General features: G+C 42.8%; 1 protein-coding gene across 1 annotated transcript; it reads left to right on the forward strand.

Annotated features, from left to right (window-relative positions):
* Nucleotides 1-31091: 31091 nt before the first annotated feature.
* On the forward strand, nt 31092-116467 carry SLC9A2 (solute carrier family 9 member A2; the record flags this gene model as incomplete). The annotated part of the gene is made up of 12 exons (XM_082851689.1): nt 31092-31410; nt 65120-65583; nt 72827-73077; nt 89873-90090; nt 90537-90739; nt 98929-99018; nt 99733-99803; nt 106894-107055; nt 111056-111152; nt 113385-113516; nt 114989-115079; nt 116097-116467. 12 exons carry the CDS (start codon nt 31092-31094, stop codon nt 116465-116467), a joined length of 2469 nt encoding a protein of 822 aa, XP_082707815.1.
* Between the last annotated feature and the right edge of the window lie 9572 nt (nt 116468-126039).

Consider the following 126039-nt stretch of genomic DNA (forward strand, 5'->3'; position numbering starts at 1 on the left):
GATATGAACGTGATATTTAGAGCACTTGTGCCTCGGTATTTTGCCAATAATCCAATCACACACAACCTTTGTAGAATACAAATGGAGAGGACATTTGGTAGAATTTTATGAAAGCTTCCTCAAATACATATACCTCATGGCGGCTAAGGCTTATTTTAAAGTAGTATGCCGAGTGGGGAATGAAACAAGAATTGCAAAGATCAAATGTGGGGGGAAATGCCAAGAAAAGGAGGCATCAAAATGTTCATTTTGGGGGAGTTGATACCAGTGGTTAATTAAGAGTGTAGCTCTGGAGCTTGAATACCTGGTTTTTTATATAAAATTTTATATTGATTGGTTTTATGATGTTGGGCAAGTAATCTTTGTTTTTCTCATCTCAAAAATGATGATAGTGGTCATGTGAGTTGGGAAATGAATACACTTCTTGGAAAGCATTCAAGATATTCATCAATAGTAACTGCTCAATCCATGTTAATTGCTATGATTATTTTCAAACAAAATATGAACCTCTTTCAAACTTCCTTTGGCCTGTCAATAATACTGATAAACTAGCACATTGTCATTTTTTAAAGTACACTTTAATCTAAACTAGAATGCAATTGACCCCTTTTCTCCAGGAGAATTATAGAACCACTTCTAGTGAAAGTTGTGGTATACTGAGCTAGGGAAGGCATCCTCTGTTGAACAAACTCAGAAAACCTTGGCTTTTCTTGCCTCCCTATCTTCCATCCATTACATGTAAAGACACAGTTGCTTGTCACTAAAACATTTTCACACCTACAAATCTCCAGTGCTTGCAGTTTGGGTGCAGCTACCGAAAGTCTGTAGCTTTAAATTTGTAAGTCCAGCCATACAGATTCCACATTGACCTACCTGAATTTGAATAGATAAATCAAAAATCACTATGTATGTATGTGTGGGTCTGTACCTGGATCCTATAATGGAAAAGAATCTGAAAAAGAATACACACACACACACACACACGCATACAGTAAGTCCCTTACATACTAACATGTTCCATTCTGAGAGCACGTCCGTAAGTCCAATTTATTCGTAAGTCCAGCAAAGTTAGCCTAGGTACCCAACTAACACAATTGGCTATATAGTACTGTACTATATAGGTTTATAATACTTTTCACACAAATAATACACAAAAAAACAAACACAAAAAATAAAGAAAACATTTTTAATCTCACAGTACAGTGCCTTGAAAAAGTACAATAGTACAGTACAGCAGCTGGCATCCAGGGGCTGGCATCGAGTGAACAGGCAAGAAGAGCTACTGACGGAAGGAGGGAGAGGAGGTGGGAGATGGTAGAGCTGAAGGATTGTCAGCAACAGGAGATGGAGGGCAAGCTGCCATTTCACTCACGCCCGACGCTGATGGCACAGATTCTGGTTCCTTGCTGGATTCAAGTCTATCTACCCTCTTGAAAAAACAATCCAATGATGTCTGAGTAGTAGGTCATTCACATCTTTGAAAGTTCACAATTTGAAGTTTCGTATGTGGGGGACTTACTGTTTATGTAGAACTGAATCACTTTGCTGTACACCTGAAACTAACACAACATTGTAAATCAACTATACTTCAAAAAAAATGGCATGGAAAATTTGTTCATCTCTTAGCAAAGGAGCCCTCTAGTCTGTTGTCCACATATGTTCCAGTGAATGAGCCTGAAATAGCTCTCCAGCCAGGCTCTCAACGCTGCTCTCAACTTGATCTCAATGTTAACAGAACAACTGTGAAAACTGTGATCAAATATTCAAACGAGTCATGAGAGGAGAGTCAAAATTCAAGCAGGTATTATTTGATATCAGTAAGAGAGGAAGTATTTGAAAAAAAAAAATGGAGATTCCATCAGGTCTAAAGAGCTTCAGGGTTAAATGAAAAAATATTATGTATCTTAAGATCCAATTAAAACTTTGCATTATGGTGCAACTTCTGAGGCTCTTTCCCAAATAGTCCTTATATAATTAATTGTAAGTCTGGGACTATCTGATTACTTCCTTTGAATATTGGATTCATGGACCCAGCCACCACGTGTAGGGTCAGGTATAATCCATTAGCATCAGGGACAAGGATTGGTCATGTCCTGAATGAAATCTCTGGTCATTAAGAAACTCGCCAAGCTGAGAAGGCACTCCCTAAAATTGTATAAGAAAGTGACCCCCAAATTGTGTGAAATGCCATAATTTTTTCCTTAATGGATAAATACCTTTCAATGGTGGGAAAGCTTGACACTAAATATAGAAAACATTTGTGAGATCTAATCTGTGATATTGATATCTTGAATTAAGGAAACTGTGCATGTTTGCGACTATATATTTGCATGGTTTGAGATTTTGAATTGATAGAGACAACAGATTGGCCTTAAATTCCAATATAAAACGAATACTTGAGCACTTGAAACAGTCCCATGATTTTTAAATAGGCACCTTAGCAAGACTACAAATAGCAATGGAAAATTTAAAAGGATTGAAGTTTCTCGGACTTCTCTGGTGGCTCAGTGGTTAAGAATCCGCCTGCCAATGCTAGGGGACACGGGTTCGAGCCCCGGTCCGGAAAGATCCCACATGCCGCGGAGCAACTAAGCCCATGCACCACAACTACTGAGACTGTGCTCTAGAGCCCGCAAGCCACAACTACTGAGCCCACGTGCCGCATCTACTGAAGCCCGTGCGCCTAGAGCCGGTACTCTACAACAAGAGAAGACACTGCAGTGAGAAGCCCGCGCACCGCAATGAAGAGTAGCCCCCGCTCGGCGCAACTAGAGAAAGCCCACGCGCAGCAACGAAGACCCAACGCAGCCAAAAATAAATAAAATTTAAAAAAAAATCTAATGGGTTTAAAAAAAAAAAGAGGATTGAAGTTTCTCAATAATTATAAGTTTGATTCGTCAGATGAAGGGCAACCTTAAATGTTTAGAGAAATAACTGTTTGAATTTGAAATGTGTAACTTTAGTAAATTTATTATCAACTTTTGAAAAGCAAAGTAAACCTCCAAATAGCTTTTGCATGTACAATACTGCCCTGCAGGGCACCAAAGCCCACATATTTAATATGAACTAATCTCTTGCAATGCTTTCTGCCTGTTTGGCTTTCCATTCGGCTGCTCTGCAGATCCTCCTAGAAAATGCCTTCAGGCTTAAGGATGGCTGTGTGGAGCTGAGGACAGAACCCGGTGACACATCCCAAGACCGAGAAGACTTATCAGGGGTCACCTAACCTGTACCCTAACCCGAACCCTAACCCCTACCCTAACCCTAACCCTAACCCCTACCCTAAACCCTACTCCTTACCAATAATTATTTTTTTGTGTGTGTATTTTAAAAAATATTTTTCTGGGGTTAAAAGAAATTAGCAGAACAACAAAATAAAACAGAAAGTAACCTGAGTGTCCCTCAAAAAGATAAGTCTGAAATACTTGGTACTTCTGTTCTATGGACTGTTATGTAGCCTATAAAAAGTGTGAGAGCGAAATCTGTTTTTCTGCAGTGAGAAACATGATGTTCCAGATGTAAGGAACACCTGGATAAAATGAGAAAGCTACCCATCATGCTGGTCGTTTCAGGGAGTGGGAAAGGATGGCAAGGGGTAACATATTTTCTTTTCCTTTCATCTTTTTAAATTTCACTTGTTACAAAGAACTTGAACTATAATTGTGCTCAGCACTGCCAGGCTCTAAGCTGAAGAGAACCAGAGGAGGCTTTAGGAAACACTGGAAAGTTTTCAAGAGACTCCAGATGACCTCTGAGTTTTAGTTTGGAGAACACCAACGCGTATGCCTAAGTACGTGCTGTACTCTTCCACGAGAGGGACCCAGTGTTTGGTCTCGGTATCTTCCATGATAAGGGATTAAGGTTTCCAGTGTGTTTCTGAGATTACCTTTTGTTATTCCGTGCTTGTCGGGGTTTCGTCTTTCCCTGAGGGTGAATTCCCTGCATAATGGCCCACTCCCTTCTCTGCGTGGATGCTTTCGCTGGCAAAAGAACTGAGGTTGAAACTTGAGATTGGCTTTATGGGTGAGGTTCCTGTTCGTTCAAAGCCACCTCCTATCTTCCCCCTCTGAAGCCACCAAAGAAAACTCAGAAGATCCTGAAGTGACCCTTAATTAGCTCAGCTTGGGGAGAAGGCCCAGAGGAGCTAAAAGAGAATGCCTTTCTTTCTCTGTATGGCAAATATAGTCTGGCTGAAAGGCTTTCAAGGATTAATCCGTTCTCCCCAGTTTGATCTATTATCTGGGTAAAGGGAAACAATCTTTCCTCTGTTCCTTTCAGACCAGGGGCCAGACTTGGAGTTAGTGGTTCCTTTAGCTCCGGTAGCTGTGCTTCTGGTAGTCCCAGACATCACCTTCAAATGGCTGGTCCCTTCCCTTTGGGGGAAAGAAGTGGAAACCAGCAGGGCTGGCCCCCGGGAAAATAAAGGGGGCAATTTTGTCTAAAGCGGTCCAGCCCGTTGTTTCTGTGCAGGTCCTTCCCTCCTCTGGGCTTCACCCTGCCCCCTTCACTTTATCTAAATATTCCCTTCTCAGGAAGGCTCTGAACGTGCACCTTCCATTTTGGTGTGTTAGATGTCCCAGAGCCCTAGCATTTGAGCCTCGCTTGAGAAAAATGAATTTCAGGCATCGAAGTGGTTGAGAACAGGTACATCCCTGGCGGTCCAGTGGTTAAGACTCCATGTTCCCAATTCAGGGGGCACAGGTCCGATCCCTGGTCAGGGAACTAAGATCCTGTGTGCCACGTGGTGTGGCTTAAAAAAAAAAAAAAATGGTTGAAAGGGGTTTTCGAGGGAAAGAGGGACTTCCTTCTCACTCTAAAAACAGCTTCTTAAAAAGAAATGTGATATGCCCAGATCTGTGTACAAACGCAAACCAAAGTAGTGATCTGAATCAGATCATTTGAACTGAACTGACTTGAAGTAACCACTTTAAACCCAATTTATTGCAATAAAAACTAGAAAGCACTTATGAGTCTCTTTAAGCTTAGTTGAAAAGAATATGAAAAGAAAAGAAAATGAAATTGTTTTGCCCCACAATTTAAACTGCCTTTTTTGTGGGGAGGTCTTTCAATAGAGGCAATTGGACAAGTTGAAAGTTTAAAGGTTATTTTCTGGACTTTGGACACAGGAAATATTTTCTTAAGAACAACGGTAATTACATGTAAAAATAACGCTTGTCATACCAACATTTTATCTTAATGATTCTCAGACTTTATTGTGCATGAGAGTCACCAGGGGAATGTGTTCAAAGCACAGGTAACTGCACACTCTCCCTCCCATCTCCCCTGAAATGACTCCTTAGGTCTGTGCTGGGGCCCAGGCATCTGCATTTTGAGAAATACACACAGTGTTGTCTCTTGGGCAAATCAGAGGGTGTCATTAACCTGCAGGGCCATGGAGCCCACCCTTTATCCTGGCCTTCGCTGTGTGTGGGAGTCCCACAGCCCTTCCTTCTCCACTTGCCTGCTCTGCCCATTGCCCTCGGTGACCAAGCTCCGTGCACCATGTATCGAATCCCTGGGCCTGGACCTTATAAGACTAAAATGGTGCAGAAGTTTTCATATGAAGCAGAATAAATAGGTTAGCACCTGTTCATCTGGAAAGTCGAAAATTCCCCAGTAAGATCCCAGACTCAGAAGGGCAGAACCAGTTGGTACCATGGGGACGGTGGAGTGCTAGCCTCTTCCTTCAGAATCACTGAAAAAAACATATGGGTAAAAGCAATACCACCTGGTCTTGACTCCTAAAGAAAACGTCCTATCGCAGTTTGAGAAAGATAGTTTTAGGAAGATAAATGTATTACCCGACAAATGATGGATTAAATATAGACAACTTATTATCAGCAAATAAATCACGTACAAGATTTTAAGAACGTTCTGGAGACATTTATGCATGTTGCAAACATGACGAAATACTTAAGGAAAATTAAGTATGTTCAGACTCTTTGCTAACATTCGAGAGAGACCTGTATCATCTCTCCCAAGAGGATTTCCTTTATCTTTACTTAAAAAAAAAAATCCCTGGTTTGCTGAAAACAGACATTTCTTCTTCAACGAACAGGTGGAATGAAGCCTCAGCTCTCCTGTAAAGTACATGTCAGTCTTATAACAGGAAGCGTGGTGTGCAGCTCTCTGGAACATCCAGCATAGATGGGAGATCAAACACATTCATGAACAGAAAATAACCAGGCACGGCACAGCCAGTAGCATGCGTTGTAGTTGGGGAGAAGGACCCAGCACTGTGAGAGGTAGAATCATCTACTTAGCCTCTAGTGATAAAAATCAGGATCTAGAGGCCCACTTCTTCATAGCTTTGTGCCGCAGTATCTTCGTCTATAACATAGAAATGATGTTGACAGTAGTCATACCTACTTCATAAGGTTATTCTAACATTTGATGAATGCACATAAAATGTATGACATCCAGTATAAGAGCTTCATAAACAAGAAGATCTTTATTGTCACTGTAGCCTTCCTTATTTAATATCTGCTACCATTCCACACCTTCTCTTAACTTGACTAACTCTTACTAACTCTTCAAAACCCTGCTTAAATCACACCTCCCTCAGGAATCTGGCCCTGATCCCCCCATTTGATTTTGGAGTGCACTCCCATCTGCACCGATCACCCCATCCTTGGTCTCCTCCACGAGACCCCATGCTCTTCGTGGACAGAGAGCAAGACTTTCTTGACTGTGTCCCCAGGGCCTAAGAGGATGTCCAACATAGAATAAGTACCAAGCAACTATTTCTTCACTCAACGAAATGGCTTTTCTTAAATAAGGAAGAGGTGGGATTTTATCCTCGATCTCAAAACCCAGGTAGAATCCTAAAGGACAGAAATGGGAGGGGGAGAAAGTCTCACGAGTGGAAGACTGCTGGCTTACACGCACATTCAAAGGCTTCCCTGGTGGCGCAGTGGTGGAGAGTGCGCCTGCCGACGCAGGGGACACGGGTTCGTGCCCCGGTCCGGGAAGATCCCACATGCCGCGGAGCGGCTGGGCCCGTGGGCCATGGCCGCTGAGCCTGCGCGTCCGGAGCCTGTGCTCCGCAACGGGAGAGGCCACAATAGTGGGAGACCCGCGTACCGCAAAAAATAAAAAATAAAAAACGTTGTAATCCCCTCTTCCTGCTGGTCCTTACCCTCTGGTTGGAAATTTACTTACAAGAGTGCAATTTTAGTTTGAGTGTCGATTTCTACATTGTTACCCTTTTGCCAAACTACAGAGGCCTGACACAGAATTTCCAATTCGTAAGTTTATTATTGTCAGTAAATCTAATAATAACTCTTCGGAAGCATAGCCACCCAATACCAGTGTGTTGCACTTCTATTAACCTAACACTTCTTTTCTGTCTTATACTTTGGAATATGTGCCCCCGGAATGCAGGGATGGTGTCTTCCTCACCACTATAACGTACACCAGGAAATGTCTGGTCTAAGTAGCTTCTCAATAGACGTTGGCTGATTGAATGAATGAGTGAATGACTGGGTAAGAAGGTATGAATGTTTTTCTCAACAAAATGATTTATTTTCCCTTCCCCACCATGCCTTCTGCATTCGTGTATTTCTCCCTCTGTTTGATCGGCATACTATAGATGGGTAACCTACTTTACCCAAATATCTGCTTGCTGGTACTGTCATTTTCAGTTTTATTTCAGATGCTCCCTTCTTCATTCTAAAGCCCTACTAAGGCTTTAGATTGTCAATGTAAGTGACTGATTTAGATTGTCGATTGTAAATGATTTAGATTGACAATTTAGATTGTCAATTGTAAATGACTGGTAAGGCTTTAGATTTTCAATGTAAATGATTGTCTCTCCATCTCAAGTCCTGTAATAATGATCCCCTCTGTTATAGCAAAGAGCACATGCCGCTTGATTTTTCTCATCCTTATCCAGATCTTAAGCAACGCATCTTTGTACCTTGAGCTTGGAGTGGACTCATTCATGATCGTATATGTGAATGGCATGACCCTTTTTTATGTTGCTTCACAGGTAATTTTTAAATTATGAAACTAATGGCTTTAACATATTCAGCATATTAATAATACCTTGCATGCAGATTTATAATTACTTACATAATGTATTGTTAGATATTGATATTGATTTATTTTCCAAATATTTTTATTTGTGAATATTTAAATAAATGTATACTCTTGTTCTATTTTCTGATTTTAATTTTAAGAAAAGGTACTGTTTTTGTGGGTTTCCTCTGCATTTACATTTGGTTCTGTAATTTTTAAACATTTAGTTTTCTTTCATAGTGTTTAAACATAATATTACATATATCATGTATTATATTAATATTACTTGGTTGTTATTACTTAGGATATGAATGTTTAAAGCTCTTAAAAAAGTATTTTCAAATTATTTTTCAAATGTTTTCTACCACTTTATGTGGTCTCCAGCAATGGACAGATACACCAGTTCCATTTACATCTTTACCAGTACTACACACTATAATTGTTTAAATAATTTCATACTGTAACTTCATTATTGCTTTCATTTGAGGTCTTCTACTATAAATGAAGTTGAACAATCTTCAATCGACTTACACTCTTTTCTTTACTTTCCCATACTTTGTCCATAATGTAGTGGAAAATATTTTAGCAATTTTTATGCATTAAAAATAATCTCCACAGATATCAATAAACTATATTTTCACACAACCTTTTTAACTAAAACCGATTCTCTTCATGCACTTTGCGTTCACATAGCTTAGAGCTCACGTTAATGAAAAGAGTAGTCATTTCACTTAAGGAAGAAGTAAAAATAAAGTTGTGTACCTTTCCCTGTTGGGATGAGAACCAGTGAATATGCTGGGTAGAAAGGTCTCTGTAATCAATTACAGAGCAGGGGCAGAGGCAGGAGGCCCAGTTTCTGTTTGAGACCAAACGAAGGGAAAGGGAACCCTCTTGTCTAGTGACACAAATCCAGTCAAAATCGTTCTTTTCCCTCTTTTCCCTACCCCACATTTGTTTGCTTATTTAACCAGGCGAAAGTACTTAACCACACAGAAAACACAGCTTCTACTCTACTGACGTAAATCTCATTTCACGTAACCCAGAGAGCGGCTGGCAGCCTTCGAAAGGGTACTAGCTCACCACCCCACAATTTCCTCCATTTTTGTGAAGTGGGCTTTTTCTTAAATCATTTATAAAATCTCATTTTCAGTGTTGGATGACAACACAATTTGATGACCACAGCTGAAGCCATCCTTGGGCAGACGCTGTCCACCCTGGCTGCGCACTGGACTCTCCCGGGGGCTGTAAAAGATACTAACGCCCCCATCCTCACCCTCATGGTTCTGATGTAACTGGCCCGGGGATTTCTAAAGGACCCTCAACCAAGGTTGAGAACCCCTCAGCACTCTGGGGCGGGGGGCACGTGGGGCATGGATAACGGATATGGGTTGACTGTTCCCCGATGTAGGGACCTCCATTCATAAAAGATGGACAATAACATATGAGTTTATTTCTCAAAGGAAGAGATTCATGAGGATTATTTGGTCTGTTTACTTGCTTGTTTTGAAGAAATGCCTCCAAGGTATTTTGAAATATAGACAGGATTAAAATGATGCGACTTAATCAAGTCTTTTAAAAAGTAGTCCTTCCTGTTTGAGATGTTACATAAAGCTGTTAAACACAATGCCTACCAAAGGCAAAGAGGTTATTTGTGCTTTTGCCAGTGATCTGGTCCAAATTCACAGGTTTAGCCTGTTTAACTGTATCCTCTTTTCCTCCTTCTCGACATACCTATGCGATCCAGACCACATCCTTTACCAACCTCTTTACCCCTACTGCCTGGCCATAGTGTCTGATTCCATCCAATACCTGGTTGTTGACTGACTGAGTGACTGCACTTTTCTATTGTTTTGGGAGCTGAAGGGACTGTTATTAGTAGTAGTGCCACAGTGACCTCTCTTGATGAAACCAGAAAGTGCAGTGAGAGAAACTCCAGAAAGGAGTCAAACTGAGGTTGAAATGTGAGCTATTTCCAATCTCAGACAGAAATGCTATCAGAGTTGAACGAGCTTAAGGCAAAAGGGGAGACTGGCACTGTGCTCTGCAGCCCAGCCCAGCATTTTTCTTAACAGCTTGTCTGATCCTGTCTCTCCGTGGCCACGTTCCAGAGGCACGAGCTTAACTTCACTCTTTTAAATGATTTTGCTAGTTTTTCATCATTTAAAGAATTAAATATTTCATACCATGTGTTGGTTTTTTATGAGCTACCCAAGCTATTCTAGTTAAGGAAGATTAAAAGCTCCATGCCACATTTTTTAAAAGTCACGGTGCTTTAGAGTAGTTTTAAAAAACTATTCTTTTAATTTTTATTTGTTCTCATTGTGTACTGATGCGTGGAGCCATGCATCCAATTCCACATCTCCGACTCCCCCTAACTTCCCACATATTCCTATTACTTGATGTCAACCAAGAGAAAATGGAAATGGAAGAGACAGCCTCCCATGACAGGGTCAAGGTGATAGCTTTTATCAGCCATTTAAGAAATTCAATACAAACCAAGACATGGAAACAACCTAAATGTCCATTGACAGATGAATGGATAAAGATGATGTGGTACATATATACACTGGAAAATTACTCAGCCATAAAAAGAAATGAAATAATGCCATTTGCAGCAACATAGATGGACCTAGAGATTACCATACTAAGTGAAGTAAGTCAGAAAGAGAAGGACAAACATGATATCACTTATATGTGCAATCTGAAATACGACACAAATGAACTTATCTACGAAACAGAAACAGACTCACAGACATAGAGAACAGACTTGTGGTTGCCAAGGCGGGGAGGGGTGAGGGAGGAATGGATTGGGAGTTTGGGATTAGCAGATACAGACTATTATATATAGAATGGATAAACCACAAGGTCCTACTGCATAGCACAGGGATCTATATTCACTATCCTGTGATAAACCATAGTGGAAAAGAATATGAAAAAGAATGTATATATATGTATAACTGAATCACTTTGCTGTACAGCAGAAATTAGCACATTATAAATCAACTATACTTCAATAAAACAAATACATATTATTTATTTATTTATTTTAAAAATTTTTTTGCGGTACGCGGGCCTGTCACTGTCGTGGCCTCTCCCGTTGCGGAGCACAGGCTCTGGACGCGCAGGCTCAGCGGCCGTGGCACACGGGCCCAGCCGCTCCGATGCATGTGGGATCTTCCCGGACTGGGGCACGAACCCGTGTCCCCTGAATCGGCAGGCGGACTCTCAACCACTGCGCCACCAGGGAAGCCCTATTTATTTATTTTTAATACATTTTTATTGGCGTATATAGTTGCTTCACAATACTGTGTTAGTTTCTGTTGTACAAACAAAGTGAATCAGCCATATGCATACATATATCCCCACATCCCTTCCCTCTTGCATCTCCCTCCCACCCTCCCTACCCACCCCTCTAGGTGGTCACAAAGCACCGAGCTCATCTCCCTGTGTTATGCAGCTGCTTCCCACTAGCTATTTTACATTCGGTAGTGTATATATGTTGATGCTACTCTCACTTCGCCCCAGCTTCCCCTCCCCCTGCCGCCGTGTCCTCAAGTCCATTCTCTGTGTCTATGTCTTTATTCCTGCCCCGCCACTAGGTTCATCAGCACCTTTTTTTTTTTTTACATTCCATATATATAAATATTTTTAAAGAAATTAAATGTAAGACACTTTAAGCCAGTGAAAGAAGTAAAAACGGGAATGCAAATTATAAACACTTTGCTGTGGGAGATCAGTCAGCCAAGAGTTAACTTGGACTCTGGCTCTAAACGAAGTGCTCCAATTTTAACCTTTGCACTGACTGAATCCCTTAATTTTCTGCCCAATTAACTCGACTTTCAGATGGGACTACACACAAAGCATCCCATATGGACAGCCATCCTGTTTCCCCATCAACAAGGAGGTATAAAATGGCTTATCTGCATACTGATAACTTAGAGGTTAAAGAAAGAAACAGGAGGTCAGGTATTTATTTGGCTGGAAACGTGATATTAATACAAATGTTATTTGAACAAAATGATGATTTTAGAGGTGGTAATGAAGGAAAGAGTCTACAAAACACCGGGTGAAAAATTCAAACATTTTATTTCCTGAATGGAGAATGGAAACACACTGGATCTTTACTCCATGGCCAACTTTGGGGCTTCAGCTGTGGGACCACCTTCAAAATGGACCAAGGTTGTCAACCTCCTCATAGCTATTCAGTAAATCTTTAGTCACAGAACCATTTTAGATGCAATTCAAAATAAAGAATTCCATGTCAAATTGTCAAACTATTTTTGTAATAAGACTGCAGGTTTAGTTTATTTTTCTTCACACACCCTGTCCCCAAGACTTTTGAAGAGTGCTAAAAATGATACAAAAACTGAGAAAATAACAATAACAAAGTAGAAGCAACAGAAGAAAGGAAACTCAAGATGGGGTCAGAAAATGGAGCCAGAAAAGAAGCAAAAACTATGCATGAACATGGTACCCACGTGCTCTCTTACACTTGTATGGGCCACAAATGTGGCCCTAAGACTTCCAGCAGCCAGGGTGAAAACAGTAGACCGATCAAGGGCTCCTGTGCAGACCTTCTAAAATAAAAACAAATAGTTTCACAGAAGACAACCAAGGCTTCCTGGCATTAAGACCAGGAGGAAAAAAAAAACACAAACAAACAAACAAACAGACAGAAGCCTTATGTTTGGTCTCTGTGAAAAAGAAGCTACACAATAGAATAAACAATGTCCTCAACAATATATTAATACAAAGTTTCATAGGACTTTTCCTTAAATTACTCCTCAGGGCCCAGTTTAACCTGAATTCCAGATAAACAATCGAGACCTACTCTCACAAAACAATTATTCATTGTTTAACTGTGATACAAATTTAGCTGGCACCCAGTATATTATTTGTGAAATCTGGCAACCCTGGATAAAGGCCTCATATAGAAATGCAAATCCCTAGGTCTGTGCACGTTTACAGTATTGATCAAAATATAAAACAGCTTGCAGGAACTGGCAGCAGAAAGGTCAGTGCTATAGCTTAGTGATCTTGAGTATCCAGGGGAACAATATTCACACAAATTCAGAAATTAAAACACCTGATAGGAAAGCACTTTTTGGGGTAGTTGAGAATTAGAAGAGGTTTTATTTTAAAATGCACGTAAATCTACTATATGGGCAGGTCATGACTGCTAGCCTACAGTCTGTGGAATACCAGTGTTTTCGCTTGCTTATTTTTTCTGTTTCTGGTACCATATCAAATGATTGGACACCAATGTAGATTAATTTCTTAAAATAGAGCTTCCGATCAATCTAGTGGAGCATGGAAACTTACATAATGGAGCGCGAGAACCTAGTAAGATGTTCCAGATGTATTTTAAAGCATGAATTGCTAACAAAAAGGCATTTGGCAAAAATGACATTGCACAAGTTTTTAAAGTATTTTTAACTTTGAATGCATTAGAACTGGCTACATGTAAAATAAAGCTCAAAAATATTTCTAAACACTATTAAACTATTTAGCACCACATTTTAAAACTAAATGTAGATGCTTAGGAAGAATATGCTGTCATCAAAGCCATTTGGGCTCCTCCCCTTTTTTTTCTAGATAGATTGCCCCTATCATGGTTAGTTGCTGTTATCAAGAAGGATCAATGTAGCTCCTTGATTCATTCGATAACTTATTCTATTAATTTTAGTCTGAAAAAATTCAAGCATTGCTTGTTCTCAATGTAACTACTTAAACACATAATCAAGATGGGGGATTGAATTTTCTCTTTCTTCACATTCAACTCACTAAATATGCTTAAACATAGTTTTCAAAATCTGCCTTCTAAAACTTTGTATATGTAATAATAAAATGTACTCTCAGTACTTTAGAATTCAAAATGAATCACTGATTTGACAATCCAGAATTTTATTGAATTCACAAAACAAAATTTTGAGTATAAAATTTCTTGACGTTTATTAATCTGTTGAGACACTGGTCCATGAAGGGGTCAATTCTTTCAGGTGGATTACTGGCAGGTTTCTTTACAAAGCTATGTGAACATCAGTGCATCAATATTGAGGGAAACAACACAATTTATCCTAGTTAAGTTTGTATTGAATCTTTGGGAGAAAATAAATTTGCTCTCTCAGATCGGTCCTGTCTTGGGACAAAAAGGGGATTAGCAGTCTGATTAGGAATCTGCAAAGCCCATGAAAATTCTTGACCCACTTTCGCTGGTTCTGATGTTCCAATCACTTAACTTCTCTGATTCCCAGTTTTGGACAGGAAACGCCAACGTGGAGTTTCCTGTCAATAAACATTATATAGGTTGTAAATTTTAATTTATATACGTAATATGAAGTAGTTATGGTTATTATGGATTTTGCAACAATCTAGCTTTGCTTAAAGAATTTGACTATTCTTCTTTTACCAATTACTGCAGGTATTTCCTTCAGTAAAAGATAAATGTTGGGTATTCAGCTTACAAACATATGCAATGTAAAATCCCTTTTATTTTTTAAAGTTAATTGAAAAAGTATTACAATATGTGTTTTAAAAACACTAAATAGAATTTACAATGAAAGGTTTCTTTCCTGCTCCAGACCTATTGTTCACTATCCAGAAGCAAAAGAGACTGAGAGTTTCTCGTGGATCCTTTAAGAAAATGTCCACGCATGTATATAAGCATAGATGTTATATATGCCTTTCTTTTATCCACTCTTTTGTCTTTAACATATTTACTCTAACACATGTGTCCATAGTATACGTGATGTCTTACAACTTGCTTTTTTTAACACAAGAGGTTCTTCGGAGATCTTTCCATATCTACCAAGTTTTTAAAAGCTGTATATTGTTTCATTGTTTGGAGGTCCCATCTTTTGCCTGACAATGTTTCTCTTGATGAACACAATTTAAATTGCTTCCTCTGTCTTCTGCTGTATCAACAATGTTGCCAAGATCACCCTCGTAAGTCCATTTTGCAGGTATGTGTTAGGAGAGCTGTAGGTGAAGCCTTAGAAAGTCAACTGTGATTCAGAGATAACACAGCTTTAAATGTGTTAGACATTGCCACGCATCCTCTAAATAGATTAAATCCATTTACATGCCAACTCACAGAATAAGAGACTACTTTCCAGCGCTCTTAGTAACTCACTATGGGTGTTGTGGCCTCTCCCGTTGCGGAGCACAGGCTCCGGATGCACAGGCTCAGCGGCCATGGCTCACGGGCCCAGCCGCTCCGCGGCACTCCGGATCTTCCCGGACCGGGGCACGAACCCGCGTCGCCTGCATCGGCAGGCGGACTCTCAACCACTGCGCCACCAGGGAAGCCTACTATGGATATTTTAATCTTACCTGTCTTTTAGTCTTAACAGGTAAAAGAAATTACACCTCCATATTGAGTGGACTTGAAGTTCATCAGCTGTGGATGAAGTTGTAGTTGACGTTTGTCCATTTTGGGCCCGCTCAGCACCCCTCCCTCTTCGCCGGTCCTTTTTCACACGTCGCAGTCACTAAAGTATCACTCTCTGGAGGACTGTGATTTCCTGTACCTTTGGCTTAGGGGGTGGAGTCCAAATCTCTGGAACGTGTGGGGTCCAAATCATCCCTACTCCCCATTCATCAAAGCAGGGGGGTCCCAGGTAGGGGACAGTCCCTTGGACAGTCGGACCTTCTGGTGGCCTCTGATGCCGGAGAGAATGACCCAAGGGCGAGGGCGCTGGATGAAGCCACAGTCACTCCAGTGGCCGCTGCTGTCTGTGTGCGTGTCCTGTGCCTGCACATGACTTTGGTTGTCGTTCTTGCCACACAGTGCTCTGTGGACGTTGTCTGGTTTGGAACATACGCTCTTACTGCTCTGAGCCCCAGATACCTTCCCAATGCATTCACTTCCTCTGTGAGAAACTGAACATATTCCTTCTTTTGTAACCAGGGACACTGCCACAATTCTATAGAGGTTCTGTATAATATTTCTCTAAATAGCAAGTCCTTTAAATAGAGTCTTTCCAGTGCATGAAAATGATTTGATGAATGATTTATACACAATTTCCTCAGAAATTCATCTATGGTATTAAGCAAAGAAAGTGTAAATAATAAAGGAAGAATGATCAGGGTGAACCCATCTGGAGGGCAGTGATATCAACTCTCATTAAGGATTGGGGCATTTTAAACAAAACTATTACACCATAGTATAAACTGGGGCAGATGTGCGTGCACACACACGCGTGCATACACATGCGTGCATACACACACACACAAGGGTTCAGGATTTAGAACATGGAACAGAGTGATGAGAACTAAAGTTTGTGGATCTCTGGGTTCAAAGATTAGTAAACTTAAGGACTTGGCCCTAAATAGAAGTAGTTTCATTGCACTTCATTGTCTAGCGGAGAGGATCAGAAGGTACCGTCCCCAGATATGCCCCTTTGGCATATGGATTATTTTGAGCTGGAGGCAAAAGAGAATCAACAGATACAGAAAGAAGCTGTCCCAGAGCTTCTGCTATCTGAATAAAAGCAGCAACTTCTGAGAATGAGGACTGCCATCAGTCCCTCTCCCGGGGAAGCTTTGTGGCTGTAAAGAAGATAGCAAGCAGGCACGGAAATGGACCTTACCAGCCAACCTCGCTCAGATGCCTTATCTCCCATTAGTTTCTCCTACATATTTACCTTCCTACAGTTTGCAGCCCCTAGAAACCTGAAAACCATTTTCTTTTGTCTTATCCCTTCCCTACACCTTTATTTCTCTTTGTTAAGATCCTGCATGGGTCCAAGTTCTAACCACCTCTGAGTTACTCATCACTGAGTTTCTTCCACAGGTATGTGTGCTGCGCGTGTTAATAAGCTCCGTTGTTCTCTGGTTAATCTGTCTTTTGTCAGTCTAATTTTCAGGCCCCAGCTGGAGAATGTAGAAGGGCAGGGGGAAAAGTCTTTTTTTCCTTCCTTACACTAACAAGCAGAGGCAAGGTTGCACCAGATAAAAATGCCCAGTAAGAAGATGCAGCTGCTCAGGGTCTGGTGTCTGGTCAGGTGCAGAGCCCTGGAGAAGCCATTCAATTCGAGGAAACTTGAGGTCCTGAGAGTTCTACCTGTGCTCTGCCAGGCAGAGACGTGTCTGTCGACCTCGAGCCTCTCCCTGCCTCGTGCTACCTTGTACAGTTACATCTTGTTGAGACAAAATTGTGTTCTACGTGTTGTTGTTTTTCTTCTTGAGGCAATAGGTCTTTGGAAGATCACGCCGTGGCTCCCTCAGGACCATTTGAAGCATTCACTCATTTCACAAATACCACGTGTACTCTGTAAAAAGTACTATTTCTTTTCGTTATTAAATTTTGTGCAGGGAGAGCACCTTCCCTTATCTTACGGTTCAACTTATGGTAACTATCACCTTGAAGTGTAGTTTTGAATTTTGATGATTTCTTTCTTTCTCCCTGTGTGACTGTGTGTGTTTCTCTGTCTCTGTCTCTCTCTCTTTTCCATCTATCTGTATATTTTCCCTACCCTCTTTGGCCAGGACAAGCTTTATTGATGTAGGTATATAATTTAAATACAATAAATCGTAGAACTTAAATATCGAGTCTAAAGAGTTTTGTCAATTGTATACACCCATTTAACCACCACCCACCAAAGATAGAAAACATTTCCAAAACCCCAGAAAATCCTCTCAAGCCCTTTTCTAGTCAGTTCTGTGCCCCTCCCCACCAAGAGAAAAACCACTACTTTAATTTCTATCACATAAATTCATTTTGCCTATATTGAACTTTATATAAATTGAATCGTACTATTTATGGGTTTGTTTGGTTTTTTCTGCTTCATATAGTGTTTTTGAAATTGATCCAAATTGTTATGTGTGTCAGGGGTTCATTTCTTTTTACTGAGAAGCATTCCACTAGGAGTATACAATTTGCTTATCCATTCATCTGTTAATGGACGTGTGGGCTGTTTCCAGATTAAGGTAATTATGAATAAGGCTGCAATAAGCATTCTTCTCTAAGTCTTTTTGTGGACAGATAGTCTTTACTTCTGTTGAGTAATACCTAGGAGTGAAAGTTTTGGGTCATGGGGTAAGTTTATCTTTATGAGAAATGGCAAAGGAGCTCTCCAGTGTGGTCAGGCATTTCTGTACTCCTACCAGCAATAAATGAGTGTTCCAGTTTTTCACAGACTCCCCAACATTTGTTTTGTCCGGTTTTGGGGTAATAGCTGCACTAGTGTGTGTGAAGTAGTATCTCATTGTGGTTTTGATTTGCATTTCCCTGGTGGCTGATGGCGTGAGCACCTTTTCATGTGCTGATTGGCCATTTGTATTCCTTCTTCTGTGAAATGTTCCTCCCAGCATGAGGTGGGTTTTGTTTTTTGTGTGTTTTGTTTTGTTTTTGCCATTTTAAATTGTTTGTCTTTTATTTTTGCTTGCTATGAGTTCTTTTTCTCTTCTCTCTCTCTCTTTTTTTTTAATTTTGGCTATGCCTCATGGCTTGTGGGATCTTAGTTCCCCGACCAGGGATCGAACCTGTGCCCCCTGCAGTGGAAGCGTGGAGTCCTAACCAGGAAATTCTTGATATATTCTGGATTTAACTCTTTAACGGACATATGTATTGTAAATATTTTTTCTACAACTTCATTATTTTTTAATGAACAATGGCAAGTATATATCATAACCATTCTCTGGAATAGCTGTACCCAAACATTCAAGTGACAGACATAACAGGAAGTTACTGTTGCAAGAATTGGGTGTTAAAAAACTACCCCAAAACTCAGTGGCTTAAATCCATAAGCCTTTATAGAGCAACAGTGGGTCCAAGTCAGCTGAGGTCAGCTGAGCTAGGCTGGGGTTAGCTGAAGCATCCTGGCTGGGGGACCGCTGCTCCATGGGTCTCTTATTTTCTTCTGGCATCAGTGGGTCTGCACAGCCGTATTCTCCTGGCTGAGGCCGAGGCACAAAAGGACCAGCAGAAACACTCAAGGCCTCTTGAGTCTTAGACTCAGAAGGGCACAGCATCATCTTCACATCAATCTATTGACCAAAGCTCATGTTATTGTTGAAACCAAAGTCCAGAGGTAGGGAAATGTGCCCTGCTCACAGTTAGAGACCTGTGCAAATTTATGTGACAAATGGCACCGATACTGGGAGCAATGGAGAATGAGAATAAATGGAATCTATCATAAACAAGTAAACGTCATATGTTTATAATGCATTTTAAGAATTTATGATAGAACATAGACATTAAAAATAATTTATAGACTATTTTGTCCTCATGCATCACTTGACTGAGTGAATGACTTTCTTCCCTCACCCCAACTTATTTCCATTTAGTCTTCAGCTAGTCCTAAAACGATTTGCTTATCTATGAATTCATGAATTTATTTAAGAATTATTTGGAACATTCCCTCCATGCCAGGCGCTGTATGCCAGGTTCTAGAACCACAGCAGCGAACAAGACAGGCAAGGTTTCTGAAATTCAGAAGTGGATACAGACAACTAAGTAGGAAGTTTCAATTCAGTAGGATGCTACAGGAGCCCACTGGAAGGGTGGTTTACCCAGACTCATAGTGTGAAGGAATTTTTTACAAAGAAAATGACATCTTAGCTAAAGCCAAACCAATAAGCGTGAGTTAAAAAGGCAAAGGTAGAGGGGAATGTGTTAGCACGTGCAAAGGTGATGGAGGACAGGATGACTTACAAGTTAAATTAGTTGGATGTAGCATAGTCATTGAGTGGAAAGATCTCCATGGCCACAGAAGGGAGAGTAGATCTCAGACGTGGCAAAACAGGAGGCCGGGAGGCTATTGCAATATGTAGGCTAGAGGTAATGGTGGAACAAGCAGGTGGGTGCAACAGGGATGCAGGGATATGAAAGGATTGCAGTGATACTTGGAGTCACAGTGAGAAGTGGTGGAGTTTGATTCTATGCAGGATTAAGGGGGAGTGAGAAATCAAGTAGAATGCCAAAATTTCTTGAGCCATCAACACATGGTTTTGCGTTTAATGAAACAAAGATTAGGGTCACATTGGACGGCTGGGAAGAAATAATAAATTTTATTCTAAAAATATTGTTCCCTGTGTTAAAAGATAAACTGAGGCATATTAAATATTTTAAGGGTTCATCTGAGCAAAAATTCCTTCGACTCAGGCAGCATCCCATCCAACAGAGAGAAAGGAGCTCTGTACAAAATGAAAGACTTGTATCCGCGGAAGGGAGCAGGAACAAGGAAGTTACACTGTTGAAGGCAAAACAAAAACAAAAACGGATTTGTTATGGCAAGATTACTTTCCTTTAAGGGATAGCAAGGGTCTATCAGGCAGATGACCTCCCTCGTGCTGGTGAGGTGATTCCTGATTGACTGGTTTAAGATTCCATTTCTGGGAGAGCTGAAACTGTAATTAAGTTAAGTCTGGTTTTGGTGACTTGGGACTTAGATAAGTGACTCCATTTGGGGCTGTTTTCTTATCTTTAACAACTGTGAGATACCCTGGAGGCATTGTCCCACAGTAAATGTGAATTTGAGTTCTGTAGAGAATTTAGGGCCGGTGGTCGATTTACATATCACAAGTGCTGGCAGATTTGAACACCAGGGGAGAAGGGGAAAATGTTCGTGGAAAATACAAGAATAAGAGGACGGAAGGATGAAGGATGTTGATCAACAGCTCAATAAATAAGGGGCAGGTAGATGAGGGGATCTTGCCAGTGGGGGGCTAGGAATGTGCCTCCAAAGCCACAGAAGGAAAGCTGTGGAGGAAGAGGGGACCCCTGCTTGTGCAGAGGGAGGGACTAACTAGCCAAATGTCAGGGAAACACCAGGATAATAGCTTCTTGACAAGACCCAAGAGAATGAGATTTGAAGAACAAAATTTAGGTAGGCATTGAGACCCCCATCAGTAGGGAAAGAAGAATACGGGTATGAAAGCAAATAGATGGTTAATCTGGTGTAGGTGAGAGAGTTCTTGCTTATGCTTTCCCTTTCTTCTTTTTAAAGGAGGGCAGAGTGGTGAGGGGAGGAGGTGAATTACTATTCTTGAGAAAAGTAGAGCAGGTTTGAAAAGAATAAACACTACAAATTGGGTAAGAAAACCTAGCTGTTGTCCTGGCAGCATGAAGGGTCCAGGAGTGGTGGGAGATTGTGAATTGATCATGTCCCAGACCTTAATACCTGTGATGTTTTCCACTGGTGTTTGCGTGCACGTACAGAGAAGCCAGACGTCTGGCTTAATCCAGGTAGGAGTTTGCCAAGTGCAGTGCCTGCCGGTAGGACAGTGCAGCACAGGATTTGAGGATGTTGGATTTGCTCAAAACTAACTTCTTAATTTTGTAAAGATTTTCTTAGAATTGATTGAAAAATTCAGAAGTTTAGTTACTTTTGATGCTTCTCAAAAATAATCAACTGTTTAGTCAATGGTAAAGAAATAAAAATGGGTTTTCCCACAATAATGCACGCTTACTTGTTCAATCTCTCGTTGATATTCCTATATTTCTTTTCAGGTGACTTCAGTGGACACGATGAATTTGTTAGTTTTTCTTATTCTCTATGTCCAAATACCTCGGGACGAAGCCTATATAGTAATATGCTAATTTACCATGATACTTTCAAAATTTTTGAAAAACTTTACATGGATCAACATTTTACATGTTAATACATCTAACTAGGAAATACACCTTTAAATAGGCATCATTTCAACCACAGGCTTTCAGACCAAAGTACAACCATGCTTGATGAAGTATTTTCCCATTTCCAGGAGTATAAACACATCTCAGGATAGAAACATACTGAGATGTTGGTGGAAAACATGAGGATGCCATTACATTCAGGAATTGTGGTGAAGCGTCTTGTGATTAAGTCATGGGCTGCTTAAATGGGAACAATATATACAACAGTTACAAAAGGTAGACTGCAGGTACTAGTAGGAGAATATAGGTCTATTTACAGAGACAAATCCATAATCTAACAAAAAGATTGATACAAATAGGTTGTTGTCTTCTTGTTACAGCCTAATAGAGGAACTGGTTTTACAGCTTTGTTTGATGTCTGTGAATTAAACAACTGGTCTTAAGAACAGGTTTATAACTGGTTCTTAAATACTAAGAACTGGATTGCACTGTAGGCATATTTTTCAAAAGTAAACTAACTCTTACCTTGAGTTGAATATACACAAGGTGGGTGAGCCAAATATCCCATATATTTTGGTTGTGTTCATAATCTATGACTCAGGCCGCGAGCCACACCGTTTGTTAAAAAGAACTCAAACGTAAGCCAAATAATTTGTTCTTGTGAATACGGCTTAACCACTATTTTTAGGTTAATGGACATATTCTTTTCTTTTTTTTCTTGAAGTCTAATTTCCAGGTTTTCCTGGTCATTTTACAAGCCTGAATTCTAGAGACCTTCTCTCTGAGACCATAGCAAATGATAGTAATGAAATGAAGAAGCTGAGAGTAATCATAGATCACTCTCTGACCAGCTGAAATATAGTAAAACCCTGGAAAAGGTTAGATTTAGACTGGATTATGAAGAAAAGGAAGCATGCTTCCTTGTTTCGATGTGGAAATGTTATGGAGGTGGAGACAGATAGGTACATAGTTACATAGATAGATGGATAGATAGATAGGTAGATGATAGATGGATGGATACATAGGTAGATAGATAGATAAATAGATAGATAGATAGAGCAAGCTGGATATTAACATATTATCATCAGAGGAAATCATTTAATTCTCTATACATGGCTTCAAACTAGAGTATGTAAGTATGTATATATAGAGCATGTGTATGTGTGAAAGGAAAGAGAGGTAGAAGGAAGAGGAAAAGGAGAAGGGGGAGGATGGGGGAGCAATGTACAGACAAACCATGAGTAAAACGTGTGAAAAGGGCTTCCCTGGTGGCGCAGTGGTTGAGAGTCCGCCTGCTGATTCAGGGGACACGGGTTTGTGCCCCGGTCCGGGAAGATCCCACATGCTGCGGAGCGGCTGGGCCCGTGAGCCATGGCCACTGAGCCTGCGCGTCCGGAGCCTGTGCTCCGCAACGGGAGAGGCCACAGCAGTGAGAGGCCCACGTACCGCAAAAAAAAAAAAATATGTGAAAAGCACAGGGCACAGTCCCTGTCCACCCTAAGGGATAATTTTAGTTTCCCTACCCTATTTTGTGAAAATACAAAGGGAAAGACAAAACACATAAACATACAGAAGTGATTTAAAAAATAAATAAATTTAAGAGTGTGTGATATGCATTTAAATGCAATTCATAATATGGACCATACACAGAATGAGAGAGTCATAGAGGAATGGGGAGTGACTGCCTTTGTTGGGGTTATATTGGAGATCAGTTCTTCATCAGAAAAACTACATGGAAAAGAGAACTAATTATACAGGTAATTTTTTTGGGGGGGGAAGTGTGTTAATTGGCATAACCATTTCTTTTCTTTTACTTCATTCATCCAGATAATTAAAATTTTTTCCACTTGTCAATAGACTGGAAGTTTGAAAAACAGTAAGGACATCATTAAGTGGGTAAGTACAGAGTGCGGGGAAAACTGGGTTGAGATTTCTTTTCTAATTTTGTTTCTTCCTCATCCACAGCTATGGAGATTCTTATCACAGCTGACCTTTGTCCCAAGCTTTACCACATGGGAACTGTTCTGCTTAGTCACCAAAGGCTCCTCTCTGCAGCTGTTTCCCTAAGAGAGGCAGGCAAAGTTGTGGGCGTCTAGAAAATAGGGCACGAAAGGCAGCAGGTGCTGGTGTCAGTAAAGGCCCTGCTTGACTTTCCTGCTGAGAATCCAGGCCACCACCGAGCTAGGGGTGTGTGTGTGTGTGTGTGTGTGTGTGTGTGTGTGTGTGTGTGTGTTGCCATATAAAGTTTCTTGAGTTTAGCTTGATTTGGTTTCAACTCCTGAGTGAGCTGTATTTTCATGGAAAATTAACAAGAACTTTCTACAATTCTTTCTTTTCTATAGGTCAGGAGGATGGACTAGGCTATTCTGCATACTGGGGGATCAGAAAATCATTTGCGTTTCTCTTCTCCTAAATCTCATTTACTCTGATAAACTCTTAGCTAATTCTTTCTTCCTAAATCTCATTTTCCTTGATAAACATATAATATTTCAAAATGATAATCTAGTACTGTGGAATCTCATTGTTTGCACAACTTCCATGATTATGCTCTATTCATATTCAAGTGGAAAATTCTCCAGCCAATTCCAGATAGATTCCTGGAAATGTTTAAGGTTCATTAACCTTTTTGGACCATCAACTACAAGGATTATTAAACTGAATGGCAAGAGACCAAGCTACCGAGTCAGGAGGTCGGTCAGAATTTCCTACTGGGATGTGGCGCTGATCTTGGATTAAGTCAGTGCATCTTTTAGGACCTTATTCATTCTCTTTGCCTGTAAATGCAAGTGTTGGAATGGAAAAGATTGTTCGTTTGTGTGTGTGCACGTGTGTAAGTGCTCCCCCGTAAAAGGAAGACCCAGCTCTTTTTTTTTCAGCTTCTTCTTTTTCAGTTGCTTGGAGATTAATTTATGAGAGGAGAGGCATTGAACACGCTATTCCTTAGAACTGGTTTATGGACATTTTGCTTCCTTGTTTCTTCTACTGTTTCGTATTGTGGAGACTGTCACACCTCTCTGTACGTGCTGATGAAAAGGATTCTGAGCCCTTTCGGCTTCAGTGATTCATTGGGTGCTAGTTTATAAGCCTGGATTATCTGGTCCCTGCCTGTGATGTAATCACAGAGCATGAACATCTGGGAAAACAGGGTTCCAGGCCCAGTGTAACTCTTCACTGGCGGCCCCCCTGATGGCTATAGTTCATATATTCTTAACAAATAGTTGTTGGAAGTCCTTTCTGATAGCCTTTAATGTCAGGGACTACACAGGGTTCCCGGATAATTGAACCATTAACTCCTTAGATTAGTAACTAGGTCAGAGTTTTCAAGTAGTTGGACATGAATCCAAATAAGCATGAATTTAATCTAGAACTCAAAGCCTGAATTTAAACCTAAATAGACCTGAAATGAAGTCTAGTAGAACTAAAGTTAATTTTTTATTTGTATAGCCAGTACGGTTTAGCCATTCTTGATGGACAGTGTACCTACAGATTCAAAGGCGAATGGTGGATTGAGTACACGATAAAGACTGGTGCTTTGGCCTATTATACCCTCCACCTTCATTATTTTTATTTCCATCTGATTGTTTCCATAGTGCCTACATAATTTTAAAAAATAGAAATAAATTACAAGTTAATTTTGAACCATTGACAATCTAAGTCCCTTGGATCCATAAAGGCAAAGAATTGCATTTCCTAGTCACACTTGTGAAGGAGGTATATTTCTACCAATGCAGACTGGCATCCCCTGAGTAAGTGAAATGAGACCTAGTCTGAAAATATATTCTTATGATTTTCTGGGATTCATAGAGGAAACAAATGTTATTGACCAGTATGGATGGTCACTAGGCATTGCATCATGTGACACAGAGAATCTTGGGGCTGGCAGGGAGCTCTAGGGGCCATGTAGGATAGACAGCCATATTCATTTAGTGTGTACTCTTTGCAGATCTGGGCCAGGTGCTTGTACATACATTTTCACAGTCAATCCTGACAGCAGCTGTCTACAGTAGACATTATTACTTCAATTTCATAAATGAAGAAATACAGAAATTGAGACCTGGGAAGCTGCAGAAATGTGCCCACCTAAGGATGCACGTAAGTATCGTGCACCTTCATGATAACTACCATGTCTTCCTTACCATTCATTCATTTGTACCTGTGTATCAGTTTTTTCTCAACTAATTCTAGGATAAGAAAGATATTCACATTTATAAAGAACAATTCAAGATAAAAATATAATAAGTATAAGTATAAAATTTAAGTTGAATCATCAAAGGGACCGTAACAATAATATGCACTAATAAGTCTAATATTTGCTCAATTATTCCAGAAAAGGGAATATTTACAGAAGGGTCACTTTACTTCCTCAATAGAATTCTCAGAGAGCCTCACTGTATGATGTGAAATTTCATTCCTAGGGCCAGTTGTTGGGCATATTTGAGTGATTTACGTTGAAGATGCCATATTGCCTCTTATAAAGGAACCCTCTTTGGATGTTTATAGCCTGTTTATTTTATTGGACATATAATTTTAAAATACAATAAGAGGGTAATATTATCATTCATATCATATTATCATCATTATTTCTAATACAGCAAACTAAATTATACTTATCAAAGCTACTGTAGTATTTTTCATAAAATTAAATCTGTATTCTAACCTAGAAGAACTTGAATATATTAAATGCATATCATAAAACATGCATTTATAAGTAGTTTTAGGGAGTAAAACTTACTTGATATTTGCTTTTACAGCCAGAAGTTTCTTTGAGCTTGAGTTACCATGTAAGATTTATACCAACCCATGAGAAAATGAGTTCCATTAATGAAAACACTTTCTGCTGTGCAATTATAAGCAGCTATTGCAAAGTCTTAAAAAATTCAGTTGAATAATCATGTGTTGAATGAATATGAATATTGAATGAACAAATTTCAAAAATTATTTACATTAACCTTTTGTAGCCCTTCTCTCATAAACCAAAGTATATATTAAAATAAACAAATTCAGAAATAAATAAATTCAAACTGTAAACATTCCACTCGCTACTCCTCCTCTTTTTTTTTTTTTTTCGGTATGCGAGCCTCTCACTGTTGTGGCCTCTCCTGTTGCGGAGCACAGGCTCCACGGCCCTGGACCACAGTGCTCCTTTTTATCCAGGTTTGGGTTTGGTCATATCTCTGTCTGTTTCCACTATGGTAGACATTGATTAAATCCTAGAACACTAATCAAAATATACATTTGCAAAGATATTCCTCATCTCCAACTCCTGTTTCTAGAAACATCTTTGCCATGATCCCGAAGGGTAGCAGAATATGCCGCCCCCAAATCTGCCACCTTGGTATATTGATGATTTTGAGCTGCAGTCACTTGAAAAACAGCCAGTGCAGGGGGAGGCTTTCTCTGAACTTCCCTTCGCTGCCCAAGGACAGATCCTCTGAAAGGAACTCAACTGTCATAAATCTTCTCCCTGGACATTTCCTCAACCAGGAAAGATTGGTCACAGGAGAGGAGACTAGAAGTTGACATCAGACAAACTGTGTCATCAACTGTCATATCTCCCATCTCTTCTTCTAAGGGCCCATTCATTTTTCCTAAAAATAATTTATTCTCCTCTAAAAGGCTGCATCCGCACTTCCCTTTCCCTACAAAGATGGTGTTTCATCCTGAATCTCACCCTGGAGAGAGATCATTTCTCCCTAGATATCTCTCATGTATACATGAGATACACATGTTAATAAACTTCTGTTTGTTTTTCCCTTGTTAACCTTTAGGGGTCTCAGCTAAACACTCAGAAGGGTAGAGGGAAAATTAAGTTTCCTCCCCCATAATCCTCTGAAGCGCTCTTACTTACTGGGCTTCCAAAGGTACCAAGAGACTTTTAGTTGCAGGTGCCCAGCAACTGCAGGGACTCTACAAATATATGTTGAATTGATGAATGAGTGTGCCTTAGGTGGAACAGTGGGATACTACTCAGACGGTCCTATGGGTTGTCTTTTTGCTTTCTGGCTGCGTTGCACATCAGAGTTCAGACACAACGTGGCAAAGCTTAAAGGATAGGGCATCTCTCCTCCCACAGGTGACACCAAGGTGCTTGAGGAGGGTGAGGAAGGATTTAGGTGTGTGTCCTCTTCACACAGATGTGTTGGATTCAAATTTTAGATCTGTAAAGTCTTTATAAGGAAAGAAAGTTTCCTATTCCAAGTCTCTCATTTTGTGAAGGAAAACTGAGCCTCTGAAAAACTTCCTGGTTGAATATCTGAAAACAGAATCTCATCTTAAATAGACTAGGAGATTTTGATGTCAAAAGTACCACTCATTTATAACCTTGAATTTGCAGAAAGTAGCTTTTCAGATAGTAAAACATTTCTCTGCTGAAGTGAAACAAATACCTCTGGCTAAAACGAAAGAGAGAAAAGCATTTAATTCCACGAACAGCAATAAAAACCACCAATAAAAACCAATAAAATACCACTGCATGCTCCTCGATAGGGCTGCTCTCTAAGAAGAGGGCTCCAACTTTTTGCTGAGGACTAAGTCTTAAAAAAAAAAGAAAAAAAAAAGGAAGCTAGTTCAGACTTTAAGACCTCAAATATAACCCCAAAAAATCAACAGTACTACAAGCGTCAACTTTTTACAGGCAAAGATTTTTGAATTGAAATATTATTATGAAACCAAGCGTTCGTGGTTGTGCAATGCATATTTCAAAGAAGGGGGAGTTAAGGTGTGAATATTATAAAAATCTGTAAAGAATAAATAGTGTGGAATATCAGTTCTCACTATCACTAGGTACTCTCCTGACTATTATACTAGTACCCGACGATGGAGGCTTTCCCTGTCTCCTGGTTTCCCGATCAAGCTCACACACAGGGCTGGACGCTCTGGGGGCCGCTGACCCGCGGAGAGGGTGCTGGCGCCACGCAGTGGTGCAGGGGGGCCACTGCCACTTAGGAAGCCACTAACGATTTTAACTTAGTAGAGATGGGATCTTTCAGTCATGGGGCCCCTTGAAGAAATGGCTCAGCCAAGTCCTTGTCAGCAAGCGGGTGCAATTTAACTCTTTCTTATTTGCTTTAGGGGAGAAATGAAAAAAGTGTTTTTTAAACCAAGTTGTTCATCTTCCACGGATAAGAATAAATAAAAGATCATTTTTCCAAGTGTAAGAAAAGGTTGATAACCTTTAACTGCACTAGCCTAGATTCATAAAGTTAAAGTGATACTGGAGTCTGTAGTCACTACAGCTACCATGGGCAGGAAGGTCCCAGAAACGTCAATTTGTCATTCATCTTCCTGGTTCTGAGGCACAATTATTCTTAAAAGTATTATGTGACCCAAACTTCTAGAAATTATTGTCTGAATGTGCCCTTGTCCTATCATTATTTCACTCGATGTGTAGAACTGGCCTGAGTCACTTACTGGAAATAAGGCTTTATTTTGCTATGGCTTTTGTGGATAATTCCTAAAATTTTCTCCACTATTCTATTTGAAAGCACCTGAGAAACTGACCTGCTCTTTTGGGGTAAATAGTCACAGGGTGGAGGGTGGGATGGAAGGAGTGTTACATGGACAGGCCTGGGCTTGAATTCCTTTTGGACCATTATTTGATCTGTAAACTTGGGTAAGTTTGTTTGCTTTTCTGATGGTTTTCAAACCTTTCTGCATCTATAATTCTTCACTTATAAAATGGGTACAAGAATGTCTATCTCTTTGGCTTTTATGATTAACAACAACAAGAAAAATACAAGCAAAACACCTTGCATAGAGCTTCCCATGTAGAGATGCACATTTTTTTTTAAAGCAGTTGTCATTTGCTGCTCCTTCCTTATGAGGAATGTGACTCTCACCTTTAATACAAATTTCCAGCAGAAAGTTTCCAATAGAGAAGAGGAGGCAGATTTTTGCATGGCTCCATGTTTTTTTGTTTTTAAGAGGATAGAACATCCTTACATTCTGTTCTGTTGCACTTTTGAAACAGTTATGCTTTATAAAGTATTACGTGAAGCGTTCTGTGCCAGCTCCTAGAATCCTCCCATTTTTATTCTGGACTTGTCTCTGCATTACTTTCAAGGTCCGAAGATGGCTGTTCCTTATATGGTTCTGTTTAGGTGGAGGATTATTAATTATTATTATTTTTTTTCCTTGTACCTTCTGCTGACATTTCACAAATTCCCTGTGTTAGAACTTTGAAAAGAAAATCTGCTTTGAATGTTGAACTGCAGGGTGTGTAATAGCAGGACCCATGTTTGGACACATTTTAAAAAATGAGAAAAGAGAAGGATTTTATTTCCTAAATATCGAAGGGAAAATGGTTTCAGTTAATTGAGTGACAACTGGTCAGCTTTTAGGGTCCCTTCAGTTCCTGGTGATAAAGATGCTGGGACAGCAGATTGCAGGCAGGTCTAAGACGCCTTGTGCGAACCAGGAGGACGGGCTGCGCTGGCGGATGAGGCTCTTTCGGGGGCAGAAGAAGAACCACGTTTCCTCCCCTCCCCTGCCCTGCCCTCAGACCGTCCTGTAATTAGCGGAGCCGGTCAATCTGAGCTCGGCAAATCACGGGCTTTCCACGAAATAATGGTGGTTCTGCTGCTCGCGGACATGGACACCTCGAAGCCTGAAAACAGAGAGGATGTTTTTCTTTTTCGTGACGGGGGCGGGGAGGAGAAAAGTGGAAGCGACAGGGGCCCGATGAGTGACACCCGTACACGGTGGAAAAGAAAGGGCTTCGATGGGAGCGTGGGAACCGGAGTTCTGCACGGGGAGCTTCAGCGCCCCGAGAGCGTGCCCTGTGCGCGACCTGATTAAGCCCAGGAAGGGGAACGACAGGAGGCTTTTCTGAACCTTCCCTACGGGGCACGGAGCTCTGCGGGGCGCGGGCTGGGCCGGCGTCTCCTCCCGGCCCCGCGCCCCGGGTCCCCTGCGCGCGCCGCCTGGGTCGCGACGGCCCCTTCCCTGGATGGACTCCCGCCGCGGCCTCCGGGGCGGGGACAGCTCCGGCCACCGCGCGGCCCCTCCGCCCAGAGCTCGCAGGCTCCGAGGCTGGCGGGTTTCGGCGCGCGTCGTGGGGCCCCTGCGAGCGCGGCCGCCGCCCCCGCGGCTCCGGGCCCCGCGTCGCCCAAGGGCTCGGCCGGTGCGTCGCGCGCCCGCCCCGGGCCCGCCCTCCCGCCCCGCGGCCCCGGCGCCGCGCCCGCCCCGCCCCGCCCCCGCCCGCGGGCCGCGGCGGGCGGCGGACGGGACATGGGCCGGCGGCTGGCGGCGGAGGGCGGCTGAGGGCGCCGAGGCTCCGCGCCGTGGCCTCGCGTCCCGTGCGCCCCCACCAGGCGCCGCGCCCGCTCGCGGCGGGGACCCGGTCGGTGCGCTGCACACCTCCGGCCCCGCGGCGGCGGCTCTCGCTGCCCGCTCCGTGCCGGGCCCGGCGGGCGGCCCTGCCCGCTCCGGGGCGATGCGCTGAGCGCGCCAAGGGCCGAGCTCGGGGACGACGGCAGCGGGGGGAGCCGAGCCCATGGAGCCGGCGGGTACCCGGCGGAGCCGGCGGACGCCGCCGCCGCCGCCTCAGCCGCTGCTGCTGCTGCTGCTGCTGCTGCTGCTGCTGTTGCTCCTGCAGGTGGCGGGGCCGGCGGGCGCCCTGGCCGAGACCCTGCTGGACGCGCCGCGGGTCATGGGCACCAGCTCCAGCCCGCCCAGCCCCGCGAGCGTGGTGGCTCCGGGCACGACGCCGTTCGAGGAGAGCCGACTGCCCGTGTTCACCCTGGATTACCCCCACGTGCAGATCCCCTTCGAGATCACCCTGTGGATCCTGCTGGCCTCCCTGGCCAAGATCGGTGAGCGAGCTGGACCCGCGGGGTGCGGCGGGGACCAAGGCCGGGAGGGTGCCCGGATCGGCGAGTTGACCTCTGGGTCGTGGCCGCCTCCCCGTGGACCAGGGCAGGGACGACAGAGCAGCTTCAATGAAAGGGACCCTGGGAGGGGCGGTTTCATGCTTTGGCTCTTGAGTGGACCTTGGCCTGGAAATAGCCCCGGAGTTTCAACCCGTACAAATTCAGCGATTTGCGGCTTGCTCTGCCTGGAACGCCGGGTGTGAGAGCCCTCTGCTGAGGCTGAGACCTCCTTACTGAGGAAGGAGGGCAGTGGGCTGAAGTTCATGGGTCTCACCTACTGGGAGAGGGGCGCCAGCAGCACCCAGGCTAGAACGGTGGAAGCCCTGGATGCTTGGGAGAGAGACGTGCCTTGGCAGGGACGCAGACGCTGCCGTGCACCTGACTAGTGAGGTGCCTGGAAGGGGACCAGGGACACCTGAGTGCCTGCAGCACGACGGGGACGCCCTGTCTCCTCCCTTCCTCTGGGCTGAGGCTGTCACTCTCCAGGAAGCATTTTCGTGGTGACTGAGGCCAGTGAAGCCAGATGCATGTTTGAAAGTAATTAACCCACGTTTCCAAACTACATTTTAGTCTCCTTTGGAAAGCAGGAGCCTCCGAATGGATCTTCTCATCTTCATTTATTTTCACCCCGCATAAACTTGTGTTAGGATCGTGGAGCTTGTACTTTATATTTTAAATACTTTTGAATTTAAAATACGGCAACTACTGTTGTTGTAATGATTTCAAAAAGTTACCAGGTCGACAGAATTTATGCATTATTGCGTCTGTTTTATACATCTGCTCCTTGAGAGGTCCCATGCTCTAAGGTCTCCATAAAGGATGAAAAGAAACATTGCTGCACCCCCAAGCCTAGAGATTGGTGGGAGAGATGGCATACACCACAGCACTCGTAATCCAGGAAAGTGCTGGGTGGGATAAGACATTCAGAAAAGGTGATACATAGTGTAGGGAGAAGGGAAGCACTTCCTCATGCCGAGGATGCGTTTAAACTAGGTTTTCACGGATGAGCAGAAGATGGTCAATTGGAGATGAAATGGAACAACATTCCAGAGAGGAATAAGCAAAGGCCTAAATTGAGAGGGAAGAGCAAAGCAGGGATGGTTTATAGAAAGTGCAGGGTGCAGGAGGTAAGCCCGAAACAAACCTTCGATGTCAGATTAAATTAACTAGCTTCTGTTCATGGTGACCAAAGGAGGCATGTGCTATTTAAAGGCTTTGCAGCCGGTAATTGCCTGGTTTTGACGTGGCTCTACTAGTTGAGTGTTTTAATTTCGCCTGGGAAATGGGATAAGGGGGAAAGGATGTCCCTGTCTATTATGCACATTTGCATAAACTCATTGCCTGTCATAGTAAACGCAGGTGCCATCTCATGCGGTCCTCACAGCAGCCCTGCCAAGTAGGAAGGGCAGATATTAATACCCACTCGGTAGAGGTGGAAACTGAAACTCAGAGAGTTTGCCCGAGTTGCCCACGGACGCACAAAGCGCGGAGCCAAGCGCAGGCGCTGTCTACTCTTTCTCTCTCTGAGCCTCTGTCACCAAAGGGGTGCTTTCATGCCCTGTTTCCATGACTACTTCTCTGTTGCCATTTCTATTCAATTATAGCTCTTTCTTCTGTTCCTCACTCCTGATTATTTTAATCTGATCAATCACACTAATAACAGCTGCTAGTAGTCACTTAAGTTCATTATCTCTAATTTTCACAACCACCCGGGACAGGTATGATGACCGCGTTTCAGATAGGAGGAAACTGAGAGCTGGGGAAGTTACCTTGCTGCCTGATGGTGAGCCAGAATTCCAGCCAGCTCTGCCCGATGTCTCATCTTCCTGTCTACCCTGGAGGCTTGTTTGGTGTCAGGGTTAAATGAGAAATGATCTGTATACCCTTCTTAGGACAGTGCTGGGCCTGCAGTGAGCGCTGAATATTGTCGCCATCAGGAGTGGTGGAAGAGTAGCAGGGCTTACTCCACCAGTTTTCTGGCACTGCGGTTCCTTTTCCCCTGGACTGGGCTGCCTCTTGCATTTTCCTGCTTCTGTTTTAGGCTCTGCCTTTTCCAAGCGTTCTTATTCTGAGCATTGCCTTTTTACCCTTGCTTTTTTCCATCACAATCTATTCGTCTTACGTGACGTTATCGTGTTAATTGTATGGTATTTTATTAGAAGGCGTTCTTGCTTGTGTGAGCTCCTAGGTGTATTCATCTGCCTGTGGGCAGTTTTCTCATGCAGATGTGTTTCTGTTCCCTGGCATTTGCTGTCCTGCCTGTCTCTTTGCCTGTACCAAAAGTGGAGCTTCTCTGACTACTGTTTCCTCTTTCCTCCCTGCACCTGAGGTGGTGCCAAGGTGGAAACAGACAGACGTTCGTATCTCCCAGCCAGAACGGTCTGAGTGGAGTGGAGACCGCCGTGGTGGGGTGAAGGCTATGGTTCTCAGAGAAATAAGTGTAGGCTTCTAGTACCAAAAGCTAGTGCTTGAGGGTCTTTTCTAGGTGCTGCCTTGATACAATCCAGCCCTGTCCTCCTGCTGCTGCGCTGTTCCTAGAGGAGCTGGGAAATGCCCAGGGATCCCCCCTCTACCTCCCCTAGGCCCTCAACTTTCTCTTTGGCTTTGGAGAAGACTGTGCTGGTACCAAGGGCACTTTTACAGCCCATTAAACTGTGGTCTGGCCATTAAATTCCATTTTAACTCTTGCACTGGAAAAACTGTTGCTTTGGCAGGACTCATATGACTTAATTGGCTCACGTTTGGGTAGGGTGATGAATTGAGCAGTGCAGGGGGATGTGAGGCTATGGGGTAACAGGAGTGTTAACACATGCAAAATGCCATGGTTTCTATTTGGGGTACTTTGATGCTGTGTACCTAATGGACCTGAGCTTACCTGCCCCAGAGAACATGGAGAAACGTTGCTAGTGATTAAGCTGAACGGGGATCACAGATTGCCCGCAACGGAGGCTCCTGATAGCATTTGTAGGAGGTTGAAATCATGCCCGAGGGTGAATTCAGAACCGTTTTCGAGATTGCTGCACAATATAAACTTAGAAATAACTACAGTCAGAAGTGAGAATATGCATTTTTGGCAGAGTATTGAATGATTCAGCTTTTCATTGTTTTACTTGATTATCAGGGATAATCGACTTTCTAATTTGTTTGGTCAAAAAGAAAGTTCTGTAGAGAAGAAAGTTTCCTAAAATGATGACGATGGTGATGTTGTGTATGTGTGTGTGAAGTAGGTTAAATAAATAGAAGAACATAGCAAATTCAGCCCTCCTTTGAAAAGTTTTTAAAAAAAATTTTGGCAAGAAACGTCTCCCAATTTGTTTTTCACTTAGATCCTCATGCATGTGAACTCTTATTGTTCTTTCATTTTCAATGTTTATATTTCGAATGAACTGTTGATTTTTTTTTTTTTTTTTTTTTTTTGCGGTACGCGGGCCTCTCACCGTTGTGGCCTCTCCCGTTGCGGAGCACAGGCTCCGGACGCGCAGGCTCAGCGGCCATGGCTCACGGGCCCAACCGCTCCGCGGCACGTGGGATCTTCCCAGACCGGGGCACGAACCCGTGTCCCCTGCATCGGCAGGCGGACTCTCAACCACTGCGCCACCAGGGAAGCCCTGAACTGTTGATTTTTTTAAGTTATAAATGCTCACTTTGCTTGGTAAATCCTGTATACAGGGATGGAGTTCTACAGCTTGGAATAATAGGTAGCCAAAGAATGAAGAAGAGAAAATTTTCCTAGAGTGTTCTAAGATTGTGTCCTCTGATTTCCTTGCCCATGATGTGGGTCAGTGGGATTCGTCCTAAACTGGGTAAACTTGGGCATGCATTCTATCTCTGTTCAGGGTGCTGGGACAAAGCAGTGGGTCCTCCTGCTGTTTAAAGTAACAAAGCCCCCTTCTGTGTCCTCAGTGGTTCCCCCAGACACTCTCTCATTTATCTTGCAGTCTTGGGAAGCTGGCCTGTTTGCCTCTTCCAGGTGTCAGCTCTCACCTGCCCTTTTCACTTCCTTTACCCTTGAACTTGGGCTTAGGATGCAGCATTTTCCACTTCTCTTCGTCCTGTTGTCTTGAACTTAAATAACTTGTATTATTATTTTAAGGGAAAGACAAAGCAATTTGGTCCTCTGGGCTCCAGACTCTGCTGAATTTAAAATAGAAACCAGACTTTCTTTGGTTAATGTCCACCTGGTTACTGAGATCCTGATCTCTGGAAGAACCTATCCTTGCCTTTGATCTGTTTCTTTTTGTCATATTTTGTTTTCCTGAAGCATGTTTACTGGCTGGTTGGTCAGTGGATGAAGCTCATGGTCTTCACTTATTATTTGAACCACATCTCGCTTTGAACATACGTCTAAAGGCAGGTCCTCCTGCTGGCCTGTTTGTTCCTAATGAAGCTCAAAGAAGACTTCTAATTTCTTACTGCCTCGAAACCTCCAACTCTTCCTATTGGGCCAACCATACATTTCCTGTTTTCTGTCCAAAGGATGACTTCAGTGGGTCTCTTTCTAAAGACTGTTTCAGGTGCCTTCTAGAATTATCACTGCACTCTACCAAAGACATATTTTGGTACCTTTTAAAATAATAGCAGGTGATTTTCTACCCAAAATATTAGTCTTTGTATCAACTTTAAGAATGAGAATAATATTTATCATTGCTAAGATGCTTTATTTTTTGCAGAATTCTTTCCTATAGCTTGAAGCCCTAAAGAGGTATTCAAAGAACCTTTTGTGTAAACTTATTTGTTCCTTGTAGGGTTTTAAAAACTCACTATAAAACCAAGTGAATTGGATGGTTTGTATATGGGTAGATTTTCACCAATGATTTAATTGCTTTAAAGTTTATAGTTCTGTTTGGCTTATCTGTGTCCTCTTAGGTCAGTTTCGGAGTCTGTATTTTTATTTTTCTAGAAAGACATTATTTCATTTGTGTTTTTAAGTTTATGGGAAGAAATTTATTTTTTATGATTTAAAAAATCTCCACTTTGTTTGTATTTAAGTTCTACTTTATTATTCCTAATATTGTTATTTTTATCTTTCTTTACTTTGATCAAAATTCATAGAAGTTTATGAATTTTTCTGGTTGGCTTCTTTTTCAAAGAATTAGATTCTGGTTGGCTTCTAATTTATCAATTTCTGAACTTTATTATTTAGTTACTCCTACTTTATTTGGGTGTATTTTTGAATTTTTATTTTTTTTTGCGGTACGCAGGCCTCTCACTGTTGTGGCCTCTCCCGTTGCGGAGCACAGGCTCCGGACGCGCAGGCTCAGCGGCCATGGCTCACGGGCCCAGCCGCTCCGCGGCATGTGGGATCCTCCCAGACCGGGGCACGAACCCGCGTCCCCTGCATCGGCAGGCGGACTCCCAACCACTGCGCCACCAGGGAAGCCAGTATTTTGTTATTTTTTTAAAAAATTGTTGAATTGCAAGCTTAGCTCATTAATTATTGAATTTACTTGCTTTCCAATATGTTGACCCCCACCTTACAAGGGTAATTAATCCCTGAAAAAACACTTACAGTTGAAAACATATTTAACATTGCTTTCAGTATTTTCAATGATAAATATTTTTATGAACTCATAAGCTCCACAGTTGGCATGGCTAAATGACATTAGTCTTATTAAAATGGACAAAGTTATTTCAGTAGTTTACTTTAGTTGTTATAACTTCTAATAAGCCATTTTCCCTTAATACATTTTTTCAAAATATGACTACTTGTTCTCATTAAATTCAAAGCAATGAAAAACTGACACTTGACTATGTTACAAACAAAACGTATTCATGATACTCTAAGTTATGTAAATTTATCTTTATTGCAAATTATAATAATAACAATAAACAACATGGCAAAGACTAAAGAATTCAGGGAGATGATGCAACCATCTGTATTCTGAGGAGAACTTAACACAACATATTAGTGATAAAACTGAAAAGATGACTGCGTGATGTATCAGCCACCAATTTAAAGCCTATAAAATCCAATTTGGTCTTTATGAAGTCAAATAAATGCTTTATGAGATGAAATGAAACTCTTCTTAAATATGAATTCTCATGACCCAAATGGGTATAACTTAGAGGAATGGCAATATGTGTATTTAAGGCTAGAAGTATATCCTTCTGATCCTATTTTAGTTGCATTGCATAGATTTGATATAAAGAGTTTTCAGTGTTCAGTGTTCAGTATTTTTAAATTTTCTTGAGATTTTTTTTATTGTAGCCCAGTAATTATTTAGAATTGTAGTAGTTCATTAATAAACACATAGAGATGTGTGGTTATTTTTCATTTTATTCATATTTTAGTCCATTTTGGTTATATAGACCTGATTGATTTTTGATACTGATGGAGATATCCTCTGTGACTTAATAGGTGGCCATTTAAAAATACATGTCAAGGCTTGCTTGAAAAAGATTGTGTATTCTCTGTTTATCGTCTGCAGGGTTATACAGGCACATGTGTACATATACAGACACACATATATACATACCCACAGAGGACTAGATGAAATTTCAAATTACGGTGCTCAGATTTTTAATAGCGTTACTAATTTTGGGGCTATTTTATATCTTAGGTTCTGGGGTACATTAAAATCAACCTCTAAGACTGTGATGTCAGTTGCTGTTGTAATTTTCTCATTTTTTGCTTTCTATAGCAGTATTTTGACGCTATGTTATTAGGTAAATACTAGTTCAATATTGTTATATCTTCTGAGTGAATTCTTCCTTTACTTTTTAAGTTACGTATTAACTTCTCTATTTTAAATAATTTTCTTGTGGCTCAGAGTCTATTTTTTGTTATAGTCCTACTGTTGTTCAAAATAAACTTCATTTTGCAAATGTATTTTTTTCTGTATCTATGTTTTTCACATCTATATTTTCCAGACATATCTTTTCCCTTACCATAACTATCAAATCAACTGGATCATTTTCCTTTAACTGTAGCTTATTAAACCACTTGTAGCTGATTTTGTATCTTTAATTTAAATTTTCAAATATCTGTAGTTTAAGGAGACATATAATTACATATATCGTGCGTAATGATATATTTGGACTTTGCTCTCTGTTTACTGTGCTTTTCCTTGGTGTCTTCAGTTTTCTTTTCTTGCCATGTTTTGGCTTAGTCAAATTTTTCCTTCATTTTTTTATACATTATCATACATTCTGTTTCTATTCCTTTTGTGGTTACACTTCAGTTTTAATATGATTACCTGCTTTAGCAGGAGCCAGGCCAGACTGCCTTGGCTCACATCCCAGGTACGTTTTCCTACATATTTTGCAGGTGTATGATTTTTGGCGCATAACTTAAATTCTGAGATGTTTTCTGGGATGTTTACTTGGTAGTGGTCTGTTTTCCTCATGTTGCGAAAGGTTCTTACAAATTGGTTTTGAGTGTTCTTGCTGGGACCCAGGGTTTCAGTGACTGGTTTCTAGTGTTAGCTTGATTTTAGCTTGGTTCTCAGTTTGGCTTTCCTATATGACTCAAGAATTTGGTTTTCCTAAATGACTCTAGGTAAATAGATCTTATATATATCTTATAAGGTGGGGTAGACCTTGAATTTTATACCTCACAGCTGAATTTTCCCTCTGCCCAAGGCCATAAAAAGTTGACATGTTTCCTACCATTTTTCCTGACTACAGGCAACTTTCACTATTTATTTTTTTATTTAGGACAAAGTAGCTCTTGGAACTCAGGAATTTATGCGTGAGTCCTTCCCTTACTGGTGTGAAGTCACATTTCTTGTCCTCATGTAGGTATTCAAACGCCAGACCCTAGCACACAGGGCAGGTGTTTTGTCTGGAATCCCCCTGGTTCACTGTGGCTTGAAATCCTACTGACATCTCTCGTTTTCATTTCTGTCCTTATTCCTGGCTTCCTACACATTTTCCTTTATTTTGAGTGTGGCTAGATATCAATATTATATGTTTGTAGTGAGAGGAGGCTCTGTGTCCACATTGTTGGATTACTCGGTGACATTTTACATGGTACTTTTAAAAAAAGTGCTTTCTATGTAATATTTAAAGTCCATGGATATGTCCTGCTTATGGACTATCATAATGGGTTCTCTTTAATGTAAGGTGAAAATAGTATGCACTTTCCTAGTTTTTCAGTATGAAGGATTTGATTATTCTGCCTTTGTTTTATCTGCTATATTTCCATACTTGGATAGAAGAGCAATAGCTCAGCAGTTGAAGAAGTGTTGGACCTACATTTTGGAAAAGATATCTCCAGATTAGAAGTAGGAAGACCCAGTTCAGCTCCACTTCTGCCATCAGCTTTGTGTTGTGATCCTGGCAAGTCTTCCCTACTTGGTTCTTGCATTTAATTAGTAGAAGTAGGGATCTGTATCTGTGTCATCTGTTTAATATTTCCATGGGGATAATATGAGATACTCTGTAGGGAAGGAAAACATTTACAACTAAAATTTTACTTCTATAGCAAAAGAAACTTAGGCCAAGAGAAACATGTGTTCGTTACATTAAAGTGTTGTGTGAACAATGGTGTCTTGTCATGCTAAATGAGACACGCACAGTTATAGTTTACTCTCTTGCAGTTACATCTCTTAAATGTAATGAATCATAATTGATGTACTTCTTGCAACAATCCTGCACATTGTTCATACTGTCCAAGGGCTTTCTTCATCTTGACTTTTATAGTTTACTCCTGTTTGAAGATGTGTGTATTCCTCTCCCTCTTCAGTAGTTCCAGGGGAGGGCACAGGAATCTCTCTGAAGGCCTTCTTTGTGGTTGTGACAAAATCATATGTTTTAATTTCTTTTAATTTAATTTTTCGATTGGAGTCGAATTGATTTCCAGTGTTGCGCTAGTTCCAGGTGTACAGCAAAGTGACTCAGTTATTCACATACATATATATGTGTGTGTGTGTATATATATATATATCCTTCTTCAGATTCTTTTCCCTTATAGCTTATTATAAAATATTGAGTATAATTCTCTGTGCTATACAGTTGGTGTAGCCACTGTGGAGGTTCCTTAAAAAACTAAATATAGAGCTACCGTATCATCCTGCAATCCCACTCCTGGGCATACATCCGGAGAAAACTGTAATTCAAAAATATACACGTACCCCAGTGTTCATTGCAGCACTAGTTACGATAACCAAGACATGGAAGCAACCTAAATGTCCATCAACAGAGGGATGGATAAAGAATATGTGATATATATATATACCACTCCCCCTCCCCTCTTCCTTCATATATATACATATATATGCGTGTATACGTATATGTATGCGAATATATGTGTGTGTACATACACACACACACACACACACACACACACACACACACACACACAATGGAATATTACTCAGCCATGAAAAAGAATGAAATAATGCCATTTGGAGCAACATGGATGGACCTAGAGATGATCATACTAAGTGAAGTAAACTGGACAAAGGCAAATACCATATGATATTGCTTATATGTGGAATCTAAAAACAAATGATACAAATGAACTTATATACGAAACATAAGCAGACTCACAGACATAGAAAACAAACTTATGGTTACCAAAGGGGAACTCGGGGGAGGGATAAATTAGGAGTTTGGGGTTAACAGATACACACTACTATATATGAAATGGATAACCAGCAAGGACAAAGTCGTATTTTAAAGGTGAATTTCATGTCATTCCGCAGTGTTGGCATACAAAGGCTCACGTGTTGAAAGACAGAAAAATCAAATTCACCATTACGTTTAGCAATCTCAGCTGAAAATGAGACAGAGTACACACGCCCACCCTGCATTGGAGGAACTCCTCTAAGGCAGCCTAGAGGTTTTGTTCACCATTGGATGCCCCTTATGGAGGCACAGGGCCGTGAAACACCCCGTTGCCATATTTCTGTGACTCTGCCACTGCCGTTTCTGCTGCTCCCGATTCCTGAGCTTGCTTCCTGTGATGCAAGGGCTGGGAAACCTGAGCGGTGCAATGCGCCCCAGCACAGTCTTCTACTGTGGCATGGAGGGTGGAGACGGGTGAGGCTGGGTGATCCCTCTATGGTGGCTTCTTTCGTAGAATAACAATAGCAGACAAGGGTGGAGCCTTACTCCACGCCAGGTATTTGGGTCAGGTGTGTTACACCCATTATCTTATTTAATCCTCACAGCAACTCCAGGAGGCAGGCACCATTAGGACCTCCAGTTTTAAAAATTAGGTGAGGAAACAGGTTCAGAGAGCCTAGGTGTCACAGCTGTTAAGTGGAAGGGGTGGGTCCGCGGCAGGTGTACTCGGTCACTCCGCTGTGCCTCACCCTGTCACCCCGCCTTCTGTGGAGACGAATATGAAGTTCTAGACCTCCGTCCGTGGTCTCCAGAGCGCCTCGATGTGCCTTGTCTCGCTCGCCCTTAACCTGGACCCGGGGGCCTGCGCTCGAGTTTCCTGCTGGAGCCGTATTACGTCGTTTGGACCGTCTCAGATTTTCATTGTAAAGTGGGACAAAAATAACGTCCTGCCTGCTTCGTAGGGTCATTGTGTGGAACAACTGAAATAACATGTGAAAGCAAGCTGTGACTGCAGAGTTAAGGTGAGTGTGATCTCACGGTGACTGTGCACTGCGTAGGACAGAAAACGCTACAAGAAGGCAGAGTAACCTAAGTAGTATCAGAGGTAGAACGTGCATCTAGAATTCCTGAATCTTGGTCTAGCCTTCTCCACCTCCCTAACTTAGGGAAGGTAGAATTCTAATGCTTTTGAAATATGTTTTTAGCATATTAAGGATTCATAGGTTAGAGGTTCAACCCGTTATAACTTGAGCTACCATGTAAATTTTAATAGGACAAAGTTCTATTTCAACAGATTTACAGGAGAAAAGATGTTAAATCTGTTTCACTGTTGCACATGCATACACACTTACTGAACTGCGCACACACGCACTCACGTGCACGTAGACACATATGCACACTTTAGGACGTAAGCTCCATGAAGGAAGGGAATTTATCTGTTTGACCCACTGTCTAGAACAGTGCCTGGCACGTAGTAGGTACTCAATAAACAATCATTGTGTAAATAAATAACTAAATAATGTTTAAAGATACTTTTTGTTTCATCTCACTTAAATCAGGTGGTAGCGAAGGTTACCATCCATCCTGGTTTGTCCATGGTGTTCATGGTTTACATTTCTTGTCCTAGCACATATCTTAGTACTGTGCCCTTTCCCTCTGAAATATACTAACTTGTATGGTAATTCACTCTGTCACTTATCATGCATCTGCGTTTATTGCACATGCTTGGAGTGGTGACTTAGGCTCTGTTGCCCCAAAATCTGAGCTCACCCTCTTACTAGCTGTGGATCCGGGGGTGAGATAATAAACCTCTATAATCTCAGTTATTTCATCTGTAGGATAATAACAGTCGCTTCCTGATAGGGCTGTTGGGAGGATACAGTTAATCCACTTAGAAAACTTGCTCCCTTACAGCCTTGGAGATTTGGTTAGCCCTTGGATGAGAACAGATGTCCTGCTTCCTCCTCCAAAGCCTCAGAGCATTATGCCCCCCGAAGTCTCTCCTGTCCAGTGGTTCTGTAGCAAGTTGTCAGATTGTCTAGGTGCTCCTGTCTCCTGCTGTTGGTGTTATGCAGAGGTTTCTCTCTAAATCATGCATATTTCGGTTTCTGATGTTGCACACATTTAAAAATCATCATTCTGCTTTTGTAAGCTAATTTGCAATGGAAAAGAAAATGCTTCATTTTATCCCAGGTTCCTGTCTTGAAACAGAAGACTCAGAGTCAGGTGAGCCCTTCTCTGCAGGGGCAGCCTCTCTTCCAGACCCTCATCCTGACACCCCCGAGCTGCTGAGTCTACTCAGTGTCACTGGGGTCCCCAGACATGTCCACTCACACACAGGCAGGGGAAATGCGCTTTTCAGTAGATTTCCAGGTCCCTTTGTGTACAAACGGGGCTCCTTTAGGAATCTGGATGGGAAAGAGTTTTAAAACAAATGCTACCCAAAGTCATTATTGCTATTTTAAAACTGTCCACCGACCCTCTCTATCACCAGTATCCTAAAGCAGAATTACATGTTGGCTGACTGTACATTTTCTTTAACAAAACACTGGAATGGTGAAGAGGAGGGATGATGAGAAATCGCAGCCCCCCCTTTCCTATCTGATGGAAGTTTCCCTTCTGCAGGGTTGGGAGTGATACACTGTTGGTGTCAGCTGGTCTCCTTAGGAGAATGTGCATCATTCTTTGTGCCTTCTCTGGTGAACTGTCTGGAAGGCCAGGAAGATGCCGCCTCTAGCTTGAGCTCACATTTTTAGGGGAATTAGAAAATACATATGCCAGCCTGCAACAGCTCCAGCCCCAGTCTCTCTGTGCCCTGTAGTCCCGGCCGAGTTTCTGTAGAGCTTTTATCACTATCTGACATGTGGTTGTTTGTTTATTACCCAGTCTGTCCCTCCCTCCTCCTGTAGAGGTTTCCGGGATTGATACGTTGTATCTTTTGTGTTTGTCTTCCTCTGTGGAGCTTGGAACGCTGGGTGATAAAACTACCACGTCTACATTCTCAATACTGTTTTATATTTTCAGTTGTCTGACATCTAGCATCAGTGTTACTTCTCACAGGAGTCTTTATTTTATTTTACGTCATCCTTAACCCGGCTTTTAAGTGCTAATGGTTTTGCCAAAGGTATTGGTTGATTCGATAGCTGATGTATGTATTTAGCGACTTTACTCTCTGCAGTGATTTTTGTTTGTTTGTTTTGTATGTTTTTTTCTTTTCATTTGGTCTTGCTGTTTTCAATTTTGTGTTTTGAAGTCACGTGACATCAGGGGAGTTTTTACTTACTGATCCTAAATCTTTGGACAAATGTGCATCATTGGCAGGACTCCGGTCCTCCGTTTTTCCACTAAGTGCGTTAGTAAGTTTGACTATTATCTTGATGAAGCAATACTAAGTCTGATGAAGGTGGAGCCGTTAAGAATCTACATAACGATCCTTAAGATTCATACATTCTGATGTTCCTTGAAACCCTGGTGGTCTTTGCAGTAAAAGGCAAATGGTACGACACGTGGGTGTATGAAGACCACTGAGCTGGTGATCAGAAGCCAGAGAGGAAGCAAAGTGGACAAAAATGTTATGATTCTAGGACGTTTGGAAAAGAGTGTCAATTTGCCAAATAGGGCGCTTTCTTAGTTTAGCCCGGGGCCCCAGTATGCCCATAGGTCTCCACCATGTAAATCACTGCTGACTAGAGTTGAGTGCAAGCAACCACTTGATTGAAAAATAAAATCAGGTAGCAATTACCGGCAATTGTGGGTTCTTTTCCTATACTTTGATCTGCTTATTTTAAGCAAGTGGTCAATTTGTTTGGAAGGCAGGCTCTTCAAGGACTGAAAACCAAACAGAAAATAAAACTCTGGCACAAGGTGGTTGGGTGGATGGGGTAGGCTCCCTGGATAGCCTCGTACAACTTCACGATGACAGAGGGCAAACAGCAGAACCCAAATTGCCATAACTCATTTACCAACGCATGGGCTGAACGACAAATCCCAGGATTTAGCATCTAACCCGGGGCAATAAAAGAAAAATCGCTTTCAACCGTTGCCCTGCACGGAGAATTTTGAATCTAGGTTACAGTTTTATCACCACTCCCCAGCTCAGAGCTTCCTCCCTCCCTGCCCGCCCCCGTCTGCCAGCAGGCTCTGCAAAGGGTCTGTTCTGAAACAGTCACCAGAACTTGACCACTCCCTGGATTCTGTAATTCCCCCTAAACAGTGTCTATACGCTGGAAAGTTTTTACCCTCTGAACGATCTTTTCCAAACCTAATCCTTTCTTGGTCAAACCCCTTCTGTCACTAAAATGGAAAATGAAGAAAAAAAAAGGGGGTGTCTAGAGCCACAAGGAGATGAAACCCCGTAAAATTAAGGATGCTGAGGCCTGCAGGATTCGCTTCATAGTCGTACGATCTAAACCTGCAGCCCGGACGGATGCAGAACAAGTTCTGCGACAGTTCTGAGCTGCAACTTACGTGAAACACAAGCTGGAGACTTTACTAAATAAGAATACTCAGCGTGGCCAGGGCCGGCGCTCAGCATTTTTCCAGCAAGGATCTTGTTTCCCACCTGGCTGTGTGAGAAACTCCCCCAGATCACTTTACTCCTCCAGATGAGATATGTGTTGGGAGGCACGTCTTTCACGCCCAGGTGTCATATTTGCAGAAATACTTCGACAGCTGTCCAGGGTCATTGTTATTTCCTGAGGCAGAGTTGCTGCCTTGGTGAGCTTCGGGGGTGAGTTTTGCCAGGCTGTCTGTCTGGATGGTGTGGGATGTGTATCCCACCTCGGCTGCACTGTGCTCACGGAACATTTTGCAAAATTGATACGATACAAACCTCACGTCGTTCCTCTGTTGGCTGTCCTAGAATCTGAGTGTGCTGATAGCAAGAACTGAACATCCTGGGAACCCATCCCCCTGTCCCCTTGCTCCTGTGGCTTCAGGAAGGAGAGTATGACCCGTTACCCGAGTAATCCAAGATGGTCTGTTTGGCAGGAAGTAGCCAAGGCGGTAAAGTACATAACTGGTTTTGGTTTTTTGAAAGCCAGCTAGTGGTAAACAACGGAATAGAAAATTCAAAACCATGAATAACTCTAAGGAAGACGTGAGAAATACGATTACAGAAGAGTACAGTGTGTTTGTTTACTTATTTACTGTTTCTTCACTGGTGTCCCTCAGACTTCAAGCACAGTTTCTTATCTTGGAAAGGAAGAGATTGATTTGCTTTTTACAAGATCGTTATGCAAAATAATTATCATACGTATACTTACATTGATGCTGACTAGCCAGCCCGTCTCTTGCATGTCAATCTCTTGGAAGATCCCTGGACAAATAGTGACCTTGTGGACCACGGACATAGCCCTCTAGTGAATGGGGCCTGTGCTTGTCCTTCCACTGGAATAGATTTTAAAGAGATATCGGAGGGTTCTAGAAATTCCGTGAGGCACAAGGTGGGGGGCTGTATCAATGGGTTGTTTATCTTGCCACGTGTTCACTGGGCTCGCCGCCCTGGTTCAGCCTCTTTAACAGCCAGGAGAACTTTGCTCGTGACTGGCCTGCCCCGGATTGATCGGGGCAGCAGAAGCCTGGGAGGCCCCTGGGCCTGTCTGCTGGGCCCCAGGACCCCGTGGACCGAGGGATCCAGTGCCAGGAGCATCTTCCCAGCCACCCTAGTCCTACTCAGAGCCTGGTTCCTCCCAAACACCTCCATGGGTGGGACCAAAGAACTCTGTCATTTGAAGGGAGAGCTTGTTATTTTTTCGATTTGTGACTTTTCTTGAAATCCAGAGAGATATAGTCTCCCCCCTCCATGTATGTGTGTGTGTGTGTGTGTGTGTGTGTGTGTGTGTATGTATATATATATAAAGCAGCTTCTCCAGCTGCCTCTGCCTTTTGCCCCAGCAGATGTGTCCTTTTGTGACAGGAAACTCTCCGTCAGCTTTGGATACAGTATCTTACATGAAGCACCGTGAACCTGAAGGTCTTCATGGATGACTCTGTGTGTGTGTGTGTGTGTGTGTGTGTGTGTGTGTCCTTGTCTGTGTGTGTTATGCACACCGCCACACAGACACACGCACACACACAACTTTTAAGTCTGTCATGAGGCTGCCAGTTAAAAACTAAATATGAAATTTCTAGCCATGGATGTTTGCAGAGTCTACTCAGCAAAAATACTTTTCCTGTTCATTAGATACAGGCTAATTCTTTGCGCCCAACTTCTTATACAGAGGAATATATAATACTGGGAATTGATCTCATCTGACTGATGGCCCAGGAATAGAAATGATGAGTCTGAGATTGAAGGATGGGTTTAGTGCAGGTGGTGATGAGACCAGGGCGTGAGTCAAATCCGTGCCCAGCCCTGGCTCCAGGATTGGATCAGGATCTGACCTGCCTCCGGTGGACAGGAAACTCCCAGGCCAGTGGCAGTGTACCCTCAGATGCTACGTCTGCCTGCAGAAGTGAACGTCACCACCTCCATGCGCTGGCCGGCACGTGTCAGAGAACTCAGCCCATTGGCAGAAACCAGCCCAGCAGGGACAGGGAGGCCCCTGGCCCCTCACTCACTTGCTTAAGAGATGGGAAGCCACATGTTTAATTCAGGGAATCTCAGTTCCTGAGCTGGGATCTCATTGGCACAGCTGAGACTTGAAGTCAGGAGTCTAAAAAGACTAGTGAGGAGAAATAGAATGGAAGGTTCCCCGGTCTCCATTACAATCTTAGTAGCATCTGAAGATTGGCTTTTGGACTTGAGTTCTAGACAGGTAGCACACGGAGCGGGCCTAGTGGTGCGTGAGCAGGTCCCGTGAGATGCTTGTAGCGGGGCCAGGGTCGGGGAAGCAGGCAGGAGAGCTGGAGGACCAACCCTTGTCTTGGCTAAAGCTGGTTGCCCCCCTGCACACATTGATATGGAGCGGGGGACAGAGGGCCCAATCTGCTGATTTTTTCAAGATAAACCAGACAAGAGAATTTGTATGTGCAAACTCTGTTTCCATATATTAGCTCAATATTTAAAAACACCAGATGAACACAACAAAACAGGCCTGCTGGCCATGACGGCCTGTGGCCTGCCAGTTTGCTACCTCTGGTCCAGACTTTTTTTTTTTTGCGGTACGCGGGCCTCTCACTGTTGTGGCCTCTCCCGTTGCGGAGCACAGGCTCCGGACGCGCAGGCGCAGCGGCCATGGCTCACGGGCCCAGCCGCTCCGCGGCATGTGGGATCCTCCCAGACCGGGGCACAAACCCGTGTCCCCTGCATCGGCAGGCGGACTCCCAACCACTGCGCCACCAGGGAAGCCCTCTGGTCCAGACATTTTCATGTTATTTGAAATTTTGCTTCTCGGATTTATACCTGGTTATACTGAAGGCAGCAGAGTCTGTTGTTTGGGACACTTACGCACTCAGGGTCACGTGGAATTTGTTACGTAGTCCACTTAATAATAATCAAAATAAGTGCCATTCTCAGAGTGGGATCATGTCACGAAAAGAGAAATAAGTAAATACAAACGGTGACACACTCTTACCGTTGATGAAAATGCGAAGGCTGTTACGGAATATCTCAGTGAGAGGCTTTCACGTTTTACACCTTGAATAAGGATCCCAGGTGTGGAAACAGTGCTGGGATGGCTGTTAGGAGGCCGGCGGGTCCTTCTCACATTGCTTCTGATGTTCAGTTGAATCACACAGCAGCTTCATCATCTGTGAAAGGTAAATTCTGTGGGTAAATCAAATGTCACCCTGATAGTTATTCGTACCCTAAGTGAAAGTGTCACTTACCCTTGAGAAAACTTCCCTGTTTTGTCAATTTAAATAAGAATATCTGTCACTTACATGTGGAATCTAAAATACGACACAAACGAACATAACTGTGAAAACAGAAACAGACTCACAGACATAGAGGACAGACTTGTGGTTGCTGAGGGAGAGGGGAGGGGGGTGGGGGAGGGATGGAGTGGGAGTTTGGGGTTAGCAGATGCAAACTATTATATATGGGATGGGTAAACAACAAGATCCCTATAGCACAGGGAACTATATTCAATATCCTGTGATAAACCGTAAAGGAAAAGCATACGAAAAAGAATGTGTATATGTACAACTGAATCACTTTGCTATACAGCAGTAATTAACACAACATTGTAAATCAACTATACAGCAATAAAATTAAAAAAAAAAAGAATATCTGGTCTTAGAGTCTCAGTAGATTCTCAGGTCCCACGTAAGCACTTTCCTTTAAAATAGTTCGATGAATAAAATAAGTGAATTTAACAGTTTTTAAATATAATTAAAACAATATTGTAACTCTTCTTGTGCCCCTGTTCACTGACCATTATTTTGAATAAACCCATGGAAATATTGATATAATAAACATATGTGCAGCAGTAGATTGTTATATCATGTTAATATGTTATAATTTCCTCACCCATTTCCCTTTTTCTGATGTCTTACTGTCATCATTTTTGTAAAAATTACTTTTTTTACCCTTTGAATTGCAGAAAAATTCTTTTTTGCTTCTTATTTTTGAACAGCTCAGACTTTGCACATTTTATATCACTGCTCCTAGAGTTGCCTTTCGAAGGCCCAGTTCAGAGGCTGGGGATCAGCTGACCAGTTAATATTTGGGGTGATATGCATGGCGACAGTGCCTATCAGCAGACATCAATTTTAGCAACATCATCTCTTCATGCTTATTTGTTTAGCAGTGCTTATGCAGTTCTGTCAATATTTCATTTTACTTTGCCATAATTATTTAATAAAAATGAGTAGGAAAGTGAAAAATGAAAGTGAAGATTTTTTTCCATGGCAGTAAAATATATATAACGTAAAACTGACCATTTTAAGTGTACAGTTCGGCAATATTAAGTACATTCACAGTGTTGTGCAACCATCACCACTATCAATTTCCAGAACTTTTGCATCTGCTCAAGCAGAAACTCTGCCCATTAAACAGTAAGTCCCCACACCCCTCCTGCCAATCCCAGGTAACCTCTACTCTACTTTCTATCTCCGTGAATTTGACTGCTTTAGGTATTTGATAGAAGTAGAATCATGCAATATTTGTTCTTTTGTGTTTGGTTAAAGTGAATATTTTACTTTTATAGTGTAGTTCTTACAACCTCATCAAAATCGAGACAAAGGTGCAAATTGCGAGCAGTGAGAAAAGCATAAACCTTTAGTGTAATCAGATATAAACCAGCTGGCTATGCATTCCATTGGGAAACAAAAGAACAAACTTAAAGATTAAAGAAGACAGCCAGAAAAGTTGGAAGTAGGAAAGCGAGGGACTATGATAAAAGGTGAGGCACACAGTTTTTAGCTTTTAGGAATCGGAACCTCCACAGAGAACACATGCAGCTCATACCTTTTCCCTGTGTGTCTCTCCGTAGATGTGGAGTGAAATCCCCGGAAAAGAGCCAGGTCAAAGGCAGGGTCAAGTGCTCTAGTGCAAGAAACCTCTTCTCAAGACTGGCACAGTGTCACTGAGGGCAGAGAGCCCCGTGAGCCAACACTGTCCTCTCAAAACACTTTGTCAATGTCTTGATGGAAAAGTGTACCTGTTTCTTCATATCCTTGACCATGTCGGATGTTACTACCTCCCACTAGTTCGGGGGTAAATCCAGGCTGTGGATGACAAGGCCAGGACTGGTCATTCTCACCCTCTCTGTTGGATTTCTGGCAGCACCTCCTATGGACCACAGTCATGTCCACTCCAGAGAGTTTTGCATGTGCCGTGGGAGACCCTTCCCACCCCTCTTGGCTTGGACAATTCCTGTTCCTCTTCATTTCTCAGGTGAAACTTTGTTTCTTTAAGGCGCCCCTCCCCCATGGGACAGACAAGATAAGGGGCCCCAGGGACTTTCCCAAAGTGACCTCATTAACATAACAAAAGACACTTAGGAAATACCAAGGGTTTTAGGAACTCTGTGCCAGGAACTGAGGGTCAAAGACCAAAAACGTATTTCTTATTTTAAAATACAGTGTTTGTGGGGCTTCCCTGGTGGCGCAGTGGTTGAGAGTCCGCCTGCCGATGCAGGGGATATGGGTTCGTGCCCCGGTCCGGGAAGATCCCACATGCCGCGGAGCGGCTGGGCCCGTGAGCCGTGGCCGCTGAGCCTGCGCGTCCAGAGCCTGTGTTCCACAACGGGAGAGGCCACAACAGTGAGAGGCCTGCGTACCACAAAAAATAATAATAATAATAAAAATAAATAAATAAAATACAGTGTTTGCAATACTCATAAAGGGTATTGGTCTCTGGCTTTCCTTTTTGTCCTGTCTTTGGTTTTGATATCAGGGTAATACTAGCTTCATAAGATGAATTGGGAAATCTTTCCTCCTCTGTTTATTGGAAGAGATCGTATAGAATTGGTGTTGTTTTGTAGAATTCACTAGTGAAACCATCTGAGCCAGGAGATTTTTTTCTTTTGATAGTTTTAAGTTACAAATTCAATTTATTTTACAGGGCTGTTCAACTGACCTCCTTCATTTTGGGTGAGTTGTGGTTGTTTGTGTTTTTTAGGGAATTGGTCCATTTCATCTAAGGTGTCATATGCGTGTGTAGAGTTGTCCATAGTATTCCTTTGCCATCCTTTTGATGTCCGCCCGCTCTGTAGTGGTACCCTTTTAAATTCCCAATGTTGTCAAGTTTTGTCTTCTCTTATCTTGGTAGTCTTTCTGGAGGTTTGTCGATTTCATCACCCTTTGAGAAGATCCAGCTTTTTATGCCACTGATTTCTTTTTTTTCTATTTTTCTGTTTTTGATTTCACTGATATCCGCTCTTATCTTTAGTTTCCTTCTTTCGGATTCTTTTGGGTTTGTTTTGCTCTTCTTTTTTCTAGGTTCCTGAAGTGGAAGATTAGATTATTGACTTGAGACTTTTCCTCTTGTCTAATGAATGCATTAGTGCTATCCATTTCTCTCTCAGTGCTATTTTAGCTGTGTCCCACCTTTTGCTATGTTGCAGTTTCATTTTCATTCGGTTCAATTTTTTGATTTCCCTTGAGACTTCCTCTTTGACCCATGGATTTTTTTGAATAGTATGATTGAGATGTAATTTACATAGCATGTATTTCACCCATTTAAAATGTACAACCTGATGGTCTTCAGTATATTCACAGACGTGCAACCATCACTACAATCAAATTTAGAATATTTTCACCACTGCCAAAAGAAATTCCATATATTTTAGCTCTGCCTGGGCCATTTCCCCATCCTGCCCCAGCCCTGGGAAGTCCCTAACCTACCTTGTCTCTGTAGATTTGCCTATTCTGGACATGTCCTATAAATGGAATCATACAGTATGTGGCTCTTTTGTGACTCTGTCTCTCACTTAGCACATTTTCAGGGTGCGTCCTTAAGGTAGCATGTGACAGTATGCCGTCCTTTTTATGGCCAAATCAGCTTCCATTGTACAGTTTTACCACATTCTGTTTATCCATTTGTCAGTTGATGGGCGTTTGGGTTGTTTTCGCCTTTTGGCTATTAGGAATAATGCTGCTATGGATGTCTGTGTACAGGTTTTTATGTGGCCAGGTTTTCATTTCTTCGGGATATATACCTAATAGTGAATTTCCTAGGTCAAGTGATAAGTCTTTAACTTTTTGAGGAGCTGCCAGACTGTTTTCCAAAATGGCTGCATGCTTCATATTCTCACCAGCACATGAGGTTCTGATTTCTCCACATCCACAAAAACATTTGTTATTATCTGTCTTTTTGATTACAGCCATCCTAGTGGGTGTGAAGACCCATAGATTATCTAGAAGTTGAGAGATTTTCCTGTTTTCTGTATGTGAACTGATTTCCAGTTTGACTCCGTTGAGATCAGAGAATGTACTCTGTATGATTTCAGTTCTTTGAACTTTGTTGAGATTTGTTTTTATGGCCGAGGAAATGTTCTATCTTGGTATATAATCTGTGGATTCTTGGAAAGAATGTGTATTCTGCTGTTGTTGGTTGGAGTCTTCTATAGAATTAGATCCTGTTCGTTGATGATCTACTTATTTATTTTACCAATTATTGAGAGAGGAGGTGTTGAAGTTTTTAACTGTAATTATGTATTTGCCTATTTCTCCTTTCAATTCTATCAGTTTTTTTCATATATTTTATAGTTCTGTTATTTGGTGCATACACATTTGGGCTTGCCGTATTTTCTTGGTTATTGCTTCTTTCAATTCTATCAGTTTTTTTTTTCATATGTTTTATAGTTCTGTTATTTGGTGCATACACATTTGGGCTTGCCGTATTTTCTTGGTGGATTTGCCCTTTTATAATTATTTAAGGTCCCTCCCTGTCTCTGGTAATTTTCTTTGCTCTGAAGCTTACTTTATTGGATATTAATATAGCCAATCACACTTTCTTTTGATTAATATTTTAATGATGTAACTTTTTCCATTCTTTAATTTTCAACCTGCCTATATCATTGTATAGAGGTGACTTTTTTTTAGACAACATATAGTTGGGTCATGCTTTGTAATCCATTCTACTAACAGCTGCCTTTTAATTGATGCATTTAGACACTTTACATTTTTTGTAACTATTGGTGTGTTTGCGGTGTTTGGGTTTAAATCTGCCACTTTTTCTTTTGTTTTCTGTTTTCTCCCTGTTTTTCATTTCTCTGTTTTCTTTGCCTGTGGGTTACTTGAACACTTTTCAGAACTCCATTTTCATTTATCAGTAGTGTTTTTGAGGGTATCTCTTTGTATAGCAGTTTTTAGTGTTTCCTCCAAGTATTACATCATCAGTATGTGTATATGTATGTGTGTGTGTGTGTGTATATATATATATATATATATATACCCTCATGTGCTAGTTACATATATATATATGTAACTAATGGCAGTTTACTCATGTGGTCATTTACCAGTGTGAGTGAAGTAAAGAAACCCTTCCTCCCTTTATGTTTTTTTACCTTCTCCCACTTATAATATGGTCGTCTTAAAAACATTTTCTCTATGTACGTTGAGAACCACATCAAACAGCGTTGTAATTTTGGCTTCAGTGGCCAAGCTTAATTTAGAAAATTCAAGGGAAGAAAGAAAATGTATTGAATTTCTTGTATTTTTACTTTTTTTCTTAATTCCTCCTGTTCCAAGATTCCATTGCTTTCCATACTGAGAATTTCCTTTAGCCATTATTTTGGGGCAGGTCTGCTGGCAACAAATTTTCTTAGTTCTCCTTCAAATGAGAATGTTTTGATTTCTTCTTCATTACTGAAGGCTGTTTTTGCTGGGTATAGAATTCTGGGTTGGCAGTTCTTTTTTTTCCTGCATGTGAACAATGTTGTGCCACTTCCTTATAGCCCCCATGATTTTCGAAGAGAAATCTGCTAAAATTCTATTTTCTCGTCTATAGATAAGGTGTCCTTTCTCTATCTGCTATGAAGATTTTTTTCTTTTTCTGTATTTTCAAAAGTTTGAGTATAGCTCGTCTTGATGTGGATTTCTTTGCGCTTATCCTTTTTGGGGCTCATTCATATTCTTCATTCTGTAGGTTTATATTTTTTGCAAAATTTTGGAAGTTTTTAGCCATTATTTCTTGAGTACTTTTCCAGCCCCACCCTCTTTCTTTTCTCTTTCTGGGACTCTGATGACATGAATGTTAGATCTTTCACTATAATTTTACAGGTCCCTCACGTTCTAAGCCTGTTTTGTCTCTGTCATTCAGATTGGTTAATTTCTACCATTCTGTCTTCTAATTTAGTAATTCTTTCCTGTTTACTAATTCATACTTCCAGTTTACTAATATTCTGCTGTTGAGCCAATACAATTGAATTTTTTAAAAAATAAATTTATTTATTTATTTTTGGCTGTGTTGGATCTTCATTGCTGTGCACAGGCTTTCTCTAGTTGCAGTGAGCAGGGGCTACTCTTCATTGTGGTGCATGGGCTTCTCATTGTGGTGGCTTCTCTTGTCACAGAGCACGGGCTCTAGGCGCACGGGCTTCAGTAGTTGTGATGTGTGGGCTCAGTAGTTGTGACTTGCAGGCTCTAGAGAACCAGCTCAGTAGTTGTGGTGCACGGGCTTAGTTGCTCCACGGCACGTGGGATCTTTCCGGACCAGGGCTCGAACCCGTGTCCCCTGCATTGGCCAGTGGATTCTTAACCACCGCGCCACCAGGGAAGTCCTACAATTGAATTTTTAATTTCAGTTGTTGTATTCTTCAGTCCTAAAACTTCCATAGAGTTCTTCTTTGTAGCTTCTGTTTCTTTACTCAGGTTTTAAATTTCTTTGCTCAGGCTTCCTATTTTTTTATTTGTTTCAAGTATGCTGGTAACTGCTCATGAAACATTTTTATCATGGCAGTGTTAAATTTTCTGTTAGATAAATCTAACACCTCTGTCATCATGATGGTGATATCTATTGTGTTTTTATCATTCAGTTTGACATCTTGGTTCCTGGTAGGATGAGTGGTTTTCTATTGGAACATGGACATTTGGGGTATTATGTTATGAGACCATGGGTCTTATTTATACCTTCTGTTTTAGGTGACTTCTTATGATACCACTCTCGGGGGAGGTGGGGAGGAGCTGCCATATCATTACTTACAGTGGGATAGATTTTCAAGTTCTCCACTTTGTCTCCGTTGCCCACCGAGGGTCTGCTCATTACTGCTATATGACGATGGCCGTCCCTGGTCCTTACTAGGTCTGCACTGACACCTTGGCTGAGATGGGGTAGGAGTGCCTCCTTGCTGCTCTCCTGGTGGTCTCCACTGACAGCCAGGGGAGTGGTGTCCTCATTACCATCCGGTGGAAGAGGATGTCCTGACTTGCCACCAGGCCACCTCTGGTCTACCTCAGTGAGGAGGATGTGGGGTACCTCATCAATGCAAATTCCAGGTCCCCCACGTAGTGTTCACAGGCACTGTGGGGGAGGGGGTGCTCATTTCTACCCGGTGGTGGAAAAAGTCCCACTGCCCTACTTTTTCCTTTCTGACACACCCTAGTAGGGAGGCTGGGGTGTTCCTTACAGTCTAGGAAGGGCGGAATCTAGAATCTCTGCTCGGTCTTTGCTCTATGGGTTTGGCTGCAATAGAGCAGTTATTATTGAGAAGTATTACGTGTTGTGAGGCTGCCTCTTTCCTGGTCCGTTGTCTGGATGGAGTGGGCTTTGTTGGGGCTCTTGTTCTCAGCACCCATGGGCATTTCCAGGTCGCTGGCTTCTTCAACTCCAAGTCTGGGATATTGGAGGCAAAAAGGAAGCACAGGGAACGCCCTGCCGTATTGTTCTTCAGATCTCGAGGTCCCTAGCCGTCCTCCTTCGTCTCTCCATCTTTCAGAGTCTCCTTGTGCTTGTTTTGTACATGATACCTAGGCTTTTTAAGTGTCCTAAGTGGGAGGAATAGAGAAGAATACATACTCCATCTTCCCAGAAGCAACAGTTGGATTTTTGTTTTTTTAATCTTCATTTTCTTACTTTTTTTTTTTTGCAGACTTTACAAAGATGAATTCAGGCATACCTGGCTTTTATCTTAAAATTCTTTACTTTTTGGCCACTGATTATAATATATCACTTCTTTGTAAGTGAGATGATTGCAGCATAGGATTTTTCTTGTTTTCATAGATTTTTAAAATGTTAAACTCTTTGATGTATATGGAATTTTCTACAGTTGTAGAAGCAAAAAAGAAACGTGTGTGTACGGGTGTGTGTATTTATGTGTGTGTGTGATTTCTCTTTATTTATGACCTCTGATACCTCTGATTAAATTATGCTTTCTTTCCCCATTGTTGTACCACTGTTTGACATTATTTGGACTTGCTGTTTCACCCCGTTGTCCATTATGGGCTTAATAAGAACACAGGGCAGTATTTTTGACAGTGGTGTGTTATTCAATTAAAATAACATTGAGTATTGTTTTTTATTGTTTTTAATGAAAGTAGTATATGTATGGTATTAAAAAAATTTTTAAGTTATCCTAAAGAGCTTATAACAAATAACAGTTCCCCCAGTTCCTTAAGCCTAGACCTGCTTTTCAGAGGTAAGTGCTTTTAATTTCCTGACGAGTTTTTTGTTGCTGTATCAGTTTTAGCCAATATCTCTCAGTTCCCATTTTCAAAAATAAGTATATTAAGAACTTTCTCTCTTCCATCCAGTTTTGACCAGATATACCTTTATTTTTATATTTTCAAGGTTGGTAAGATTTACATTCTGGCCTGTAACTATAGTTAACGTCTTTCCTCTCTAAGCTGATACTGAAAGTTGAAAACTAATAAAGAGCATTTACAACGTTTTTTTAAAAAAAGAAGTAGCAGCTCATCGCTCATCTATGATGTTCTATAGAAATCGTCTGCCATTTCTTCTAGCTAGATCTTGCTGTCAACTTGTTAAGCTCCCTTGGGTGTCTTCCAAGGAGATTCTGATTGGCATTTACAATCTCAATTTTTCTCCCCTGAAATCTCCTCTCTCCCTGTTCTCATCTCAGTAAATAACCCCACTCTGTACCCAGATGTTTGAGCCGAAAGCCTTGGATTCACCTTTGATGCAGCTGTCTCACCGAAAGAAAACACACTCCCTGTTTTTCTCTCTTCACTCACAGAAGGCTTCTGGGCACCAAAATGTGCGTGGGTTTTCCACACCACGTAGTTCTCCATCCTTTGTGGACTGTAGCTGGGTGTCCTGCAGTTCAGTTCAGTTCTGATATTATCACCCTGGACTTGGCATCAGATCCCACTCATCCCGGGCTCAGTCTCACAACACCGCCCCCATTGCTGCTGCCATCTGTGAGACCCAGGTGGTCACCTGTGCTTCTTACTGGCTGACTATAAACTGGGGTTCTCATGATGCCTTCCATGGGCTCAATAATTTGCTAGCACAGCTCACAGAACGCAGGGAAACAGTTATGTTGACTGGGTTATTGTATAAGAAAGGATACGGATGAACAGCCAGATAGAGAGATACATGGAGTAAGGTCTGGAAGGGTCTTGAGTTCAGGAGCTTCTGTCCCTGTGCAGTTGGCATGTACCACCTTCCCAGTGGGTAGATTTGTTCATCAACCCAGGAGCTCTCTGAACCCCATAGTTGAGGGGCTTTTATTGAGGCTCCATCACATGGGCCAGATCAATTAGTAAGGCCACCGCCAGTGGTGGGGGAGGGGTGGAGCTGAACATTCCAGGCTTCTACTCGTAGTTGGTCTTTCTGGTAACGTATCCAGAATCCTACCAAGATTACAGCAAAAGATGCTCCTATCACCCAGAAAATTCCAAGGAAGTTAAGAACTCTGTGTTGAGACTTGAAGGCAAAGACCAAATAGTAGAACAAAAGAGGCTCTTAGCACCTTTATCACTTAGGGAGTTAGCAAGGTTTTAGGAGCTCTGTCCAGGAGCTGGGGATGAAGAACAAAATAGCTTTTGTTTTTTTATTATATCACAGTATCACACTCACATCCCTCATCCAGGCCAGCAACACATTCTGTTGGAGCAACTCTCAAAATATATCCAGCATCCAACCTCTCCTCACTCTCCCCACCACGTTCATGAAAGCCACCATCATCTCTTTCCCATGTTGCTGGAAGATTCTTGACTAGTCTTCCTGCTTCTCTTCTTCCACAGCAGCCAGAATGACCCTGTAAAACCGTGAATCTGATCATGACACTCCTCTGCTCAGAAACCTTTGGTGGCCCCCTGTTGGTCTCAGAGAATGTCCAGAGTCTTTCCCGTGGTGACAGGCTTGGCACGCTCTAGCATTTTGCTGCCTCTCTTTCATCATTTCCTACCATGTTCTCCTTACTTCCCGTGCTCCAGCCGCAGTAGCCACCTCGCTCAGGGTGCTCCCAACTCAGGGCCCTTGTTCCTCTCTGTTTTAGAAAGTTCCTCCACCATGTCCCACACCCTCACTTCATGTAGGGTTTTGTTCAGATGTCATCCATCAAAGAGGCTTTCCCTGCCCACACTGATGTCAGATTCTACCCCGTCCTGTCCTCCTGGATACTCTCACCCTTCTCTGCCTTTCTTTGTAGTGTTCATCAGCACCTGTCAACTGTGTATTTATTGTTTGATTTATATATTTTATTGCCCATCACTGAAGCCTTCCAGTGCAAAAAACTTCCTTTTATTCACCACTACATCCCTAGTGCTTTGATATGGTACCCAGCGCATAGTGGGGTCTCCATAAATGTCTATTGTATTAAAAAAAAGATTGAATGAGTTGGATACTTTTTATTGCTTGCTTTTTCCCTGTCATATGTAATGCTGCAATGTAGTTTTTTCTTTTGTTATATGTAACTGGTATTTTCTGTTTTTCATTGCTAGATAGTAGGATTCTGTCATTAACCCCTCCTTGTGCTGAGTGGCTCTCCTTACAGACAGGACTTTATGAGATCATGTATAGATCCCTTTGGAGTTTGGGCTGTTCTTACACTTTTCAGTCGCGTGTTTGCATCAACTTTTTATTTATTTCTACCGATGGTTAATCACATACATCTGGTTTAAAACTCTAACTGGACGGCCTTGACCCTCTCATTTCCAAAGTCTGGTCTCTGGTTTCTTGGGAAGAGCTTGTCTGCTCCATGTGTGGAAGACAAGGATGGTTTGAGACACCCTCACTGGCTCACCCTTCCCCTTGCCCACAGAACAAAGGCGGGTTTTGAAGGATCAGCTCTCCAGGCCTTCTACAGTGTGGCTGCTGCCTGTCTGATGGCCCTTCTCCATTGACTTGCCCTATACGCTTCATGTTCAGGCCAGCCCTGCCACCCTGTGCTTAGGATGCCCAGCCTTTCCTGCTGTCTTCCTTGTGCTTCATCCCCTCCGAATGGAAATATCCACATCCAGCTATCTCAATGCCACCTGCTCCAGTTCCTTCTTGAATTTCCTCATCTGAATTAATTTCCCTCCTCTCCTTACTTCCCTGGTACTTATTGTACCTCTTCTTTTACAGCATGTACCACTTTCTATCTTGTACTATAATTACTTACAGTCTTATCTTATGTGCCAATATAAGCTCACTGAAGACATGGCCCATTTGTGATCCATCTCCGGGCCCCTCAGAGTCTTATACAGGGAAGGTACTCAACAAATACCCTCTTAAGGGTTTAACTCTGCTTGTTCCTTCTCAGGTTCTTCATGGAAAGACTAAACACGTATTGGTTTTCTCTTTTTTGTAAGTGGTCAAGTCATTTGGAAAAATTAAATACCATCTAAGTTCTGCTTTGGGATAATCCCAACAAAATTTTAATGTTTCCTTTATAATTTCATATTTTTCAATTAATCTATTATTATAAGTCCTTTGCAGATCTAATAAGTGGAGCATTTTTAAGACCTCTATCTTCACAGTTGTGCTACTTTTTGATGGAGAGAAATTAGACGTACGTTTCAATCCCAGCATGTGACTAAGTGTTGTGAGAAATCCATATTCACAGGTTAATGTTACTGACATAGAGCAGTTAATTCTGCTCTATTTACTGACTTCTATTCTTTTTATGTATTTATTTGCTTAGCTTTTTATTAGTTGCTTGTATTATTTATTTACTCAATTTGATTCTACTTATTTTTAGAGTTAAATTTTCTTACTTGGTCTTTGTTGACTAGAGTTATCATGCAGTGATAGCAGTTTGTTTTTATGTATCTGATCAGAGTGGTATTTCTTACTATTTTCCCTCTGCTTCTGTCTATTGCATGTTGCAATTCAATTTTTTTTTTTTTTTTTGCAGTACATGGGCCTCTCACTGTTGTGGCCTCTGTATATTTGATTGCTATGTGAATTGGGATACATAAAGTCAGCATTTTTAGACTTGAACACACTTGTTTATTTCTCTTAAAAACAAGTTTAATGTATTCCATAAATATTTACCTTTTGTTCTCCAACCAAATAGGCATAACTTTCTGAATATTCTTTAATTTAAATCCACCGTTTCCCAGAGTTGCTTCAAGAAGCACCAGCCAGGGAAGCTAGTTCTGGGTCTCGCAGCCACAATGGCTGCCCTTACTGACCTTGTTCCCGAGGGTACTTGTCCCCTACTTAACACGGGCTTGGCAAACATTTGTGGATCTAATAAATATCATTATTTTTTTAGGCTCTCTTAAAACATGGAGCATGAGTTAGAACATGTGTGTCTGTATTCACCTCCAGTGAGGAGTTTCTTAACTGAAGGTGTTTCTCTCTTCTTGCCTCTGCAGGTTTCCACTGTCCCTTGCTGTTGTGCTGCTGGTTAATTAGAACTGTATTTTTCGGGAAACATTTTGTATTTTGTTGTTGTTGTTGGTGGTGGTGGAGGGGTGGTTTTCTCTGATGCAGATTTTTACATTGTTGCTCTTTTATAGATCCTACTGTCTGGAAGCTTCCTGTGTTATTGTTCACTTTGCTTTCTTTCCAGAATTTAACAAATGGATTATTTTATGTGTAATGAGAAAATATAGTGAATTAATTGCATTGCACTCAGTTATACCTAGATCTTTAGTTTTTAAGTTCAGTTCATTCGAACACTTATATGCAAAGAGAAATGAAGATAGAGTCACTCGACTATGTATTTGGTATGAGATCCTAATTCTGTTCCCTTTCCCACGAAGTGAATTTCTGTTGCAATTAAAATAAAATAAATTTTAAAGCATCCATCCTCACAGACTTTTATGTTCCAGAAATAAAAAGTGAATGACACAAGTACAATGCCCCAGACAGTCTAAATAGAAGTTAGCAGGAAATACAAGGTCCAAACTGAACCAGGGTAAGTAAACCACAGCCCAGGGGCCAGAGAGGGCCCCCAGCAGGGTTCTATATGGTCTGTGGGTCAAGAATGGCTTTGACATTTTTAAATGGTTAAACAAGAATGATATTTGGTGACATATAAAATTGTACTCTAGTTTCAATGCCCATAAATAAACTTTGATCGGAATACACCCACACCATTGCATTTAGATATTAACTCTGGCTACTTTGGTACTATAATAGCGAAGTATGGCCTGCAAGCTGAAAGCATTTACTATCAGGCCCTTTACAGAAAAGTTAACTGACCCCTGGACTAAATAGTAGATTGTACCTTCAGTAGCTCATGTTCAGCCTTGTAAAAATCATCAAAAAGTTTTCTCCCGATAACTGATGTATTTGTCAATACTCTTAGGTAGGATAATGACCCTGGTCTATTCAAGTTCATTTTCTCTTCAAGAAATACTTGGTTGTGGCCAGGGGGGCCATAAATATATGCACACGTGTACATGCTGATTTATTTGTTTTATTCTGTGAACAGTGAAATTTAAGAAGCCTTTGTTTTGTTTGGTTTTGCCTAACTGCTTTGCTGGGAGGTTTGACTCCTGCGGTTGGTGCAAGAATAGACACTTCCGCAAGGAACCGTTTCTGCCAGGAGGGAGGGTTATAAAATTCAGCATCTCTGATTATGTTCCCCAGAAAGCACCGGACTCAGATCTCTTGTGACTACGCTTCATCTCATCCCTTCCTGCCTGTGGAACAACTGGGCAGATTCAGTAACTGCTGTCCTATTTCAAGCAAGGGTCACGCAGAGCGGTGCTGAATGGCCTAAGCATTCGGAAAAGAAAGGCGAACGGCCTTTTCTAAATATAAACACCTGTTTTCTTAAACAAGTGCGCTTGGCCTGTTGCCGTTCTTCTCTGATTTTGGCGACCACGGGATTTTCCCCTGCTCCCTTCCCTTCCTCCAGGCCTCCTTTAGCCCTCCATCCTGGTGGCCCTTCTGCCTGACTGCATCCTGGTTTCCCACTCACCTGGAATCCTGGTCAGGATCAGTCACGTGGCAAGCACGGCGGCCGTTGGTCCCTCCCCGTGATGCATTTAAGTAGGCAGGGTTTCTTCCTTTCTCCCACCTACCTGGTCTGCCACGCTCCGTTCTTAGGAGTAAGGATCTCCTTTCAACACAGTGAAGGACGGCACCCCCGTGTGAGAGCACAGGGTACCAAGGCTGGGTGGCAGAACAGGAAAGAAAAAGGCAGAAGAGGAAGCAGGAGCCCGCCACAGCAGGCTTTGTCCAGTTTCCAGTTGGTCTGCAGAGATCCTGTTCCTTGCTTCTGGGCATTTCTTGAGAACCGTTTTCTCTTGCTTTTTCAAGTAGAAGAGAGACAGAAAACAAAATGTCCGGGCATACGTGACATTGCAGGCCAGTGGTTAGTTACTGTTACCACTCTTTATGGGAAAGGTGTGTGTGTCCCCATTTCACAGCTGAGCACACCTGGCCTGGGCCTGGTGGGAACTCCTCCGAGGCCACACGCAGGGAGTCGGGGAGCTGGATTCCAAGCCAGGGGGCAGCTGTTATGGCCCAGGGCACACAGGGCGCCCTCAGATCGGCCCTTTGTGCTCTGCATTCCACCAAGGAACAGATTGCACTGGACCCCAGGGGGCCGGGGAGGCTGTACCAGGACATCCTTATCTTACAGGGTAAGTTGGTATAGAAGCAGGAGTCAGCGTGCGGAGGGGTTGCAAAGATGTGGTTTTCAGTGGACATATTTTTTTTTTTGCGGTACGCGGGCCTCTCACTGTTGTGGCCTCTCACTGTTGTAGCCTCTCCCGTTGCGGAGCACAGGCTCCGGGCGCGCAGGCTCAGCGGCCATGGCTCACGGGCCCAGCCGCTCCGCGGCATGTGGGATCTTCCCGGACGGGGGCACGAACCCACGTCCCCTGCATCGGCAGGCAGACTCTCAACCACTGCGCCACCAGGGAAGCCCTGTGGACATATTTTTTTTAACTTCTTTGTTTAACACAGAGAGGTCAACAGGTCAGAGGCTCAGGGGTCCGGCGTGGCTGCATCAGCTGAATGCGTTTATTCCCAATGATGATTGGAGTCTGCTGTAACACGAGTAAGAAAATAATCCAAGCTGGAGGGATGAGTTGAATACCCAATATAAAGATGTTCGCTTTATTACTTAGAAATTAATTCTTAAAGAAATTTAAAATTTCTTCAAATTATGGTTACATTTTGGGGGGCCACACATATTTCATGCTATGACTTCAGTATGGTTTGTAGGCTTCTAAGGGTTTACTTGTTAAACCTGCGGTGATTGTAAGTTTCTAAGGACTTACTCTGTCATTTTAATACCGTCTTCCTATAATTCAGATAATTTCCATTTGCTGCTTTAATTCTAAAAGGTATGAAATGCCTTTAGGATGGCCCACTGTTGCCTTGCCAATAAGGGCTGCCCTCACGTAAGCCCTGCCAAGTGACCTCCGTGTGTGAAGTTGCTTCCTGTGTTGCCCACATGCTGGTACCACCCGCATTTCCCTCCCGTTCCCCTGCTACGGGCCGTCCCCTAACATGGTGTCTGCATTAAAGCCACACTGGGCTCCACCATGAATTAGGAAAAGGTGTTTTCTTCCATTCCTTCACTTCTTAGGAGACTCTTCCTGCCTTCTCTATGTGATTAATGCAAGATGCTGCCTCATGCATGCCATTCTCAGCAGATTTCCTCTTCTCTGTTCCCTTAGTGATTGACTGGGGCTTTACCATATGAGGCCTTATACTAGAGTAAGTCGTAAACACATCTGTTCCTGCCTTGATTAGAAACTCTATGACATTGGAGATCATGACGTGTTTATATGCTTCACTTTTCGGTAGTTATCTGATGGACCTTTGATGTTGATTTGGTTGTCTCCGAAGGAGCAGACATCTGAAAATTAAACGTATTCAGCGTTCCAAATGAAGGAATCTGAAATTAGAAATGTTGATATTCAGCAAGTTACAAACTCTTCTCAATACCAGAGGAGACAGCGGTGATCCAAAACCTGGCCTGTGATCTGGCCACGTTGGCACGACCCCGTATCTTTTTAAGCCTCAGTTTCCACTTAAAAAAAGGGGTGAAAATGCCTCCTTGCCTTACTCCTTAGGGTTTTTATGAGGATGAAATGGTTTGTGACATCTGAAAATGTGTTGGGAATCACAAGATTGTTTCAAATGTAAAATTGCGTTGTCTTCTTTAAGAAAACAGGCATTTAGATGAAAGCTGTGCTGTTTAGGTATTGTGTTCCTATAGTATTCCACTTCTGATTTAAATTGGAATGTGTACCTGAATGTGCTTTGTGAATAGTTTTAAGGGGATCGTCTGACTTTTGCATCGTAATATCTAAAGCCCGTGTATAGCCAGTTACGTTGACCTTGGGAGATTTTGAAACAGGACCTATTGGTTCTGTCAGAGAGAACCAGTTTGCCTTTTCCATAATTCTCACGTAACCCAAATTTCATCTTTATTTATTTTTTCTTTCACAGGCTTCCATCTGTATCACAAATTACCCACCATAGTGCCTGAGAGCTGCCTTCTCATCATGGTTGGACTTCTGCTGGGTGGGATTATTTTCGGAGTGGATGAGAAATCCCCCCCGGCCATGAAGACGGATGTGTTTTTCCTGTACCTCCTCCCCCCCATCGTGCTGGACGCGGGCTATTTCATGCCCACCCGCCCGTTCTTTGAGAACATCGGCACCATCTTCTGGTACGCCGTGGTCGGGACGCTTTGGAATTCCATTGGCATCGGGGTGTCTCTGTTTGGGATCTGCCAGATCGAAGCCTTTGGCCTGAGTGACATCACTTTGCTCCAGAATCTGCTCTTTGGCAGCCTAATCTCGGCTGTGGACCCCGTGGCCGTGCTCGCTGTCTTCGAGAATATCCACGTCAACGAGCAGCTCTACATCCTGGTCTTTGGGGAGTCCCTGCTGAACGATGCCGTGACAGTGGTGAGTGACGGTTCACACGACATCACTCCGCCGGGCCGGGGCCGCCACCCACCGGCCGCCGAGGGGAGACCCTGTCTGCAGATCAGGCGGCTGAGCGGTCCCCAGCCCTGTGCTGGGAAGGGCCCCTCACTTGGTTCAAGGCTCTGTTCTCGCTGTCTTAAAATTCTCAGTCAATTTATTATTTGTTATTTATCTGTGATTCTGCAAAGGGCCCCTCACTTCATTTTGCCTGGATCCTGCCAGCTACGTGGCTGGTCCCTGCTTGTACGGCTTTGCTGCTGCCAGAGAAGCGTCACAGTGACTGTGACCTGTGTATCCCTGGGGGTTTCTCACTGTGACGGCTTCAACAGTGATGGTTTTTGATCCGAATTCAAAGGACTCAAGGTCCCAGCGTTCTTTGCGGGAAGTGCTGCCTCAGGATGTGGCGTGTATAGTACAGGTGAAAGGATCACGCCCACTGAGTGCTGTTCTCCCTCTGGGGAGGGTGTATTTTTTATTTCCAGATCGGAGGCAGATTTTTCGTCACACAACTCACTTCCTCTTCTTGCTCAGCCAGCAGACTCTGGGTCCTCACCATTTCCCCATAAATGGGTATTTATTCAGAAAATGCAAATTATTTTTAATTCTCACTAATTGCCGCATAATTAGAGTCAGAGGCTGTCATGAGCTTAACATTAGGAGGATTGCACTGCTTCCTGAGCTCAGGGGAGAAGCCTCTCCCCGCACCCACATGGCTGTCCAGACCTTCTCCACCAGCCAAGGACACTCAGGTGACCTTGGGCTGGTTAACCAGTCGGCGGGCACTGGTGATGCTGTTTTAGGTTAGCCGGGATTCTGTAGTAGTGATGGTGATAGGAATGGTAGCGAATGCATACCTTGTGCTCGGAGTTTCATAACAGCCTATGAAGTAGGTATTCTTCCCATTTTGCAAATAAGAAAATAGAAGGAAATGTGAAGTAAAGTGTATTTAAGTAACTTAAGTAATTTATATTATCCCCTCTGTTAGTTAGTTCCTATTATTAAAATGGTATTCCTGATTCGTTTAAAAGTTAACATAGATTTCAAGGAAAAAAAGCATCAATTCGCTTCAGTTTTAGTGTGTATGTGTTACTTAAAGAACGCCTGATGAGGGTCCTTCCTTCGAAGTCGGAGAGAGGATTCTTTTTGTAATTTGTCACTTTTTTTAATTTTCATTTTTGAAAAATTTATTTATTTGGCTGTGCCGTGTCTTAGTTGCGGCATGCAGGATCTTCGTTGCAGCCTGCGGGCTTCTCTCTGTTGTGGCTCGCAGGCTTCAGAGCGTGCGGGCTCAGTAGTTGTGGCGCGCGGGCTTAGTTGCCCCACAGCATGTGGGATCTTAATTCCCCCACCAGGGATCGAACGTACGTCCCCTGCACTGGAAGGTGGATTCTTAACCACTGGACCACCAGGGCAAGTCCCCGAGAAGGTTCTTTAAATGATGTCTTTTCCAGTATGTGTAATGTCCTGTGTGTAGGTCATGGGGCATCTCATCCTCATCCAAAGATAGATTACTGTGATCAGCTTCAGAAACAAGCTTAGAATATCCTTTTAATAATTCAGTTAAACGTTACAATAATGTGACACACAAAAAATGAGTTAACATAGAAACCAACATTATTCTCTGTTAGCCTGTATTCAGACCCCTGACCTGAATAAAATATCACCTTTAAGGATGTTCGTTAACTCCATGTGGATATTATTACATAAAAATAATTTACTGATAAGGAAATGCCATTTTTTAGTATAGCTAAGAGCTATTTTGAGACAGTGCAGTTACCTCACTCAAGTAACAAAATCCACTTCATTTATTCCATTATTCATTAACGGTACTTAGTCATTAACTCACCAGTATTAAATTTTAACTGGGAAACTGCCATAACAATGAAGATGTTTTATAAACTCATTCTCTTTTCCGGAGGCATGAAGTTTTCCATTGTGACTAATGTTTGATCTATACATTTTTACCTTGGTTCTAGGGAGACTGTGGGAATTTCAATGTGGGAATCTTGGGTCTATTTAGGGTATAGGAAACATTACAAAGAAATAATAGCACCCTGCTGCATTCCTCCTAGGGCAAGGTAGCAACATCAGGTCAGTTTCAGAAGGACCTGCTGTGTCTTTGCACTGCTTTCCCTTCTCTTCTGAGATTTCTCATTCAGTCGCCTCGGTGGTCCATTCTTTGAGCGTGTCAAGAATCAGATCTCAGCAAACGATCTGGCTAAACTACCCTTTAAAGCGTGCCTTCCAGAGGCACATCCTGTGCTTCCTGTCCAGAGGCTCGAAGCCATCAGATGTGGTTTTATGGTCGAGATGGAGGGCTGACCCAGAGAGGGCAGTGAGCCAGGTTGAGGGCCAGCCATTCCACGGCAGGAAATGGGCCAAGGACGGAGAAAGGGCATGGCTGCTCTTCAGATGTGGAGCCCTTGTTTCCAGGCCAAAGCCTGTGAGTCAGAAGGACTCTAGTGGTTTCAAATGAAAGAGGTTTCGTTAGTAGGTTCTTTACCCTGGGCCAAAAGCCATGTGGACCCTTAAAGCCACCTCCCACAGATATCAGGGCATGCTTGGGGGGGGGTTGCCCACCTAACACTGAAGAATAACCCACCAGGTATTTCCTTCACCAGACTGGCTGAACAGTGGGCTGAATTGCCCAGGTGTTAGGAACAATTAGAAAATGGTATAAAAAATTATAATTTTTGTCTCCTAGTCAGGTGTTCTCAAAGAATAGAGGTAGAGATGTTTTATAGAAGATTCTTTGATTCATTCATCTAGCCTTATCTCTAGGAGGGTTTAAGGAACTCATGGGTTAGGGAAAGGTATGAAAAACATAGACCCTGCTGCATACATGGAGAAGGCTGAGTTACTAAATGCTGCAACTAGAAGGGTAGAGATTAAACAGAGAGAAGTCAGGTTAAAAACATAGGCTGGGGCTTCCCTGGTGGCACAGTGGTTGGGAGTCCACCTGCCGATGCAGGGGACACGGGTTCGTGCCCCGGTCTGGGAAGATCCCACATGCCGCGGAGCGGCTGGGCCCGTGAGCCATGGCCGCTGAGCCTGCGCGTCCGGAGCCTGTGCTCCGCCACGGGAGAGGCCACAGCAGTGAGAGGCCCGTGTACTGCAAACAAACAAACGAACAAACAAAAAACATAGGCTGGAGGATGAGCAGAATTGTAGGTCAGGCAATTAACTGGGAAGTTCAATAGTGAGCTTAGAAGATTTGAAAGGGAGAAAATCTACCGTAAAAATGTCTCAAAGCAAAGGGAAATTGATAATATATAATATAAATTGAAGTCGAACTCTTTGTTCTGTGGTCTGGGGCTAGATTGGAATTAACTGGAGAAATGACAGTCAAAAAAGAAAAAGCTAAGAGTTTTAAATAGGATTTTTGTGCTTTGCCTTATAGGAAATATTTTAAGAAAACCTTCCAAACTTTCCCCTGTTGGGTGAAGATTGTTCAGGTTCTCGGCTATCTGAGAAGTACTGCTGTTTCCATTGTGGTCCATGATCGAATGAGTTAGGCTTACATGGTAATTTCTAGAAGGTGTGAAGGCAACCACTGAATATTCTGACACATTTTCCAAGAACACTTAAAGAGTTTCCTCAGTCTACCCTAACTAGAGTTGGTTAAGGAGAGCTGGCTCTTAAGTCAGAAGCTAGGGATACACACTAATGGCCCAGACATTATGTGCCGTGCAGTGGAATTTAACTCAGGAAGCTGGAGAGTAAAGAGTGACCACTTGGTACTTAATTTGGCTTTTGCAAATAGCAGAACAGATTTAAAATTACTTATGCAGAAATGATTATCCTTTGTGTTTCATATCAGGAAAAGTGACCTGAAAACTTTTTCTGGAACAGAGCTATGCTGAACAAAAAGCCTGTATTGTTTGCATCCTTGCAGTACATGATTTCACTGCACTGTTGCACATTTTAAATCAAAGTTCAAAACAGATCATATCTAATTTTAATATACACAAGTATTTTTTTTAAAAAATAATAATGAATAGAAACACTTGAAAGTACTCAGCTGTCACATTAGCCTGTTATATTGATGGAATCCAGCAAACAGTCACCCCTGGCTTTTCGGTTTTCTAAAGATACAGTTGTCAAGTTGAGGTCAACTTTGCACAGACCAACTAGAGACATAATTGTAGCCACATACATAATACATATACATATACTACATATAAATTATAACTTCAAAAGCACCTTTGTATATAGATTCCCTTGTGGTAAAATTAAAGGACGTAACTGGCATGAACTAACTGTGGGGTTATGGCTGGTTGTAACTAAAAGAATTTTATCTTGTGCCCATCCCTAGGTATCAGGTTCAGTGTACAACGGGTGGGAGGTTATGGAAAGCTTTCTGGTTGTCAAGGTAACGTCTCTACCTAAGCTAGTTTCTTGTAAGGTGGCCCCAGCATCCGAGGAAGTGGAATGATGAAACTGGAGCTTCTGACAATGCACTGAAAGTGCAAAGCCAGTGACTCAGCTTTACTCTTTGCAAAACCTAAAGGAATACTAAACACAGAATGTACGTTGGAGAGACGCCATGGCTGGGGCTGCCTGGAAAACAGCTTGGGAAAGATGACGGTGTATTCCCGTTGTTCCTTTGGAATGGGTGCCTGCGCCTCCTTTGGAGGCCTAATCAGTGTCTAGATGGGGTAGGGAGGGGAGCTGAGACAGAAAGAGGAGAAGACTTGGGTTCTGTGCACAGGGAATTTCTAATTCCTCAGAGGAAATGAGGTTGGCATTCAAGAGGCAACACCAGCGACACAGGATGGCGCGTCCCCAAATGCCGGATGGTTTGGGGCATCATCTGTGTTGCAGGAGGGGCAGAGGGAAGGACAACTCAGGTGCCGTAGGGATCCAGGAAGGCCGGAGAGGAACAGCGACTTGAACGGCGCCATGGAAGACAGATAGAGTTTCCCTCGGTTTAGGGGCTGGGTTTCTATCAAGAGAAGCTGGGGACAGGGCTGAATACATACGGTGTGCTTTGTAGAGCCGTGGTGAGACCCTGTCCTAGACCGCAGGGTGTCACAAAGCATTAAAAAGATGCATCAGGTGTACCGAGCCTTCTTCCCTAAGTCAGGCAGCCAACGATTTTCAACTTGGGAGTGAGGAATGGAATAAAGGAAAGTGAGTCTTGTAGTAACTGCAGGGGGCACTCAACTGGTGCGGGCGGGAGGCAGGCAAGTGGAAACCGGCGGTCGGAACCCAGAGCCCGAGTGGCCCGGGGAGGCTATCTGTGCAGGGCTGGAGGCTGGAAAATCTGTCCCTCTCCCTGGGCAGCAGGTGACGGGTGACTGTCACCTTTTGGCCTGGGCTCTTTAGAGGCAAGGGGTAAATATAGAACATGTCCGATCCGCTCTCAGGAAGTGATCATGGCATGTTGATGTGGATGAAATCTGACGTGTGCAGCAGTCTCTGGATGCGAGGAAGCAGCATGACCTGAAGCCAGTTCTTTTCTGGCAAATGATGACCCTTCAGGATATTTAAGTCCTCAGGCTTGTGAGTTGCTTTTTTTTTTCTCTTAAACTCAAGTCATTTCTTGGAGGTCCAATACCAAATGCTCTCAACTGTTACACCAACAATCAAGAGAAGGGAAAAGCCCACTGCTTTCTAAGTAATAATCCACTGGTTTTTTTTTGTTTTTTGTCAAAACCAACAGACATTTATTGTCATCTACTAGGCAACATGGAAGAAGTAAATCATAGTAAGGTGAGATCCTTAATTACAAGGAGTTTATGATCCAGTAGAAAAGAGGAAAAAGTTCCCCGAAACCTGTAATGTGTAGGCTATAAAGGACTGTTAGTGAAGTAGAAAAGGGTGAAATGGCTTTTTGTCAGGACACACTCTGGTTAGCAGAGTGTCTGATTCATTCTCATGGTTAAAATTGAAGAACTGACCCAGAGGTAGGAGACCTGGATCCTGGTATCGCCTCTGACGTTTTCTGTGCCCGTGGATGGATGGGTTTAATTTTGAGTTTCTCAGAATCCCAAGGAGGGTGTAGCACGGCCTGTACTCCAAAGGTGTTCATCCCAGTGTCCCATTAGCCAACTTCCCTGGAGATTCCCTCTGCAAATATCACAAGAAGCAGGGCACGTGCCTGACTGTATTTCACTTGCTGGCTTCGTGAAAAAATTACTCCGGAGGAAGGCATCACTTCCCATGCCATTTGCTCAGTGGTCCTTGGAAACATGTTTGAAAGCATCCTGCCCGGCAGGTGTGAATGCCTGACATTTTTGAAGACTTAATTAAACTATGTAAAAGACTGTGTAAATTTTTCAGAAACCAAGCAACAGTGTAGTCTCCTCACTTTAGAAGGACACATGTGCATGAAGTTACAGTAGATACACACACACACACACACACACACACACACACACACACACACACACACACACACACACACACACACACTGGTTGCTGTCTCTTGGCTTGAAGAAAACCCCATCAGGTCTTGTGTTTCACCAGAGGTGCATGTGTGGGCGGGGCAAGGACCTCAGTGACCTGGGAGGAGGATGTCTTCAGGGAGGGGACCTGTATGGATGGGTGGGTCCCTTCCATGGTGCAACCCCACAACAGGGGCCTTGAAGTGTCCCTAAATTCACAGCCAGCACTGACAGGCTTTCTCTGTGACATACTCCTTCCCAAGCATTGGCAACGCAAGCAGGGTATGTTGAAGGGCAACCAAGCCGTTTAAAATAATCCTTTAGGATCCGAAAAGTGATGTTTTAGCAGTAGGTCACGTAAATAACTTTGAAGTTTCCTCTCTCTCACGTCTAGAAATAGTTTTCTTGATGACACACTTTCATCAATGCTTTTTGTTTGCAGCTATTAAATGCACTGTTAAAATGTGAGATAAAGACGGGCTTCCCTGGTGGCGCAGTGGTTGAGAGTCCGCCTGCCGATGCAGGGGACACGGGTTCGTGCCCCGGTCCGGGAAGATCCCACATGCCGCGGAGCGGCTGGGCCCGTGAGCCATGGCCGCTGAGCCTGCGCGTCCGGAGGAGCCTGTGCTCCGCAACGGGAGAGGCCACAGCAGTGAGAGGCCCGCGTACCGCAAAAAAAAAAAAAAAAAAAAAGAGATGTCCAGTCACTTCCACTGATCGTCCACGTTGGGGCACAGAAGACACGCCCTTGTTAGGAGGCAGGAAGATTTCTGGGGCCGTGAGGGTGTCGGGGAAGTTGGGGGGTCCTGACGTGCCCTCTGCCTCTCCCACAGGTCTTGTACAACCTGTTCAAGTCTTTCTGTCAGATGAAGACCATCGAGACCATCGACGTGTTTGCCGGAATCGCCAACTTCTTCGTCGTGGGGATCGGCGGCGTGCTGATCGGCATCTTCCTGGGCTTCATCGCGGCGTTTACCACTCGCTTCACACACAACATCCGCGTGATCGAACCGCTCTTCGTCTTCCTGTACAGCTACTTGTCCTACATCACAGCCGAGATGTTCCACCTGTCGGGCATCATGGCGTAAGTATCGAACTCCTTGTTAAAAGCACTTGGTGGCATTTCGTGGAATTCATGTATCCTAAGCTGCGATGTGAAAGTTGAATATGTTATGTAAGAGAGTAGATGTTCTTGAATTCTTTTAAGAAAAATTAAAAGTAGATTTTCGTTACTCTGTGTTTCAAAAAAATGAAAGTATGGATCAGCCAGATGTATCCTAAAGCGGAACTTCCCTGGCAGTCCAGTGGTTGAGACTCTGCGCTTCCACTGCAGGGGGCCCGGGTTCGATCCCTGGTCCGGGAACTAAGATCCCGCATGCGGCCAAAAAAAAAAAAAAAAGTGTAGGCAAGTGATCTGGTGCTAAAATGGAAGTCTTAAAAGTGACCTCTTGGACCTCATGAAATAAGACAATAAAGTGTTGGGGTGGATGGCCAGGCACCAAGAATTTTCTGAGTCTGATGCCCATTCAGTGTTGCTCAGGTCCACTAACTACACCCAGGCTGTATCCCCCAAACTTCGTCTGGAATTCTGGAATTGCTTATGTCAGTTCCTTTGAACAATGTTAGTAGTAGAGAACCTTCACTCTGTATGATAGATTTGATTTGAGGTCATAGCTTTACATCATTCAAAGCAAAATTCAGTGAATAAGGCACGCCGTCGTGTACTTTGAGTTCAGCTTCTTAAAGAAAGAGGTATGGTTATAAAGCAAGAAGTGGGTAAAGCAAGAAATTATTTATTAACGACACAGTTGTGTATCGTTCACTAACTGATTTGGAAGGATGTTCTCAAAAAGTGCTACAAGTGGCCGATAGCGTTTGGATCCAGTTTTAGCCGTTGGAGGGTCACTTTGAAGGAGGGTACTTGTTGGGTGTGGATGTTTCTACAGCTTCCAAGAATAAGCCTGTCATATTATGGTCACACCTTGTATAGGGCCAGTGAGAAATGCTTACTAATGGAATGCCTTTCAGAGTTTTAATTTTGGGGAATTCCCTGGCAGTCCGGTGGCTAGGACTCCACACTTCCACTGTTGGGGGCCTGGGTTCGATCCCTGGTCAGGGAACTAAGATCCCTCAAGCCTTGTGGCCAAAAAAAAAAAAAAGTTTTAATTTTGACAAATATTTATTTACAGCTGAATACATGTTAAGCTCTCCTGCTGGGGCCTGCTACACTATTTAGAGTTTTGTGTTGTAAATGTAGGTCTAGTTCTTCCTGAAGTTTTCTCTTGCACCCTGATTTAGGTGACGCTTTGATTAAGGACTGCTTTGCTCTTGCCCCGCACCACCACTTTCATAGCAGAAGCAGATGAGGTTTGTCTCCCTCCACGAGGAGAGTGGAACCCACTGTAGTGAAAGCCATGTGTTAGAAGGTTGTGTGGTTTTCTGTATCCCAGGGAACCTAAATAAAGCACTGTATTAATCCAGTCTGACCCAGTAATGAAATGTGCAGTGCCTTCCTGGTGGCTATTCATATCATTTTTGTATGACCTCCAGTTTCCTCACTGTTCTTTGACTGGTGTCATTGAAAGTGTCCGATCAGCTGGTGACAAGGTCTCTGCAAAGATTACAGGGCAGGGACTTTGTGTCTAGTTTCCCAGCAGTATTGTAGCAATGGTTGGTGTAAGAACCTTGAATATATTTCAACCAAGTGCCTATGTAAAAGTTCTAGAACCCTCACAGAGTTATCTAAATATGCTTGTCCAGAGTGTGGGGAGGACAGGTGAAGTGTTGGATGGGGTTGGCGTGCTGGGGCGTCTCTGCTTAGAAATGTCTGGGGGGGCCCAGAGTCCACAGAGCTCGTGATGCCTCACGTCCCCGACTTCCTGCAAAGACGGGATCAGGGCTTTCCTTGCTCTGGGAATTAGGACATCAGGGACAAATGGGGCCACGTATTCCTGGGAGACTGCACGGGTAGTTCTCTACTGTGGTTTGTTGGCAGATGAAAAACCTCACTTTTGTCCACAACTTCAAAGTAAACATTTACCGTACAACTTAGTGCACAGAAAAGTCCCTTATGGCATTGACACGAATATTGCCATAGCACACAGTGAGTGCACTAAAATTATGTTAACAATTACATGAAATATTCCAGGAGATTTAAACACTTTTGCATTTTACCATGTACCCCTGTTAATGCTGTGAGAGCGAACGAAGGGACAGATTTACGTCGAAGTGCGTTTGTTCTCAGAAGTCACACCCTTGTTTCCTAAGGTGGGGTGATTAGCGTGGTCTTCAAAACCTGACCGTGTGTGTTGTCTCTGTGTGGGGTACATCACAGACGTGCATGTCCGCCCTTTGGAAAGTGCACTTCCACGCTGTATTCACTGTCCTTGCTGGAGGATGTCGGTCCCGGGCATCGGTGTCCTGATGTAATTAACATTGCACATCCACGGACACCTCTTTTATAGAACTCGTCATTTTTCCGCATTTAACTTGTACCGAGTGTAGAAATTCCTATCGTACTTCACTCTGATGGCATCTTCTTTTACCGTTTAAAAGCAGGTGTTAAGGTTAATGGGAGTGAAGGCACGTGACTTCTGAGCATGCTCAGAAGAGTCCCTTTTTGTTTGTTTGTTTGTTTTTGCGGTACACGGGCCTCTCACTGCTGTGGCCTCTCCCGTTGCGGAGCACAGGCTCCGGACGCGCAGGCTCAGCGGCCATGGCTCACGGGCCCAGCCGCTCTGCGGCATGTGGGATCTTCCCGGACCGGGGCACGAACCCGTGTCCCCTGCATCGGCAGGCGGACGGAAGAGCCCCTTTTTGTTTAAGAGAAATGGGAGCCACAGGGAAAGGGAAGTCGGCAGAGGGGGTCAGACAGCTGGGGAGCTGAGAGAAGGGTTGCAGCACGTCTCTCTGAATTTGTAAGAGTGTGGAGCGTGAAACCTGGTCCTCCCAGGGTTTGTCCTCCCCTCTCTCCCACTTCTCCATCCCTCTCACCTTCTTCCTTCCTCTTCTTAATGCCTTTCCGATGCCCTTGTGCTTCAACTTTGTCCTGGGTGGACTCTTGGGCAGCCTGTCTTAGAATGAGATCATGTAATGAGCAGGTAGTTGATACAGAAGTCTGATGAAAAAGAAACATCTTCCTGTAGAGCAGAAGATGGTTCTGGGTTCAAAATGCAGTGTCTTGTTTGTGTGTGTGTGTGTGAACGTTTACAGCAGCTTTATTCATAATCACCGAAACCTAGAAACAACTCAGATGTCTTTCATCTGGTGAATGAATAAATTAATTATGGTACATGTGTACAATGGAATCCCACTCAGTAATAAAAAGTAATGAACTATTAACATATGCAACAACATGGATAAATCTCAGATATATATTGCTCAGTGAGAGAACTCAGATTCCGAAGGATAAATTCAGTGTGATTCCAGTTATAAGATATTTTGAGAATGGCAGAACTATAGAGACAAAACAGATAAGTGATTTCCAGAGGATGGACATGAAGAGAAGGGTTGACTAGGAGGGGGCAGAATGAGAGAATTTGTGGGAGTGATAAAACTGTTCTATATCTTGATTGTAGTGAAGGTTCTACAACTGTATGCATTTATCTCACTTCACAGAACTCTATACCAAAGAAAAGTGAATTTTACTCTATGTAAATTAAAAAAAATTTATTGGAGTATAGTTGCTTTACAGTGTTGTGTTAGTTGTAGGTAGGAAAGCACTGGGCAGGATTCCAGCATTTTGATTTCTTTGGAAAGATGTTGGAAGCAGTGTATCCTGGCATCCACAAAGCCTACTGTCCCTGCTGTTGGTTTTTTGTCATGAACTTGTGATCTGATATGATCTTCACTGACAACAAGTAAATTAATAGGAGGTGGAGTTCCATCTGTCTTCTCGTTCTTTGTCTTAGAGGCTGTTTGGAGAGCTGGCTTCTGGACAGTCTTAGGTTTTCTTTCCCCTTTGTGGCCTCTCCTAATAGTTCAATTCTTAATTTAATGTTAAGAAATTATTTGTGTCCACGTGTTCCTGTGTGTTCAGGAGAGTTTTAGCTTCAAACACTAGGGGGTAGATGAAAGTTCCTGTTTTCTAATTTTCTAATATCTTTCTGCTCATTTCTATACTGGGATAAGTTGTTGTAGTAGGGAAAGTGTGTACGTGTGCATGTGTGTGTGTGCGTGTGCGTGCGTCAGAGTGCGTTTCCACAGCTCTAGAGCTAAAGTTAAGGGAAAGTTTCTAGTCTCTCAAACAAGACCCCTCACGCCTCAATAGCATTGGACCCTTCGAGTATCACAGCTCTATAGTTGGGGTTGGAGAGGGGACTCATAGCATTGATTTTAGAAATTTGTGTCTTGGCTCACGTGTTTTGAACTTTATGTTCAGAAAACTGCACAGGGATAAAACAAAAATGATTCCCATCATCCCCCTTACCCAAGGACACTAACAGATGCCTAAGGGATTCCTAAGTTCAGATCCACACCGACATAAACTGAGCTGGGACTCTGTTCCCCCTTGTGGGCATCAGGTACCTTTCTGGTCCTCACCTTGTCCATTGCCCTGGGATCCAGGCATGGGATGCTGAAAACCCACCGTGCTGAAGAGGGAGATGCTTGGTCCCCACAGCAGCCGGCAGCCTGCCGGGAAATACTGATTTCTCTTTGCTGTGCTCTACGAATTAAAAAAAAATGGCCACGTCCTCCTGATAGGACAGCAGGCACCCAATATTCTTTAGTTTTGTTTTCATGGGTTGATAATTCCTTAGTCTTTCGTCTCTAGAGGGCACTTAAAATATTTTCGATTTGCTGTGTCAATTATTCTAGCAGCATTATTGCAAAGAAAGTAGGAAATGGTAATTACCAGTTCCATCTTATGAATGAGCAAAGTGACGCCCTGGTGGGCAAAAACCATGGCTGTAGGGTGAGGCCTGGGCCCTGGGTCTCCAGTTAACAGGCCCGTCCAGGATATGTCCCAGTATCCACTCTAACAATAAAAACAAGCACCGGGCCATTGTAAATAGTGCTGCAATGAACATTTTGGTATATGACTCTTTTTGAATTATGGTTTTCTCAGGGTATATGCCCAGTAGTGGGATTGCTGGGTCATATGGTAGTTCTATTTGTAGTTTTTTAAGGAACCTCCATACTGTTCTCCATAGTGGCTGTACCAATTCACATTCCCACCAGCAGTGCAAGAGTGTTCCCTTTTCTCCACACCCTCTCCAGCATTTATTGTTTCTAGATTTTTTGATGATGGCCATTCTGACTGGTGTGAGATGATATCTCATTGTAGTTTTGATTTGCATTTCTCTAATGATTAATGATGTTGAGCATCCTTTCATGTGTTTGTTGGCAGTCTGTATATCTTCTTCGGAGAAATGTCTATAATGGAATATTACTCAGCCATAAAAAGGAACGAAATTGAGCTATTTGTAATGAGGTGGATAGACCTAGAGTCTGCCATACAGAGTGAAGTAAGTCAGAAAGAGAAAAACAAATACCGTATGCTAATACATATATATGTAATCTAAAAAACAAAAAGGTTCTGATGAGCCTAGGGGCAGGATAGGAATAAAGACACAGACGTAGAGAATGGACTTGAGGACATGGGAAGGGGGAGGGTAAGCTGTGACAAAGTGAGAGAGTGGCATGGACATATATACACTACCAAACGTAAAATAGAGAGCTAGTGGGAAGCAGCCGCATAGCACAGGGAGATCAGCTAGGTGGTTTGTGATCACCTAGAGGGGTGGGATAGGGAGGGTGGGAGGGAGGGAGACGCAAGAGGGAGGAGATATGGGAACATATGTATATGTATAACTGATTCACTTTGTTATAAAGCAGAAACTGGCACACCATTGTAAAGCAATTATACTCCAATAAAGATGTAAAAAAAATAAAGACAAGCACCTTTCAATGACATTTTAAAAGTGAGACTTTCACAGGAATTTCCAGAATGCTGGGCTCAGGGTTAAAGGAGCAGGGCTGCACTCGCTGTTCGGAAGCGGTCACTGCTGAAGCTGTGAGGATCATGTCCCCTTTCTTTCCTGTCTTCCTGTGTAGGAATTGGTGATTCTCATCTGTTGAAAACTTTGAGAACAATAAGAAAGCATGCTTTTGCTGGCCATCTTGTAGCTTCTTCTTCTGGTTGCTCCTGGTTTGCCCACCAGGTGTAGCAGTTAGAAGACCATCTCTTCAAGATACAGTCGTACAAAACCAGAGCCCTACAGGCCACGATGACTAGTTCACGTTTACCGGTCTTCTCAAAATATGGGGGGAAAGAAAAGAGCACGTGACATTTCAAGACATTCATAAAACATGATCCAAAGCATGTTTGATCATTTGTTTATTCTGAGCGTAAGACAGGTGTCTTTTATTAATTTTCCCTAGGCTTTTCTCATGTTTACTGGGTGTTTTGCTCCGTGTGAGAAGGTGACCTGGAGCTTTAACAAAGCAATCTGGATAACACAACCTGGATAAATGCTAGTCTGCACACAAGTCATCATTCATCACCTAGTCTCTGGCCTGGCTTCCATGTAAATCGAATTAGTCTTAAAGCCTGAAAAAGCAGAGAGAGAGCAGGCCACATCATCTTATTTCTAGTTGGAGCTTTAAACTTCAAATTCACCCCTAGCCTAACACCCACATCTTCCCCTGAAACAAAAAAAAATTTTCTTTTAGAAGAAATGGCTATTAAAGACTGAGTCAGTTGCATAAGAGTTGGCTTAATCCTGCAGCCTGCGTGCAGAGTAGCTGTTGGCTTCACTGCAGGCCAGCTGGGGCTCTTGGAGCAGGAGAGGTAGAGACGATGCTTTAGACCAGGGCTAAGTCCAGGTGCTGGGGGGTGGCTGTGCATGCCTGCACATCACGTAGAACAGCAGGGAGGTAGAGTTTGGAGGGAAAGGAGAGAGGGGACCATAACGCAGGCTTCCATCTATGGCTCTGGGTCTCGTGCTCTGTTCACCGTCTCTTTGTACCTTATATTGTCTTGACAAATAAAAGCTTTGCTTTTGATGATGCTGTATGCCTTCACCGATAGCTCTCACTGGTCAGAACTGACCGCTTTAAAATCTTACATGGGGACTTCCCTGGTGATCCGGTGGTTAAGACTCTGCGCTTCCACTGCAGGGGGCCCAGGTTCGATCCCTGGTCGGGGAACTAAGATCCTGCACCCCGCATGCTGTGTGGTGCAGCAAAACAAAAAGAAAAACAAGAAGAATGAGTTTTTACAGTGACCAATTCAGTTCTATTTAAGTTAAATCAAATTGTAAAATAACAAACCTATAAAAGTGGAAGAACAGTATGTATTTCAAAACTGCCAAAATAAAATATTTAAAAAAACCCTTATATGACCACTTCAAACACTAAATGGCACGGGGGCAGTGGGTAAGGGAGGAAGATAGTAAACTGAGGCAGGAAATTAGTTGAACAATAGAAAAAAGACAAATCATATCTCCCTTAATTTTCTGGACACATTCAGGAAAAAAGTGAAAAAGAAACAAACAAAACTGTCTTATATTTTTAATGGTGACTCACCTATCTTTTGTTTTCTTTTGTATAAGTTTGCCTCACCTGCAGGGCAAAACTAGAAAAGTCAGGAAGGAATTTGAAATTATAACCCCTTTTTTTCCCCCTAGCTTTATTGAGATGTGATTGACACACCTCATTGTGTAAGTTTAAGGTGTAAAAACGTGATGATTAGATAATATATGTATATGGCAAAAGGATCACCGCCATAAAGTTAGCTGACACGTTCATCACCTCACGTAGCTACCCTTCTTTGTGTGTGTGTGGTGAGAACTTTCAAGTACACAATACAGTATTGTTAACTGCCTGTACTATCGAATGTACCATCACATCCAGGATTTTCCAGTCACCATGCTGCCCCTTAGATCCCAGAACTTATTCATCTTATAATTGGAAGTTTGTAGCCTGTGACCACTGTTACCTGTTTCCCGTACAACCCCTGCAAGCCCCTGGCAACCACCAGTTGACTCTCTGTTTCTGTGACTTTGCTTGTTTTAGATACCAGATACGTGAGATCACACAGTATTTACCCAGATTAGTGTAAATGATTCGGGAACTTATTTTCATTTATTTTGATGGTTTAAACTTTTAATGAAATAGATTCAGCTGGTAAACTCCAGTATTTGCTTGGTTTTTTGAAGGAGGAACAAAACCGGTGGATGGCCACTTTTTTTGTTTTCCTGAGTGTAGTCCACTCTTGTGGTCATGTGCTACATGTGGCTTTTGAGCGCTTAAAGTGTGGCCAGTCTAACTTGAGGTGTGTTCTAACTGTAAAATAGACATCAGATTTTTAAGATTTAGTAGGAAGAGATTGTAGAATATCTCATTAATGTTTTTTATATGGCTTGCATGTTGAAATGACAGTGTATTAGATCTGTTGCATTAAGTAAACATATTATGAAAGTTGCCTTCACCAGCATCTTTTTACATTTTTTAACCATGACTATTAGGAACTTGAAGATTACATATATGGCTTGTATCGTACCTCTGTTAGCTTTGCTCCGTAGAGCTCCCCATTCGTTTTTGCTGTTTGATTCTGCCATCACTTTGCCTTTCTGACTGTTTCTTGACTGGTCTTTGTCTTTATCTGAAAATGATTATATTACTGCTGGCCTGTGTTTCAAGTATACTGTAGAAAGTGATTTGATGATCAAGTCATCACTACATTGCTCTTGGTCTAGAGCTTACAATTTAAAGTGGCATTTTCGTCTTTCAGACACTGAAGGCTAAGCAATAATAAGGCTAAAGTTATCTTCTAGTTATATGTAGGCCAAGGTGAAAAATAGGATTATAAACAGAAATGTAAATACGGTATAATTTCCGAGAATAATTCCCTCTTCTGTTTTTTTTTTTGTGGTATGCGGGCCTCTCACTGTGGCCTCTCCCATCGCGGAGCACAGGCTCCGGACGCGCAGGCTCAGCGGCCATGGCTCACGGGCCCAGCCGCCCAGCCGCTCCGCGGCACGTGGGATCCTCCCGGACCGGGGCACGAACCCACGTCCCTTGCATTGGCAGGCGGACTCTCAACCACTGCGCCACCGGGGAAGCCCCAGCTGGAAAACTTTAATCCCATCATCAAGATCTTGGTCCAGTCTTCCTGCCTCTCTTGCCTTTGTCAACAGTCCCCAACTAGAGCCAGTGGATGCCACGGGTCCCTTGATGCCTTGTGTTTCATCACACTTTTGACCCTGAGCTGTGATCTCATATGTGTTCTTTCCACAAAACCATGCTTGCTTTAGGAGGCAGGAAACGAGCTATAAACAGTAGTTGAATTGAAAGCATCTAAAGTAGAAAAAAACACGAGATGTGGAAAATCCATGAAATGGGCAAGACTGCATGAATAATCAAGCATCTATACTTATTTGAATTTATTTCATTTTGATATTTTAAGAGAGGTTGTTCAGTTTTGGTGGTTGGATATTTCTTTGAAAAAGAATTTTAAAAAAATTTTCTCATATGTCAAACTCACTTTCTCTTGGTTGTCAGGTTTCCTGGAAGAGGCAATCCATTGTATAGTAAATTCGTGCCCTGGAATAATTAATTTACCTCACATGAGTGAGTACTTTATTCTGAGAACATACAGTGTACCCTGAGTCACCACAGACCTGGCTTTAATCAATACAGAGAAAGCTTTTTAATTGTTCTTCATCTTTGCTAATGCTTGGCACTGATTAGTAGAGTATGCTTTTATGTTTGGCAAAGTCTTTATGGGGAATGTGCAACTGTTATTTGGGCTGTATATTCCTGCAACTGAATCCATACTTTTTAAGATCACGCACAGGCATGGAGTAGGCATGAAAGAATTTTGCAACATTCTTTCTGTCGGCTCAGTTCTAATTCTTCACAGTTCAGATTACAGAACAGGTCTAACGTGGGAATCGAAATTAGAGAATTGACCACTCTTCAAAAAAATTAAAGTACTAGTATTTATAAACGGAATGAACCGAGTCATGGCTACACCATAGGTAAGGGAACACAGACAAGGTATGTGTATGTTTTATCTTCACAACCAGAAATCTGCCTTCACTGCCTGCCATCTTTATGGGTGCCGTTCCCTTTGGTCCTACAGATGCTGACTGCCTAGTGAAAGGCTGTGGATCTCCATTAAGCTAGACTCAGCCAGCATCAGGCGAACATACGCTTGGTACCGCTGCATGCAGGGAGCCATGCTACCTGTGGAAGAAGGGTAGCCCCTGCTCTCTCAGAGTGTGGGTTCTGGAGGAGAGGAAGTGAACATCCATAGACGTGAACATCGATTCATTGGCTGCCAGGGTGGAGTCATGGAGTACTATAGAAAAAAGTGTTAGTTGGAATTTTCTGTTCAGAAGATAGTCCAGTGACATATTATCTGCATAGAAAGTCTGTTTCCCCCCCCGGAAGACCGTTGAGACAGTATTAGCTGGCCTGAATTTTTTGTATGCTGCATTGAGAGTGATACAGTGATGAAGAAAAGCTCAATTGCCGGTGAATGTAAAAACCGCTAATTATAGTGCTTTAGCTTCTCTGTCTCTAAATTGGTGATAATCACCCTACATTTATGTTAAACCACCATGTGAGGCAAGATAATAACAAAGCAGAGGGCCCCAGTGAATTCTATATGAACCTTACCTCCATGTGGGCCCACGGAATGGAACCTAACACCTGTCCAAACATAGACCTTTTCTGGGAGGTTATATGGGCCAGGTGCTGCAATGGATTTTGAAAACCAAACGAAAAACCACTGCGGGAAACAAATTGACTCCAAGCTCTAGGTCTTTCCCCTCCAGATCTGTCCTCCACATGTCCTTCAGAGTTCTCTTTCCAGAATGCAAATCTGTCCACGACACACCACTGTTCCGATGAGTAATCCATCCCTAGATCCATGTCATCATCGATTCGAAACACATTAATGAGGTGCCAGGCACTGTCATAAGCACTGATGACACTTTTCCCCCCATGAAGCTTCCAGTTGGTTTGGGGAGATAAACATTAATTACTTGGTGGAAGATACAATCTCTCATTTTCCCCACCAGCCTATACAATCGACTCCTAAGCATAACACGTAAGAGTTATGTCACATGTCATTACCTGGCCCCTAACTTCCGTGTCCCCACCTGTTAACCTTCTCCTCCTCTCTCTCCCCCGCAGCAGAGTCAGTTCTTCAGGTCCCTGAATATACCAACCTGTTCATGGCTCTGAATGTGTCCTCTTCTTTTTCTGGATCATTTACCTCTTCTTCCTGCTCGGGGAGCTCTCACTTACCCATGAAGATTCTGCTCAAATGTCCCCTCTTTTGTGGCAGGAGCAATGACTTCCTTTCCTGGGCTCCCAAAGCATCCTTCCCTTTCTCCGTTTCTGGCGCTTGCCATGCTGTGTTACAATTACCTTTCCATGACTCTTTCTCCTCTTAGACCACGAACTCTTGGGAGTAGAAGTTGCCTCTTATTTGCTTCCGTCTTCCTAGATCCCAGCCCAGAACTTGACCCAGAGTAGATGCTAAGAAGATATTGGTTGATGTCCAGTTGTTATTCCTGATCATATGAACTAAATTGGAAGATTAGGACAGAGAGACCTACATGGAAAGCGGGGAGAAAGATGATTCAATGACATGAGCTGATACAAGTAAGGTCAGACTGGGAATACTGAAGGCCAGTCGTTTTATGTTTGAAGGAGCTCTAGGGTTAAGAAATTCATCTAGAGTTTTCTAAAACGTCACGAGTTATTTTGGTTATTATTTTGGTGTGGATAGTATCACGCTGATGTTCAGAATGAGGGAGAGAGGCTGTGGGCTTCAGGTGTGAAAGTTTCATGAGTTCTCTTTGGTGGAGAAAGACATCTTCCCTCTCTGTACGTGCTTCAGTGCTACTGGGATTTGCTATGATGTGACCTCCTACCCAAGGCACTCCTGGCCACGAGCTCCAGACCCAGTAAGGCTCCAGTCTGCACCATTCCCCAGCTCTAGAAGCGTCTCATAATTCTTTTAGAAAAATGAAGGAGAGTCAAACTTATGGTGATGGTTAATACTATCAGCTATAGGTGATGATCCAGGAGAGGGGCAGTCTCTCTTCCAGGGAGACTGTAGTATTGTGTGTACCTCCCTAATTGAAGGGAGACTAACTCATTTGTAGTTTTGTGTACATAGGATGTTACTGAAGGTGAGGTGCTTGGATGGAGGTTAGAGCATCCTACAGCAAAAAAGACCCCTCTTTGCGATGAAACACCTCCTGGCCTCTGCTTGAGAGGCTGTGTGCACTGAGCTGTACCTGACGGACCAGAACGCGACCTTTGAAACATTCGTCCCCAGCCTGTACTGTGCATCCACGTCATAGACACCCGCATTTCCTGAACAGGGCATTGCCGGGCTCTGGGGCCTCTGGTACCTGCTGAGGGTGTTTTTCCCCCGGAGGATCGCACCTGTGCTGTTCAGAGGTGGTGTTGAGTTACAGGGAGGTGTCTGGCAGACAGGAGTATCACTCTGGTGTCATGTTAAGGATACAAAGCAATGGAAAATGATCCCGTGAACAGTCATGTATAATTCATGTATTTTTTTATTCCTACATCAAAGCTATAGTTTTCAATAATTTCTGAATAGAAATTTTTGTTTAATCTCTCATTTAATGGGCTGAAGATTACGTTTTGCCTGTATGGTTTATATCTTTCCCAGTGAACGATGTGAACGTGATCTCAGGGGGAAATAATTAGCACATACGCAAAAGCAAGTTTCTTTAGCCCTTTTAACGATCACTTTTTGAATGATAAACAAAAAATCCAAATCCAAGAGGGACAGAGGGAAATAGGGGTGGTATGAGAAATGTAGGGGTTTCAACTCTATAGCTGATGCTTTATTGTTAAAAGTAAACGTGACTGGAAAAAGCTGGGTGGTACGTACTTTGGTGTTTGTGATTCTCCATATTTGTCCTTAAGTTTAAATGCCCAATAGTCAAACCATTTTAGAGCATCTTTTGCATGGGATAAGAGAATTCAAGAAAGAATGATGGCCCTCATTGGTTTTGTTACAGACGTTCAACTTGGCAACATTTAAGAAAGGTTCATTAGTGTGTGCTGCTGTGTATATGTCTTTTCTTCATAAAACATAGTATGATTCAGATTCTTCTGGCTTTTGCCCTCGTTACTTAGTATTGGGCAACTTTTACTTTTTAAAGCCTGATTAAAAAAGAATTGAGCCAAAATATGCAAGATGAAGATGTTCAGAAATGCCGTTAACGGGTGGTTTGTATTCAGGTGGTGGCTGGCAGTGATGCCACCTGCCACTCTGGTCCACAGTGTCTACTGCCCGCTGTACTGGGGGAGGGTCCAGGCTTTCATGTCAGGCCAGTGTGACAGAGCTCCCGCTAGCTTCGGTCACCAGGCCCACGGGGGACGTGCCCTGGGTCGTGGCCACCACACAAGGGAGGTGAGTGCCAACAACACTGTGGCCGGCTGAGGGATGGCCCCCAAAGGTCTGAGTCCCCAGAACCTGGGGATATGTTACCCTGCACGGCAGAGGGGACTTCGCCAATGTGATCAAGTTAGGGTCTTGAGATGGGGAGAGAACAGTGGATTATCGGGTGGGCTGGATGAAATCACAAGGGTCCTTATGAGAGGAAGGCAGGAGGGTCAGAGTCAGAGGAGATGGGACCAGGCAGGCAGAGGTCAGCATGACAGGGCCACGAGCCACGGGATGTGAGCAGCCTCCAGAAAGTCCAGAAGAGGCAAGGAACTGATTCTCCCCTAGAGCCTCCTGAAGCAACACAGTCCCGTCGGCACCTTGGCATTAGCCCCAGATCAAGAAGAGAATGAAAATGGTTTTGGACTTATGACCTCTGGAGGTGTAAGGTGATAAACCTGTGTTATTGTTAAGCCGCTAAGTATTTGCTAATACCACAGCCATAGGAAACCAGTGAAAGAGCTTGTGATTGGGAACGGATGCACACGGCCGTGGCAGGGGAGGAGGACCTCACTTTCATCAGGGATAATCGAGCCCCGGTCCGGGAGGATCCCACATGCCGCGGAGCGGCTGGGCCCGTGAGCCGTGACCGCTGAGCCTGCGCGTCCCGAGGCTGTGCTCCGCAGCGGGAGGGACCACAACAGTGAGAGGCCCGCGTACCGCAAAAAAAAAAAAAAAAAGAAAGAAAAAGCGAGAGTTAGGTCCCTAACAGCTCTGGCTTTGAGTCAGACTGCCTGGGTTAAAATCCTGGCACCACCATCAATTAGTTGTGTGACCTTGAGTCGCTGGACCTCTGTCTGCCTTTGTTCTCTCATCCGTAAAATGGGAACCATGACAGAACTTGCCTCAGAGGCTCGTAAGGAGGTTTGCTGACATAACTCATACAGAGCGTTTGCGCCGTCCCTGGCAGAGTGGAGGCTCTGTAGACGTGGACTCATTGGATAAGCCCTCAGCTCTTCACAGGCTTTGCTGTGTGTTTGTGCTGCTGCATTTTCCTGGCCCATTTAATAAAGTTCTCTTTGTTTGGGGAGCCACAGGAATTATGCATTCCTCACGCATATCCATCTGAAAGAAATACCTGCTCATTCTGTGGGCAGGGACATTGAGGCCAAATGCATGGTCCTTGGGTTGGGGGGGGGGTCTTTGTTTTGTTTTCATAGGCGGCACAGAATAGATATACGTGTCTTCTATGGAAGGAACAGGTCGGTTCCTTGCAATGAGATATATTCGTGGTCACCTGTTCAGGTCTCAACTCAGAAGGCCCTTAGATTTTCATTCTTCTACTTATCCTTATGCTTAGAGTAGGAAGATTTTGGTAAAACATCAGACATCTCAGGGTAAGGGAGACTAAGTGCAGTGGTTGAAGGGGGTTGGGGGAAAGCTCGTAGGGTCATTGCGGCTCTAGAGCTCTGAGAAGGTGGGAAACTTCACAGATGATGACCAGTGATTAGCTCATGGCGCAGTTATCACTCAGTGGAAGGCGGGCAGCTCACTCAGATTCTGTCCTGTTTTATTCTCCAGCACCCTTGGATAATGATGCCTTTTTGGTAATTTCTAGTAACTGTGTCTCCTTAGATGGAGGCTGGTATGAGCTATCACCCAGCTCATACTAAATTTCCCCCTGTGGGTGGCCTTTGAGTTGGCCAGGGGTACATTCCAGCCAAGAAGACAGCACAGAGCAGGGCCCCTTTGGGAAATGACAGACCATTGAGCACGTGCTGGGTGCTCAATGGAGAGAGGGCCGGGGGTCGGGGCACTTGGAATTGTCACTGAGGGGAGAGTGTGAAGGGCTTTGGGCACCCAACCTAGGAGTCTGGGCTGCATCCTGAGCCCTTCCTTCCCCAGACTGTGCAGAGGTGTGGTATTATAATAGATGTGGTACATATAGACAATGGAATATTACCCAGCCATCAAAAAGAATGAAATAATGCCATCTGCAGCAACGTGAATGGACCTAGAGATTATCATACTGAGTGAAGTCAGACAGAAAAGGACAACTATCGTACGATATCGCTTATATGCAGAATCTGAAAAAAAATGATACAAATGAATTTATTTACAAAACAGAAACAGACTCAGAGAAGGAACTTATGGCTAGCAGCGGGGAAAGGTGGGGGAAGGGATAGTTAGGGAGTTTGGGATTGACATGTACATAGTACTATATTTATTTATTTATTTATAGATTTATTTATTTATTTTTGGCTGCGTTGGGTCTTCGTTGCTGCTTGCGGGCTTTTCTCTAGCTGCAGCGAGTGGGCTCTACTCATCATTGTGGTGTGTGGGCTTCTCATTGTGGTGGCTTCTCCTGTTGTGGAGCATGGGCTCTAGGCGCACGGGCTTCAGTAGTTGTGGCACATGGGCTCAGTAGTTGCGGCTTGCGGGCTTTAGAGCGCAGGCTCAGTAGTTGTGGTGCATGGGCTTAGCTGCTCCGCGGCACGTGGGATCTTCCTGGACCAGGGCTCGAACCCGTGTCCCCTGCGTTGGCAGGCGGATTCTTAACCACTGCACCACCAGGGAAGCTCACACACTACTATATTTAAAATAGATAACCAACAAGGACCTACTGTATAGCACAGGGAACTCTGCTCAATATTCTGTAACAACCTAAATGGGAAGAGAATTAGAAAAAGAATAGATACATATATATGTATAACTGAATCACTTTTCTGTACACCTGAAACTAACACAACATTGTTAATCAACTATGTTCCAATATAAAATAAAAGTTAAAAAAAGATAGATGTCAAGGGAAAGGGACATGAAGACCTCTGTGGTCCCAGAGTTTTGGAAGTGCTGGGAAAACAAGCAAAACCGTTTCTTTCCACTAGGAATTTTCAGAGCCTGTGAATACGTTTTGAATTTCCCAGAAGTGGATATCGTAGATAAGCAGAAATGAGACCCGGAACTAAGGCATCGGGGTAAAAAAGAGTGGGTGGGTCCAAGAGATCCAGGATGAGGGTTAGAAAACAATTGGTGACCAGTAAGATGGTGAGGGGGGCAGCAAGGAGATGCAGAGAGAATTCCAATGTGACCATAGTTTCAAGCTTAGGATTTTAAGCGATAGCTTAGCATTTGGGGCCCTAGAGGAGTAGAGGAGATGGAACTGGCTTTATAGGAAGATAATGGGCTTTGAATTTATTATGGACTCGTTTATCTATATTTGTGATACTGGCAGTATAGCTGACGATGCCAAAGTCCACATCCCCAGGCTAGAAAGCTGTGTAGAGCCGGGCACTTGGAGCCGTGGGTATCGATGAAGACCTCTAGAGACAGTAGGGTTTCCAAGGATGCAAATCACATTCACTTACCAAACTCAGTCAGTGGTGCTGTAGTCACGGGTGGAAGGGTGGAGTCACCAGTTAGCTAAGTGCTGACTCATGTTCTGATTAGGACCCTTGCCCTGTTTAAATTGAGGCTGCCTCTCTTCTTGTAGAATCATAGCTTGCGCAATGACCATGAATAAGTACGTGGAAGAAAACGTGTCTCAGAAATCCTACACGACCATCAAGTATTTCATGAAGATGTTGAGCAGCGTCAGCGAGACCCTGATCTTCATCTTCATGGGCGTGTCCACCGTGGGGAGGAACCACGAATGGAACTGGGCCTTCGTCTGCTTCACCCTGGCCTTCTGCCTGATCTGGAGGGCGCTGGGTAATGAGCGCGTGTCCCCTGCGTGAGCGCTGGGGGTCGCGCGTGGAGAGATGGGCCCTTCCTCCTGCCCCTCCCCTTTGTGGCCGCTGCTGCTACTTCTTTTCTTCGTCTTGAGCTCTTGTCTTTCTTATCTCCTTCCTCCACCCCCTCGCTCTCCACGGCCTCTCCCTTCTCCTGTGTCTCCTCCTCTCCCCTCATCCTGACATACTCTTTCCTCCCCGGAGTATTTTCATGCGTTTCCTTTAAGTGGAATTAACCTCTCTTGGCGTCTCTGATTCCAAGAGCCCAGTGATGCGAGGCAGGAGGAGGAATGCGGGCAGGATGGTAGGAAAGGGACCTGTTTGGAAATACTTTACCCTGAAACAGAAGCCCAGAAAATGTGCCTTCACGTTCCTGCGTCCTGGCCTCACACAGTCTGTTTCCTTTGGTTTTGTTTTTCTTCTCAGGTGTCTTTGTCCTGACCCAGGCCATTAACTGGTTCCGGACGATTCCTCTGACCTTCAAGGACCAGTTCATCATTGCCTACGGTGGGCTCCGCGGGGCCATCTGTTTCGCACTGGTGTTTCTCCTTCCTGCTGCCGTGTTTCCCCGGAAAAAGCTGTTCATCACGGCGGCAATAGTGGTCATATTCTTCACTGTCTTCATCCTGGTGAGTGGAGCTCGGTCTCCCGGCAAAGTCTCTCGCTTTATCAGGAGGAAACAAGGTCACTCAGGTGACCATCGTGAACTCCTTTTACATGATGCCAAGGTGCCTTGAGGCTTAGGTAGTTAGGACATGAGGGAAAATGGTGTTTCCTCACGTCACTGGGGTGTGCAGGGGCCTGAGGGAGTCCAATTTGGTCACTTGGCTGACATAGAAGAATTGCTATTTAAGGAAACTCAGCTGTGTGAGCTGAGCTCCCTCCTGGAAATTTATGAGCTGCACTTGCTAATCCTCGGCATTTGTCTTCCTCCCTGACCTAGTAAGTGTGCTCATTAAATGCTGGTTGTGCGACGACCTCCCAGCAGCTCTTTGACATGGGTTCACTGCTGAGCTGTGCGTCCCTGGAAACGATGGGAGGGGTGACTGCACATTTAATATGGGGAGGTGGACAGCTGTGGTAGGAGGGCGTGGGTCTGGGTCAAGATCCTGACTTTGCAAGTTCATCAACTCCTTTAAGTTAATTATCCAGCCCTTAGGAGATTCTGTTCTGCGGATAGTCATTTAGAAATTACGTCTGGGGCTCCTCTGCGAGCCAGACAGTGCTCTCGGTGCTTAGGGTCCAAGAGTGAGCAGAACCCAGAAATATCCCCGACCCTGCAAAGCTTCCATTCCAGTGAAAGTAAACAGAGTAAGTGAGGGAATTAGAGTCTGTTAGAGGGTGAGAGACCCGGACAGTAGGAAGCTGTAGGGCTCAGGCCTGGTGAGGGTGAATGGAATGGATTAGTCGTGGAAGGCAATGGTGAAAAACATACTTGAGTAAAGGTTTGCAGGGGGGAAAAGGATTAGCTGAGCTGAAGAACATTCCAGGCAAATGGGACTAAAGACAAAGGTCTGGAGGTGGTGTGCACGTAGCCCACGTGGCCGCTGGAGGGCAGTGTGGTTTAGGAGAGAGGAGGTGAGGGAGAGTCCGGAGTCCTAGGTCATGTGGGGCAGCGGGGGGCAGTCGGGCCAGTGTCAGCACGTTGGCTCCTGTCCAGGTGAAACGGAAGCATCCAAGTTTGGGGAAGAAGCGTGACGTGTTTTACTTGGTAAAAGGAGCCCCTGGCCGCTGTGAGAAGAGGCTGTTAAGAGGAAAGGATACGAGTGGGAAAGGCAGTGTGGGACCCAGAGCAGTGATCAGGCAAGATGGTAAGAAGGGGCAGAGGCTGGTGAATGATGGAGGCTGGGGTGAGCCCGGGACCCCGACTCCAGAGGCAAGCTCAGAGCTGCGGGGAGCTCTGCTGACCGCCCCCCCGCCCCGCCGAGAGAGAAGACAGTATTACCCCGTTAAGGTTAGGGATAGTTCCAGTTAGAGGAACACATACTAGTTTGGTTCAGACATCCCAGGTTGGTTTGATTTTTCTCTACGCAGGGAGACGGCGCCCCAGGGGTGGAGAGGAGAAGCAGACTCCCTGCTTTCATCTTTTCACTGTGTGTTTGCAGGAACCTTGGAACAAGCGTCCAATTAGCTAGTCTCACACGTCTGAGGCAGCGTTGTGAAGGGAATCCATTTTTTTTAACTTTTCATTTTATATTGGAGTAGAGTTGATGAACAACGTTGTGTTCGTTTCGGGTGTGCAGCAAAGCGATTCAGTTCTACACATACAAATATTCTTTATTTTTTTAACCCAGTTTTTTTTTTAATTGTTGTAAAATACACATAACATAAAACTCACCACTGTAACAGTTTTAAAGGGTACAATTCGTTGACATTAAATACGTTTACAGTGTTGAGCAACCCTCATGACTGTCTAACTCCAGAACTTTTTCATAACCCCAAATGGAAATCCCATACCCGTTAGGCAGGCACACTCCTCCCTTCCCTTCGCCCAGCCCCTGGCAACCACTAATGTGCTTTTGCTCCTTTGCCTGTTTTTCTTCTTCCTTTTTTATTTTTTTGTCATTTTAGAAACTTTATTAAGGAAACTTTTCAAACATACATTGAGCGTAAAGAGGTTAGTATAACAAATGCCCCGCGTTAAGGACACAAGTTGTTTTCCAAACTCTGCTCAATATTATGTAAAAACCCAACTGGGAAGGAATTCGAAAAAGAAAGTGAATCTATTTTGCCTTGAGCCCTTTAATGTCTCCGGAGCAGCTTGGGGCAGAGTGCTTGAGGGGGACAAGTCAGGCCTGGGAGTCACTCTCCGGCTCTTCCCAAGCTAGCTGCCCTGCCCTAACGCCCACAGAAAGCCCTGCCCAGCCTGAGTCAATGCTCTGGACTCTTCTCCAGGCTCTCAGAAATCAAGGTGTCACGTCTGAGCATCAAATACAAAAAGAGAACCATAGCAGTCTAGAGCACCTAAGAACCAGGTCGTTTGGAGATGAATCTATCGGCCGTTATGTCTACACAAATAGCCATGGTGTAAAACCAGCCCCGTACCCCCAACCCCATGGGTCTCTGCCTCGTAATGTGAGATAAAAAAAGACTGAATAAAAAGATGTAATTCCAGAGAGGACACGCAAAAGGCAAGCTCGGGTGGTTTAGTTATTAGATTCGACAGACATAACATTGCACTTCCGCCTTCAGAACAAACATCACATAGGAAAAAGAAAAATAGTACAATAAATGTATTCTGTTGTTCATTGAATGTATGCGTACAGGTGGTCAATATAAGGTGTCATTTTTACACTCTTCGTATTTTGGCTTTTTGGAATCGTACCTCAGGCATAAGGTCTAAGTGAAGTTTTGAGTCCCCTACACACCCACTTTGGATGAGCGCTGTGTATATCAACAGTTAACATTGATTAAGAAAGTTTTTAATGTGACAGATTAACAACAGTAGTGGCAACAAACAAAATAGTTGTGTTGGCTCTGTTTGGTATTGTAAACGTAGCAAGTAAACCCTTCAGTGATGGAGATGTTTGGGGGTGTCCATATTCGGCATCTGCAAGCATGCCCCGTGGACAGTCTTCTGCTCTGATTAGGTTTAAGGATGACCCTGCGACACGCACTGTGACGCCCATAGGAAGAGGAATTGTGTGGTCCCACACCTCCTGTTTCCTTCCCTTCGCTGTGGTCTGCCCCATCCCCTCTCTGTGTGCAAAGACTGGAGACTAACGGCTATCACTTGGGTCCTTGACCTGATCCCTTTCCCTCCCATTTCCTATCCCCCACTGGTCTTTAGGAGACGATGAACACACACGTGCACAAACACACAAATACACACACGTGCCTTCAGAAAGGTTCTTTTTTCCAGAATACATCCATTATTAGGGGACTCAGGGAAAGGAGCCTGGGAGGAGAGACTTAGTGGGTTCCAAACATAGTAGAAACAACTAATTATCATCCATGCATACAATTTTGCCTTCTGATGAATAGCGATGCATTCTTCTCCAAATGACAACTTTTATGTTGATGGACCTATCACTAAACATTAAAATGCCTTTCCCTCTTATTTTAGTATTTCTTGTAGGAAGTATTTTAATACTTCCATCCTGATACTCTAGAGTTAGCACCATCTTCTAAAGCAGAATTTCTTGTGACGCATGGCTTATTATTTGATACTAAGATTTATAATGAGAATTTTAACGTTCCTTGAATCACGTTGATAATTAGAGAAAGTAGCCTCTTGATGAAGCCATTAACATCTTCCCGGAAAACAGTCTTGCTTGGAGAATAGTGAATGAGTAAACGATTCTGATTCCTTGGACGTGTACGTTCGATTTCATATAAATAAGATTGGTAATGATATAGAAAATATAAGCTGTCTCTCTTGTTTTAGAATGATAGTCAAGATTGAGGCAGGGTAGAATCCAGCAGTAGAAAGCACAGACATTGGAGTAGGCCGTTCTGGGTTAGTGTTCTGGCCCAGCTCTTCGTAGGATCTGTGAGCCTCAGTTTGCTTTGCTCTAAGGTCTGAATCGTGGTACCTCCCTCCCAGGCAGTAGAGAGGAAATATGTATGTAAACACAATACCTGATGCAAGGTTTTAACCTGATGATTTGCTCTGTTTGCATTATAACATGAAGTAAAATGATAATAGGAGAAGGAAAAACTTAATTCCTTTCGATGTATTTCAGAGCCCAATAATTATTATTCAGTTAGTCCCTATAATTATAGGGCAGATCGTCACAGTTCTGGAAATTCATTGAGCAGTTAAGGAGATGTCCATCAAGGAGCACGGTTGACTGGAATTCCAAGGGCGGAGTCTCTTTTTGCCTCCATCATTGGATTAGTGTTGTAATCTGCTGTTAAGTCATTGTCCGAAACTGACGAGTCTGCATTTCACCCTACTTGCAAGTTAGCAAGCTCCTCCTTGAATACTTTTATGGTTCTCATCCCATTTACCCCATTCTAAAATAAACACTGTGTGTACAACCAGATTTACGATCTCCGTGGTCAAGTTTGGAATGTGAAAAAGCCTTATGTAGGATAGCATAGCAATGACAGTAATATTTTTTAATGACTGAAAACAGTTTCTTCAAGTCTTTCTGGAAATTGCCTGCCTGTTAAATCAGCAAAGAAATATAAAGCCATTCCCCACCCCCTGCCCTCACCCCCGCTTTGTTTTTTGCAAAATTTAATTGCGAAAAAACAAAAACGAAAGAAATCGTTTTCTGCCGAAAGAACAGACCCAAAGATGCTCCTTCTTCAGTCAGGCAGCAGTGCCTTTTACTTTCTCACTTTACTGGGAGCAGAAGGGTGAGGGTGGGCAGAAGGCAGAGATGGCGGAGGGAACAAATAAAGCTTACCTCGCTGTCATTCTCCCCGGGCTGCCGTGTAACAGTTCCCCTCTGCCAGGCCTGACTCTGGGGTGTTGTGTTTATTGCGCTGAAGCCACATGAATGGGTGAAAATTTAACTTGTGCTTTGCAAATACGTTTTTCATTGGTTTGATGGAAAACTAGGGGGTTTCTTTATTTTTTCACCCACATGGATGGTAACAAGCTGTTTTTCTAAGCCTTGTCAGGCTGCTCCCCAGGTGACCAAAATGAGGAATTCTGCAATGTGGTAAAATAAGGTGCATTTTCACAGGTATTCCTTTTTTTTTTTTTTTTTTACTGTGTCCCCCAGCCAGAGACCCAGGCTCTTAGAATATAACATCCAGCTTGGGGAACTTAATATGACATTCGGATGCCATGTCTCCTCCCTCCAAAATAGATGGATTGAGGAAGGAACGAACAAAGAGAGGGAGAGAAAGTAAGGCAGAACCTATCAAATAATTCCATTTGAGCACAGCATGACAACTGCAAATAATTCTGAGAGAGAATGGGGACTATTAAAAAGACACTGTTTAAACAAATACTTCTTTTTGGGGGTTAATTTAATTAATTAATTTTTTGTCAGAGTATAGTGGCTTTACAGTGTTGTGTTAGTTTCTGCTGTACGATGAAGTGAATCAGCTATGTGTATACATATATCCCCTCCCGCTTGGACCTCCCTCCCCCCATCCCACCCATCTAGGTCATCACAGAGCACCGAGCTGAGCTCCCTGTGCTGCACAGCAGGTTCCCACTAGCTAGCTACTTTACACATGGTACTGTATATATGTCAATCCTAATCTCCCAATTCTCCCGCCCCTCCTTCCCCCCTGCCCCACCGTGTCTACACGTCCGTTCTCTATGTCTGTGTCTCTGTTCCTGCCCAGCAAATAGGTTCATCTGTACAAATATGTATTTTTAAATGAGACGTGTCATTGCATCTCATCCATACTTTTATTAATTATAAACTTGATTATGTTGTCGTTTTAGAAACTTGACTTGACCTGGGCGCTGAGCCACACTTGCTTCCTGTAGTAGATCAGTTTTGTTTTATTTATTCTAGGTTATCCGTCTAGTGGAAGAAATCAGCTTAGTGACTGGGGCAGGCCCCGTGTCCAATCTTTACCTTTATGTCCTATATTTACAAATATAAGGCACTCACTTATTATTAACTGAATGAATGCCTGGTAGAGAAAAGCATGTGAAACAACACTCAGTATCCTCAGAACACATTGTGTCATTTTATAAATAGCAGCGACTTTGTTGGGTTTTTTCCCCCGGAGCTATTATTAACCTAGAGGCTTCATGGAATCTGAAAGTGAAATCACCCATCCCTGTAAACCACATGTTGACACCTATTTTCATTTACATAAGTTAAAAATGACAGAATATGTGTTGATTGGAAAATGGTCATTACCTCCTATGTTGTTTCAAAGTGGCAGACTGAACTACAAGTAGGACACAAGGCGCGTCACGCCAAACTTGCTCAAAATCATTCATGTTTTAGAAAGTGAAAGTGAAGCTGAAAAACGCCCAGAGCTGGACTGATGGAAGAAAATTAATGACCTCCTTTACAAAATGTGTGTGTGTCACAGTTTATGTTACCAGAAACATTCTTAAAGACTTAAAGACATGCAGAGAGGTGAGCGAGGAACCAGTCGTGTCAGGGAGCATCTCTCAACATATCCACCCCTCCCCGAAAATCCAGCAATCCCTCCTGGTCATGAATTCTTCATGCCAAGTGGTGGCAGCCATCGGCCAGCCAGGCAAGAGACTCGGGGATCTTCCTGGACCCCGCATGGTCAGCCCCTCCTCCCTTGGCCTGTTTTAGTGCCCGTATCATGTAATTTTAAACATAATAGCGATAGTTTGTTTTGGGATCTGTTAGTTCCCCATCATTCTCCTTCCTCTAAATTTTTCTGGTTCCATTTACTCTTCCAGATTAATTTTGAACATTTTCTCAACTTCTAAATATTCACGTTTCTTAAAAATCCTTTGGAGTATGTTATCGACATTGTATTGCACATATATTGAGGTAAAATTACCATCATAATACTGTTAACTAATCCCACCAAGGAACTTTGTGTGGTTTTTCAAACTCAAATCTTTTTAATATCCTTTGATTACATTTTACAGTTCTCTTTGTAAAGGTTTTCTGTGCATTTCATGATAGGATTATATACTGTATTATGTACTTCTGTAGAGAGTATGAAAGTATGTGTGTGTATATATATATATATATAGTATCCATATAGTATAATATATAATATAGTAGTATAAACTAGTATTAAATATATTCTCTCCCGTTCTATCTCTCACTATACATGTGTGTTTCATTGCTATTTTGTAGGTGTTTATTCTGTTTTTTTTTTTAAATTAGTATATGGGATGGATTTGTGTATGTTCTTTTTATGTTTAGTCACTTTACTAAACTTTCTTGTTATTTTTAAATGAAAAAAGATTGTTGTCGATTTTTTAGGACAAAAACTAGGTCATTCTTGAGCAACAAAACCCTTGTCACTCTATTTTCAGTATCTATGCTTTCCCCTCTGTCTCTTCCTATTTCATTGACCAGGACAAGCATTGTGGAACAGCAGGTCGGGAGTATCCTTGTGTTTTTCCTACTTCTAACGGAAATGCTTTTAATGTTTCATTATTAAGTCAGATGTTCACTAGAGATTTCTGGCAGATATATTTTATTATATTAAGGATTTTTTTCTCTTCCTGGCTTACTAAATAGCTTATGTTTCTCTCCATTTCCCAAGTGCCCTGTGAACGTGCCCAAACCCACACTGGGTCCTTTCTCACCGCTGGTCCTATGCTCCTGTTAGGTCTCTGCTAGGTTCTGCTTCCAACAACTTGTAAGACTCTGATCCAGGGTTCCCTTTCTGCAGAGCCTTCCTTGACCCGTTCCCTGTGTATCTCTCTCATTCCTCCTGTGCCTACTTTGTAACTGGTTTTGTGCATATCCTTCTCCTCATAAGACTATGAAGTCCTTGAGCTGAGGTCCTTAACTGTCCATCCCTGTGTCCCAGATGCCCGAGCCGCCGACATGTACGCCATGAACGCTCAATTAAAATTGTTTAATAGATTAGTGAATGAATCATTGAGATGTTTTCTATGAATAATACAAGTAGGTGATTCCTCTGAACTGGATAATACTTTATTATTTTTTAGAATTACTCTCTTTTTCTATTTCTTAGAATTACATAGAATTACGTTTTCAATTCCATTCTGTCCACTGTTTTGCTTCTAGTAGCAGGTTTGGGGACATGGCCCTCTGAAAATATGCCAGCTGTTAGAGAGGAAGAAGAAAAGTAACAAAATGTTACATATGCTGTGTTAAGTCTTGGGGGCAGGGTATCTTTTGTCAGTTATCAAAGTTTAGGAGAGTAGAAGTTATTCTTGAATTTGACAAGAAGTTTCCCCTCTCCTCCTTGTTTTTCTGTGCAGGGAATAACTATCCGACCGCTGGTGGAGTTCCTTGATGTTAAGAGGTCCAATAAGAAACAGCAAGCTGTCAGTGAGGAAATCCATTGTCGGGTAGGTGTTAATGTAACCATAGTGTAACGATTTAAATGGTCAAAGGGAAAATTATTGGATTAAGTCAGACTGCTTGACACCATGGTGCTCATTTCCTGAAGAGGTAACTGGCAGAGGGTGAGGGGGGTGGGGTAGGGTAGAGGGTGGATGGAGAAGGGCATGAATTGGGGGTAGAATGAACACAGCCCCAAGGAGGCTACACTCCTTCAGGAATACAGGAGTATCACTTCCTTCAACCTGAAATGTTTCTACTGGAAAATTATTACCATATTTCATATTTTCCAAAATTATGAACAGGCTGTTTTATTTATTTTTAACTTTTTATTTTATATTGTAGTATGTGCGGTTAACAACGTTGTGATAGTTTCAGGTGCACAGCAAAGCGACTCAGCCATACATATACATGATAAGAAAAATAATCTATGAATTGCCTAAGATTGATATGACAAACATCTCATCAACTTGTTCAAAGATGAATTGTTGTTCTATTGTTTATTCAAATAAACAAAAAGCAAAAACTGTCAGGGTCTTTGAAGTTTAAGCGTGATATTAAGAGAAATTTCTATAATTAGACTTTCTATAGATAAAATATTTACAACTATAAGTAGAAATAAGAATTAGAATTTCTGTAAATAGAAATTCCTAATTTTTATGAATAGAAATGGAAATGACTGACTTGAGGTGAAATTAATCAGCCTGCTTTTTCTGTTTTAGTTTTTTGATCACGTGAAGACCGGGATTGAAGATGTTTGTGGGCACTGGGGTCACAACTTTTGGAGAGACAAGTAAGAAGGCCTTTTGCCATTATTTTATTACATGGCTCTGAATCAGTCTGGAAGCAGGACATTTTTTTTTTTGAACAGGAAAATCAATTCAACAAATATTTATTAAACACTTACTCAGTGCAAGCCATGGTCTGTATATTAAAAAGAAAAATGGTATGGCCTTGAGGTGGTGGAAAAACTAAAAACATGGTTCAACCAATTTTAAGTGCCTGGGACAGTACAGGGAGCAAGTAAGGCTCCACAGGAAGCAGGGCGTATTGACTTGTGATATTTTTCAGAGTTTCAAATCTTTCCTGTTGTGCCATAGTATGTCCTTTAAGGTAAAGTTTAGCTGTAATAGAGACCTGGAACGATAGTAGCTTTAACAAGATAGAAGCTTATTTCTCTCTTATGTAAATATCAGGTAGGCAATGTACCTTTTTTTTTTTTTTTTTTGCGGTACACGGGCCTCTCACTGTCGTGGCCTCTCCCGTTGCGGAGCACAGGCTCCGGACGCGCAGGCCCAGCGGCCATGGCTCACGGGCCCAGCCGCTCCGCGGCACGTGGGATCTTCCCGGACCGGGGCACGAACCCACGTCCCCTGCATCGGCAGGCGGACTCTCAACCACTGCGCCACCAGGGAAGCCCGGCAGTGTACCTTTAATAGATGAGCTACACTCCACAGATTACTCAGGGTTCCAGAACCCTTCCATCTGGTTGATTCCACCAAGAACCTCCGTTTTCAAGGTTGCCTCTTAAACCAAAATGGCTGCTGCAGCATTAGCCATTGTGTACACATTCCAGGAATAAAGTCAATGAAGAGACAAAGAATATGTACTAGCTTCCTCCTAACCAAAGTTATCAGAAATTCCACACAATTCTTCCAGTTGAATCGCATGGCCTGGCCTTGTATGACCCGGACTAATTATATGGGCGGCTGAGGAATGCAGTCTGTTTGGTTAAAAACTGGGGGCTCCATTACTGTTTGTTCTCCCATATATGTTGAGGGGCTTTGTCAAATGCAGAACTCCAGAGCACCTGAGGAGATACATAGACTTGCCAAAATGACAAATATTTTTAAAGCTACACTTCTCTGGAAGATTATGTGCAGTTACATAGATGTGTTTCTCTCTCTCTATTTACATATGTGTATATATGTATGATAATTAAGATTCAGTGCCTCTCTTCAAGGATCTCATAGTTGAAATACAAGAGGCCAGGCAGAATTAGGTGCACAGGCAGAATTAGGTGCACACTTTAATATATTCTGAAATACAGACTTATGGGATCAAGAAGTAAGGATGGATTCAGACAGCAGGGTTAGGGCCAGTGGGGTGCCGGAGGAGCCAGCTCGCATGGGCTGGTGGGAGCTGACTGTATGTATCTCCTCCCTGATCTAAGTTCAGTGCCATCTGCATTGGTGGCTTGAATCAGCCATGGTGAGAGTGTGCCAGGTGACTGACAAATGCTACAAATCAGGGCCTCTTTTTTTCTCAGAAAGTAATTTGTTAACATTCACCGGCACATCACTGGCTGGGAAAGCCTTCTGAAGGCGTGCATTTCAGCTGGTCCCTGAAGAGAGATGGACAGGCTCCAAAGGGTACCTGGTGGATCCTTGTTTTTTCTTTTCTAACTTGCTAACAGATCTTCCCCACTGCTGAAGTTGACCAACCTACCAATTCATGTAACTGAACATAAGTGCATTTTTGAGGGCTTACTGTTTGCTCACATGTTCTGACATGATACTGGAGCACATGAAAAGTGCAAGCCATAGACTTGAGCCTTTAAAATTTTGCAATATAATAAAGGCAACAAAACAGTCACACAGGAAACAGGTGTGTGTGTGTGTGTGTGTGTGTGTGTGTGTGTGAGACATTGGTAAGTAATGAGTTGCAGAGACTATAAGTGAAGGCACAACCTTTACAAGCCTGACCACATTGTTTACTAATGTAGAGAGGCCCCTTGGATCTAGCCTGACTTCATAACTGAAGGAAAAATATTTTGTATGTATGGACAGAGTACCCAGTTAGCCAGACGGCGGCACATAGTAATAAAATAAAGCAAACTACATTCTCCATTGTAAAAGTATGAAACAAAAGGCCGTGTATCTTGGGCAGTATTCACTTTCTGGGAGGCAGGAGGTAGAGCAGAGAACCCTAGCTCTCTGCCTCATAACTTTCAATGTTACCCTGTTTTAGGTCCCTGGGACCTTCCTTGTCTCCGCCAAGCCTGTGATACAGGCTTTTCTGCCTCTTGTTCTCCGTTGTTTTCACAGACAAGCGTTTATCCATCTTCCGTCTCCCTTTCAACCCAACTGCTTTTCTTTCTCTCGCATCCTGTCAGTCCTTTCCTGAAGTGGTAAGTGAGCATGGTAACCCAGAACAGTTTGTTCTTTTCCTGAGGGAAGATTAGACTAAGGATTTATCCCACTCCTTCTACCTCTACAGGGGGAAACCGAGTCGTGGTGTAAGAATCAGGTCCCCAGGCCCTGGGGCAGTGGTAGGTGATGGAAGAGGTGAATGCTGTGATCGTGTGGTTTGGTCTGGGACTCAGGTGAAGGACTGAAAGTCAGAGAAAGTCCGGCTCCATCCTGTGTTCCCGGCAGAGACACTTTATATGTAAGTCTGTTCCAGGCAGACACCTACAGGCACCGGGCTAATTGGACTATGAATACTGGCTTGGCCAAAAAGTTTGTGTTTTTCCATATGGAAATACCCGAACGAACCTTTTGGCCAACCCAATACTAAATGTCTGAAAGGTAATATTGTTACATGCCTAACATTTTTCTCTGCAGTGTATGTACTTTATTCAATAATTTTATAGACCCTTCCATATTTCCATGCATGAAGTTTTCCAGGTAAATTTCAAATAATTTCCTGGATTGTCAATCACACTGTATGTGGCAAGTAGAGAAGAGAAGTTACTATGGAGGAATTTGGTGCTGGTACAGGCCATTTTTAAAATCAGTTCTCCGATCTCATTTCTGGTCTGTACGTAACTGTTGATGTTACTAAAAATGGCATCAAAAACAAGTGATTGGTTTAGGTGTGTTGGGTATCTTTCCCTTTCCTCTGAAATCCTTTTATTGTGGATTTTTAAAAAAAAATAAATTCATTTTATTTATTTATTTGGCTGCATTGGGTCCTGGTTTCTGTGCGAGGGCTTTCTCTGGTTGCGGCGAGCAGGGGCCACTCTTCATCACGGTGCACAGGCCTCTCACTGTCGCGGCCTCTCAGGCTCCAGATGCGCAGGCTCAGTAGTTGTGGCTCATGGGCCCAGTTGCTCCGTGGCATGTGGGATCTTCCCAGACCAGGGCTCGAACCCGTGTCCCCTGCATTGGCAGGCGGACTCTCAACCACTGCTCCATCAGGGAAGCCCTATTGTGGATTTTTAATGGTCCTGCCAGAGAATTCTTGAGTCATTTGATCCTTTGAGAATGAAATGAAAGGGTCATGCAGTAGGGAAGTTTCTCACATTTGGCAAAAGTTGTCTAATGATAATGAAATAAGTCACCTATGTGTAGCTTGGCACACATGAAAGGTATGGAGATGAAGCAAAGAAAGAAAGTGTACTGGGCTTCCCTGGTGGCACACTGGTTAAGAATCTGCCTGCCAAGGCAGGGGACATGGATTCAAGCCCTGGTCCGGGAAGATCCCACATGCCGCAGAGCAACTAAGCCCATGCGCCACAACTACCGAGCCCGTGCTCTAGAGCCCGCGAGCCACAACTACTGAAGCCTGTGCGCCTAGAGCCCAGACTCCGCAACAAGAGAAGCCACCACAATGAGAAGCCCGCGCACCACAGTGAAGAGTAGACCCCGCTCGCCGCAACTAGAGAAAAGCCCGTGCACAGCAACAAAGACCCAAGGCAGCCAAGAATAAATAAATTAAATAAATAAATTTTTTTAAAAAGTGCACAATTCCTACACTACATAGATCAGATGTCATTGTCTTTAATGTTTATTCGTCCTTTTGTGGATCTCTAGTGAAAAGCTAAAACAATAATACTAATGATAATAATAATAATAAAAGTTTAAAAAGTTGTTGTGTTGTTGCCAGGTGTCCTGGTTCAATGAGCTTCACATGAAATTCAAAATAAACGGAGAAAAAAGTAGACCCAGTGTTTCGTGCAGTGGCCAGTCAGTAGCAAAGCCCTTTCAGGATGAATCTGTAATTATTCTTAGCCCTCCGGTATTTGGAACAAAGGGCTAGCACCAAGGATGTGGGTTAACATTGCTTCCTTTCATAGCACAGGTGTGCCTGTAAACCTCTTTGGGCTTATGGGGATCACTCTGATACGTTAATTTTTTTCTCAGCAAATACTTAACTGCATGCTGATTCACTTGAATATTGGCATAACAGTTATGTAACAAACCAACCCAATACTCAGCTGCTCAAAGGAACAGTCACTTGTTATTAAAGTACTTGAGTCAGGAGGCTGAGAGTCAGCTGATCTGGGCTGGGCTTGGCTGATCTGGCCTGGTCTTGCTCCTGCTTCAGAGGGTTGGCCAGTCATCAGCTGATCCCGGCTGGCCTTTTCTGGTGTAGGTGGGGTGACTTAACTCTGCTTCATGCGACATCCACCTTTGTCCTGCGGCTAAGGAGTCACTCTACGTACACATCCTTCTCATGGCGATGTGGCAGCACAAGAAGTGAGCGTCAATGAACAAGCCCATTAATAGCCTCTGGTCTCATCATCGTGTCTGCTAATAGCCCATTGACCAAAGCAGGTGACATTATTCAGCTCAGTGGCAGGAAGCTGGACAGAGCAGGGCACCTCGGCCATGGTGGAAGGACATTGCCAAGTAACTTGATATGTTACAGGGTGTGGATCCAGGGAGGAATTGGGACCAGATGATCCAGTCTGCCTACGTGCTTACGGTGCACCTGGCACTGTTCTAGGCACTGGTGAGACAGGAAAACAAACAAACAAAACAAAAAACTGCCCATATGGATCACTCTAGTGCTAGGAGACAGAAAATAAAATAAATGAGTACATTATATAGCCTGTTAGAAAGTGATGAGTGCTATGGAGAAAAATTTGTCTGGGAAGTAGAATAGGGAGTTCTGGGAATGCAATTCTAATGGGATGGATAGGAAAGGCTCTTTTGAGAAAACGACTTTCAAGGAAAGACTTAAAGAAGGTCTGTGAACGAGCCCTGCAAGTGTGCGGGGAAGAGTGTTCTTAGTAGAAGGAATAGTAAGTATAGGGGCCTGGAGGCGGTAGCAGAGCTGGCACATTTCCAGGACAGGAATGACCTCAGAGAGGCTGGACCTGAGTTAGAGCAGCACAGCGCTGAGAGGGGCAGGTCCAAATGGTGCAGGGCCTCCAGGTCACTGTACTTTTACTCAAGTCAGGAGTTGCGTGGTTTGACTTACATTTTAACAGGATCACTCTGGCTTGTGTCGAGAATAGACCATAGGAACACAGTGGTGGAAGCACGGAGACCAACTGGGTCCTGTTGCAGGAACCCATTGAGAGATGATAATGCTGGGACCAGGGTGATGGCAGGAGAAATGGTGAGAAATGGTTCGATTGTTGTGTGTATTTTAATGGTGGAACCAACAGAAATTGTTGATAGAATGGATGTGGGGTATTACTTTGCTAGAGCTGCTTATAACAAAGTACCACACGGTGGTGGTTTAAGTAGAAATTTATTTTCTCATAGTTCTGTGGGCTAGACGTCCAAGGGCGAAGTGTCAGTAGATTTGGTTCCTTCTAAGGCTGTGAGGGAAGGCTCTGCTCCAGGTCTCCTTCCTTGACTTGTAGTGTCTTTCTTTTTACTGCTTCTTCACATGGTCTTACCCCTGTACGTGTCTGTGTTCGAATTTCCTCTTATAATACACACACCAGTCACATTAGATTCGGGCCCACTAATGACCTCATTTTAACTTAATCGAAATACAGTCACATTCTGAGGTCCTGGGAACTAGGACTGTAACATATGAATTTTTAAGGGGACACAGTTCAGGCCATAACATGGAATAGGGGAGAAGCAGGAGAATCAAAGGTGACATCAGGGTTTTTTACCTGGTGGAGTTGTCACTAGCTAAGATGGGGAGGACTTGGGAGAAGATCCTTCTGAGCACGCCAGGTTTGAGAGGCCTATGAGATGTCCAAGTGGAGACGCTGAGCAGGGAGCTGGACACTCATTTCTGGGGTTTGGGAGAGAGGCTGGAGTTGCAGACACAAATTTGGGAATTTTGGGTATAGAGATGCTATTAAAATCCACAAGGGGGCTTCCCTGGTGGCGCAGTGGTTGACAGTCCGCCTGCCGATGCAGGGGACGCGGGTTCGTGCCCCGGTCCGGGAAGATCCCACATGCCGCGGAGCGGCTGGGCCCGTGAGCCATGGCTGCTGAGCCTGCGCGTCTGGAGCCTGTGCTCCGCAATGGGAGAGGCCATGACAGTGAGAGGCCCACGTACCGCAAAAAAAAAAAAAAAAAAAAAAAATCCACGAGGCTGGACAAGACAGGAGAGTGAGTGGAGGTGGAGAAGGGGACCAGGACTGCACCCACTCCGACATAAGAGGAGAGAAAGAAGGAAAAGAACCAACGCAAGAGGCTGAGAAAGCAGTAGGAGGGAACCCAGGGGAGTGTGGTGTCCTGGAAGATACTGTTTTAAGCAGGACAGGTCAGGAAGGACTAGCAGTTGACCACTGGGTTTATTTCTTGGGGGTCACTGATGACCCCAGTATGAGTAGCTTCAATGGACAGTTAGAGGCAAAAGCCTGATCTGTGAATGTTCAAGAGAGAATCAGAGGAGAGCAATTGGAGAAAGGGAGTATTAACAACATTTTTGAATAATTTTGCTGAAGGGGGAAGCAGAGACATAGGAAATGTAGAAATATCTGCATTTTAATCTATAATTAGTGAATATTAGATACATGTATGTTGTGGCTATATACAGAAATATACTAATATGTGCTCTATATATCCATATATATTCAGGTATGCACATATAAAAATAAATATAATGATCAGACTAACTAAACACTGCTATTAAATTTCTTCCCTGGGAGTAGTGGAAATGATTTTATTGGTAAAACCAGGTTTTTCTTCTTAATCCGTGGCATGTTAATTAATCAAAGCTTTGCTTTTCTTTATTTCTAGGTTTAAGAAGTTTGATGACAAGTACCTGCGAAGGCTTTTGATTCGGGAGAACCAACCCAAGTCAAGCATTGTGTCTTTATATAAAAAGCTTGAAATAAAACATGCCATTGAGATGGCAGAGACGGGAATGATAAGTACTGTCCCTTCTTTTGCATCTCTGAAGTAAGTCCTGTTTTGCAAATGAAAGTTAGTATTACTAAGTATGTCTTTATAGTTTTGTGAAACCAGTAATAACAGCAAATTTGACTTATTTCCTAACATGATTCCTTAAGACCTCACAGCAGCACAAGATCCTGGTTAACACGTGAAAGCCTGGAAGTGTGTCCATTATGTTATGTTCTGTCATGTCACATCACCCCATGTTGTGTTATTGCAGAGTGGACCAGTCAGAAAGTACTTTGTCATGTTTAGGATGATTATGCCTTTATGATACTTGCTTTGGGCAATTCAGTGTGTTCTGAAAGTAAAGCCTCTTTAGCAAGCATTTTGAAATGGAATATTTTAAGGTGTGTTATAATTTGCAGTTATAAATATGCATGTAATTACAAAGCTATTTCCTCATGGATTATTTGCAGAGTCATAGTTTAAGTCTTGGAAAGATCATCAGTGATCATCTCGTGCAGTGGTTCTCAACCCAGGCTGTACATTAGAAAAACTGTAGGAGCATTTAAACAATACGTATGCCTGTCCCCACCCCCACCCAGACCAATACAATCAGGATCTCTGGGGTTGAGGCCCAGGTATAGGTTTATTTATAAGTATATAATGAGCATATGGAAGTTTCTAATATGCATCCAGGATTGAGATGCATTGACCTAGTCTGTCTCCCTAATTTTAAAAATGAGGAAAGGAAGACCCAGAATGTAGAGACTTAAAAGTCTTACAGCAGACTCTTACAGCAAATCCATAGCAGGACAGTAAATACAGTTAGCAGATTAGCAAACGAGTTTATCATGTAAGCATCATTCCTCCTCTACACAAAAATGACAGATTACGGGTTCCGCTGATTTCTTCTTTCACCGATGAGCCTGAAGCTCCTTTAAGCTAAAGGTCACCTAAATCAAAATGCCATCTACGGGACGGTTGAAATGAGAGAGGAAGCTCCAAATCACACCCAACCATATAAACTGTGATTTTTACTAGGACTATAGTCCCCTATAAAAACTGTGGTAGTTTACACAACCCAGAATAAAAAGAAGGTAGTGGTCAGGATGGCTCAGACATAAAGGCATTATTCTGAATTGGAAATGGTGGTGCTTGAGCAGAATGACTGCTTTACAGTCCCAGCTCTGCAAGTTACTCACTGTGTGACCTTAAGCTGGTCCATCTGTTTCCCTGATGCTGAGTTTCTTCAAGTAGAAAATGGGGCTAGACTTGATCCTACAGTTTACTCTAGCTTTACAATTTACGATCTTTCTTATGCACTGTTCCTTTTGTGCTTGCAGCCAGCAGTAATTCAACTATCCAGCTTCTCAAAAGGGAGCCATTGCCTTTGTGGTCATAGAAGAAGGAAATCTCACTTTTACCTCTGTTCACAGTTCATTTTGAAGCCAGTGGTAGAAGCCAGTAAAGGCAAACGTTTAGGGTTAGGGAAAGTAGGTAAAAAAATTAATGGATAGCTACATAGCTGGGTAAATGATTGCCATATTGACCATTCCACCTCTCCTGAAATGTTTTCTTTAGAGGAAGATAGAAGCAAAAAAGGAAGGCAATAGGGAGTCATATTTCTGGCAATAATGAACCGAGGGCCAGACCAACTACCTTCTGAGAAAACTAGAGGTAAAAGGACAAAATATGTTTCGTCCAAAGTATATTTTAAATGTCTGCTTGAAAGCTGGAGAGTACCCTTACAGTGAGGAATTTCTTGGCCAAGAGTCAAAAAAGAGGGAAGTTCAAGAGGATAGAACTGGTATTTGTTGCCATTTTCTCTCTGGAATACAGAGAATGTATCTGAGATTCTAAAAAGCTAAAACAGAGGTTTTGACAGACTAATTGGTCTTAGAGAATAAAATGGGAATTCAGAACCTACGAAGAAGGAGGAGCATTTGTATGTACTCAGCTCTAGGTTTTCCTTCAAAATCCTACACCTTAACCCTCAAAGGAAAGAAGGCCAGCCTAGAATTATCTCAATTCATGATTGTTTAAATCATCAGAGACTGAGATTGCCTCTATCTCAGCTGCTCAAGAGAAGTACATTTGAATCTTCTCTGGAGGAAATAATATTGTAAAGAGTGTTAAACTATCTCCATGATTTTTTTTATATATAATGTCTAGCACTCAATCCAAAATAACCAAGCATATGAGTAGACAAGGAACTGTGACTGAAAATATTGAGGAAAAGAGCAACAAAACATAGAGTAATAATAGGCACAAAGGGGATTCAGATAATTGATTTATCAGACAGTGACTTTAAAATAGAAATAATAACATGTTTAAGGAAAGAAAATGGCATTGACACTTTTGGCATCCTCATGGAGATTATATAAACAAAAAATATCTAAGTGGAATATTTGAGCTAAAAATAAAGTAACTAAATTTAGGATCTCATTTGGTAGGTAGAAAAACAGATTAGACACAGCTGAAGAGAGAAGTGATTAATTGGAAGACAGGACAGAAGGAAATAACCAGCATGAAGAAAAGATGAAAAAGAAATATATGGGATAATTTCATATATATATAGTGAAAAGTTCCAGAAGGAGATGAGAGAGAAATTGGTAGAAGCAATATTTTAAGAGATAATGACTGAGAACTTCCCCAAATAGATAAAGGATATGAACTGTGACAACCCCAAGCAGATTAGATAGGGAGAGAACCAAATGAGATACCTGCTAGTAAAACCACTAAAAGTAAAAAATACAAAGAGAACACCTTAAACCTACTCAGAGGGAAAAAGAGACTTATTTTCTTCAAAAGAGAAAAAAAACCTGGCAACCGATTTTTCAGCAAAACCAGTGGACACCCTTGGTAGCTTCAAAAATTCTGAAAAAATGTAACTGAACCTAGAGCTCCGTATCCTGCTAAAATATCCTTCAGAGAAAGTAGAGTTAAAACTGAGGAACTTCCTGCGCTTAGGAACACTAGACAGCACTTCAGAGCTATGCTTGGGGACCATGTAGAACAGCAAGATCACCCATAAAAAGCACAAAAATGTGAAAAACATGGCACTAAATAGGCTGTGAAAAGGACATTTTTTTTTTACAGCAAGAGAGCTGAGACAAGGGGGCAGATGAGTTTGACCTCATTTGGGAACGTGCATGCCCAGCGACTCAAGTTTTTCTCCACTTTGCACATGTCTGTGAATGACTAGGACAGTGCGATGAGTACTGATAATGTGTTTATAAATTTTAGCGAGTAGTTGAGCTTGCAAATACGGAATCCCTGAATAATGAGGATCAATTGTATGTACATACATATTATAAATGGTGTCTTTGTAAATGTTTCTAATGAGGTATTTAAAAGAATAGACCATAATAGCAAAATGCAGCTAAAGTTTTTGTTGGGAAAAAAAATCCTATATTAATTTATGGAGTATTAGAAATAATAAAGTGATAGCATTGCAAGCTACTCTGGTCTTTCCTCCTTAAATAATTGCATGAATAGACCCTGAAAAAACTTGTGCATGATTAAACTTGTATGAATGATTTTGACACTGAAATCAGTGTTTTAGATTTTTGAATTATTTAAAAATATTGAATAATTCCTAAGTGTTATTCTTTAAGATTTTTCTTCTTTTTTAAAAAAATTAATTAATATTTTATTTTTGGCTGCGTTGGGTCTTCGTTGCTGCGCGTGGGCTTTCTCTAGTTGCAGCGAGCAGGGGCTACTCTTCGTTGTGGTGTACGGGCTTCTCATTGCGGTGGCTTCTCTTGTTGCACAGCACGGGCTCTAGGCGCGTGGGCTCAGTAGTTATGGCTTGTGAGCTCTAGAACTCAGGCTCAGTAGTTGTGGCCAATGGGCTTAGTTTCTCTGCGGCACGTGGGATCTTCCTGGACCAGGGCTCGAACCTGTGTCCCCTGCATTGGCAGGCAGATTCTTAACCACTGTGCCACCAGGAAGTCCCAAGATTCTTCTTCTTAAATGATGATATTATATCTCTAAGAAAGAAAATTGATGAATTTGGTACATGTTGAATAGTAAAATATTTTTTTCTAAACTTTCACAGTGACTGTCGTGAAGAAAAAATAAGGAAGCTCACACCTGGTGAAATGGATGAAATTCGAGAAATATTATCAAGAAATCTCTATCAGATCCGTCAGCGAGTAAGAATAATTTACTTAGCAAAATATGTATTTGCCTTTGGCTAAAAATATGCCTTCAGATTAGATGCTGTCTAGTTACAGTGGCTGTTGTCCCACCGTCATGCACCCTCAGCAGGTCCCACACCAGACACCTCCTTCCCTCAGACCCACCCCAGGGTCTGTCCTTTTAGGGTACTGCCCTCCTCCCAGACATCTTGGTCAAGGCTCTAGGCTGGAGACCCAGGGAGCTGGGAGTTCTGCTACCAAAGGTTTGGAGATTAAAAAAAAAAAAAAAAAAAAAAGTGTGTTACCTAACAGTGAGGAAAGCAATTGATAGCTCTTTAAAATTTTTTTTAATGAAATAGCTTTATTGCTTAGAAGAAGCCTTTTAAAAATGTATTTAGCCTTCTTTGTTGTTCATAAAGTGCGATCGTTTCTTCCTTTCCCGTATCTTCTGAGTCACTTCCTTCAAACCATTTCCATTTTTAACACCTCGTTCTCATAGTTTGCTAATAATACAGTTAACAGTGCATACAGTTTGCCGAGCCCCATTTCTCTGCATCGCGTGTATTACCTCTTTTAATCCTCTAACAAGTGGTGTTATTATTGTCTCCATTTTACAGATAAAGAAACTGAGGCACAGTGAGGTGAAGTGGCACAGGGACACAGCAGTTGTCAGGGGTCCCAGTCACTCACATCAGGGTCACTTCCGTGGCTTCTTAGCTGGCCTCCCCACAGACCAGCCGTTCCATCCGACATTACGGCTGCTCCATTCTTTTCCTCAAGCCCCTTTTAACGCAGCATCCTCCTATTTAAATGAGACAAAGCCGTCGCGGCTTTCAGGCTAAACTAACTATTCTTTCAGCCTTTGGGATCTATTTTTAAGTTCCCCTTTCTACCTCTCCCTCAGCCACCCAGACACCCACGGAGGACAGGTCTGAATTCATTCTTGGACTGTGTTGCTCTCCCCTGTGTCTCCACTTGGAATGTCCCACTTCTTCCTGTCAGTCCATCCATATTCTCCAATTTTTAAGGTTTCCCCAACGCCCTCTACGTTGTTCCCAGACCTGTCTTTGAATGGGATAATAGCACTTAGAGCTCCTACATGCCACGCAGTTCTAGTATCTCCTTTCGTGATTTAGTTATTATTTTGTTAGCTTTCAATGCCCAACTAAGATAGCCAGTTCCTCAAGGCAGGAATTGAGTGCTCTTCTGCATTACTTCTGTTTATCTCTGCTAGGTCTGATATAGTTCTGGGGATAAGGGTATTCCCAAGAAGTACACATTATTTCTATCAGAAAATGAATTTAATTACTAAATACAATTTATTTTAGGAAGTGGATTTCTCTAGAGCTTGTAAAACTAAAAATATTATGCCCTGGACAGCCCTCGTTTATAAATTGTATGGCTTCAAATACCAGGACATGATCATTACTGAGGGAATCAGCAGCTTTTCTCAATTTGAAAAGAAGAAATGTTCTTGACTTAATAGAGGGTCATGGCGCCACCAAGTGGCCCAAAGTGGTTGGTTTCTGTACTAGCAATTACTATTCAGTAGGGAAGGTATGAGTTGACTTGTGTTTTTCCCCAGCCACTACTGATGGGTAAATATAGACAGGGTACTTCAAGGTAGTCGAAGGTGCTTGATGAATTCGATCGTTTTCTCATTTATAAAGATCACACTTTTCAATGAAAAAAAAGTATTCACCGACTCTTATTAGAACATGAATTCTTCTTTTTTCTTAAGTAGAGGATTTTATTTGGTTGAATCAAATACATAGTTATTGAATACATGTGTGGATATATGTATTGACTATATCTATGAATAGAACAAAGCACTGTATTCCCTGCAGAAGATACAAACGAATAAAGTACAGCTCCTGCTCTGACACATTTAGACAAGACCACCACCATCACCATCTTCATCATAGCTAATAACAGTAGGTAATATCAATTGAGCACTTCTCTGTGCCCAGCACAGTTCTAAGGGTTTCTGTGACACCGATATATCATATATCTCTACAAATAACTTGAAATTACTACCACTGTTACCCTTAAGTTGAGATTTGGTAGAACATGAATTCGTTCAAAATTTGAAAGAATGTTAACTTCTATACTTCTTGTTTTCCCCCTCTGCACATTCATTGTTAAGTACCTATCAGAGGTACGAAGCCAAAGAAATGGAGTAAAGTTTTGGAATTTCCGGGCAGTGATCATCGTTTTTGTAATACGTTGCTTGTGTTTTCATTTCAGACTTTGTCCTACAACCGACACAATCTGACTGCCGACACGAGTGAGAGGCAAGCCAAGGAGATCCTGATCCGTCGAAGGCACAGCCTTCGGGAGAGCGTTCGGAAGGACAGCAGCTTGAATCGGGAGCACAGGGTAAGGGGGCTTCGTGGCCCTGGGACGCAGAAGGCTTCCAACAGCAAAGCCAGGATGGCCCTGGGGGGCTGATTCACAGGAATCCTGGGATGGAGCTCATCATCACGTCTTTCCAGACGTTGCTCGGACACCTATCACCTTCCAGACACTGTCTAGGCACTTGGAATACGTTGGTGAACAAAATGACAGAGCTCTTTTCCCTCGTGGAATTCACATTCTAGTGGGGGAGAAGGCCACCGGGAATGGACAGAATAAGAAAAGTATCTGTTATGTTAGACGCAGTAAGTGCTGTGGACAAAATAAACCTAAAAGGGCTGAGGAAGGAGATGGGGAAGATGGAGAAGGGTCATACAGGGTACAGTTTTTTCTTTTTTTTTTAACATCTTTATTGGGGTATAATTGCTTTACAATGGTGTGTTAGTTTCTGCTCTATAACAAAGTGAATCAGTTATACATATATATATGTTCCCATATCTCTTCCCTCTTGCGTCTCCCTCCCTCCCACCCTCCCTATCCCACCCCTCCAGGTGGTCACAAAGCACTGAGCTGATATCCCTGTCAGGGTACAGTTTTAAACTGAATGGAAGGGCCAGGCTTCATTTGGAGAGTCTTGTTTGACCTTTCCAGGGAGAGGGTGCAGCCTAAAGGGGGGCTGCCGTGCGTGCATGTGTGGAAACTTCTAGGAGGCCGTGTGTGTGTGTGTGTGTGTGTGTGTGTGTGTGTGTGAACGCGCACGTCAGGGGAGTTTCAGATGCTGCGTGCTCAGCATTCGACTTGGTCCAGGGCATTGCCATAGATAAGGAAGCCACTTTAAAAGGATATTCTGATTGATTGATCGGACATAGCAGGCAGTGCATCTCATTCTCAATAATGTTCTATACTGAGCTGTCAGAGACCAAAACGGTTATGTGTGAACAATATTATTTTTTTTAACATGTGAAATGTGGCAGCATCGATTAAAAGTTAAAGAAACTAGAGACTGTGGCTTTGGATGCCACAAGTGCCAGCAAGTTGGCTATAGTAATACTTTCTGTTCTGTCATTTTCAAGATTTGTGAAAGTAAATACAACTTAAACATGCTACATTTTTCATGTATCTTCCTCCCTATCCATGTAGGTTCTAAGTCTTTTTTAGCAATGCTTTTATAAGTGGGTGTTTCTGTAGCTTTTCTTTAAGAAAAGCCGGTGGTTTTCATACCTTGTTCCTAAGGGTCCCACTTCATTTCTGTTTTCCTTAGTAGTACTGATTTCCATGATATTTTAGGAGAGGTTTTACCTATTTTAAATAAAATGACTATTACTTGGAAATTTATTCCCCGTCCCTTCAGCTCCTCACCCAGTAGTTTCGGAATCCAGAGCTAACATTTTAATTTTTAACACCAAGGTTAGGTTTGACATAGAATTCTAAGCCCGTAACATACAGTAAATGACATGTGTGTCATCTGAACAAGGTTTTCTATTTTTTTTTTACAGGTTTCCACCTCAACCTCCCGATATTTATCCTTACCAAAAAATACAAAGCTTCCAGAAAAGCTACAAAAGAAAAAGAATATTTCTAATGCAGGTATTGAATACAGCTGGAGCAAAAAGACTTTAAACTTATTTATTAGTGTTTATAAAATAGAACATTTTTCCTTCTTTTTTAAGGACAATGAGTTCAGTCATTTGCAAATCTATAATAATTTGGTGACCTTTTATTAGTGTTGCATCCTTTTGGAATGGCGTTCTGTGCACGTTATACGTAATTCAATCAGTTGTTTGATTCTATTCAATGTAGCAAAAGCAGATGTCACTGTGTGTGGCTGATGAACAGGTAAATAGAAAGCTGTCAGTCTTCAAAGGTTTAAATTTAATTCTGTTACTCTTACAACATTTCTAACTTTAAATGTTCATAATAATTTTAATATATTTTCATAAAGGCAACTATATAATTGACTTCTGGCTGTAATTATTAAAGCTTTGACCTGACGGCTAACATCTCTTCATTTGATGGTAATCTTTATGTAGATTGCAAGCCATATTGGTGTTTTGACCATTTTATGAAAATATAAAGGAAATAAAGCTGTGCATGAGACTGTACATCCTAGATCAAGACAAGAGTCTTCCTAATAGCAGCTAATTACTGATCTGTCTACCGTGAGCCAGACACTGAACTGAGCCCCCGGGGCCGTTCTGACGGGGCAGGTGAGCGCACAGCTGCCGCCAGGTGGTCTCAGTTTGACATCCAGCTCCACCACTTACTAATATCTTTTGAACCTCAGTTACTTCGTATGTAAAGTGGGTGGTTATGAGGATTCAGTAGGTTAATGCATTTCAAAGTGCTTAGGACAGTGGCTGGCACATGGGACGCTCTTGAGAATTAGCAAGAGTACACACTTGTGGACACGCGTGCTCATGGGACTTATGCACGCGCCCAGGACTCAGCTGGAGTCGGGGTGAGCCCTCTGGCCTCCCTGCCCGACCCCCAGAGCCCCAGGGAGGGCACAGCAGGTGCCAGACTCACAAATGTATTGGCCAGTCGCCTGTAACACCTTCTCCCTAAAAGGCCCACCCACGCTGTCCTTCTTTTGCTCTCTGGCAGGTGGCAACAGCAGTGACTCAGACCCAGACGTCGGGACCACCGTCCTCAATCTGCAGCCCCGAGCCAGGCGCTTCTTGCCAGAACAGTTCTCAAAGAAGGCCCCCCAGGCCTATAAAATGGAATGGAAGAACGAGGCAGATGCTGATTCCAGGCAAGCGCAGCCCTGCGGCTCCCCAGCTGCCCACAGCAAAGAGGGGGGCCCCCAGGCCCCAGGCGTGCTCTGCCAGCCCCTCCTCTCCAAAGGCCACTTTGGCTCCATGCGGGGCGACCATATGAACGAAGGCATCCGACCCAAGGCGCCACCTAGGCTGGTCCGAAGGGCATCAGAACCTGGAAACCGGAAAGGTCGATTCGGGATTGAGAAGCCTTAATGGAAATGGCCAAAGCAGACCTGGGGGGACCGGCCCTGCCCAGCTGTGGCTGGTTACCCAGCAGCCTGACACAGCAAGGGAATCCACTTCCAACCCTCTATGCACCTAAATACTGTCCTTGGGCGGTAGAGCCATGCCTTTGATCCATGGGGCGAATGCTTATCCCAAGAAGCAGAAAATCAAAGAAACAAAAGCCCCATAACATGTCTCATAGGACCTGTTGCTAGCAGTTGCATTCTGTGCAAGCCTGAAGAAAAAAAAGCCACGTGTGCCTTTATTGAACTTGAAGGACAGAACTTGAAATTTTTAACACACCCTTGTTGGTGAAAGTTTTAATATATACATATATGCCTCAGATTTTATTTATGAAAAAATATGTATATCTGTAATTAGTTTTTCAGTGAACGGCACTGAAAATACTCAGAACACCTTTCCATGGCATCCAGGGCAGCTCCTAGAGGATGGGGGGCATCAGCTCAGGGTGGAGGTGTTTCCTGATCCTGAGCTGACGCCAGTTGGTTAAGGAAGAGCACGGCACGGAGCAGAGACCCCTGAGGATGGCAACAGCCAGAGCATCTAGGCAGAACCTCGTGGCCTGGCTCCCAGACTGTAGCGCCTGTGAAATGACGAGAGTCAGCTGGTTTTCAATTTGTTCCTCGTTCTACCGCGTGTTTTGGGTGACATCTAGATTCCATCTCCCCGTCGTGTTTAAATGGTACAAAGAGAAGGGCTGTGTGGGTGACACCAGCTTATGCTGTATGCCAGACCCAGAGCCAGCTTGTGACGAAGTCTGGCCTCACGTGGTGGGTGTGGAGATGACAGGGCAGCGCCTGCACAGCTGGCTGCCGGGTTTTCTCTTGTGCAATACTGGGAGGAGGATGCAGAAGACCCCCTGTCACGCCCACCTGCAGCCACCTGCTTTAGACCTTTTCTGTAGCACATTCTAGAACTTTGAATCCAGGACAGAGGCTCCAAGCAGACAAAGATAAAAGTAGGGATAAACAATATTCCAATGTTTAACCAATTGGTGAGAATTCAGGTTTTGAATTTTATGCAGGAAGCACTTTGGAGAATGTGGGAGTTCTCTTTTTTTTTGCACTAGTCTGTAATTTCTTACCTCTCCCCCCTCAAGAAAGTAGTAGCTCAAATTCTTCATCTAAAAACGAATTCTACTCATCTGAGTACTTTTTAAAAGTACAGCAGAAAGACAAGAAGTGGAACATAATCATTAAAGATTAATATTGGAATCTCTCAGACGATAGATTTTATTGGCCTGTCACTCTTCCCAGAAAAAACCCCTCTTTAAAACTTGACTAGAACAAGACTCAAAATTTCTGGGTTTAGATATGAGATGAAGCCACTCATGTAGTCCCTTGGATTCACATTGGAGATACAGCAAAGGAGACAAGTGACCACCTACAATTGCTGGAAAAAGATGAATAAATTAAACAAAAAGATCCGGTACTTAGAAATCCTCAGCCGTAAATCTTATCCCTTCCTTCTTCCTCCACCAATGTGAAGTAAATCTTCTACCTTTTTTTCTCATGTTCTAAAATCTTGGAATACTGCTAGATTGTTGGGCATGAGACAGAGGGAAGGGTAAACACACAAGGTACAAGTTCAAAAAGTGCACGATTTCTTTCCCAAACTCTCCCAGGTTGATCAGTGGAAAGCAGTGTAGACGTAATTTGAAAACTGCAAGTTTAGGACCCTGTGCCAAAATTCTTAATTTTAAATGGAAATATTTATATATAAAAAAATATATATGTATTTCATCTGCTGGAAATAAATTAAAACTGACTTTTAATTTAGAATTTTCATTATAGGACTATGATTCACCAAGAGATGTGATGTATATTTTTGAGAGTTTGAAGACTAAGTTAGAGTTTATGAAATCTGAAAAGGAAGCTGAGATGTAAAATGATCTTAAAAATGAATTTCCTGATTTTTCTTGGTGTCCTAGATTAATAAATATTAGAGGAGTCTAACGTTCTGGAACGGAAGGAGAAAAACATGGAAATGTTTATGATGATACTTCTTGTTAAGCACGTAGACCAAATTCAGCTTTCACCAATTAGAAGTCAGGTAAAACACTTGGATGACATTGTGTAAATTTCTAAAAAGGAACACTTATGTCATTTTATCTTTATTATCAGTTTAAATTTTTCCTTATCTGTGGAATGATAAAATCGATGAAAAAGAAATTTGACTTTAGTATTTTCTCTGTACCTTCTTTTTATGAAATTATTAATTTCTAGACACTACAGGAGGAGAGGGTATGGAGTTGAAACCCTTTAACTAAATGTCACAACAATCTAAATTTCTGCAGTACAGAAACATCCCTACCCTTGTAAATGATTCCCTTGTTTCAGACAACACTTGATCCGGCCAGAGTTCCACTGTGATTGTGGAAGTTTGATAGGTCTTTCATATTTGTTGTCAAAAAAATTGATTTGAACTATTTACAAAGTCAGGGCTTATTTCTTTATATGTGATGCTAAGGCCGGTTATTGGGAGCAGTTCTGTCAGTTAGCAGACGATTAGAAATTGGCCCCAAAGTCTGACGCTTTTTAGAAACATGTGTTTGCTGTATATGCCCCCAAATATTCAGGGTGAGACTCCCTTCGGCTTTTGCTAAGTTTTGGAGTCGGGGTGTACCGTTTTACCTGGTGGCGGGGGGCGGGCATGTTTCTTTATATAAGAAGCGAGAAGCAGTTACTTATTACATGTCTCAGCACATTTTGCATCTGTTGCATTGCCCAAATCATGTTTATGTTAAAACTGGCATTTCACAAACAAGTATGAGAACTAATATTTTATTAGTTCCAAGTGCATACTTTACTCTTTCAAGAGTGATTGAAGGGTTTCTTTGTGCAGTTGATGTAGCTGTGACATTATCTGTTGAGGCCTGAACACTGAATATTGATTCCCTCCGTCAGCTTGAATAAGCCAGGCTCATGAATCAGAACTGTCTGGTGATCTGGGATTTTCTGGTTCGTTTTTTTTTCTCCACTCTTAGAGCAAAATGGGTAGTTTGCTGGGGTTTTTCTTTTTTATGTGAACCAATTTTTTTTAGTCTTTATTGAATTTCTTACAATATTGCTTCTGTGTTATATTTTGGTTTTTTGGTGGCAAGGCATGTGGGATCTTAGTTCCCTGACCAGGGATTGAACCCGCACCCCCTGCGTTGGAAGGCAAAGTCTTAACCGCAGGACCGCCAGGGAAGTCCCAGCTTGCTGGTACTTTATATCCCACATTTTAACCAGGTCCTTTCTTCAACCTACCTGCAAGGCAAGTGAGAGCCCCAGCTGGTAACTGCTGCCTGGCAGGGACCATAGCTCTTGTCCACGATAAATGACAAGAAATGACAGCTCCCTCTGGAATTTTTCCCGATGTCATTCACTCCCCACGTGGCTCAGCAGATGGTGGCCAAATACCCACGTGGTTAGTCAGTTGCCGAGTGTTTTCAGTGTTCTGCTGGCACGTCATTTTCCAATCCCTTTTATATTTCTAGTTTTCTACAATTCTTTTTCAAATAAAATTCTACTTGACTACCTCTAAGAATAGTCAATAAACTGTGGGTAGTTCTCATACCGGTCTGGTCAGGGAATGAGTTTTTCTGTGTGCAGAGTTAACCTAGCTACTGTAAATGGACGGTCACGTTTCAACCCGCATGGCCTATTGATTCTTCTGGATGGCTCGGGACCTCTCAGTCTGTCACAGAGGTTTTATGGGGACCCGTCGTCCTCATATTGTAGGGTGGAGAAAATCCCTCCGTGAGGTGCCCAGCTGACTTTAATGCTGGACATACTGGTGGTGACTTTTCTGATTTTCACTTCTGTAATGAAATACTTTGAATTAAATATTCAAATGTTTTTCCCCTTTTTTATTTCATTGGGTCCTGCTGAGTCATAAGTACTAGCGGTAACTGAATTTCTAATTTAAACGAGGCTTTTTTTCTACTTAAATTTCTAATTTAAACGAGGCCTCCAGTTACAGTATCTGCCAAACAAATTGTATGTGTGTACGCTGACAAAGGAGTGCTTCTCCTGGTTTCTGTGAAATGTCGTACAGAAGTTTAAAATATTAAGTTACACGGAAACGTTTAATTAGTCACTATGGAGAAAATCATACATCACATGAAACTAGGAAAGCCCCAGAAATTCCAACTTTTATATTTATACATCAAAACCATTCTCATTTGTACTAAATGGGGTCATGAGAGCTGGAATTTGTGAAAGAAGACTTTTTAAGAGTATTAAAGTAGTTTCAGGGCCTTCCCTGGTGGCGCAGTGGTTGAGAATCTGCCTGCCAATGCAGGGGACACGGGTTCGAGCCCTGGTCTGGGAAGATCCCACATGCGGCGGAGAAACTAAGCCCATGCGCCACAACTACTGAGCCTGCGCTTTAGAGCCCATGAGCCACGACTACTGAGCCTATGTGCCGCAACTACGGATGCCCACGCACCTACAGCCCGTGCTCCACAACAAGAGAAGCCACTGCAATGAGAAACCCGTGCACTGCAACGAAGAGTAGCCCCCGCTCTCCGCAACTAGAGAGAGCCTGTGTGCAGCAACGAACACCCAACACAGCCAAAAATAAATAAATAAATTCATCAACAAAAACAAATAATAAAATATATTTTACACATGAGCCACTCTTCGGGAACATAGTGTTGTATGTACATGGTGTTCACTCACTGTGAGACCAGCTATTTAGACCAAGGTCACAGCTGATCAATCCCTGGGACAGAACTGACCATTCTGTTTGTACTGCACGAATGACTGGACGCCGAGGCCTCAGGACCAGCATGGTGCACTGGAGGGCACACAGGAGCAGGAAAGAAGGGGCGCATCAGTGACAGGTTCTGAACTGCAAACTACTGCGTGGTGAGAAGTGGCAGTGGCGAGATCAGCTCTGGATCTTTCTACCCCCTGCGGTCGGTGTACAACCCACCACTCCCAGTGGCTCCTCCGTCTATACACTTAAGTTTTATAATTGATAAGCCATGTAGTTCAAAAAGGCCCAACTTCAAATAGAATCCTAAGATCTGAATGGATTTGATAACTGTCAATTAATTGAAACAAACAAAACTGGTAATAACTTCTGTTTACATTCTTTTCTCCTAGTACAAATTTGGCAGGGAATCATGGGAAAAACATGTTACAATTTAAAAAGCGGGCTCTCATTCTGACTCAGCGAGTCCTTTCAGATCCAGCCACACAATCTCTTCAGGCCTATGTCTTCTCAGAGGTCAACTGAGGGAGAGAGATGACCGAGGGATCCTTCTTGAAATAAGGGCACTGCCAGTCCTCCCCATCTGCATACTTCCTTTTTGGTAAACCTCAACCCCCTATTTTACTACAGCCATGATGGGTGGCCTCAGAGGCGTAGGGTTATACTTTGAACATGTGTTGCCAGGTGGAAGAGGACTTACCACCAATGTGCTGGAAAAGAACTGCAAAACGCCGCAGGAGGAGCCTGTAAAAAACATAAGTGATATCTATAAAATCAGCTAGACCCATCACAAAAATGGATGAAATTAACAGAAAAACATTAGGGAAAAAAAGACCATTTTTAAAAAGTAAATTACCCCATAATAATTTTTCAGATGGAAGAGTAAATTAATATAATTTTTAGTAAAAGGCCTTCAGAATAAAATGGAGGGAAAGCAGGAGACAGACTAGAGGCAAAGGTCACCCTTAGGGACCTTGAGAGAGTCCTTCTCACCCTGCATGAGGCGAGAAGTCATGACTTCTCCATGACTATAACATTAGGCTACAGGTTCCCACAGGCAGGAGTCCATGCCTAACCAGCTCCCCGGAGAGGCTCAGTTAGTACCTGTGATGTCACAGGCGGTGTGCGGCATGGGGGTGATGCTATACCTGGAAACCTCTCTGAACATACGTAGTCTAGGAAAAGATGAACTACATTTGCTCCAGGGTTGAACTACATTGCTTCAGGGTTGTACTCTGAAATAGTCTGAAATTCATTTTATCCCCTTTTCAGTTCACCGTTGGATGTTACTTAGCTAAAAGACTGATGTGTTTTCAGGTACTCAGTTCAGGGGGGTTGAAAATCAGTGCCCTGAAAATGTGCAGGATTGCTCACCTACTATTCCAGCAACTGTTGGACTCGCTCCAAAAGACTTGACATGAAGGCTCAGTAAAGGGACGACCGTGCTAACACCAAACAACTCCTAAGCAACAAAATGCTCATTAACGCAAATTGGAAACTGAGGCCTGGGTGTCTTTAAAGTGGTGATCCTAATTATAAACTGATTTAAAAAACCCCACAGTATCTAAAATTTTGAGCAAACAAGAACTCAAAATTGTATTCTACAGTAAGCCATACTCATCAAATTCAAGGAATCAAGGAATCCAAGTACAATGTGTAACAAGAGCTGCCACCTGTAAATGCCTGGATCGCCCTGAGAATGCATTTTAACTTTAGCTTCTTTGTCACTGATCCTTAATATTCAAGGAGCATGTACTACATGCATTCCTCTGATTTAAAAAATGGGGAGTAATGAAATGAGCCAAGAGGGAGGGATAATGCATATTTCTGAGCAAAGCAGCACCTGTTAAATAATGTGAAATTCCTCCCGGAGTCAAGGAAGGAGACCCATGTGCCGTCTATAGCCTGACGAGGTAAGACCTGAAGGGAGTGTCTCAGTACAGCAGAAAGGAGAGAGAAGGCTGGTGTACTAGGGGGTGGCCTGCCGTTCTTCACTAAGGCACAGAAGGTGCATGGGCCCTGGGGTCAGAGATTTTCAATTCCAGCTCCATCACTTACTAAGCATGTGCCCTTGGAAAGTTATTTCATGTTACCAGCGTCGGTGCTGCCATCTGTAAAAAATGGGGATAACAGTACCTGCGTGGTAGAAACGGGATGAACATTAAGAGACATGATGGCTGAGGGAGGTCTGACACAGCAGAAGTGGAAACGTGTTCTCTTTCCTTCAATTCTGGGGTAAGTACTGATCGTTTGGGCTAATACTCTTGAGTTAGTAGAAAGACATTTTTTCCTTTAAGTTTTCCTTCCTCTGTCACTTGTTTTCCTTCCTCTGTCACTTGGTTACCTGCTACAACTGGTTCAGGAGAGGAAAAACACATCTTGCACACACACAGAGAGTTTTCTTTATATTCAACCCAAATTCCTTTTCCTGTAATCCTGGTTAAACAGAAATATCTTTTTTCTTCCACAATTAATCCTTTGCTTCCTTCTCTTGGTGGCTGTACACTAACCTAACATAGAAACACGAACTTCCAAATACGCTTCTTAGGGGCCCTTTTCCATGGTTACAGCTTTAGATGGCCATATACTTAATATCCAGTGACCTTAAATAGCTGACACATTTATAATACCAGAACCATGGCTCATTATTTCAATTTTAAGATTACTTAAAATTTCCTCTGTTTCTGAGCCAATTTCTTCTGGGCTTTATTATCAGCTTTGCCCCATCAGCCTGCTGATGATTTATAAGACTCAAAATACATCAGCTAGCTATTGAATTTTCTGGCTTTTTCAGAAAAGGAAACTCAATTGTCCAACAAGATTCTTTTTTCCAAAAAAATTCCCAGTACCACTTGTCACTTATTTCAAATGATTATTCTAAATAAGAAGGGGAGGGGAAGCTGTAAGTAGTCAGGCTGAAATCTATAGGAGGTAAATATGAAAACGGTAACTCATAACAGACTTACTTTAACACTTAGTGAGCCTGAAAAATATTATCTTTCTCTAGCCGGCTGCTAGCTCTTTCCTCTCAGGAAGTTCTGTTTTAAAATTGACTTCTCCGTGACTATAAAAGGCAACTTCTCCCTTCTTCTGAAGCCATAGCTTCTTCAAAACCACCCTCTTTTGAGTGCACTTCAAATCTGGCAACTGGTCATGTGCTTATAACCATTTATAAGGAAATCAGGTGAGAGGGGACCACTTAAACCCTTCTCGGGGAACATCTACCTCTCTCAGTGATATCTGATGAACACATTCTAAAGTTTTAGGACCCTTTTCAGGGTAGGAACCCAAATATTTCTTGATTAGTGGATTATCTTTTTTTTAAAAAAAGAATTATCACCTGACTAAAGCTGATTAAATGGAATCTAAATCTCTCCGGGTATCTGGAGGAAAGAAAGGACCGCAATCATAGATCTTAGCATCATCTTAGGATGCTAATCAAAAAGTACCTAGAGGGTCATCTTAGTCTTCCTCCCTGAACAAATTAAAACCTGGAAACACAGATAAGAGCTAAAAACAAAACATTTTGGCAAATGCTTTCATCTTATTCCTTTCCTCTTCCAATTGGAAACCATCTTCCTAAAAGTCTTAGGGGTCTTTACATCCCTAGGTATATTAAAAATAACAACTAAATTATGTATAACATTCCTTAGATGTTAGCTAACAAAGAGCCTTTAGATTCTTCAAGGATACCCAAAGTGGCATGTATTTTAATTGTTTACAACGTTTTCCATTAAAAAATTCCCTATTCTCTTTTAACTCTGGGAAATCTTACATTTTCTCCTTAAGATATTAGAGACCTAATGCTTCTTTCTAATTATTAAAATTATTAAAACTTTCCATCAGGCTTGCTAGATTAGGCTGTGCCATGTGCACAGCATGTAGCCAACATACGAGAAGCTTGGAATATTTGAATCTGTATCGGAAGGTCATAGTGAATGATCTGCAAATTTATTTTAAAAATCTCAAACTATTTTGCCTTCTCGTCATGTTGGTCTCCAAAACTCTCTGAACCCTGGTCTGGACTTTCCAGGTGAGGGTCCTTTTCATCTGGCAGAGCCAGATTCCAGTACCATCTGAGTTAGGGTGGTCCCCATCCCCTACCAGAGCATGGATGACACAGAACTCCCTTTCCAAATTTGAAGAACCACCCACAGTGGACGGTTCTGAATTCTGGGTGACTGGATTGGAAGGCTGAAGAGGCACCACATCCTGAGACTGAACTAAGATTAAAGAAATGGGATCAGAAGGAGAGCCAGGCTCTGAACCCAAGCACTGAGCCTGGGGTGGGGTCTGCCACGGTAACTGGAGACAGAGATCCTGGTGCAGACGCTGCCCTCCCTGGGTGTCTCATGGTTCTGTGTCTAAGGGATTTGATGAACATGCTTTCATCGTTGCCTTAACAACTACTAGCTCAACATTAAACTTTACAGACTGTTGAACACCTTGCACTGAGGATGGGGAAGGAGGCTGTCTCCCCACTCCTCTCCTAGCTAAGCACAGCTCAGCATCCTAACTCGAGTCAGGCATCAGACTGGGGAGTCGTGATCTTCACCTGCATCTGGGCAGAAAACAGTAATTCCTCTTTGCCAGGACCCAGTGCCCTTGGGGACCATCTTCAAGGCCTCAGAAGGCAGCCTTCTCCTAATGACACTTAAAACTGACCAGCTCCTTTTGTCTTCAAGATGAAGTCCCAGGCCCAGCAAAGAGGAAATCCTCCTGGGTCCTTGTCCCAAGGCTGCCCTAACCCGGATTAGCTCACAACCAGGGCAACTGAACCAGGCCTAGACTTGGGGAAAGAGGAGTGAAGAGGCAGATGTAGGGTTCCCGCATAT

The sequence above is a fragment of the Leucopleurus acutus genome (assembly GCF_964270905.1).
Source record: "Leucopleurus acutus genome assembly, chromosome: 12".
Classification (NCBI taxonomy): domain Eukaryota; kingdom Metazoa; phylum Chordata; class Mammalia; order Artiodactyla; family Delphinidae; genus Leucopleurus; species Leucopleurus acutus.